General features: G+C 38.7%; 1 protein-coding gene and 1 long non-coding RNA gene across 2 annotated transcripts; one reads left to right on the forward strand and one right to left on the reverse strand.

Annotated features, from left to right (window-relative positions):
• Positions 1-12,776: 12,776 nt before the first annotated feature.
• ARRDC3 (arrestin domain containing 3) lies at positions 12,777-26,606 on the reverse strand. Its single transcript, XM_064642658.1, has 8 exons — positions 26,098-26,606; positions 22,869-22,950; positions 20,253-20,400; positions 18,936-19,038; positions 18,308-18,564; positions 17,735-17,897; positions 16,774-16,928; positions 12,777-15,399 (listed from the first exon to the last, which is right to left on the reverse strand). Exons 1-8 carry the CDS (start codon positions 26,375-26,377, stop codon positions 15,343-15,345), a joined length of 1,245 nt encoding a protein of 414 aa, XP_064498728.1. The 5' UTR covers positions 26,378-26,606; the 3' UTR covers positions 12,777-15,342.
• LOC135407539 (uncharacterized) lies at positions 24,365-57,970 on the forward strand. The gene is made up of 3 exons (XR_010426917.1): positions 24,365-25,064; positions 57,291-57,364; positions 57,707-57,970. It is a non-coding gene; the product is annotated as an uncharacterized LOC135407539 (long non-coding RNA).
• The last annotated feature ends 86,209 nt before the right edge of the window (positions 57,971-144,179 follow it).

Below are 144,179 nucleotides of genomic sequence, written 5' to 3' on the forward strand. Positions count from 1 at the left end.
TAACAGCAAAAGGTAACAAAATATGAGCTAAGAAAACCAGATAAGACCATCTCAGCTTCTTTTCTTTTCTCATTGCCTTCTCTGGTTCTTTCTTTATGTTTTGCCACCTGTCACTGAATATTTCTTCTAAGCAGCACAATTTCATTCCTACTTCCACAAAAATTCACACTTTTCTTCTGTTAGTGATTCTTGTGTATGACATAAAAAAAATCAGTATTGTCAACTCCAGCCATTCAGAAGAAATTACTAGAAGAGGATTTGCTCAAAAGGAGTAAGTTTGTAGGTGATGTGTTGCATGTGTCTGATATTGTGAATGTCAGGTTTGTGACGTCAAGAGTTAACTCCAGTTGTATTTTCAAATCTTCCTCAACAATGTATTCAGCATTTGCTTATTTTTATTATAATGGAATTCTCCTGTTATCAATTGACTTAAGGATCAAGGTCTTTAATGCTCAGACATGAATGCAATCAAAAGGCAAATCTCAGTATATGTCCTGTGCTCTGATAACAATATAGCAATTGAAATTAAAACTTTTATATTTTCCTTTTCAGTTTTTTTTTTTTTTTTGGCTTGGTTGCTTGGTTTGTTTGATTTTGGGGGTTGTGTTTGGTTTTAGGGTTTTTTTTGTCTTTGTTTTTTAGTAAAGTATGGACCACATAAGGCGTATTTGTTTTACATGATTATATCTAAGACAAAAAACCCTCAAACCTGACTTCCAGCTGAGAAGCTGTTTCTTCTGCTGTGTTTGTTTAAGCAGCAGAGTCCAGCCTGCATCTCATGCTGCCCCGCTTCCATCAGCACCCAGACGTGTCTGGACCCCTGACATATTTGCGTGGCAAAGTCTTAAGAGTTATAGCAGCTAAATATTTCTGTTTTCTCTTGCAGGCAGTGGAATGAGTTTGTGACGTGTCACTTGCTCACCAATTTCAATATGAAAATAAGTCCAGAGCTGATCTTTGAGGGCTCAGAGGGTAGGATAATGAATTCTTTGCAGCGTGCTTCTATGGTGCTGTCATGGTTTGAGATGGCCCTCCCTGGGACTCGGGTGCTCAGAGGTGATTAGGTGCCAGGACAGTGTTCCCTGGAGAGCCAATCACCACTTGTCTTGTTCGCTTCTGCTCAAAATCACATATACACAGCACTGGAAGGTGTTGGCAGTTCTGCTGTTGGTGTCTGCTGCGTGTAGGTGTAGAAAGCCAAGGGGTTGCTGAGCTCCTTCTTCCCCCCTCTGGGGGGGAGGGGAGCCCTGCGGCCCCAGCAACTCTGCCTAGGCCAGAGTTAGAGGCAGCATTGGAGTGAGTGTTTGTGAGGGACATGAGTCACAAACAACTGGTAAGTGGGAGAGAGAGAGAGAGAGGTAGGCCTTGCAGCCAGGCCCTCTTCTCCCCCCCAACTTTGCAGCCAGACTGCAGAAGGGGGCTGTTTTTTCCCTCTCACTGTTTAGTGGGAGTGGATACAAGGCTCAGCATTGGAGCAGAGCCAAGTGGACGGGCTGACGAAACAGCTCGGAGCCAGGGAAAGGAATCCCAGGCGAAATTGGAGATGGACCGAAGGGAGAGGCCCAGAGGATGTCTCTGCCGTGATTTAAATGCAGGACAGCCAAAAACCCAGAGGACGAATCAACATTCCAGGACGCGTATGTTGATAAGCTACACTACAGCAGCCTACAGAACCGAGGTATGAGACTGAGAGAGAATGACACAGCAGAGACTGACATGGGACTGAGGAGAAAGGACTCACAGCTACCTTCTTGGACTTCATGAGGAGAAAGAACTTCAGCAACCAGCTGGAGCTTGATGAGGGAGTGTTTCAGGTTCCCGAACACTTCCACGAGAGAGAGACTGTGTTACCTAGCAGGCTTGAAAGGCTCTTCCTGGACTAAAGTTAAAGGGAGGGGCTTAAAAGGACTGATAGAAATGTAATATATATATATAGTTGCCTTTAGCTTGTATAGTATTTATTTGTGTAAATAAATGTATATACTTCCCCTTTCCCCTATAGAAGCCTCTGGCCTGAAAGTTTCTCTCCGGTGTTGGGATAAATTGTGGGAAGGGGTGGGGGGAAGCCTGGAAATTGGCTTTTGGATTTTTAATGTGGCTCAAACTGCCACAGGTGCCTTGTCTTACTTTATCCTGCTGCTTCTCCTTAAAAAAAACGAAAACAAAAACAAACAGCCCATGAAAGAGGAGCTTCTGTGTAATGTAAATGACATTGTCAAGTTTTTTGTATGTGGTTGTTCTGTGCTTGTGTTCCTGAGACATTGTGAGAAGTTCAGTCTTGTGTGCTATCAAGACAATTGCTATAAACAGCTGCACTTGATCATCCAGGCAGTGGAGGGGCTGACTGAAAGGACTCGGGAATAAAAAAGATAAGAAAAAAAAAAGATGGGGTGGTGGTACAGGGGGGAGGGAGAACCAGGCATTGGCTACAGAAACATGACTCAGCTTCTGTTCAGTAAGCTCTCTGTTCAAGCACGTCTTGTCAGCTCATTACGCAATATGTTTAGCAGGGTTTTTCGCACTTCTTTCCTGGCTTGTCCACTCCAATTTCCTGTTTACAGCAGGCTAGGAACAAAACTCGTCAGAATAGCTGTAGGGCTGGACCCGGGGTGCAGGGGTAGCTCCTTGTCAGAGCGAGTTTTGCAGGATTTGCTCCAGAACTGCCCTGACATTGTCCTGGTCTTTAACAATAGACACAGCAGTTTCGCTCTGGCAGCAGTTGTATGTCCGGGTATGCACACACCAGCTGTGTTCTGCTCCTACATTCAAATCATTTCCCAAGCCAGAATGCTTCATGAAACAAAAATAGGCTTGTGTCCTTTACCAAGCCTTTTATTTTTAATGCTCTTTTTTTCCCCCAATGTATTTCCTTATTTCTAAATTAAACCTATCAAAAGTATTCATTTAATAATGTGGCTTTGAGAAGCTTTTCAAACATATGGATTGAATGTGTGTGAAGAAAACAGAAGTAAGAAAATTGATGCGTTTCATGTGCAGGTTTGCTTTGTGATTTATGAAGCAAAAATTACCAAATACAGGCGATAGCATTAGACAGTAGGTAATAAAATAAAGGAACATTTGAATATGTTGAGTTTACCTCAAAAATGTCTTTTACAGATACCAAAGAATTTGAAATGGTTAATAGCTATAAGAAACTCTGCAAAAATAGACTACTCCATGAATTCTCTTTTCAGTGTATCTCCAAATGACATGTACATATATAAATCCAGGAAATTTCACATGCAGTCCTTTAATCTGAGTTCTAAATCCTGTGTTCTACCAGGTTAGCATCAATGGACATTTAAAAAATGCAGCCCCATATAAAGTAAAGTGTAGAATAAACTCTGTTTGTAAGGAAATAAGTTTAGTTTTAAGTCTCCAGAAGGTTGTTTATAATATTCATAAATGGACAAAAGAGCAAATAATTTTAAATATGGAAAGTAAATTACTGGTGTCTTTTTTATTTATTTGCTTGAAAAGCATCTTGTTTTGTAATCTTACAATGAAATCTTAATTGTTTTTCCTGTCAAGTTATTTGATGTAGTGTTTTAGACTAGAAGAACTGGAATGTGTTGCTGATTATAGCAATTGCCTAGTCTTCCATTACTTAGAAAGAAGCACATAGACTTGAAAAACTATATTGAAGGAAGTCATTTGGGTGTCTCTCCCTGGCAAAGAATCCCATGCCTTCTTTTCACAGAAAATGCTGCTTGTGTGTTTTATGATTCACTCACATGAAACCTCATTCAAATCCAGAATTATCCGAGGCTTCACTTAGCAATTTACGGTCATGCTATAAGATGTGGGAGGTGGAAAGTATGTGGAATACATTGCTATTTAAACCTTGCTCAGCTTTGAAAGCCTGAAGATAAATGAGATCACAGTGGAAAAAGTATATGAAGGTGGGAAAGTTTTCTTCAAAATTCTTATGTTTTTATAAAGACAGTAAAACAAGATCACTGAGATGGTTTTCAAATACTGAGTCTCCTGTATGCTATGAATTTTATGTCATAAGAATTACTTTGGATTCACAAAAAGAAATGTGAGCTTAGATGCTGAACTTAGTAGATATTATCAAGGCTAAATTTTTGGTAGCTGTTTGACCTAACTTATAGCTCCACTGGTTAGATTAGATAGTGCCATTTAAACTATATCTGACTATAAGTGTTGCTTATATGCACTCTTCAAAGACACTGGTCACCTGGAGCAAATTCAGAGAGCAGATTAGAGATTTATATTTCTGTCTTATGCTTATTTGTGCTTATTTATTAACTCTAGTGCACATTGAATATTCTCATTAATAAATAAAGACTTTCTTAGGCAGATATTTTTGTTGAAAAGCAGATTTCAGATGGATAGCATAAATGATGCTCAGTTCTTAGAGCCATGATCCCAAGAATTAATAAAAGGAGAAGATGTGCACCAATATGCCTATATTAAATGGAAGACTACAACTGTAGTTTATGTTGGGTTAAAAAGGTGAAGTTATATTTGTTGTAAGACTTAATCATAGTCAAACTTCCCCCATGCAGGCGTTAAGAAGTATTACAATAGAGCTTTGAAAGGTCTCTCTCTCTTTTTCTCTCTCTCTCTTTCATGCATGGGTAATACACACCATGCTCATAGCTACAGAGAAAGGCAGCAAAACATTGTACTATAAACATAGCAGTGTCATTGTAAATTTTAAGATTTAGTTGTCCTCTGTTCTGTGAGCACTGTTTTAGGAACCCAACAGGATATCACAGCAGTTTGAGGGATGTGAGGTTACTTCAGCAGCCTCTTATTAAGTAAACAATAGGAGTGTTTCTGTGCACAGCACTGTTGGAGGTATACAGGAAAATGGGATTTCAGACAATGCATCTTCAAAGAGGCAATCCTCAGTGTTGTCTATGTCTCAGCCATATTAAGCAACATACTTTTCTCTATCCAAGTGCTCAGCTGGGGGTGGTGGACACCACTACTGCCCTTGCAGAGTGACAGGACAAATATCTCATTGGTGAGAGCATAGGTTGCTTCAGAGAGCAATGGAAATTAGAGCGGTATCTATTAGAAGATGATGTGGGTGTTAGAAAACTGAGCACAGGCTGGCTAGCAGGACTTCCAGCTTTATGAAACACACAGGACCTTATAGGAGAAAACTGGATGCAGTATATTTTTCAGTAATTGTAGTCTATATTACTATAAAAAACCAAACCCTCTCAATGTTACCTAATACGTTACTAATGAATTGCAGAAGTTTCTGTGAACCTGGCACAATATGTCAGAGTGCAAAAGGAATCTGTGTGCTCAGTGACATAACCAGTGTTCTTTCAGCCTAGGATATATTGAACACGTAGAGCAGCTGTGAGTGCGCTGGTTGCACCATGCTGGATCACTGAAGATGCAAGTTTGAAGGGGCATTCTGCAGTTTTGGTTGCAGAACTCTTAGGTTTGGGCTAAAGAAATCATGAAATGAAACACAAGAATAACACAGATAATTTTTCTTTAGTAAGTTGCATGAGCTAAACTGTGTTCTTTAATTTTAGTGTAAGCCTGCCCTATAGGATGCTTCATTCCTTTCAGGTCAGAAGTAAGAGTTTAAATTTCATAAGCTTCATTCATACAAACCTTTAAACTATTTCCTCCTTGTTATTCTATTGAGGTCTTTTTGGAAAGGCTGATTCCACATTTGGATGATTGTTCAAATACTGGTTTGATGAACTAAGAAAGAAATATATGTCAATTTTCCAATAAATAAAAAAGCACCTGAAAAATATATCTGATTGAAAACCATTATATTTATGCTTCTTTGTGTCCTAATCATTAGTTGATAGGTTGAAAGTCACCAGCAGAATGTCATCATTGCCAGATTCTACATCTGGATTATTGATTCATTTGACAGACATGTAACATCCAAAATATCTAGGCATATCGCCAGTGACTGTTTAGATGTTGATGCAGGGGAACACACAATGTTCTTCACAGATTAGTATCCAGTCATCCTCCCAGAACCGCTTTTTGCTGCTTGTCTTTGTTTATGTTGACCCTTTGTGGATCGAGAGAAACACTCCTCTATGAGTTTTCTTCCATGAAAGGAAGGTGACTGGAGAAGCTGAAAATTTCTTTTTCTGCAGGTTTAGCAGTGCAGCAGTCATGAATCAGAACTAGATGAAACTGAGTTAAAGAAACAAAAGTAAAACAAATCTGTGAACTACAAGGAAATCAAGAGAATAAAAGAAATGTCAGCCTTTTTAACTCAGTAAACACAGTCAGCGAGCCACAAGTCCTACACTTGATGATAATTTTTACCTTTTCTTTGTACTGTGTTCATGGAATATGAGCCCTCCCACAACCTCCCCCCCGCAAAAAAAAAAAAAAAGCTAGCTAGCTACATGCACCACCATGTAGAAGCAAATTGTACATTCATAAAAGTAATTGCGCAGAACTGTGTTTGTCATAATCCATATAAGCACGCAAGACATGGAAAGGCTGAGCTTATTATTTCTGTTTCTTTAATAAGACCAATTGCTTGTATGCTATTTATTTAAATAATTGCAACCATCTTCTTCCCCCACCCTTGCTTTTTCTTTTTGTAGAGAAAGAACTCCTAGAAATAACTAGTGTCAGCTGTGAATTCTGGAGGAGAAGCCAAGAATATAAAGCCCGTGCAAGTGTGGACAGATCTGACCCTCACGGGGAACATGGTGACACAGACTCTTATCCCCACCCTGGACAGGCTGGTGTCAGCAGCACCTTTTACAGACGTTACACTGGGAGCCAAGGGACTGATTTTCCCTGCAGCTGCTCTGCAGATGATGCTGCACTTTCACTATCCCTGTTCCGAGGGGACAGTGCCTGGATCCTGCTGACAAGACACAGTGTTCCCGTAGCACCCCTATTAACTCAGTTGCCTGTGTTTACATTGCTCAGTGTAGGGTGTTCTGTGCTGGACTGCGACTCATGTGCTGCAGTTTGCACCATCTCTGGTGCACCTTCGCTTGCAATGCGTGTGTCTTGTTTGCTTCACTGTGTTACATTCAACATTGCTGAGTGACCTGGGACTAAACTGAAAACAAATAGATGGCACCCATTGCCTCCAAGCAAATTAAGTGGAGGCACCATGACAAGGTTCCTTGCTATGTTGTGTAGCTACGTCCATGGCACTCACTGCTGCCACTGACGAATCCCAGTAGTTTTTGTTTTTCAGCATGCTCCATTGCTCTTGGTTTTTTTCCACTCTTTGTCTTCTTGTAACAACACTAGCCCTAAGGCTTCTTGGGGGCCTGGGTTGAAATTTACGAATGTGAAACTTTTTAAAGGTCACCAGAGTGCTTGCTCCTTCTGTCAATAACTTGCCTTGTAAGAGGGCTGGAGAAAAGCATTTGGTTCTGTTCCTGAGTAAGATTCAGAGCACCCTAGAATAATCCAGTAACAGCGTTTTGAAATCCCTTATTAAAACTGTCATCATATTTAGAAAGATCTATGGACTTCAGAAAAAGAACATCTTCTTATAAAGTTAGAAAACACAATGGCATGTCCAACTCCAAAATGTCCTTGTTTGAACCTGACAAATCTCTGTTTCGTGTAATCAGTCAGCACATTTCTGGACCACATAAATGAAAGTTGTTCCTTACCTGCAGTATATCTGCATGTGTTTGGGGTGTGTGCACATATTACCCCTGTGGATTCACGTAGGCAATGGAGGTGATGCAGGTTGATGGGGAATTTGCTTTGTCAGAGGTTCCTGGAGGGCTATCACTACATTCAGCAAAGGACTCTACTGTTGCAATGCACTTAAAAACTGCAGATTGCACTACTGAGCTAAAAATATCCATGTGTTCATCAGAGGTGAAATGTCTGGTTTCTCTCTCGGTGGCTGCTTGGACACTGAGCAGAGGGGCCAGTCACCAGCCGCAAAATTTCGGTTTCTTCTGTGCTGCACTTTAATTGTGTTAATATAAACTTTTCTTCTTCTCTTTCAGATCTGCTCACAGGGAGCCAAGGGGAAAGGAATGACTTGCTGGAGTATTTTGTATTTATCAACTAGTTGCCAACAGAGTAAGGTTTAGCGCAGTGGAGCTTGCCTTTTGCAGCAGCAAATAAAACATGCTGCTTGTACTCTGTTTCAACTCTAACCATGCTCTCAAGTGTAATTTTTCTTTTTTCTTCTGGTAGTGACAGAAACCTAATTAGTATTAGGGCATGGACGGCCATAGGAGAGTACCAAATGTATGCCAAATAAATCAATGTAATTTAAAATTACTTTCTAATTGCATAGGGGAAGCAAAAATTATCAGCACAACTGTAGGGTAGTATAGCCTTCATCAGAACAGGGTTTCCATATGTTTAGCTACATGAAAATGCCATTTATAAGCCATTTAAAGCTTAATTTGTTTGTGGATTTGTGGTGTTTTGGTTTTTTGGGAGTTTTTTTTGGGTTGAGCGGTAATTGTGTGACAGTGTTAGGATGTGTTGACTCAGGTAAAAAAGATAGAAGTTCGCTGCAGTGTACTCTAACATTAGTGGTTGTTCTGAATGCTTTCTACCTGTAAAAAAATCATGTTCGAGGTAAGTCAACTTGCATTCATTGTGAGATAATTCAAAATAATGATGCTGAAATACCTTAAAATAGTTCCCATTTTGCAACTGTCCATTTACTAGGTCATACCAGAAATAAAAAGTTTTATAGTAGGTATTCACTTCTCCTAGTTTTTTTTTCAATAAAAATATGATTAGGGGGAGATAGTGTATAATGTATTTTCAAGCATATTCTGGGAAGGCATTTTGGGTCAAAAAGGTGGATGAAAAGGACTTTCTTTGAGCAAATCCAGGCTTATACAAGGCTTTATTGGTAGCATAGGTCATAAATACAGAAAGAAGTAGGATATTTTTAAACATTAAAAAGTTTAAATAAAATACAGGAAAGAGAAGACAGCAAAAGGATTAAGAGAAGATTGTTACCTACTTTGAATTATAAGGGGAAAAAAAGGGGAAAATCAGAAAACATATGTCTTACAGTTTGAAAGTTAACATAAATTACAGTTATACTTCTGCACAGGCCAGGTACTGTTTTCTTAGTGTGTTCTGCTTGGGAGGATAACTTTATGTGGTACTACTGATAAATCGCTTTGTGCGTTACAGGTGCACAACTCTGTCACAATAAATGGTGTTTGATGCATTAAAAAATAATGGGCAGCAGTAAAACTGTCTTTCCTGTCTTAGGCTGTTAAAAGATAGGTATGGGGACCATTTAGTTTTTATAGAAGATAATTATGTAGCTGTAAAACACTGCTGCAGGTTTCTCTTTGTTTATAACACATATTTAATACTAAAACAATTTTTGAAATCAGAGCTGAGGATGTTAAGCTGATCTATTCTCTTGGCAGTCCTAAATGGGACAAATGGGCTACTTACAGAAGAAATGCATGAGTGCCAATAGACTTTAATCGATTTAGGATAAAACCCCAATCAAAGAGTAATTTGTTAATCGGAAGTCATTACCCAGTAAATACTCTACAACTTTTACAGAGCCACTGAACCACAGAGGGTGTTCTTCAATTCTGTTTCTTAGCTCTTGGGCAACCATGACAGCTTTGCCTTGAATATTGACCATATCTAGTGGGGAGTTTCATTTTGATTCTAGGCAGTCCAATGACAGCAAGGCCTTGCTTAGCTCAGGGAAATTCCATTAATTTTCAGATAAAAATAAATAATATCAGTTTCTGCAATAATTTTCCCTCTCCTCCCATGTTCCGACCTAGTACTTAGCTGAAACAAAAGTATCATATCTCCTTTGAGAAAGATTGAATGGCATCGCAATGACAAACATTTCAGGCAAGGGGCCTGAAGCAAACTCAATATGCAGCGTCCTTCTGAACTCTGAATCTCCCATTAGGAACTGGACTAGGTGAAAGGTACGCAGTTCGACTTGCATTTTGTGGCAGCACTTGGACTCTACTCAGAAACTATTGCTCCGTCCTAATGTCCAGGCCAGGAGATAGGGGGATCCAGCTCTAAAAATAGTGCGCTGTAGCTAGGTGGAGAAGTTCCAGGAGTGAATGATTGCCGGGAAAAGAAATAGGTTACTTTTCTCCTATTTCCAGGATATGGTCTGGAGGTCAGGTGGAACATGCCTGACACTGTGCCTTTGCAAGTGGCTTACACTAAAACCATCAAAATCTAGGAGTTGAAATCCACAGTAACGGTCATACTGTGCAAATCCTGGTAACTGCTCAAGTGTCTGTGGATCTCTGAAAGGGGATTCCACTCAAAATGCAAAAAACTTGGGAAGTCTGGTCTCTGTGGCACCAGGAACAGCTGTCCTCCTGCAGCACTGGCCTACTGAAAATCTACATTTGTCTTTCTGTGGAGTTGCCCATAGCCATGCACCTAGAGTCACAGGAATTGATTCAGATCAGCAGCATTGGCCTGGGCAAAGATGTTTTCCTTTGGAAAAACATTGTTGGGTGGCTGCCCAGCTTCACTTGCTGCTTCTGGAGACCCTTCTGGGCTTTGTGCTTCTAGCTTTGCAGTGGAAAGCTAAGATTATGGTGAGGTAGTGATACATTTCTGTAAAACACAAAAAGGCTTAAATCTAGAAAGGAGTTAAAAAGCGCTAGGTACATGTTTAGCTAGATATTTGCCAGCAAATGTATTGATAAACATTGCAACACTGCCTCTCAAAGCTCAAATGCTTAAGCAATTGTAAACCTCCTGCTGTTCCCTACACTTAAGGACAGCTGATGTTGAAGAGCCACTACTTTTACCTCCTAGTGTAGCTCAGTTTTGTACATACACTCCGGTATTTATATTAAGAAATAAGAAACATCCGCATTTAAAAAATCAGATCTCATATAATAAAACTCTGGTAACATCCAATATAATAAAGCTGACAATAAAGCTAAGTTTAATTGTTAGAGGTGCGGGTCTGAAAATGTGAGATTTGGCAGTGTGTGTCCCCTAAATGGTGCTAATTTAAATTCTAACACTGTCACACAGCATTAGAAACGCCCTAAGAAGGGTTGTGCTGGTATTACAAAAAAAAAAATAAAATAAAACATTGCTACTCAGCTATATGAAGCTTGTTCTGGTTTTGGCTAGGGTAGAGTTAACTTTCTTCACAGTAGCCAGGATGGAGACGTGTTTTGGATTTGCACAGAAAACAGCACTGACAACCTAGAGATGTTCTAGTTATTGCTGAGCAGAGCTTACATAGCATCAAGGCCTTTTCTGCTCCTTGTGCCACCCCACCAGTGGGTACACAAGGGGTTGGGAGGGCATACAAGCAGACAGCTGACCCCAGTTAACCCAAGGGATATTCTAGGCCATATGATGTCATGCTCAGCATACAGAGCCGGCGAAAGAAGGAGGAAGTGGGGGGTACATTCAGAGTGTTTGTTTCAGATGGTGTTTGTCTTCCCAAGTCACCGTTAAGGCATGATGGAGTCCTGCTTTCCTGGAGATGGCTGAACACAAGACTGTCCTTTGGAAGTGGGGAATGAATTCCTTGTTTTGCTGTGCTTGTGTCTGTGGCTTTTGCTTTATTAAACTGTCTTTATCTGAAACCACACATTTTTGCACTTTTCCTCTTCCGACTCTACCCCATCCTGTTGGTGGGGGACTAAGAGAGCAGCTGTGTGGTGCTTAGTTGCCAGCAGAGGTTAACCAACAACAGATCTCCAAGCAGACAAGTGAAATGACAAGACAACCTTTTTCATGTTTCTTGTTGGTTTAAACCAGATCTCAAAGTTAACAGGGTTATTAATGGGGGGGAAATAAACCCTCAGTCTGCCTGGATTCTTCACCGATAAGAAACTCAAAATTAAGCTAATATGCTCTATTTCGGAGAGAAGTTTCTATTTTTATTATGTAGGATGTTGGATTAGATGTTTTGTGTTGCCCACATTAGCAGCTGCATCACTGAAGGGAAGGTACAGTCCCGTGGGAACACAGTGGTTGCTAGTACCCTAGACACCAACAGAGAGGCACAGGCAGGCTGGCTGCTCAAGCCCCTGGCTGTTTGCCTGATGAACCTTCTCTTAGGTCAAATGACACATTGATCTTGAAGGATAATGAGAATCCATTTCGCACATGCGTGGTATGCGGAAGGGAGATGCCACACCACCGGCACACTGGGGACACTGAACAACCTGTGCAGGGCACAGGTGGACATGCCCACATCTGCTCACCTCCAAGGGAACAGCAAAGGGCACCTTCTACACCCCAACTCAACAAACCACTTTTCAAAGTCCCAGCTGCAAACTAGACCTTTGAAGTCACCTCCCAATTTCCCCCTACCCCTCCAAAATGTGTGTTACCCCTAAGGGAAAGGACCAGACACCTGGAAACAGGGTTACTGCAGCTGCAATGCCATACTAACACAGCATCCTGAAAAGGCATTTCCACATTCAGGAAACCACAGTTTCCCATCTGGGACCCAGCCCCATGAGCTCACCAATGTAAACAAAAGGGGCAAAGGATCCCAAAACTAGACTCCCGTGGTACTTGGTGGTATAGTTCTAGAAACAGCTCTTCCCTATGTAGTTTGAGACAGGTAATACATGTGTTCCTGTAGTAGATTCCTGTATTATGTGATCCTTGTGGTTTTCATTTTATACATAGGTATGACATTTAAAACCTTTTTTTTTTTTTTTTTACAAAAGTTTATTTTCCACAAGGAAGAGCAATAGGAAAAATTAAACTGTTTTCCACATATCGTTTTCTTGAAACAGAGTCTACAAGGACATATTCAGCACCAAAACTAAAAACAAACAAAAAATACAAACAGCCATAGAATATAATCTATAAAGCAAACATTTAATATTGCACTTTGTTTCTCTAATGTTTGGATTTTACTTACTTTTTCCTAATTCAGATCAGAATTCTCTATCAAATACTGGGCTACAACTGTGAACCTCATGTTTTATAACGCTGAGAATTGACCAACATTTGTGGAAGAGTAATGCCTCTGAATAATGAACATAATTGAAACTGGAAGTCTTTATTTGATAAGCTTATACAATTTTTTGCTCTAATCAAAAAGGCTCTGATGCCATGTCAATTGCTATGATATTGGTCAATCCTGCTTCATATGCAATTTTCTATTATATTGTGGTAAGTACTTTAATGCTATGTATATCAGCAATTGTTCCCTAGTCTGTTAAAATAACAAAAAAGGAAAAAAAAGTAAAACCACCAAATGCCCTTTTACACCTACGATCCCATCAGCTTTTAAAGTTGTCTGGTTGGAGAGGGTAGAAGGAAGGGACATCCACAAAATTGGCTTAGTAACATAAGACATAATCTAATTTCCTTCTCACCAATATTCCTGCTCAAAGCCCAAGCCTTTTAACTGAATCACTTAAAACGCGACTCATTTATATTTTATCACCCTGTTGTCATTTCTGAAACATGAATTATCCTTCATGTTCTCATAAAGGCCACTTATGGAAAAGCCTATTTTGTCGCATTGATGAAGCCTTAAAAACAAGGCAGAGGTTTTTAAGAATGAGCACCATGCAAAAACACCAGCATCTCCTCTTCCACTCTGTGAGCTGTTTTATTGCACAAGGAGATAAGTATTTGATGGATTACATCTTGATTTGTTTAAGTAGTCAAGACCAGAACGGTGTCCCTTTGTCAGTGGTCTGTGTTACATGGTTTCTGAAAAGGAAAGTTGACTTCCATTATACTTCTCTAGCCTGTAAGTGCTGGTATTCACATTAGCACATCTAACGGCTCCCTTGCACTCTTTCTCTTCGGGCACACTCAAGGGCAAGTGCTCTTTCCACGTAATTTCTTGCATTTTGAATGAATATACAGTAAAACTCACTGTTCTCTTTGTTTTAAAGCTCTTGAGAGTACCACATTAAGATGTAATCGTGGAAGCAATTCCAGATAACTTGTATCTAAGTATGGCTGGTAACACTGATCCTTCCCAGTTTAATTATACTTCTAATCTTTTACAGTATCATAAACCCTGAAGATAATACAAAGTGCACAAACTGAGCTCAGCATAATACAAGCTTTTCCTGCAGTTTGAAATATACTTTCTACTAGACTTATTATACATAGAATTTTTGGTGATTAAGTAGCTATATATAAAAATAGATTTACTTTCCCTTCCCATCCCTACCTACTTGAGATATTGATCTGTCTATGAATCCTAGACAGTGTATGACTATTTCCATTTAAATTTTTTTGAGGAAGAGCTGATGTCTGCTGGTGCTGCTTTCATTTGTGCCTTTTTTTTTTTTTAGAGCTTCACAACTTGAACATCTTTTTTTATAATGCAGAAAGAGAATGGGAATGAGGGTGGGTTTTGTAACTTTTGTGTATGTCCCTATTCCAGATCTCCCTCTCAAATAAAGAACAAAAACAAAATACAAACACAAAACAAAAAAGAACTTAACAGTGCAATGTAACAAAACAAATAGCATTCCAACAGTTTGGCAAGTGATGAGTTCACCTGAGATTAAGTGATTTTTAGGCAGTCTGTAACAAAATGCTGCTTTGCGATAATAGTAGAAAGGCAACAAATTCTTAAAAGAAATCAAGAAGGTATACAATCTTGATGAAGTCTATTAGTTTCTGTCTATTAACTCTTCATCCCCCACCCTATCCCCACATCTGTTGCTTATCTACTACAGTAGGCTGCAAAACATAAAGCAAGAAGGATTGGCTTGAAGGCATTTGATGTTTGTAAATAAATCCACAATAGGATCCAAGCTGAAGAGGTGATACATGATCAGCCTACTAGGACAATTCTGAGCATGTGCATATGCAGGTAAAGTCCAGGCTACATTAAATTAAAAAAAAAAGAAAAGTCAGTGCATTTGTCAAAGTCTGTTGCTGTTGGTTTGTTTGTTTTTGTTTGTTTGTTTGGTTTTTTCCTTTTTTTTTTTTTTTTTGTCAAAGCTTTCTTTTGCTCCTTATTGTGCGGACCACAAACAAATAAGAAAGGGGTAACAACAGTCCAGCATAAATGAGAAAAAGCTGTAGTGACACTGAACCGCACAATGTAAGCAATAAGCATGTGCAAATTTCCAAATCATAAGAGGAAGCCATCCCTCTCTTAACATGTTTGAGTGTTTGGACACACATGACTGTAGGTTAGTAAGGCTGCTCCTAGTATGTGCCAGTATTTAAGAGGGAGGGGGGAAAGCTCAGGTCTTCAAGCATGTGGAGCAGTCCTACAATGTTACTGCAGGCTTCAAAGCATGATCACAGGTTGTTTTCATTTATTCACCATACAGGCAAGAGCAAAACCACTTTCTCTGAAAGCGTCTCCACTATGATGCCTTGACCTTCAACACGGCAGGTATGGTTCAAAACCCAAGTCAAGTCAGCTCCTTATGGATTCCTTCAACGAGAGGGGCAAGATGGTCTGTCGTCTGTGGTTTGATCTGGGTTTGGATCAATCTAAACAAAAGAGGGAAAGAACCCAACAACCCAAGTTATTTTTAGCCAATTGCTAGAAAATAAACCAATCTGAACAAAAACCCACCAAAACTGATGAGTCTAATACAATCAGTGATAAATGGCATTCCCAATCCAAACGTTATTCGAGTAACTGAAATACCTCTACACAGTTAGACGAACTTCCAACGACAAACTAGTAACTTAATGAAAAACTTTAAGCTACAGGTTGATGGCAATTTAAAGATAAGCACAAAGAAGTAATTAAAAAATTGGAAAATCCTGTTTTAGTAGCACAAAAATATTTTTATTTATTTATTGTACACAAAAAGACAATCTGGCTCATCACTAAACATGTAACTTAAAACATTACATTGATTTCAGAAGATGTTTTGCTTAGAAAGGCACAAAACCTCCTTCTACTTAATTTATAGGTAATTAATCCTCAAACACCCCATAAAATGTCTTGGAAGTTCATGTGTTCCACATATTATGTCTTCTTCCTTTCTACAAAAGGAATGGGTGAAGAACACGCTAACTTAATGGTAAGTCCAGTATATAGTTTGGTCAGTTAATTTTAGAAAGCCATTTTTTAGGACAAAGTAAAGGCTTCTTTCTAAATCTTTAAACAAAAGGGCCTGAGTTGTATTCTAGTGTTAAGCTATGGAAGAGTTTTCAGATAAGACTCCAGCAGACAAAAAACACATCACTCACTGCCCACTCAATCACTTAATGGCAGGTAAGTGTTACAAGAGGAAAAGAAAAAAAATCAAGAGGGGGTGAAAGCCAGGCAAGTTTTAGCCAAAGGACACTATTCTGTCCTATATCACTTCTTTTCTCTCAAAAAATATGAACATAGAGAGCTTTTGAAGTCATGTCCCAGTTACTGAGTGGCTTTCACAGAACTTAAAACTGCAGACAGAAAGTTGAAACTGTGCATTTAGAGAAACCTAAGTCAGAAAGAATACCTCTGCAACTTCTCTACATAGAACTTCTGAAAGCAATAGATACACAGAACCTAAAATAAACAGTACTTTTATAAAGTAGAGGTGAAAAACATTAGCAGGTTGTGCATCTGTACACTCAAAATGTTGGTGTTCATCAATGCATGTGTTATATATATAATGCAAGGTTTTAACGAAGTTGCGCAGACGGTGCGTAACAGCTTGGAAATTTCTACCAAGCGTTAGAATAGTGAAGAATCCTGAAAAATTATTGATGCAATTTATCTGCACTTTGCCAAAACAAAGTTTCCTTATCCTCTGTTCATAATTTTAATTATTCTTCCTGTTTTTTATAAAGCAGAAACACTTTCCTACATTTTTTCCACACAATCAGAAAAACATTGAATTCGTGATTATATTCTGAGGTACCTACTTCTGAGTAGAGGGGCGGAGGCAGAAAACGGAACTCCTGGATATATGCAAACAATGGTCCTGGAAGTGCCCTCTCAAAGTCATCACAAGCACCTAAGGGTGCAAGGCTGGACTGTCGTTGTTCCTCTGTGACCACTTCTGCATAGCTGGGAGGTGCTGCAGGGAAAAGGCACACGCAGTTCGAACAACAAGTTCTTATGCATGTCAGAACATATAACATGATAAATATTAAAACTTTTATCATTGTAAAGTGTAAAATGCAGGTAGATAAGTAACTTCAGTGATTTTTCCAGTTCTTGAACATTGAAAGGGAGGGTAGGCTGTTATGGTTTACTTTAAGACTATGCTCAAATCCAACAGCAGACTGACTGTTGTTTATTGTCGTTAAATGTCTCTTAAAATTTAATGCATACTCAAAATATTGAATTTATGTACAGGCAGGAATATTAGCATATTGCATTTCTTTGGGCTCCACAAATCAGTCTGAGATTTGCACACAAATCACCCTAAGTACTTATATGCAAAAAGAGGAGAAGAGATACAGAGTTTCTCCTTTGACAAACGATTCCCACTGCAATGGATTACACTATCTTTTCACAAAGCCTTGGATTCTAAGGATGGTAAAGGTCACCTGCCTTGAATGCTACTTTGACAGGTTACAATGCCTTATAATCAAGGATGCAATTGGGATATGGAGGCAGGATTAATTCTGCCCAGGTACAATGGCATTCCATGCTTTTGCTTGTGCCAGTGTCCAAGCAGCTGGATTCTACTGCTTGTCCCCAAGACAGGAAGACAGGGAGGAAACTCTGTTCTTCTACACAGGACAGGCAGGTGGTAAGGAAACATCCACAAGGGATTTCCTGTGGGCTTTATTATGAGGGATGTAATTTGTATCTGTTTGCATGACAGCAATGAATAAAGCAGACAAAAATCAAAACAGACTTGTTTTGTCAGGTTACCTTCTGGTCTTTCAGGCAGCGTCAGACCAAGCCAATTCATGTTCATGCTACACTGGCTGCTCACACTTGATGTTCTGCTGCCAAACGGGTGTAGAGGAATGGTGCCAATGACCAGTGGTAAGTTGAGGAATAAATCCATGGCGCCCGGAATATCAACATATACCTAAAGAACATCAAAGAGGTGTATGATTAAAAATAGGTTTGTACCTGCACTTCATAATTATTAGACTAAAGTCTCCGCCCATGGAATTCTTCACAAGGAACTGAAGTTTTTGTTTGTTTGTTTTGGAGTACAAAGCTCCCCAAGTCAAAAGCAGCTAAAGATTCTTAACATAAGCCCTCACTTGGAAATGCTGCCTACTCATAAGACATTTGCTTATCTGGCATGGCACAACTGCTTTATAGAACATGCAAGATTTAAACTGAATTTATTTACAGAATTTCTGTCAGGACACTAATGGTAGGTTATGTATTTCTTATCTAACTAGTTAGCAGCACACAATGTTTTGCTAAAAATCTGCAAGGAATAATGGAAACTACTCATGCTCAAGTGAAACAAACCACCCAACATACCATCAGTGAATACTCCACACGAATTATACTACAGTCAAGGATTGAAGGAGAAACAGGTGGAATTTTCAACTGTTTGCCATTCCAGGTTTCCGTTTTGCCAGATGACAAGGATTCCCCGCGCAGGTTGGCAACAAGCTGTTTGACTTCCTTCATTTTTCCTTTGGCATAAAATGCCTGTGTTTGGTAAATGGCTGCCTTTGGCACCACCACACGGGAAGAGCAGTTCTCAATCTCAGCAAAGATCTGAATTGACTCACCTGAAACAAAACAATTTCATGTTCTCTTTATTTTTGCATGACAACTGAAGCAAATTGCCACATACTGTGTATTGTTGTAATGCGCTAGCAATGCTCTACACTTTGAACAACACCTACTGATGTTAACAGGAATAAGGTCAGCATGAGATACTTCTGGCAGAAAAATGCACAGATCTAATAGAAGCAGATGCCCTTTGACAATCTGGAGACATAGCAAGTTAACAAAGCCAGTTGTTTAGAAATAGCAAGCTTGATGAAACTGAGGTGGTAAGAATAGTTAAAATGTTTCTTTTATATAACAGCAGTTAAGTACAAAGTGTCATTTTAAAAGGGAAGGAAAAACATTTCCTATAATTACTTCTGTTACATACCTGGGGTGTAGCCCTTCCTTTCAATTTTGGCACTTAAGGATATTGGGCCTGAGGTACAAAACCAACAACAGAGAGTTTTTTCTTTTGTGCCTGCTTGGGGTGACTGCAAGAAAAAAAACAACATTGTCCATTCAGTTGAGAGCTCCATGACTCTTTTAACCTATTCTAATCAAGACCAAAAAATTATTTTAATAATGTACTATTACACATTTTGATAAGCATAGCTAGTTTTATTTAGAGGAAGAATTCTCAAGCAAAATGCACTATGCAAACTGTAAAGTGTATTCTAATTCCATACTAACACTGCTTTTTTTGTTAGACTTCATACTACAGTCACATTTAGAACAGGTTTTTATACACAAATAAATATAGCATGGCTTAAGAAAAGGTTTTACAGCCTATATATCTCAGCATACTGTTGGAAGAGCTTTTAATTTATCATTAAACTAGAAGGTCTTTTCAGTACACTATTTCAGAAACAATAACTAAGTTGAAATACTGTAACCTTGACTCCTGCTATTTCCTGTTGCAAAGAGATCCTGTTTCATCTATATTAAACAGACTTTGTTATTTTACACGACACTAGGATTTAGGACTTGATCCAAAGCCCATTAAAGTCAAATGAGAGTCTTTTGATTTTAAGGGTATTTGTGCAAGACCAATGTCCCTTTGCAAGTCTGATTTTTCACCCATACACACAAGAAACCTATTTCAATGGACTTTGAGGTTTTCCACCCCCCCCTCCCCCGTAAGGGGGCATCTGAAGAAGTGGGGGTGGGGAATGGAATTTTAGGCCAGATTGAAATCAAATCCTCATTGAAAGCAGTTGTGATACTGAAATTATTTTAATGAAATGACATTTCAGAAAAAGATTATAGAGAATTGTGATAATTTCTCCCCACTGGTAGAAAACTATCCATATGGAAATTATCAATTATGCACACCAGTATATTTTTTACTTTGCGTTTTTAAGTTAGCAGTCTGTCATAATTCTTGAAAATTTCACTGTTCCTTCTTTATTCAAAATCAAGAGGAACAGTTCAGTTCTCAAAATTTTCCTTCTTAACAATTTAGTATTATCAATTTAAATTGATAAAGCCATTTTACATATCTTAAAAGTGAAGCAACTCCAAGTACAGGAAAACATAGCTTTCGAAATATCAGAGTTGCTGAACTAATGAAATACTGAGATGATTGGCCATAACTAAAGTAGCAAATAAGTATTAGATAAAATTAGATGTGGATAGTATTTCAGTTACTATACTTCATTATTTTTTATGCCAGGAACAAAAAATGAATAATTCTGTCAATTCTTACCAGTAATGAAGGAGTGTTGATATCTATATGTTCAAAGACTGTAAATTCCTTCTTTAATTTTACTGGTAGAAACCAAGGCCTATGCAATTCGGCTTTCACCCAATAGCGCACACTGCCATGTCTGCCTTCGAATGAGGTAGCAAGTGGTCTGTGCAGGACACAAAGGTCAAAATTGAATTGATCAGGTCAGGGATTAGTATATAGAACTGCATTTTTAATGCACTGTAGTACTTAATGAAGAGTAACTTATTTGCAAAGTTTCCATATCTCAGAAAAATTCAAGATTAAAGATGGGAGAAAAAATCATCTCCAATTCATCCTACCGTAGTTTTGCATAGATTTTAAGAATCAATTTAAGAATTGTACTAGAAAATGCCAGGAGAGTACACATTTCCTTTAAACTGAAGAGGCTACTTTCACATCTAGAGTAAAGCATGCAAATTCAAGGCTAAAATTTGATTACCAACTTAAAATTAGCACTAGTATAAACCATTTACAGTTTTGGATTGCATTTTGTAAATCATTGTCTATTACCTAACTTGGCCAGTAGCTCAGTATGAGGTTAATTTTAACTGTAACTCAGCGTTTTTGTAGTTAGTTTCACCCTAAAGCAGAGCAAATATTCCAACTTGGGAGTTCTGAAGACAGAGGCTATTTTGAGCACCTTCTAATTTTCCTCTACCTTGATGAGACCAGCTTAAAATATTTATAATACATAAGGATGTACATATACACGCATATATATACGTACATATATATACACACATGAAATCATCAAGACTACTCTACTCTGAACTTTGATACATCAAGTAAGTCTATTTTAGGAGCTGGAAGAGAGATAATGTGGAAAGGTTTTCCAGACCTTTAACCGTTGCCTTTTTTACTGTAATATCCTAAAATGCAACAAGAAGTATCTTTGTAGTCATCAATATTTCCAATTAACAGTAGTTTTCCATAACTCTTCTTTTTCCATTTTACTATGTTTTGAATATACTGTTACATATACATTAAAAATAAATTATTTGCAAAGTTTCCATATTTTCCATAGGGATTAATACTAGCCACGCTAGTGCTTTACTAGAATTATTCTTTCAGTTACAGGTTTGACTTGTCTATTTGCACATCTGACATGTTTATGTTTTTCCCCCTAATAATCCAATTAAAAAGATTTTCTAATCCATCTCCAATGTTTCATTCTGCCTCATGTTCTGTAGGGCAAAAATCAGTCAGGATGGTGCACATCTTTCTGTTGTTATTCTGAAGTTTAAGTAGATTTTGGAAGTATTCCATGGACATTACCAAGTAAGTAGCGTAACCACGAAGTGTCAAAGTTCAAGCTTTTAATATCACCCTTTTTCAGTATTATCAAAAACTGGTTTAATAGTTATTCCTTCAGGTCACTTAAAAAGAACCTGTACTTTGACCAACACTTGTGATATTTTGCTGGCTGGCTGTTTCACTACAAGCTCAGCATTTCATGTTCATGTATATGATATTTTGGGGTGGGTTTTTTTAATGCCCTTTCCAACTCAAGCGAAAATCAGTATTAGCCTTACTTCTTCTTGCAGTTGAGATTTTCACACAATGCTAACTTGCCTTTAAGGTCTTCATAGTAAATGTTACTGGAATAGTGTAGAAGTTCTGTGCTGTACACTTTGAAACTGACCTGTAAAGCGTTTATCATCTGCAGGTTCTGCTAAAACCACCACTTCCAATAAACAGCTTTAATATTAGGTAGTGAGCTATTCTGCATAACACACTGCCAAATTTCCAGTGACTTTCAAAACTTTAATGACTTTACTACTTGCCCTTTACAGCAAAAGGCTCCTTTTTCCATCCTTATGCAGACTCCTCCTTTTCCTGTGCATTTAATTTTATTGCAACTTGTATTTTAGCTCACTTCCATATTGTTAACTCTTCTATGTATAAATATTGCATCCACAATGTCTACATTACACATTTCAGATGGTGATGGGGGAACAATCTTTATCTTAACACTTCTGCTCTCACTCTTGCTTCACCTGTGCTTTCTAAGGCAAATGGGATTAGGTATGGGAACTTTCTTACTTCTACCCTTCCTTTCTGCATGAAAGGCCAGCCAGGGTACATACATCCTATTTGAGTACAAACAACCTTCTCTTTTGTTGAAATCTGGTTAAATTTGCTGCATCTCTTCCAGATGCATCTGTTCCAGACTGAGGTCAAACAATTCCACTCTGATCTTATCTCTAGTTCTGCTGGTCTGCATAGCTCCAGTAAATGGCCAATTGAGTTAGAAGGTATCTCAGCTACTCTGCAGGACTCCAGTGGCAGTTCAAATTCCACTCCCTCCTCTTTGGAAGGGGTAGTAGATTGGAATACCTAAAAAGTCAGTAGGACTTGGTCAAAAGAAAGTGAGCAACTGGGCAGCAATGAACCTTTTTGTGGCAGCTATAAAGAGAAAAAGAACGTGTATCAGTGTAAAAGCAACCTCTTCAGTGTAACGAGAGTATGTTCTCTGCTGCATGTTGGAGCACAATTCCTACTACCATTGAAAAGGTTTCCCCTCCACCCACAGCAGGAGTTTTGGTCAGGCAGGTGGGCAGCAGGGCCTGAGGACTGTGGGGGGGTACTTACGTCTGTGGAAGCTCGAAGCTGAATGCATATTCATGCCTTCCCGAAAGGATGGTGTGAAGGCCTTCTTCTGAGTTGTCATCATCTAGAGAAGAGAAAAACCAACATGCTATTCCACCTGCACACATTTCATATAAGGCATGGGCTTCTCTTCCAGTATAAAAGAGATTTTCACACACATTACAACACTTAAAAGAACGTGATGCACCAGAAACAAAGCCCTCCAGTCCATTGGTTATTAACTGCTGGAATGCAGGGAGAACTCTGACCAACAGAAAGGCAGGCAAGATTGCCACATTCACTTTACAAAGAAGCAGAAAAATTTGTTTTAATTTATAATCCTGCCTCTGAACACTGACACAGTTTCAACTGCTGCCATTTCAAGGCCTGCATGTAAGATCTGTAATGGAAATCATGCTGCTTTCCACAGCAATTGCTAGTCAGAATGAACCAGAGATGGCTCTGTAGCAGCATTAACTGTACCAAGTCTGCTGCTTAAGATTAAATGTAGTAATTCAGCTTCTTTGTATCTCCAGCCTGGCAACGGTGTCAGGCCGTTAATCATAAAAAAGTGTGAGAACGGAATAACAGTGTACAAGCACCACCAAGAAAGCACCAGACAAAGTCAGGGACACAGAAAATGGCAGGCTGCCCGATTAACACTGTCTAGAGCTAAGTTGTTTTTTTTTTTTTTTTTTGGGGAGGTTTAACTTGATCTTGCTTAGACAGCAAGACCCAGACACTTGCTGGTTTTCCGCCAGGAACGCTGCCCCTTGTTTATGGTCATGGTCATGATTACTTTATATGCTACAAGAAAACTGACATTTATTCTGACATAAGAGCAGAAGAACGCTGACTTGGTCAAAATAGAAAGTTTTGTAAAAAATAACTGAGCACCTTACACATAAAAATGGCTGGAATAATAAATGGAGATACAGCGAGACAAAGTGAAAGGGAAGAGCATATGTGTAGCAGTCTTAAGCGCTAATGGAGGCACGCAGGAGGGTTGTAAGTTCCCATTGTCCTACAGAAGCACCGATGCTCCACTTCCTACAGTGCAAACATTGAAAATCCTAAGTAAAATAATAATAAGAAAAAAAAGAACAAACAGCAAAAAAAATATATTAAAAAAAATCCCCTCAGCAAGATGTGGACATAAATGCACCTTCAAGCACGAAGCATTACCCAACACAGGTCAGGAAAACGCGCTGAAAGGGCGGCATAACGTATCGCCATAAGGGTATGTGTGTGTGAGTTTTTAATTCTTTTTTTTTTAAAGAGCATAATTTTTTTTTTTTAAACGTTGTTCCGAGGGTAGGGGGCAGCGGCGCTCTCGGCTGCGGCTCCGCTCCCCACAGCCTGGCTCCCTCCCCCTTTCCTGCCAGCTCAGCAGTCCCGCCGCGGTAAACAAGTGCTGAGCTGTCAATCAGCGCGGGCTGGAGCCGGAGCCGGAGCCGACCGGCCTGAACCGGCGCGCGCGGAGCGCCGCCAGCCCCGCCGCTCGCAGGCACGCGCTGTGCGCTGTGCCCGCGGCCCTCCGAGGGCGGGCCTCGCCGCTCCCCGCCGGGACCCCTCCGGCGACAGGCCCGCGGCGGGGACGTTACTGGGCACAGCCCTCCCTCTCGGAGGGGCTTCGCCAGCCCGTCGGGGAGCGGCCGCTGCCAGCCCGGGGACAAGCAGGGAAAACTGCGCCCTTCGCCCCGAGGGCAGCGCCCCGCCAATCAGCGACGGGCATCGCCTTAGCAACAGGGCAACAAACCGCGGCCGGCCAATCAGGGCGCGGCGGGGGGCGCGGCCGGGCCGAGGCTCAGCGCTCGGGGCGCTCATTGAAACGCGGCCGGCGGCGGCAGCTCCGCGGGGCGCGCGCTCATGCCACGGGCGGCTCCTGCGTGTCCGCACGTTCCTGGCACCCAGGAAGTTTCGCTCGGGCGAGTGATTTTTTTTTGAGGCAGCAGCGACAGGAGAAGGGAAGGAGCCGCAAGTAAGTCACCTCGTTAGTGAGGTGTGCGCGAGGCATTAATTAAAGAATAAATAAATAAAGCCCCCAGCTCTGCTACTGAGTTAAGTTCAAGAATGGTCGGTGATGGGCTCAGTGCCGCCCAGAGCTGTTCAAAAAATTACATTTTTTTTCTTCCCCGAAAAAAGGAGAAATACCGCATCGCTGCAGTGCATATGATGCATATTTAAGAAAAAGAAAAGGTAAGCAGCACACAAAAAAATTACATAACAGGTTTTTAACATTATTTTATTGCGCTGGGGAATTAAGTCATCGTCACCACCTGACGCGTGCGGCCAATCTGCGCGGAGCGGGCGGCGCACCGCCCCCCCTCAGCCGGTCCCAAACAGGATTGAACCGCTTCGAACAAAGGCTGCGAACTTCGGGGGGGAAAAAAAAACAACCAACCAAGAACCACACAGACCGCCCGGACCCCGGCGCTCCCAGCCCGCCGGGGACGGTGGTCTGCACTCCGTGGGGACACTGCGGCGGGTCGGGTGGTAAATGGGGGAGCAGGAGGTCCCGATCTCCCCAGTTTTGGGAGGGATGCTCCCATTACGCAACACCGCTTCCCCTCTTCCCCCCTTTTGCTACCTATCAAGGGCTTTTCGGACACATCGTTATACGGGGGTGACACTCCCCACCCCGTCCCGCCGACGGGGGTCCAAGGAAATTAAAGCGGTTACAACGAGGGGGTATAAAAGAAAATGAGAGGAAAAAAAAAATGACACGTGGGGTGGTGATATGTCAAAATAAGGCACAGAGAATCTTATTTGCCAATAACGAGCCTTCCTGAAAAATTCATTGTATTATTATCCCAGTAGCCTCAGCAAAACCCTGCATGTGTCAAAAAGTATGGTTTTTACGCTTTCATTGTGTTTCAGGATTTGTCAGGATTCTGCCAATAAAGTCGTGCGGTGCCTATCTGGCTCTGATTTTACAGCTGTTTTGCCCACGGACGGGCAAATCCTACTCAATATTAGCAAGGAAAAAAAGGTAGCACATTAAAAAAAAAAGTTGTTAATAAATGGTCGCGCTGAAGGGCAGGTAGTTCAAAGGAGCCCTGCTTGCAGGTACTTTGCAGATGCATTGCCTATAACTCGCCAAGGTATGACCCTGGGCATGTCCTGCTCTCCCCTGCATACATTAAAAAAGAGCAGGATAAACTGGGGTGATGCAGCGATGCGGGTTTTTCCCCCCCCAAAGTAAAGCAGCATGATGAAGGGCAGCCCTTACCTCTCTCGTGGCCGATCAGGATGTCCTTATGGTTGAAATACTCCACTTCTTCGGTGTAGTTCTGTGTATAGGCAGTGTTGGATCCAGCATTCCTCGATTCAGTCCAACGCACTTTAGCGTGTCCCCTCGCGTGAATTTTGAGGGATTTCACCCTAATTTCCCCAGTTACTTCTAAACTGACCCTTCCTGAGACCGTGTCCCCGCTAGAGTACACGGGGACATTGCTGTCATTAAGACAGTCAAAGCTTATCGTCAGACTCTTCACCTTCCCCAGCACCATGGTTTTATAGCAAAGTGTACAAAAATAGTCTGTTAAAAAAAAAGGAGGAGGAAGGGGGGGGGAGGGAACCCAAAAACAAGCGACCCCGAACCCCTCGGGCGAAGGGGCGCGGCGGCGCGTACCTTACAGCCGGCTCATGGGGGCGGCGGGGAGCCCCGGCCCCAGCCCGGGCGGCGCGGGGGGAGCTGGTGCCGGCGCGGCGTCTCCCCACAAAGGCGCTCCCGGCACCGCCGCCGGCCCCGCCTTATAAGCCGTGCGACAAACAAGGGCCGCCGCGCATGCGCCGCCCCGCCCCCGCCCCGCCCCGCCGGGGAGCTTCCTCGCCCCGCTGGGGCCCCGGGGGACACCGGGACACTGGGGAGGGGATAGTGGGGTTCGTCTGGGCCCCGGGCACCGACAGCATGCGGGCCTGAGCGGGGTGTTCTGCTGCTGGAGTCAGTAGCTCCAGGGGAGACGGCAGTATTCAAACCTCTATAAAGAGATAAAAGTTAACAAACCTCGTGCTGAAATGGGCAAACTCTCCCTTGTATGTCTCCTCATTCGTTTTTTTGTTTGTTTTGGATTGGTTGGTTGGGGTTTTGTTTGTTTGTTGCTGTCGTTTTGTTGGGTTTTGTTCGTTTTGGTTTTTGTTTTGTTTTGGGGTTTTTTTGTTGTTGGTTTGGTTTTTTTTGTTCTTTTTTTTTTGTTGTTATGGAAAGAGAAGAGTAAAGCTTGATAGGAAATTGTGGAAACTTATGGCAATAAATAAAAATGAAAATACCCTAGCCTGCTGCATAAATCACAAATTGCATTGCCTGAGAATCCTCCCTGGAAACTTCTGCGAATTAGTACTGATTCATCTGAACTGTTCTAGGATGGATGACTGCCCAAGTAATACAACTTGCATTGCCTGAGAATCCTTCTTGGAACCTTTTTCTTTTCCACTGTTGGGTTTTGTTTCTTTTTCATTCTTACTGCTTTTACCCAACCCTGTGTTGCTATTTCTCTAGTTAATGCTCTGGGTTTGGTTATTTATGCTACATTAGCTAATTCCCCACAGACACAAAGCTTTCAGTTAGAATTATGATGGTCGTGGGTGACATCCCTGAAGCCACCTTGCTTTGGGGGTCTACACAGAGGAGCACCGCTAAAACTTCATACGAGCAGTTAAGTTTTGAAAGCATTTGCCTATTCTTACTGCCTTTCTCAAGTAAAAGAAAAAAAGTAATTCATATTTCCCTTGGCCTGACACCTGGTGGATGTTCTCATGCTGCTTTTGTAGCCAAAGTTGTTAGAGTGAGTCTTGGGCATAAATTAGGACTTTCTGTGGTTTTGCACCATCTTGTGGTAACCTTTCATACATACTTAGCTCACAGAATCATAAAATCGTTTTAGGTTGGAAAAGACCTTTAAGATCATTGAGTCCAGCTATAAAAAGAGTGTTTTACTCCTCTTCTGCCAATGCTTTTCCTATTGCTCTCATGCCTTCAGACTCAGTTGGTCTCATGCATGTGTTTATTTGCATGTTTTTCCTCTTTCCTATAATTTCAAAGATAGCTGTGTCCTCCACGACTCATAGAAACCACAATTCCATGGTCTGAAGTTGTTGTAGGACATGTGAAAGCTGGCAGCCAGGCAATGGATGCAGCTTCCATCCATCAAGTTCGGGTCACAGCTCCTATCCTGCCAGTTTTGGGCTGGTTGTCACCATCCACCTCTCTGAGGCGAATCTGCAGAGATGATGAAGAGCAGCTGCATTTTCCAGGGAGTTGAAAACCCAAATCTTGTTTTCCCAGTGGATATTCATCTGGATTTTTAAATTTACTTGTATCTAGATAGATAAGAAGGGGACTTTCCTACATAATTGGAGTATGTATACTGCTTTGTATACTGCTTGCATTTGCCTGTTCCAGACTTGCTGCAGAGGAATAAAATACTTTGCTAAGGTACTGCAAACCCTTCTCTGTCTATCACCTGCAGACTTCATAGCCCTGTCTTGCCTCAGTCTCACTACAATCTCTGTCTTTTGCTGATCCATTTCTGGACACACAACTTGAGAATACCACAGGTGCTGTCAGGACAGGGGATGTGCACCAAGCATTTTGTGTGAGTAGGCTCTTAGGAAGATCATACTATTTGTGAGCTTGTGGATCCTCTTCTAGGACTTCAGGTTTTTCTAATTTTCAGACATTTAGGAGCCCTGAACACTGAGCAGCAGACAGCTCTTTCTGTTCCTGGGTTACTGTCTGGAAAGAAATGCAGTCAGTAGATGTTAGCACTGCTTGAGAACAGTTGAGAACACAACAGCTAAATCTAATTTTTATTGCAACAGTGAGACAGCTGCAATTTGGAGCAACTTTTTAGGGCTGCAGATATGGTCAAGCTTTCTTATAGTTTTGCAAACACATAGAATGGAAATTAGTGGGACATTTGGAAAGCCATACAATGAAAAATCCCACAGGCTTTGAAGCTCTCTAATTTCCATATATTTCTATACTGTTGTTCTGAGCTAATTACAAAATATCCTTAGTGATCAGATGTGCTGATTTACACTGAAGTTGACCCAGTTTTCAAGACTATTAAAGTTTGGTGAAAAAAAACCCAATTCCATATTCTCACTGCACTATGCACCAAAACATCTGCAGTAAGATCTGTTCTTGTTTGAAATAATGACTCTCCTTTTTCTAGCACCCAAATCAAGAAACTTTTTAGTTTTGTTTTTGCTTTTATTTTTCTTTCCAATACATCTCTGTTAAGTGATCTCTAAACCACAAGTTTCTTTTTCTGCAGCCCTTCACCTGTGTTCTTTGGGTAAAGAGAAGGATTTGGAACAACATTTCCCATATTGCAACCTGTTGATTGTTGTGGGTACAGCTATAAACTCCAAAATCACAATATTTTGTTAATAATCTGGCAGTATTTACTATGTTAAATACTCATATTCCATTGATATAAGAAGTTCATCTCTGGCAGACACTTTCAGTCCTGATGAATTTAGCAAGGACCTTTGAGTTCACCAGAACAGCTCAGAAATCAGCACACAAATTAAACAATCCATATATTTTTCTCTTGTATACTATATATGTAGTTATACAAAAATTTCCCTTTAGATCTGCCTTTTGCCCACTTCCACTTGCACCTGCCTGTACTGCCCACTCACTCACCTCCTTCCCTGGCCAAGGCTCAGACTGGGAGTGATTCAGCCAGAATTATCTCCCACTATGTTTTCGAAGCTCTTCTTTCTGGTCCCATGCCAGCCTGTTTCCAGCCACCTTAGATCACCACACATTGTGTATGGCTATACGTAATTTAAATCTGGACCACTGAACAGGCTGACATGATTTGGTTAAGCCTGTGTTATGCATAATAAACTTTAGATTGACAGTTCTGCAGAATGATCTATATGTGTGTATTTGTGGATCTTCCATCCTGCCAAAAGTTATACATACGCATTTAGGCTCTCTTTTCGTTTTAATACTTCTCTTAGTGTGCTATTCATTTTACATTCGTCCTTGTAAGTTATATATTTCGTGCCATCTTGTGGCAAAGAGGGTGAAGTGCCAGAGCTGCTTTTCACCAGTCACTGCCCTCTGAGTTTCTGCAAGAGTGACTTTTTCTGTGAAGCCTTTTTGTCAGAATAAAAAATTTTTAAAATTTTAAAATTTAAAAAACTTTAATTCTGCTTTTATTTAAATGGAGAACATACTATGAAGTTTCAACAAAAGAGGTATTCAGCAGTTATTTCCAGATGGTTAGCTTATAATAAATATTAGTTATTTTTCAGGACTTAAGTTTTTTTACATTTGTCAAATGAACTGTCTTTTAGTTAAATATTAAAAATTTTATAGATTCTGAAACAGAATTTTAAAAATTGGATGCAAAGCTGGTCAGGTCTTATTATCTCAGATCAATAGACAGTGAAGACTTGGTTTGTAAACACATTAAGTGGTCCTTTTTTTATCAGGAGCCTTCACTAAACTTTCTCAGGCCTTGTGCATGACAGACTCCATATAGAAGCCCATATAAAGTTTTTTTAAAAATATAAAGTTCAAATGTCTTTTTTTTTTTTTTTTACTGGCAAAACCCATGAAGGTGATGCTCTATTATTGAAGTCAGTACCTCCAGGGAAAATGGCAAGATTCCAGCCTCTAATAAGACATAAAGATTATACTTCACTTAAAAAACCTTTTCCTGAAACTGGCAAGCTCTCCCTTTTTTTGTCATTTTTTCTTTTACCTTCCTTATTTCTTTTTCCTTGGAAGTTTTTTTTATTATTCATTATGTTTTTTAATTACTATTTTAATTTTTGTTTTCAATTTTTATTTTTAAGTTTGTTGTGTCTAGATTTACAGTTCTGTACATGACCATAAGTATCCCAGCCTCCATGTGACCTAATGGTACATCCATGCTGAAGACCACTCAAAATTCAGAGGTTAGGTCCCTTCAGTGTTTTTATCTAATCTGTCTTCTCACTGCACGCTTGATACTTATAAATCTGCAGGGATGGGTGTGATGCACAATGATATTGGGAACAGTCATTATTTTTCCTAAAAAGCAAAGCCAGAAAAGCTTGAAATGCTCTTCTGACTCATTAATCAATAGTGTTAATAGGAAGATCTAGTCTTTTCTCCTGTCTCCTTAGAGACTATCCTGATGTATTTTCTGGTTTGAGGTGGAGGCAATATTTGCCTCTCCATTTGAAGCTGTTTCACTATGCAGCAGAGAATGGGCTAGAGAGGGTGTCAAAGCAGATGTTACCTGTTTTCTGATGGTTAAGGTGTTCATATTGAAGGGACAATACTGAAAAGTACATGCAGGCTCCAGAACTGTTTTTGTATTTCATGCAGTGAATAAATGGAAAATGTGAAATATTCTCATAATGGACTAATTTCTGTTGTGTCTGATAACCGATCCATTCATAAAAATAAAAGAAATAAAATTTCCCCTCCTCATCCCTGTTGTGAGGCTACATTTGTGAAATATTGTCACATTAAGGTGTAGAATGGTGAGATAAAATGTCATGTTATGATACCTTTGATCTATGTACTGTAGCACTGAGGAGCTGTTTCCAAAACTCCTGGGTGCAAAAGGGATCCTTTTGGTCCCATTTTCACTGAATGACTGTCTGAGCTGTGGTAAACGGAAGAGAAAATTTTGCTAAATGGCCTTACTTTGGGCTTTATTTCCTCCTCCCCTCCCTCCCTCCCTTCCTCCCCCCAGTGATGCCAAGAAACTTGAGAGTTTGTGAAACTGGTTCCTGAATTTGAAGGAATCAGGATCTAGGAGCATCTTTCCCTGGTAATATCTGTATCCTTGCAGAATAGTGTTTAGTATTGAGAAATAATGTGTTTTTTATGATCATTCTGTTTTCAGAAGATACACACTGTATAGGAAGTATTCAAACTCAAAACTCAAGCTTTTTATTTTCAATTTTTAGTTGAGGTGTGTCTATTTTTTTTTTTTTCAACCTTAAAATGTTTTAGAGTAGCTTGGGTTCTGAGGTGTATTTACTTTTAAAACCAGAGCTTGACTTAACTATTAATCACATTAAACCGAATGTTTGCTTTGAGAAATGACTGCTAGTGCTGGTAAACTGAGAAAACAAACAGTTAAACACGTATTTGAAGCAATTTTGAAGCAATCTTTCCTGGACAACAGGAAAGGACAAGTTTACAGTTGCAATCAGTAATATCTAAGCATGTACTTCAGAAATGAAGATGGACAGAGACAAAAATAGTTCAGAAAGAATGTGGCCATGATCTGCACTGCGTTTGATTGCCCTTGTTGTCACTCCCTGCTCCACTTAAGGCTTTTCTGCTTCTTGCCTCACATCTGTAGGCTCCTACGAACTCCTCCATCTCTTGCCAAAAGGGCTGGCACCATGCCTAAGCTGGGGAGCATGCCTAAGCCAGTCTGGGTCATTTTAAAGCCATTCAGTATTCCAGCAGCATGGTGGATTGACTCTGGTGCCCAGCAGGCACCCACCAATGGTACTCTCTCACTCTCTTTCTCAACTGGAGGGGAATAATAATGCAAGTCTCATGTGTCGTAAGGACAAGGAAAGATCACTCACCAATTACTGTCACAAGCAAAACTTTGGGAAACTCAATTTGGGGAAACAACATTGTCTCTACTGCTCCTTCCTTCTCGCACTCTTCCCCTGCACTGGCAGGGTCTTTACTGTAGGAGACAGTCCTCCACTAATGTCTCCAATGTGAGTCCTTCCCATGGGCTACAGTTCTTCATGAACTGGTCCAGAGTGGATCCCTTCCACAGGGTCCAGTCCTTAAGGAACAGCCTGTTCCAGCACAGGTCCCCTGTGTGGTCACAAGACCTACCAGCAAACCTGTTCCAGTGCGGGATCCTCTCTCCACAGGGCCAGAGGTCCTGCCAGGACCCTGCTCCAGTGCAGGTTTCACACAGGGTCGCAGCCTCCTTTGGTCATCCCTCTGCTCCACTGTGGATCTCCATGAACTGCAGAGGGACAGCCTGCCTCACCATGTTCTTCATCACGGGATAAAGGGCAATCTCTTCTCCAGGGCCTGTCTGGCTCAGACCAACTCAGGTGTATGTGTGTGGGGGAAGGGAGAGGTCAAGCTTCATGAAAGTGAAATGGTACCTTGTTTTGTACCCCAGCCCCTTGGAGCCTCTGTGGCCTCCACGTGGTTGTGGCCCTACCATCTGGACATGGGGAAACTGGAGTTGCATGGGACTCAGGGCAGTAGCTATAATTCTCTCTTTTACTCTCTTTCTTTAGTTCTTCTTCTCCTAATGTCCTTTCTTGGTATTTGGGTAACTTAAAGCTGGATGGGATGGATTTTGCTAAGTCATATGTGCTAAGTCAAGCCTTTGTAGAATGCTTTATTTTGGTTGAATGTTGCCCTTTAAACTTTTGCCAAGTTCCCTTATTTTCTAATGTTTGCCAGGAAAAGTGTGGCATTCGACCTCCTGAGAAACGTGTGTAGCGTCTTCTCCTGTGCTCTCTCTCAAGGTATGAAAAGAACTGAAGGCCCTTTTAATAAATCCATCGGGCGGATTTTTGGTGCCTTGTATATGTTTTGTGTAAAACCCCTTTGATAAGCTTGTAGCATGAGTCTGGGGACTTGCACTCTCACATAGTCTCATTCCTCTCCTTGGCTGCAGTTGCTGTTGCACATTTTTTTCCTTCTTCTTAATTACGTTATCTGAGAGGTAACACTACCATCACTGACAGACTCGGCCAGTGATGGGTTGGAGCTGGTTGGCATTGAAGTCCATGCCATAGCTGCAGAGCCTCCATCCCTGGCTCAGGAACATGGTTACATATAAAAATATGTGGGATAGTCACTGCCTTTGTCAAGGTTATGAGAACTCCATTCCAATGGAATGAAGTTCAACAAGGCCAAGTGCTGGGTCCTGCACTTTGGCCACAAGAACCCCCTGCAGCGCTACAGGCTGGGGACAGAGTGGCTGGAGAGCAGCCAGGCGGAAAGGGACCTGGGGGTGCTGATCGACAGGAGGCTGAACATGAGCCAACAGTGTGCCCAGGTGGCCAAGAAGGCCAATGGCATCCTGGCCTGCATCAGGAACAGTGTGGCCAGCAGGAGCAGGGAAGTGATCCTTCCCCTGTACTCTGCATTGGTGAGGCCACACCTTGAGTATTGTGTTCAGCTCTGGGCCCCTCAGTTCAGGAAGGATATTGAGGTGCTGGAGCGGGTCCAGAGAAGAGCAACGAGGCTGGTGAAGGGACTTGAGCACAAGTCCTATGAGGAGAGGCTGAGGGAGCTGGGGTTGTTTAGTCTGGAGAAGAGAAGGCTTAGAGGCGACCTCATCACTCTCTTCAACTACCTGAAGGGAGGTTATAGCCAGGCGGGGGTTGGTCTCTTCTCCCAGGCAACCAACAATAGGACAAGGGGACATGGGCTCAAGCTCTGCCAGGGGAGGTTTAGGTTAGATGTTAGGAAGAAATTCTTTACAGAGAGGGTTATCAGGCATTGGAACGGCCTACCCAGAGAGGTGGTGGATTCACCATCCCTGGAGGTTTTTAAAAAGAGATTGGACGTGGCCCTTAGTGCCATGATATAGTAATTGGAGTTGGATCAGGGGTTGGACTTGATGATCTTGGAGGTCTTTTCCAACCCAACCTATTCTATGATTCTATGATTCTATGATTGATTCTATGAAAATGCAGGCTTATGAAATCCAAATCACATAGTAGTCATTAAGCTACAAAATGCAGGTGGCCACAAACTGTACTGGGAACCCAGGGGCAAAACATGTTACAAAAGAGAAAGTTATAGGAAAGGGAGCTATTGGCAGAAACTCTTCACCAGTGAGCAGCATGTGTATCTCACAGTCAATTCCCTGGTGCAGCTTGTCTTCAACACTGTGGTCCAAGATTGAATGAAAGAAAGAGTTTAGGCATTCAAAATGGAGCTTAGGCAGAACTGTGATCATCAGAAAATCCCTGTCCGATTCCTGCCTTGTCTTTGAGGCATCTCAGAGGTTTACTAGAAAGTTTTGCATGGCTCTTTTTTCCCAGACTTGAGCAGCTTTGTCTTCCTCTTATTCATAGAATCATGGAATGAGAGAATGGTTTGTGTTGGAAGGGACCTTTAAAATTATCTAGTTCTAACACCTTTTCCATGATAAGGAAACCTTCCACTAGACCAGGTTGCTCCAAGCCCCATCCAACCTGGTCCTGAACACTTGCAGGAATGTAGCATCTAACATCTCTCTGGACAACCTGTGTCAGATCCTCATCACATTCACAGGGAAGAATTTCTTTCTAATATCTAACCTAAACCTACCCTATGTCAGTATGAAGCCATCACCTCTTATCCTATCACTACATGCCCTTGTCAAAAGTCCCTTTTTTTTTTCTTATTCCAGCTGATCAGAATTCAGAAAATGGGCATTTGTTGGCTACCAACTTGTATTGGGTCTGGCTGAGCTGGAGTTCATTTCCTCGCAGTAGCCCTCACAGTGCTGTGCTTTGCATTGGTAGCTAGAAGGGTGTTGATAACATACAGGTGTTTTGGCTACTGCTGAGCACAGCATCAGCACTGTAACATTCCTTCCTCAGCTGAGGGCAAGATCCTGGGAGGGGACCCAAGTAGGCCAGCTGACCCAAACTGACCAAAGGGATATTCTGTACCGTATCAGCTCAGATATAAAAGCTGAGGCAAAGAGGAGGAAGGCATGCACTCATTGTCTCCAATGGCTGCCTGCTGAGGAACTGTCATGTTTACTGAAGCCCTGCTTCTTGGAAGTGGCCAGACATTGCTGCTCATGGGAAGTAGAGAATAAACCCTGCTATCTTTTGCTTCACTTTTGGGCATGCAAGCTTCCACTTTGCTTCTGCTTTAATAAACTGCCTTATCCTAACCCATGAGTTGTTTTTCCATCTTACTCTCTCCCCTGTCTGGCTGAGAAGGGGAGCGACAGAGCAGCTGGGTGGGCACCTGGCGTCCAGCCAAGGTCAACCCACCACACAACCTTATGGGACACAACCTGAAAACACATCACAATTATGCCATGATGACATTCTGCTCATATGACAGGTGTGTCCATGGGCACACGTATGTCAGATTTGTTAGGGACAGTTTGCAAGGCAAAGCTACTTCTCTTCTCTGCTCCAGTCATAGCAGATGTCTGGCAGATGACAGCACTTCATCATGCAGTGCTTTCCCCACAGGAAGCAACCCCTGGCAGTGTACGGAGTGCTTATGGGGTTCAGGCATTACTGTGATTCACAATATGGTCCCCGAAAGGGACTTCTGCATGCTGTATTTGAAAGTTCGAATGTCTATAGGCTGTTGTAGTTGACACTATTGCTTCTGAGTTCCTCTCAGGTATTCTGATTTTAAAAAACAGGAGACCAGATTTTATAGTTCTGTTGGAGTTTTTATAGGACTGGTTTTTTGTTTTGGTTTTTTGCTTTTCCATATGTGTGGGTTTTTTCATATAAGGATCATATAACAGCAGGAAAGGGTCCAGGCAGTTACGTAAAATAGTAATAAATGTCATTTGTGCAGCAAAATTTGTAGTGTTCCATTTGCGTGTCACAATGTGTGTGCAATTCATCTTATAGTGAAACATGACATGGTAGAAAGTGAACCTTTTTTAACCTATCTGAAGTTTTCTTCTCTCCAGGCTCTGGGTCCCAAGCAAGGAAATTAATTTCCCTGCCACAACAACTCAGCAGCTTTGCAGCAGCAAGAAAATACTGCTCTATGTCCTTGGGATGGTTTGTAGACTACCACAAATAGTCTTGGATGCAGAGTAACATAGAGTATGAATCTCATTCAATCTCTTCTTCATACATGCTGTGTTTGGACGTAGCAGAGGTGCCTGGATTCAATTATGGAGCTAGGCATTTAGGTGGCACAGATAATGAGAGTTCCCTCTGGTTTTCCAGGAACCATTAGCTTTGTTAAGTGATATTCTTCCACACAAAAAGTGTAGTAACAAAGATCTAATCACAATATATATATATGTATATAAATGAATGTTCCTGGGTCTGCTCTGGAAGTTCAAAGCTCAACTAAAGGTATCCATTGAGGCGTGGAGGATATACACAGTCTGTCAACCCCATCCTGAGCAGATTGAGGTGTTTTCCCCCGACTATCTGCCCCAAAGCCAGAAATATGGAACAATCACATATTTTAGGTGGGGTTTGATGACTGTGGTCAAATATGTATTACGTGAGTTCTGTGTTTCCTCATTTGCATTCCAAGGGGTTTGAAAGTTAATATGTAAATGGAGCATAATGAGGATCTTTGTTGGTTTTGGTCAGAATTTATAGTTGACAAGAATAAACCCTTTTGTCCTCCTCCACCCACTGAGACAGCAGTAAAGGCTGTCTGACTTTCGCCAGAGAATCTTTGTGCACATCATTATCTCCTTGACTGCTCAGATTTATAACAAGGCTTGTTATGCATGGTGAATGGGGAGGGGATGAGGCTAATGACTGGTACAGAGGCATTTTTGTGAAGACATAAGATGATCTGTGCAAAACTTATATAGATAAATGATGCACTGAAGTTAGCAGGATTAGTGTTTTCTCCTTCACTCCCACTTTTGAATGTGATACTGACATGGCTACTAAGGAATAGAAGAAATACTTCAGGTTTTCCTCTTACTGCAGGAGACAAAACCTTTCTTCCAGGCATAGTCGTGATTTACTCATGGAAGTCACCAACAGAGTAGAATACAGAATATGGACATTACAAAGAAGTGAAATACTACGTGACAAAACTTGTAATGGCAGTCGTATGTTCAGATCAATATATAAGACTCATCTTAAGTTCTTTTCCTTAAAGTTTCTGTAAAAATGGGTAACCTCATTTGACAGGCAAATTTTTAACACATATGGGTTTAAGTGTCTCCCATGAGTTAATCTTGCATGCTGTGAAGATTGCAGAAGTCCTTTTCAGCAAGATAGCAAAATTGTATTGAGAAATTTAATATAGCTGAGCAAGTTTGAAGATGGTGCTCTGCTGAGGCTGTTAGTCACTGTTTCATTGCCCTGCTGAAGGTGCTTAAAATCACCAACACACTGAAGACAGAAACTAGCACGCCTCCCATTTGAAATTCTTTAGGAAGACCATAATGTGCACCATAGCATTATGCTAAATTTCTGTCACCTGCATGACTAAATCTGAATAACAGGTATGATACCTACTGCCTTTTCACCCAACATGAGTAAGTGTTAAAAATAGCAATTGAAAGAGTAAAATAGATGTTACATTTTAATGACCCATATTACTTACTAACCAAGAGAAATTCCTTGCACTCTGGAAAGGAGACACACAGACATATTTCTTGGATTGATTGTGACTGGTGTACAGAAGGAGTCCCAAAAGATGTAATGCTTCGCTGATAGAGGGCGTTGATTTATCCTTCAACAACAACTTTGAAATTTTTGCAACTTCTCTACTTAAATAAATCAGTCAAGGAAGTATCTTGCTACTGTATAACATATGGAGTTGTCAGTAGTTTTTATCTTTGAAACTGCTATTAATATCTCTTGGGAAAGAGTCACACAAAGAAGGCAGCAAAATAGCAACTAACATTAAGGAGGGATGGATTAAGGAGACATTAAGGGCCTTATTATTGTTGAGAAGCTAAATTGAGGAAGACATGATTAATGTTGCTGTGACACGTTTTCTCTCATTAGGGCCAAACAACTCTCAGACCTTCAAGTCCAAGCTCCTCTCCAGGGTTTGTCAATGAGCCTTGTGTGGTTTCAGTAAAGTAGTTTAAAAAACTAGTTGTTGCAGCAACCCCAGAAATGATCCTTAGGAAGTGTTTCAAAGGGAGAAAGTCCTGTTTTCCTGCTAAGGAAACAGAGGAGCACAAAAAAAATCCCAAATCATCCAATAGTTTCATGTCTCTCAGTGTTTAAGTTTTCAGGATACTTTGGCATTTTTCCATATTTCCCTTCTTCTTTATTTTTTTTTTAATTGGATAAGGAACAACCACCCTCAGCATTTTTTAGTTACATGAATACATGAAGCTCTAGCTGAGCAGAAGTGGCTTAAATTAATGAAGAATTAGAAAAGTGAACAAGCTTGATTAATGTAATGCACAGTTTGGTAGTTCAGTGTGATGTCCTTCCCAACCACCAATGAATTGTTAGGAAACTAACTCTGTGTGATAAAATGCTTAAGAAATTTTATTTGGAAAAGCGGCTGAAGAACAAGAAGTCCCAGGGCAAGGTCTTCGGCAAAATTCATATACGTCATCTCTCAGCTGCAGAGCTATTAATTGTCATTCACCATGACTGTTCTGGTTTTTATGCCTGACTATATGTGGTTCTACATGAAAATAAAGCATAGCTAGAAATTTTGGCTTAATTGAATGAGTCTGAGGAAGTTACAAATTTTTCTACCTACCGGCATCAGGTTTTTTGTGTAGATGGATTTTCCCCCCCATTTTTAATCTGAAGGAAATTTCTTATGTAAACCTCGACATACCCACCAAGAATAGGTTCTTGCATATGTACCTGGGTAAAACCATTAAATAATCAAAATGAATAATGTTTGATGGTATCACAAGTAATGGGGGAAAAAAGCAATTGTCTTTAAAAAGCAAAAAAATACTCATATGTTGCCTGACAATATATATTAAAATAGTGATGTTTTTGTTATTAAAGATGATAGCATTTATTTAGTAGGTCCCAATGCTAGCACTTATGCTAGAAGCCTCTGAAATTATAAAATAATGAAAAAAGAAGTTGTCATGAAATTAGTGTTTTAAGGTTGCTCAAAAAATTAGCAAAAGCAGGATTAATATAAGGGCAACAGCACAACAGATTTCCTGGCAAAGTTCATTCTGTTACTTCCTAAACAGTTAAAATATACTGAGAAAAAGCACACAAAAATCTGAAATCAATATTAATCTAGACTGAAATAAATGCAGGACCACGTATGTGAAGGCTGTTGTTGTGACGGAGGGAATGTGTGTGTCGTGGAGGGGAATAGGTAGGTGAGACAAAAGGACAGAAGGTATAAGGACAAAAGGGATAACGCCAAACGGCCTGGCAACACCTAACTTATGACTTAACTTAACAGCACTTAACTTGTAACAACTTAACAGCATTAACTTAACACCTAACTTATTAACTCAACGATTTATCTTGGATTCGTATGTGATTGCTATAACAGTAAATTACTTATAAATCTAAAGTACCTAAGAATTTAAGAAATCAGCATCCCTAGCACATTTGATATAGCATACACATACAGATATAAAGAGTCTGTACGAGGTACCTATGAAAAATTAACAACCATTAAAAGTGAATTAAAACATCGAGTGGACCCAACTTTGCTCATTACCGGGGTTTTATTGCCATCTGGTGGCTATTGTGTATATTTCACACTGCACAGATTTGTTCTCATTTTGTGTGCTAGTATCCATAAAATTTCATAAAGAAAGCATAAAATCAGGAGCTGTATAAAAAATTTTGAGTGCATTTAATACATATCCTGATATTATATGTAATAATCTATATAATATTATGTATAATATAATATTATCATCATCATGGCCAGGCTTCGCGAACGAAGATTTGGGAAGGTTCTATCCACATTTGTTACAGGCACGCTGGTGGCTTATGAGGCCAATACAAGATAGACATATCCAGTTGCAAAAGGCACAGCAGAAAGACTCCTTAGATGGTATATTCTGGAAGACACGATTCTTTCTGCATTATCTTTTCTTCTTGAGAGTGATCCTGCGTGTGTTCTCAAAGGAGACAGCTGCGTTATAGGTGGCGTGTCTCCAGGCCTCCTGATTAGAGGCCAGAGAAGACCAGTTATGTTGATCAATATGGCCAAGGCTGAGATGTTGTTTCAGGGAGTCCTTGTATCTTTTCTTCCGGGCTCCTCTCATGTGGCAGCCGGTGGCAAGTTCACCATAAAGCAAGATCTTAGGGAGGCGGTGGTCCTTCATCCTGGAGACGTGTCCTGCCCATCACAGTTGTGTTCTTATCAACATGGCCTCAATACTTGTGACTGTTGCTTGCTCTAGAACAGATGTATTGGTCACAAAATCTGACCAGTGGAAATATAATATTATATATAGTAAAAAAAATACTTTATATATATTTATATATATATATATACATACTCTGCTAATGCATCGGATTTAAATGCTGTGATATAAGGACACATATAAACAAATGCAACCTAAAAGTCCTGTTGACCTCTGTAGTAATCAAACTACAAAGTGCCATGCAGCATCGGGTATTCAGAATTCTCTATAATTGCAACATAAAAGCCAAAAGAAATTTTCAGTGATATTAAAATGAAAGAAGGTACTTGTATCTTGAAGTTCTCCTTGAATTATTTCTTTTTTTAGATGATGACACTGGGTCTGGTTAATGGTTGTACTTGATGATCTTAGAGGTCTTTTCCAATAGTACATTATTCCTAAAACTCATCTTGCATTTCTACTGCAGCATGTTTTGTCGCTATCCTGTCTGCTACACTCAAGTGCTATTAACAGATGCCATTCATTATCTTACTGGTATATTTGTGTGTTTTACTTTGCCATTTAGTTTCATACACGGTGGTACTTCTATCAGAAATGTAAGTTTCAGTGTAACTAAAGGGCTCACTTTGAGATTTCAGTTTCATTCTGCATAGGCAGAAATAAGTGTGATGTTTATGATTTTTTAATGGCTTATTAAAAGCCATCATTAACAGTTCTTTGTAGTCTACCTTATTTATTCCATGTGTTGGTAGGAGAAAGTCCTTCATAAGATATTTAGATGAGCACTGTGATCAGGTTTATGAAAGTGTATTTTAGACAGGTAGAGAAAAAGAAGTCAATTTCAATGCAAACCCAAAAAAAAAATTGCATCCATTTCTATGGACAAACACTTTCAGATGGAAATTTATCGTGATTCCTGATCCAACAACGGGGTGAACATCCTAACAATATGAAGATAACAAAAAGGGAAGACCCTTCCCAAGGTGACAAATCTAAATGTGTGTTTACAAATTTATATATTTTTTAGTTCTTCATGCCTGCTCCATGACATGTGTCTGTATTTAGACAGTATGGAATAAATAGAAAATAATTTTCTCTTCAGTTATAGTGCTGATGCCATGTCCACCATCTTTGCTGTGCTCTTGCTTTGGCTTGTGATACTATTTTATTGGGTTGTTATCTCCCCGTGCTGACACTGAGGTTATTGTCTACCAGGTTTTCCTTCATGCAGACTCTCTTTTATTTCTGCTGCTGTCCGCACTGTTTAGTACTTTGAGCCTCATCAGCTACAGCCTTTTTTTGTCCCCTAGACCATCATCCATGTTTCTTCAGTCTATACAGAAAAAAAGTAATCCACTTTGTTTGATGCTATTATTAAATCAAAACCTTTAAAAATACATACCTCGGTGTTTTCTAATCATTTATTACTGGAACAACAAAAGGCCTCTTCCTGCTAATTTTTTTGAGAAGCATGTTCCTTCCTATGACACAGCACTGTCAGAAAATACGCTATCACCTTCTCTACTATGAATTTCATCTTATGCCTCTCATTCTAGTCATACCAATGGGGTAAAAGAGGGTGTCTGCATTTCTCTGAATGTAGTGAACATCACTGCTTTAAAGTCCAGACTTTTTCTCCTGCTCATGTTACAGCAGGGCCAGTATCTTGTAACTTCCAAGATCAAAACCTTTAAGAGGCAGCCAGCTCAGCTCAGCTGAGCACGTGGATGTGGTGGCAGTTAAATGTGGGACAGCTGCCAGGATTGCCTCTACCAGTATGATTCCATTAAAATCTGCCTTCCTCGCTATGGCAGCAGGTGAGGTTATCTGCATAGGGCACTGTGGGCCTTCTTCACCCTTGTACAAAACCTTCTTATATTGCCTGATGAAACACTTCTGGCCTTCTATTATTTTTACTTTTAGAGAAAACAGTGGGGTTGTTCATAGTTATGTTTTTTTCATGTTTATACTAGAAATGGTCCCTTTTCCTGTTGAAAACACAGAGACGTGTAAAATGCCCTTGCACTTCAGCTCTACCTGGGATGTGCCCTAACCAAAACCAGGACTAGAACTGAGTACCTGCTGTGTCAGATTTGTGGGTTAGGCTCTACATTTCTGGGCCCAGATCCCGCCCCATGGGAGGAGCAAGTAATTGTAACACCTTCTTCGTAGAGGAAGGTATTAAAAGGAGTAATACGAGTTAAAAATTGCCAGAGCAGATAGGCCAAAGTAAATTTTGTGAGACACATTATATAAATCTTAGAGCTGATACCTGAAGTGACGCATTAAGTTAAAGATAATAACTGCATAACTGTGTATTGCAGTATATGTAATGCATTAAATATTAAAGTGTTAATTAATGTCTTGGACCTTAACAAGAGGGTAGATGTGTACCTCATGGCTTAATAGTGTAGGTCTATGATACTGCCTTTTTCCAGCACCCTGGGAGCTACACCACCCTCTTTCATTGTTGTGAAGAGCAAGACTTTCATGCTGCTATAGTCTTTGATGCCTAGAGGTCATGCTGTTGCTCAACAGAGGAACTGGCTAAGCCACCACCAGCCAGCTGGTAGAACATTTGTAGGAGCATTAATGCCAGCAGACACACTTTAAACAAAATATATTAAGCCCTTATGAGTTTCAGCCAGGGGAACAGAGTTGGATATGTGGATTTGTAGCCTGAAGTTAGGTGGAAGAGAGGAGTTTGTGTGTGAGTTTATGTAAAACCCTTAGTTCATAGTACTTACAGCCTGAGACTGAAGGAAAAAAAAATTCTTGGATAACAGGAGATGTCATAAAAGACTTTTCCAGTGCCAGTCCTGTTCAAGGAACAGTTTTATTGAGAAAGTGTTTTTACTGTAGGTGACAAAGCCATCTGCTGCAGAGTATCAGTAAAGAGATCATAGCAGAATTAAAATGGCCTATAGTAATTCAAATAATAACAATATAGTCCTGCTTTTAAGTTAAGAAATTACTAAAATTCTTATAGACTGAAATTCTAGAGAATATGAAGAAGCCTCTAGGGCTTGGATTTCCAAAATAGCTAAGTACCCGGAATAATGTGGTGCGATGGAAATCTCCTTACTGAGAAGCGGAAGTGGAGACCTCATAGCAACCTTCCAGTAACTGAAGCAGACCTACAGGGAAGCTGAAGAGGGACTCTTTGTCAGGAACTGTAGTGATAGGACAAGGAGCAATGGGTACAAATTGAAAGAGGGGAAATTTAGGCTGGATATGAGAAAGAAATTCTTCAATCTGAAGGTAGTAAGGCACTGGACCTGCACTTGAAGTGAAACACGTGTTTATAAAGTGTATTGTGTCCCTTGAATATATAAAGGCAAAAGGAAACAAAACCTACCTGTTTTTTGAGAAAACAGTCCTAGAATGCATCAAAGCCCAAAACACACAACAACTTTTAGTTGCCCTTCTAGCCCAGTGCTGGCAGGGTTCTGTCCAAGCAGTTTTTGAATGTACACTGTTCTGTTGAGAGGTAGTACCTACAAAGCCTTAAAATACTTTTTGTTCTGTCTGGGGACTTAGTTTTCTGCACAATCTTTCTGTAAACATTTCAGGAACTGATTCCTCACACTGTTCAAATGGCATTTTCTCAGTCATTCCTTATGGACTTGTCTGGCCAGTTCTCTTTCCTTCTGCTGAATCTTCAGCTGAATGATTCAATGTACAGTTTGTGCACTTATCCCTATTGTGAATGCCTGGGATAATTTAGACAATTATTTTTACAAAATGAGCTTGTAAGTTCCAAGCAGGAAAAAGTATCATGCGAAAGCAAACCAGAGTTTGTCTTGATTAGTCAAGGTTGTTCCTCACTTGCTTATAAGAATGACTTTTGATGATGTAATGTAAATGGAGCCAAATAACTTGAAATTTTTTGATAGATTTATATATTGGAGTAGCTCTTCAGTAAAACTCACTACATATTTTTACTACAATTAAGGAAGTGGATACCCTGCTTATTTAAAAGTAATATATCTAGTAATATTCTTCTCTGAAATGGATGGCATTAGTTGCTGGTTTTTAAATGTTGTGCCTCAAAAAAAGCTAATCCTTTGGTAGCAGCTTAACTTGTACTAGTGTGAAGAAAAGAGCGGAATGTTTGTATTTAGGTACCTACATTTGTAGGCATATATGTTTCAATACAAGTAAAGCCTTCTTGCCTCTGTGTTTGGCATTTATGATCAATAGCAGTTGCGTAGCTAGACCACAAAGGTCTAGGTGAATTCTTCAGAAAATATGTAATAATCGTGCTTCTATTTTTGTTTCAACAACAGTAAGCTTAGAGCATGAATCATTTACTTAGAACTCAAGTATTTCATATTCCTTCCTACACATGCTGTTCTCATTTGCTTGATTAGCTGCTTCTGGTATGTTAGAGGGTTTATTGTGTACTCATTTACCTTTCCCATTTAATGATTTGCATGCATTTATTTGACTGTGGTTCCAGACACTGTTCCTACTGTTGTTACTTTGGTTTACATGTGTTCTGAAGCTGTACTGTTATCGAGCCTCATCTAAAGGAAATCCCAGATGGTTCCTGCAAGGTAGAGGAACAAGTTGATGATTGCTTTTCTGAGCAAACATTTTCCAAACAAGTTGCCCTGTCAATTTTGATTTAGTACAACTGTTTATAGCACAGTTCTGTTGCAAAGATAACTGTTTCTTTTGATGTTCTTGTAATGGAATCTCTCCATAATTTATTAACTAGATATCAACCTAAATATTAAGATATATTGAGCACAGTCAATTTTTTATTGCTATTTGAGTTCAATAAAGGACAGCATTTATAAGAAAAGTTACCACCCGTGAGCCAGATAAAAGATAAGGAGCATATATCAAGAAAGTCCTTGGTTAGGGTTTGAACTGATACCCTCCATTTTGTATGGAAAAACCAACAAAACAAGATTTTAAAAGGCAGATAAGAAGTACCATGGAGATTGTGCTGAGTTAGACACTGTCATAGAAGATGAAACATAAGAGGAATTACAGCATTGGGTTGATACTTGGCCTAATAAGGGTTCTGGATGTCACCTGTATAGGCAGAATGTTTTTGGATCTCAGAAAATTTAAAAATGCTGCCTTTGAGTTATTGAAATACATGAGCTGGAAGTGTGGTGAGGTAGTTTTTACCCAGAAAGAATTTCTCTGACAACAAGACCTTGCTGAGCAGGTCCTTGCACAAGAACTGCAACTGGCTACTGGGTTTATAAGTGCTGAGAAGGCCAGGAGAAAAGGTACAAGAAATACCTTAATGAGGGAATGAAGCTTCAATACAGTTCGTAGCAATAGTGTTAAATATGCAGAGATGGAAGTGTATGCAGACACTACAGAAGAAGGCAGGAGAACAGATACTATTTTATTGCTAACCACAGTTCTGTCAAGTTGTGCTTCTTTCACATTACTTAATCAGAAAGGTCATCAGAGAAAGAGGCTGTGATTCATCTTGTATGTATACAGCTTCATGCTGCCAGTCCCAGTCTAGGCATGGAAAGGGAAGAAGGATATGTGTCTTGGTGCGTGTGTTATTTTTATTTTACAGCTAACAAAGATCAATAATTAATAATTTTTTAGATGTAGCGTTTACTGTCTACACTGTCCCTTGGGACATTTCAGTCTTTACATATTTTTCCTGCTATAGTATAGTTTTCGGTTTTTTTCCCATTCACCTTTCTCTTTTTTTTTATTCCTGAGGTGGGCAGGATGGGCTCACTAGCCTTCAGGCAAGTCATCCTAGGAGAAGGACAACTCTAATTCCAAACCCAGGCAGACAGAGCTTGCTTAGCCCTGTAAGACCATCCATCTAAGAGAAGGACGCTCTAATCAAACCTACGTCCTCAGGACCTCACAGCCACTGTCCAAGCTCGCTCTGCCCTGGCAGATGAACCTTAGGATCAAAGGGTGGGTCCAGTTCCACGCATGCTGCGTTTCACCTAAAAAAATCCATTGCTCAAGCTCGAGGGTGATATCCACATTTGTAAAGCCCTGTAGCGATAGGCTAGGGACATTGACATTCCTGCTCTCAGTGAAGTTCGTCTCCATGAGGAAGGCAGCCTTAGAGAACATGGTGCCGGTTATACATTTTTTTGATCAGGTAAACTCAGAACTGAAAGTCATCTCTCAGGAGTCGGCTTCATGATTAAAAACTCTATTGTCCCTAAACTTGAAAATCTGCCGACAGGTCATTCTGATCACATTATATCCTTACACCTTTCACTACACAACAAGCAACATGTTGTCCTCTTTAGTATATGTGCCCCAACTCTCCAAGCTGATCCTGCTGAAAAAGATAAATTTTATACCAACCTGTGCCACCTTACCCAAAATATTCCCGCAGATGATAAGATCATTATCCTTGGTGATTTCAACGCCAGAGTAGGAAAGAACTTTGAAGCCTGGAAAGGAGTTTTAGGCAAGCATGGTGCTGGAAACTGCAACAATACTGGATACCTTCTGCTAGAATTCTGTATGGAGCAACAGCTCACCATCACTAACACTATCTTTCAGCAGAAAAATAGTCTGAAGACAACCTGGATGCATCCTAGATCTAAGCATTGGCACCTCATTTATTATGTCTTGGTGCGACAGAGAGATGTTTGTGATGTCCATCATACCCGCATGATGCCTAGTACAGAATGACAAACAGATCTTCGACTTGTGCGCTGTAAACGTAACTTCAACCTTAAGTTCAAACCTAAAAGGGGCGGCATCCCAAGGAGGAGACTCCAAATTAACAATCTTCAATCAGCCACAGTGAGAGACAGATTCCAGGCAAATCTTCAAACTAGGCTTGAAAATCATTCTATAGATGCCTCTCCTGAAACACTTTGGCAACACATAAAAAATAGCTTCCTGCAGTCCTCTGAAAATCCTTAGGGTTCTCCTTCAAGAAGAACAAGGACTGGTTTGATGAAAACAATTAAGAGATCCAGGAATTGTTGAGGAAGAAGAGAACTGCTCACCAAGCACACCTTGCTCACCCATCTTGTCATGTAAGAAAAGCAGCATTTCGTCTTGCATGCAGCAAGCTCCAACAGAAACTCTGTGACATCCAGAACAAATGGTGGATCAATCTAGCAGAAAAAACTCAATTATGCACAGATACGGGTGATTACAGAGGATTCTATGAGGCCTTGAAAATGGCATACGGGCCTACATACCAGGTCCAAAGCCTTCTACTCAGTGCAGATGGTCAAACGCTTCTGACAGATAAAACCTCCATTCTGAATCGATGGTCTGAACACTTTCAGACTCTTTTCAGTACCAACCATGTAGTTCAAGACTCAGCAATTCAGTCCATCTCACAACAGCCGGTGAAGAATGAATTGGGTATTGCCCCTACTATGGGAGAAACTCTTAAGACCATACAGCACGGTGAAAACTGGCAAGGCAGCTGGAGCTGATGGAATTCCACTTGAAGTCTGGAAGCACGGGGGCCAAGCACTCTATGCTAAATTTCACGAGTTTGTGGTGTGCTGTTGGGAACTAGGCGAACTACCATCAGACCTACCATCATCAACTTCGTATAAGAAGAAAGGAGATAAATCAGACTGTTCAAATTACCGGGGTATTACTCTGCTCTCCACTGCTGGTGAAATCCTGGCAAGAATACTTTTAAACAGACTAATACTCGCAATAGCAGAAGGAATTCTACTTGAAAGGCAATGTGGTTTCAGAGCCAACAGGAGTACCACAGACATGATATTTGTTCTCAGACAACTGCAAGAGAAGTGTAGGGAACAGAACAAAGGTCTCTATGCAACCTTTGTTGATCTTACAAAGGCTTTCGATACTGTGAGCAGAAAAGCTCTGTGGCAGATTTTGAAACATTTAGGTTGTCCCCCCAAGTTCCTTAAAATGATCATCTCACTTCATGAGGATCAGCGCAGTCAAGTCAGATATGGCTATGCACTTTCTGAGCCCTTTCTAATAACCAATAGTGTGAAACAAGGCTGCGTTCTCGCTCCAACTGTATTCACAATCTTTTTCAGCATGGTGCTCCAAAGAGCCACAGCAGACCTTGATGATCAGGATGGTATCTACATTCGATATCGTACTGATGGAAGCCTATTCAACCTAAGGCAACTGAAGGCCCACACTAAGACCTTAAACTGTTTTGTCCGGGAGCTGCTTTATGCTGACAACGATGCCCTCGTTGCCCACACAGAAGGAGCTCTGCAGTGCTTCTGCTTTGCAGAAGCTGCTGAGCTTTTTGGGCTGGAAGTCAGCTCAAAGAAGACAGAAGTTTGCTATTGACCTGCACCTCAGGAAGTCTTCCATCATCCCCATATCACCATTGGAGAATCAGTGCTCAAATCAGTCCAGCAGTTTAATTACCTAGGAAGCCTCATCTCCTTGGATGGTAAGATTGATGGAGAGATAGACAACAGGTTAGCAAAGGCATATAGTGTTTTCAGAAAACTCCATAAAAGCCTGGCAAAATAAACACCTGAAGAAAAGTACAAAGATCAGTGTTTACAGAGCCATAGTGCTGTCTACTCTTTTATATGGATCCGAATAATGATCATTTACTGACACTACCCACAACTCTTAGAACGCTTCCATCAACGCTGTCTCTGTGTGACAGAGCTGATGCTAAAGAGAAAAAACTCAGGACCAGTTAATTGAGGGTGAGTTAAGGAAAGGGTTTAATTTGTGCCAAGCCATAAATGTTACAGGACACGCGCGCCAGCTGTGCCTGAGATGTTACATTTTATAACACTGCTTGACCAATCCAAGTTTTGTCCATCCCGTTGCCTTTGCTCTGGTCCACCCCCTGGCCCACCCCCTGGGAATTGGGTCTGGGGGCTTTTCGGAACCACCTCTTCATCACCATCACCATCTTCAGAGCACAAAGGGTACACAGTCACATAGTTCTTGACTGTGTTCTGTTGTTCAGGCCAAGATATGAGTGTTCTCCAAACAGCATAGGACTGCCTTGACAAAAGACTAAACATTTCTACTGGATTCAGGGATAGAGTTGATATGGGGAGCATGGAATGGAATTCCATTCCAGGGTTAAGGAATGTGTAAACTACTTGTGCTACAGGGTGAGAGAATAAGGGCTGCTGCTTCTAAAATCTACTTTTACTACATATAAAACTTATAAAGCTTACAAAATTAGAAAAATAAGAAACTAAAAGGGTCTTAAGGCATCAGTACAATTCTAAACATCCACTGAACTCATTATGTGACTAATACGTCTGTTCTAGAACAGGCAGCAGTTATGAATATTGAGGCCATGTTGATGAGAACACAGCTGCTCTGGGCAGGACACGTCTCAAGGGTGAAGGACCACCGCCTCCCTGAGATCTTGCTTTATGGTGAACTTGCCACTGGCTGCCACAAGAGAGGAGCCCCGAAGGGGAGATACAAGGACTCCCTGAAACAACATCTCAGCCTTGGCCATATTGATCACCATAACTGGTCTTCTCTGGCCTCAAATCGGGAGGCCTGGAGACACACCATCTATAACACTGCTACTTCCTTTGAGAATGCACACAGGATCACTCTCAAGGAGAAAAGACAATGCAGAAAGAATCGTGTCTTGCTGATACCACCTAAGGAGTCTTTCTGCTGTGCCTTTTGCAACTGGACTTGTCTATCTTGTATTAGCCTTTTTAGCCACCAGCGCGCTTGTAGCAAATGTGGGTAGAGTCCTTCCCAAATCTTCATTCGCGAAGCCTTGCCATGAATGAATAGTTTTCTGGTTTTTTCCCATTCACTTTTCTCCTTTTTTTATTCCTGAGGTGGGATCTCTTGTTGGCTTTACTCCTCTGCCACCACTGTATTTCTGTATTTACTTACCATTACTTTTGTCTTCATCTTTTCCTTTTCCTCTTGTTTCAACAGTCTAGTTTGTCTCTCTGCCCATTATTCATCTGCTGCCACTCTTATCTCCCCATATATTCTTTCTGGACTAAATCCAAAGAAAGTTATTGTTATGCCCCAACAACAAGATCTGCAATGTTTGTCTTCTTCATGCCTCTACAGGATAGCGAAAGCAAGCTTACATTAAAGCCAGGAGTAACCAACTTCCCATGAAAGACCCAGAACCTCTAAAATTTTGAGTTCCCTGCAGCAAGTTCATAAAGAATGACAGACATAGGGAGGGGTAGGATTTCAGACACAGCATAGAAATTAAAATAGATTTTATATATGTGTTCTGGAATTTTGTATATGTGCTTTGGAAGCATGGCAGAAGTCAGTCTTTGCTTTTACCCATAATGAGTAGTTTTTACACATATTTAATTGCCTTTTAGAACACACACCACTTGCCTTCACCACAGCCCCTGCTGCAATTGAGGACAGCAAAGCTTGCAGTTCTCCCCTTGGCAAAAATAAGGGTTCATTTACCCATTTCTGTGAGAAAGGGTACCAACCCTTTTGTTCCCTGTTTTTCACTCGTGTGTGAAATTCAAGATTTATTGGGCCAGAGGAGTTAGTACTGACCAATAATGTAGGGAAGAAGGTCTGATACCTGTGCCTGAGGTGGTATTATATGGATTAAAGGATCTTTTGTTTAGATTGCAAAGAAGAATGGTTTCTGACATGAGCAGGCAGGAGAGACCCTGTGGCATGTTGCATTTACATACATGACTTTTTCCCTTCCCCCAGTCATCACTCCTTGTGTCAGAATAGAAGATGTTTCAAAATATAATCCTCAACTTACACATTAAACACAGTCTGTGGTACTTTCACAGCCATTCCTGTACTGAAATATGGATCCAAATATGATGCATCAAGCTTGTGTAAAAAAGCTTTGGGTTGCCCCCCCCTTTTTCCTTTGGCAAGAAGCAACCACACTCAGCTGTTCATAGACCCTTCATCCATTACTGAGTTACGTTTGTAATTCTTCAACAACAACAAAGTGTTCAGTGAGCTTTGGTATTCAGGAACAATCTGTTTGAAGGTTCAGTAGAGAGCACCCAAATTAGGAGTTGAGGGGAGTATGACAAAGTGCTAACTTTGTGAAATGAAGACAACAGAAGTAAATAATAATAATAAAAAAGATTCAGCTTTAAAGGAACCACCGGCAGCTTTTGAGTCCAATTTCCTTTTCTGCTTCAACAGTGGATACAAGGTCCCAGGGCTCTTTTCAGTTCAGAATATATCCAGGGTAAAGGACACTCCAGTGACCCAGGGCAACCTGTTGCAGTGTTTAGCCACTCACAAGGGGAAGAGATTTTTTCTTGTGTACAACTTGAATTCCTTCTGATGTAACTTGTGACTATTGAATCCTGTCCTTTTTCTGTGCGCTTTTGACAAGGATCCATCTTCTCTGTCATTCCATTTTTGGTTGTGGAATACTTCAAATATATGCCCTCAAGCCTTCTGTTCTCCAGGCTAAACTACTCCAGCTCCTTTAGCCTTTACTCATGGTCACCAGGCTCCAGCCCCCTGTCTTAGTGGCCCTCCCTTCCCCAGAACTGTCCAGTATGTGGGTCTCTGCTGGTGCAAAAGAAAACACAGTGCTTCAGATGCATCTTCAGTCCATCCCTCCACCTCAATAAAACATAGAATCACTAAATTATTTAGGTTGGAAAAGATCTATAAGATCATTGGATCCAACTAACACTGACAAGCACACCACTTAACCATGTCCCCAAGTGCCACATCTGCAAGTCTTTTAAATTTCTCCAGGGATAGTGACTCCACCATTGCTTTGGGCAGCCTGTTTCAATGATTGACAACCCCTGTTATCTGTGGTCTTGTTTGCAACTACCATAGATTGATGGCTTGGTTCATCTTGTTCACTCAGTCATCAGGTTCTTCATACATCACTTTGCTTCATGGCTAGCAGTTCAAAACTTCCATTGCTTTAAAAATGTACAATGAGCTCCTTGGCCTTGTTAAAATCAAGTTCTTCAATCAAAATCACACTGGTTTCTAGCACTGGCTATTTAAAATCAGCTCACAAAAAGCTGCCATAAAAATGGTGTTGTCACAAAAGTTGTAAAATAAAAGAAGACTCAAACATGTGGTGATGAGGTATGGAAGCAAGGCTTGTGAGACTCTTGGGGTCTTCTCTATGAGTATTGCAGCTGTTACAGATATCTTTACTAGTTGTTTGTACTGACAATATGGATCTGGTAAAAGATGCTTTTTTCATAATGCAAAATCTGTGTTGTGTAACTTCTGCAAGTATTTACTTTTTCAGTGCAGAGAAGCAGTGTCGGACAAAATTAGCTCACTGACTGCAAAGAGAATATAAGCATACAGAGTTGTGCAACAGGGAACTCTTACTGGACTTAAGAAAGAATTTGAGACCACAAACAGAAGGAGAGCTTGTAAGATGGGAATTAATAATATTATAATTTTGATCTGCACCCGCAAAGGACATTATCTGCATCATCCTCCCATATGTAAGATTCACAGAATCTCAAGTTGGAAGGACCTGTAAGGACTGAGTCTAACTCCCTGCTCTTCACAGGACTGCCTAAAACTAAATGACATGACTAAGAGCATTGTCCAGATGTTCCTTAAAGATTCAATAGTGTTGCTGAAAGGATAGGAAGAGAGAGTTGAAATAATATTCCTTTAATGAGATTTGAATAGCAAAGCTCTAAAAATTCTCATTACTTATTTTCACAATGGTCTTCAATCCTGTGCCTGATCAAAATCTTGTTTTCTTGTGGGTAGAAATTTCTGTTTGGAGTAATTTAGCCATAAATTACTCACATCTTCAAGCAGAAATTTTGCAAATATAGGCTGCTATATTTGCAATATGTCTATTCTAAATAAGTAATATCCTGCCTTCTGAAAGTTGGGTTCTCTTCTCTTGCCTCCACCAAGGAAGCACATGATTGCTTTTTAGATTGATCTGACCTAACTTCACATTACTGAAACAACTGCAGATCAGGTGATTAACAGCCAAACTATTGACTCATCTTCATGATTAATGGAGAAAGACATATTTTCCTTCCAGCTTATGATCAGGAGCTACAGTGCATCACTTTCCGCTGGTACCTGTCTCTCACCATGGATGGTGTTGGGCCCCTATGGCAGCTAATTTTGGCTGCATAATTAACATATCTGCTCTCCAAAAGACTGGGCAAAACAGCTATGCCAAATTTGGAGGAGCAGGAGAGCTTGGTCTGCAGCATGAGAAGGGTGTTAAAAGGCCAACATGCATTTATCTCAAAAGGCCCAAGCAGAAGATTGTTCCCCAGAGCAGATTCTCTGTTTTCTCGCCAGCTTCATTTAGCAGCTTATTAAAAACGACAGAATTGATCTTCTTGACTATATGTAACAACCACATAATGAGCATGAGTGAGTGGGCTCCCATTATATCTGGGGTTCAGCTCTTTGCAAGAACAAACTTGCTCAAAAATAAGTTATGGAGTTGTATTAGTTTGCAGAACTGCAGCTTCCTAGAAGCAGAATTGTTTGTGTTCATGTCACTCTCAGTGCCTCACTCCTGACATGTCCCCTATAATTTTTTGTCACATGGTAGATGGAAGCAACTTGAACATTGTCTGAGGGTGTTTCTCTTTCTATTGTTGTTCCTGGATATCAACCTTTGAGGCATCATTTAAAACACACCAACTGCTTTTGGGTAAACTCCAAGGTTTAACAGTAAATTACAGTAAACAAAAAATAATTGGTATTCAGCACTCAAATAGCAATTTTATACTATGGCTTATCCTTGTGACACTTCTCCCTAAGGGTCCTGAGTACCTCAGAATATTTATCCCATCAAGTTAATGCAAACTATTTAAAATTACTCCATTTTCAGCTATTATTAAGTGTTGTGACATGCTATGATTTTTCTCTTCAATTTATTTCTTTTAATATTTCCCATAGGAACTAAACAGTCAAAAGTCCCTTCAAGCTTAAAAAAGGGTGGATTTTAATCAACTGCCCAGAGAATGTCTGTTTATGCTCAAGTGGAGTTAATAGGTTTCAACAGCAACCCCACAATGGCCTGAAACAATGAGGTGTTTGAGCCTAAATGGATTTTACAGTATTGTACGTGAATGTGATTTTAAAATTCATATAAAAACTTTCCCATATCATGTTCATGCATACTTCATGCATATTTTAGTATTTCATCTTTGGCTTCTGTATGCTATTTCTGGCAGAGCTGAAACACTTCCTGGAGCCATAGGTATTGTTAATTACTACTGACATAGTAATATGATGAAGATACATACTGATTTTAGTGCATGTCCTTCTTAAGCACTATGATGGTAAATAACGGTGTGTATTGGCAGGCATTGCAATTCCTGGTTTGTTTAGTTTTTTGGTGTTTTTTTGTTTTGTTTTGGTTTGGTTTGGTTTGGTTTTTTTGCTTTTGTTTTTGTTTTTGTTTTTTTTTTTAAGATCTTATTTCATCTGGATATGAAACATATCAGAGCACATTTGTTTTCTGGGAAGATAAAGGTACAGAGCATCTCCCCATATTCACCAGCATACATGTCTACTGCTAACACCATTCATTCCCATATGTAAGCCTCATCTGATCTTGACAGTACTTCTTTTTTTAATAAACCCACAGTTCTTTCAGTTCACTTGGAACACAAAGTCTTAATACTATCAATCTGATGAGATTTCTAGAGGTTAGTACTTCTTCCATGCTTTTTATTTTTCTGGGTCATTGCCTTGCACAAGGTTACATGGGGAGAACATCTAAACAGCTAGTGAACTGTTACTATTACAATTTCTTTGGCACTTGCTTCCATTCTCTGATCAATTCACACTACATATGAATTTGCTTCTTTGCGCACTTATTTTACATACTTTTCTTTTACCTGTATTAGACAATGGTAAATGGGTCCTTCATTGAGCATAGCTCTCTAAATATGTTATGTGTTACATCTCTTCATCTTTCTATAAATTATGGTAAATGGCTCTCAGCAAAATTAATAGTGACACAGTGTGTCAGCTTTGGCTGCAGGATTATTTTACATGGGCTAAGTGTCACTCTTTAAGCAGTTGATTTCTAAAAAAAGAAGTAACTGTCCTGTCATATCTCTATTCCCTGTACTTTGTCCCCAAGTCATCGTCACTCTTGCTAAACAAAGGAGGGTTCACCGTGCCACAAGTGGCTGTGCTTTCTGACAGTTCTGAAGATGAAAGGTCCCCACTGGCACTTACTGTAGCTGGGCTTGATTGAATCCCGCAATTGTTTTCCTTTGCTTCTCGGATGGACGGTGGTTACATACCTCATGTCTCCATCCTGAGACACCAGGGAGCTCTAGCATCTTTCCAGCATCTTCAGCATTTTTATAATATTCCACAGCAGGAGTTCGTCTTTTATTTGCAGCTCAGACAATTTCTTCTTGCAACCCTACCAGATTATCTCCTACCACTGGCTAGAGACCTTGAATCTCTTCTCCTCAGATTAAAGTCTGTAAAGGGATTTGTTTTGAATGTTGCTGCCTATTTCACTGCAATAACTTTCATGCTTTTTAGAAGCAGGGGAAATGGGTTGAAAAATGGGTTATAAAATCTCTGGTGGCCTGCTGGTTGAGAATACGTATTTTCATGTTTAATTCATTTTTTTTTTCCTGAAACTCTTGCCAACGCTGTAGACAAAACCTGCTTGCAAAAAATGTAAGCTGCTCCCAGTGGCCTGGAAATATACTGGGTTTCCATTTTTATCAGGAGTTTTCTTATAGCCACATGTGGGAAGGATGTCTGGAGGCAGGTGTCTTGGCCGTGCCTTTAGGAGGTTCATTCTGGTTATCACTGTGTGAGGTACTTCAGCCTGGTCAGCATGCACATAGTGCACATTTTTTGCTCTATAGAAAATGAGACACTTAAAAAACAACTAGTTCAATTTGTTAAATCTTGTAGTACTTGTAGAAGAGATGTGATCTTTTCCATACTGTGACCTAAAAGAGAGGTTTTCTTCTCTTCTCCAAGTTATACTAAACAGCTGTGGAATTTGGCTGGTTATTTTTGTTTACATTTAAATTTTATTTTTCAGGTTTACATGTTGGGGGTTTTTTTATATATTTAAGTTTGTGTTCTCAATCAACTGGCACAGGTTGCCCAGAGAAGCTGTGAATACCCCAACCCTGGAAGTGTTAAAGGCCACGATGGACAGGGCTTTGAAATCTGGTCTAGTGGAAAGAGGCCCTGTCCATGGCAGGGGGATTGGCACTAACTGACTGATCCTTTAAGGTTCCTTCCAACCCAAACAATTCAATGAATCTATGAACTTAATTCTTCAAAGACTGAAAGAAACTGCTGTTTTTCTATTTTAAGGATTACTAGTTCATCTTAGATTACTAGTTCATCTTTAATTTATGCCATTAAAACTGGGAATAGTATGGAAGAATAAAAATGTAGCTGTGTGTAATTAAAAAAAAACAAGAACAACCAACAAACAACTCAACCTTAGGTAAGGAATTGGACTTGCTAGCAAGAACTTAAAAAAATAAAATCTCTTTTTAAAATCTATTATCCATTTTGACTAGTGTTTCTTTCCCCAAAGGGTGTTATTCTTTCAAGTTTTGAAGTGAAGCCACTGGTAGTAGTTTCAGTAAGAGAATTTTGCCCTGCTACTAGGTAAGTAAAAAGAAAAACTGTCTTTATTCTTGTTTCTATGGGGGGTTTTTCCAGTTTTATGAACAGTGGGACTGTTCATATGGTTAAGAGCATAACTGAATCAGGCTCTCAGTTTACTGTTACTGTTTGTATATCAAACAAAAATATTTCATATATACTTTCTGCCACTTCTACTAGTACTTTAACCTTTACAGTTGTCTAGTTCATTTATTACAGTAGATGTGAATTTCTATTATCTGAGAAAAACTACCTGATGTTCACATTCTTTGATAATCAGGCTGCACCACGACAAGTTGCTTCACGTTCCACTGGAAGCTTTTTATTTTATTTTTATTTTTATAGGTGCAAAAGACAACTTCTAGCTGAGACAAGCTTTGCACAAGTCCTGACTCAATCTGGTGGGACTCTGCCTGTGAGACGAGATGGAACACTTGCTGCTCAAGCACCATGAAGCTACTGGGTTGAATTTGTTTGACACAGACGAGGACACAGAGTCAGACCTGTACATCATTAATTCAGCCACCAGCAGCTAACTCTGCCCCTGCATTCAACTAGCTCTGATCACTGAGCTCACTGATCACAATTAAAAAGGTTTATTTTGAAAAAGTGTCACTTTTTTTTTTAAACACTTAGAAATGTATAAGTGTACATTATCTCTTCTGAACTCACAATTCATGAAAGGATTTCAGAAGATCAGACCTACAAGTAAACTTATAGTTCCTTCTTGAATTTGATTATATTATAGTTTGAGATCAAGGGTACAATCTTGCTTTGAACTCATGTAGTAAATAAACTTGAAAAAACCCTCACTGTAATTAGTTTTTTTCCCTTACCCATAACATTGTCTGCAGGATTAGGCTCAATGTAGTAATTTATTGAGTACTTATGCAAGTTGCTGAGCCCTCTGAGCTCCCACAGATGTCAGCTGGATTTGAATACTGATGGCTGAATTAAGTATCACAAGAATATTAAAAGCAGGGTTTATAAATCACTCCTTTCCCTTGTTACCGATAGTAGTTATTGCCACTTATCATATGGACTATTTCTTTATTTAACCTGAAATAGTCACTGAATTCACAGATAGATTTACATCTGACATTGTGTTAATGAAGAACTATCTTATGAAAAAAGATAACTGTCTTATAAGAAGCCCTGTAAACCACCCATACTACTTCTATCAGATGAAAGTAAAAAGGAATTAGGCAACCTGTTCCTTAATTTTCAAATAAAAATGACTTCTCTCAAAATTGATAGAGAAATAAATAATCATAGGAATCATGAGGAAAGCTTATTTTATGACTTTTCTTTTTAATGTTGACTAGGAAGGAAATAAATGTTAATGATAAAAAAATGTTAAGTAGACTTGATAATAACTTATACATATATTTATAAGCACATCCTATTTAATTTTAAGGAGAAAAATCAGCAATTCCCCAATATTGCAGATATTTGAATATGATTTTTTTAAAATTTTTTTATTTAAAATTTTAAATTGGTTGAGCTAAGACATGCTAATTATACTCATAAGAGATATATTAATTTTGAACCCACATTCTAAAGTGACTGTAAATAAACACCTAATGTGGTGTTTGCCTTGTTTACTTTTAAGTGGTGACTTCAGATAAAATATTTTGGGGATTGTCTGGTTGTTCAGCCCAGAAAAGAGAGGCAAGAGAGAAGCAAAAGGAAAAAGTATTTGACAGTCTGTTCACTGTAGTTTATTTTACTGAGGCTTAACATGTGGGACTTCTGGAATATTTTATTAGCTTCAGTGGTAAGCAATCTCAAGTAGAGTTGAATTAGAAGAAACTAGATGGGTTAAAACAAGAGAGAAAATAAATTGTCTCAAACTTTGATCTTTCAGAATTTCAGCATGAGTTGAAGTTCCCAAGAGTCCAGGAAAGCATCCCCTCCCATCATTCCCTCCCCACCCACTGCCAGTTGACAGCACTTTCATGCATCTTATTCATGAATTATGAGCTGAAATATGTGAGACAGTGACTCTTTAGAAGATGGAAATTAGAAGAGTGTCATGGAGGTTCATTGCACTAGGATCATTCTTAGGATATGACCTTTTGTCTACTTGCTTGCTTTGTAACTAGACTTCAGTGAAAAATGCAAAAAAAGAAAAAAACCTAACTGCTCCACAAAATGATAAAAAAAATACCAACTACCCCACAAAAACCTGCCTCCTCTAATTCCAAACAAATATTTATGTCAGTGTTAAAACACATTCTACTCCTCTTTTTATTTTTTTTTTCCGCAGATGCTGTGAGACTTGATGGCAAGAGACTAAGAAGAACAGGTATCATTCACATGCATGAATAGTTACAGGAACTGCAACTCAAGCCCATCTTTACCCTTGATCATTGGGAAATTGCTTGCTTACAGGGAAAAGTAACACCAACTCCATTACTAGTTGAAGCTTAACAGCAAAGCTTGATACATGTATGTGATGAATCTATCAAACGAGTAATTAAAAAGAATAAATATGAAAAATTACCATAACTGAGGTGATTTGATTTATACTGCAATTATTAATATTAATATTTGTTGATTAAATACTTTCCTCTAATTTCTGCAATTAGTAAAATGTACTTCTCACTGGAATTGATGCAATGATGGCACATGATTCAACATTGCATGCAAAGAGTTGTGGTCAACAGCTCACTGTCCATATGGAGACCAGTGGCGATTGGTGTCTCTCAGGTGTCTGTACTGGGGCTGATACTGTTCGACATCTTAGTCAGTGACATGGACAGCGGGATCAAGGGCACACTCAGCAAGTTTGCTGATGACCCTAAGCTGAGTGGTGCAGTCACACACTGGAGAGAACAGATGTCATCCACAGGGACCTGGACAGCCTTGAGAGCCAGGCCTGTGCCAACATCATAAAGTTCCACAAAGCAAAGTGCAAGGTCCTACACCTGTGTTGTGGCAATCCCAGACACACCTACAGGTTGTCTGGAGAAGTGATTGAGAGCAGCTCTTTGGAGAAAGACTTGGGTGTGATGGTTGATGAAAAACTCAAATCATCTGGAGTGTGTGCTTGCAGCCCAGAAAGCCAAACATGTCCTGGGCTGCATCCAAAGGAGTGTGGCTGGCAGGTGGGGGATGAGATTCACCCCCTCTACTCTGTTCTTGTGAGACCCCACCTGGAGTACTGGGTACAGTTCTGGTGCCCCCAACATAAAGACATGGAACTGCTGGAGCAAGTCCAGAGGAGGGCCAAGAAGTTGGTAAGAGGACTGAAGCACCTCCCCAGCAAAGAAAACAGGCTGAGAGAGTTGTCTGTTCAGCCTGGAGAAGAGAAGGTTGTATGGAGCCCTCATAGCAAACTTCCAGTATCTGAAGGGGGCCTGCAGGAAGCAGGATAGGGACTGCAGTGACAGGACAAGAAATAATGGTACAAATTGAAAGAGAAGAAATTCAGGTTACATATTAGGAAGAAATTTTTCACTGTGAGGATGGTTAGACGCTGGAACAGGTTGTCCAGCAAGGCTATGGATTCCCTAACCTTGGCAGTGTTCAAAGCCAGGTTGGATAAAGCCTTGAGCAATCTGGTCTAGTGGCAGGGAGGGTTGGGACTAGATAATCTTTAAGGTTCATTCCAACCTCTTACCATTCTATGATTGTAAGATTCTATGATACGACTTGCAAGAAGTTAAAGATATTGATTGATTTCAGTGAACACTGCACTTACAAATTGACTTGCACAGTATACATAAAAATTAACTATACAGGCTGGAAGTTTTTCAGTTTGCAAATAATAATTAATTATAACCCTTTTGACTTGCAACTTGAAATGTAACCTTTAACTTTTTGATAACTTAAGACCCTAGGTCACAAATTAAAATACAGAGGTTTGTTCTATGACTTTAAAGAAAATAACAAATCCGTATAACTCAGTTTACCAGGTGACTTTTGAGCATGCAGCATTTTCTGACAGCTAATTGAAAAACATCTGTGGACACAGACTTGGCAAAATGACTGTTGCTGCCTTCTGCGCCTTGATTTTAGGATTGACAGAGTGCTTGTAACACTTGGAAGGTTACCCTTACATTAATTGTTGCTTCAACGGGATCCTCTAACAGACTGTAAGTTAATATTCTCCCTGGCAGTGATTTATAAATATGCTTTTCAGCAGAGATAATAATCTTATTAACTTTTGCACAAGATAATCGTTGCTGCAGCAAGTAATTAATGAATTTTATGAGACTGTTGGATTCCTAACTGTCATGGGAGCTGCAGACTGCATGCACTTGGCAATGCATGCATCACCACATGATGACTAATGAGGCAAGGCAAAGAAATCAAAAATTTTTTCATTCCCTCAACATGTATTTGATGCATGATTGCAGATATAAAATCATTGATGTACTTGCCAAGTTTCCAGGATCTTGTCATGATTTATTCAGACTTTGACAATCAGGAGTAGGTCAATATTTTTAAGATGGTCAGATTCAAGGAGACTGGTTAATAGATAAGTAGAAGTATTGCTTGTAAGTAAAACATTGAATATATATTAAAAATGAAATTATTATTTACAGCTTGCATTTTTAGGTCACAGTTGTTCTCCTCTGAAGAAATAACTAATGACTATGGTTCAAAATCCCTAAACTCCATCTGACTGACTTTATAATGAGACAACTAAATTCGTAAGAGCTATAATTGAAAGAACCATGGCAATCTGAGAAAATAATACAAATGCCTCTCCAATTGTGGGTGGCATTTTATAAGAAAAAACTGTTTGAATATTTGTGAAACTTTACTTGTGTTCTGCATATAATGCAATCAATCAGGCCTATAAAATAAAAATTATATAATAAAAATATGTAATATAAAATATATAATAGAAAATAAAATATATAATAAATATCTGAGGAAGAGAATGAGGTAGCATGTCAAAATATAAAAGTATACTTAGAAAATTAAAATTAGTCTGGTAACATGACTTTCTATTTTGTTGACACATAAGAAGAAACATTTAGAATTATTTGGTTTATTTTTATGAGGTATCAGGTAAAGTTCAGGTTTGTTGTTGTGCATTAAATTTCTTCTCATATTTTCTATGAAGTGTATTTTTAAATATATGTTTCTCACAAAGGGGATTGTTTTTTCACCACTGTGGCCTTTGGAGACCCAGTAATTACATGATGATAGTCTTCTACCTTATGTACAGTATTTGACTTGTTGAAATAAGAGCTGAAGAATTAACTGTCACACACCTTACTATCACAGAATCTTCTGACTCACAAGGATCATTGAGCCCAACTCTTAAGTGAACGGCCTGTATAGGGATTGAACTCACAACCTAGGCATTATCAGTACCATGCTCTAACCAACTGAGCTAGTCTCAGGGTTCATAGTCTCTCACAGTATCCCTTAGGACAAAATGTTCAGCATGCAGCTGAATAACCGTGTTATATATAATGGGTGAGGAAATGGCTCATAGGTTGGGCAAAAGGACTTACAGTGAATAGGGTGACATCAGGCTGGTGACTGGTTGCTGGTGGGATTCCACAGGTACTGTGCTTAGGTCCTGTGCTTAGGTCCTGTGCTCTTCAACATCTTCATTAACGACTTGGACACAGAACTCGAAGGAATACTAAGATTGCCAATGACACTAAAGTGGGAGGAGCTGTCAATCAGAGAGGTCCTGCAGAGAGACCTTAACAAATTAGAGAGCTGGGTAATCACCAACTGTATGAAGTTTAACAAGCGTAAGTGTTGGATTCTGCACCTCGGTTGGGGCAAACCTAGATCTGTGTATAGACTGGGAATGAGAGACTGGAGAGCAGTGCCACGGAAAGGGATCTGGGAGTCCTGGTCGATGGCAAGTTGAATATGAGTCAGCAGTGCCCTGGCAGCCAGGAGGGCCAACTCTGTTCTAGGGGGCGTCAGGCACAGCATCATCAGCCAATCGAGAAAGGTGATTGTCCTGCTCTATTCTGCACTGGGGCAGCCTCAGCTTGAGTCCTGTGTGCAGTTTTGGCACCATGATATAAAAAATCCATTGAACAACTGGAGAGTGTCCAAAGGAGGGCAGTGAGGATGGTGAAAGGCCTGAAGAGGAAACCGTATGAGGAGTGGCTGAGGGCACTTGGTTTGTTCAGCTTGGAGAAGAGCAGACTGAGGGAAGACCCCATTGTGTCTCAGCATTCTCATGACAGGAAGTGGAAGGGCATGCACGAATCTCTTCACTCTTGTGACCAGTAACAGGACTTGAGGAAATGACATGTAACTGAGTCAGGGGAGGTTTAGGTTGGCTTAGTTTGGCTATTAGAAAAAAGATTTTCACCGAGAGGGTGGTTGAGCACTGGAACAGGTTCCCCAGGGAAATGGCCATAGCACCAAGCCTGACGGAGTTCAAGAAGCATTTGGACTCTCAAGCACATGATGTGATTTTTGGGGTGTCCTGCTCAGGCCTATGAGTTGGACTCGATGACCCTGATGGATCCCTTCCAATTCAATATATTCTATGATTCTATGGTACTGTCTTATCTTTTTAGATAAAATTATGGTTTGAAAAGTTACTTGATGGACCATTAACTGGAAGAGACATCTAAGTTGGCATCATAAATTAAAGCAAGTTCAGTATTTTCCTGCAAGTTCCTTCCTTTTCCACCTGCTCTTCTAGAGCAAAAAGCTATTGAGTTTCCCCCAAGGTATTTTTTTGTTGGATGATTACGAGTGAGTGTTAAGTTAATTGCCTTTCACAGAATCACAGAATCACAAAATATTTGGGACTGTAAGATAACTCTGGAGGTATTCTTGCCAAATCTCCTTGCTCAAACAGGGGCGCCTAGAGCCAGTTGCCCACGACCGTGCCCAGATGGCTTTTGTATATCTGCACAGATAGACACTACATACACAACCTCTCTGAGGAACCTGCATCAGTGCTTGGTTGTCTTTGCTGGCAAAAAGTGTTTGTTGATGATCATATGGAGTCTCTAGAGTTTCTGCATGAGCCCATTGCTTCTGGTCCTGTCACTGGGAACCATTGAAACCACCACCTGGCTCCATCCTTCCCCTCCAATGTTCAGATGCATGGGTAGGATATCCCTGAGCCTTCTGTTATCTGGGTTGAACAGTCACAGCTCTCTCACCCTCTCCTCACAAAAGAGATGGTCCATCCCTTAATCATCTTGGTGGCCCTTCATTGGACTCTGACAAGTATTCCCATGCCTCTCTTTTACTGGGAAGCCCAGAACTGAATCCAACACTCCAGATGTGGCCTAGCCAGTGCTGAGCAGACAGGAAGGATCACCTTCCTCAACCTGCTGGTGATGCTTTGCCTCATGCAGCCCAGGGTACCATCAGCCTTCTTTGCAACGGGGCACATTACTGACTCACATATATTGCACCTCTGGAGCTGTAATAACGTAGATACAAAATATCAGAGAACTGGATTTAACAAAATGTGTTAAAAGTGTGGTAGTTAATAATATTTCATTGTAATTATTGCACAAATAAGACTTAGTTTTGGGTCTCTGATTGTTTTGGCTGGAGTTCAGCCACTGATTTCCACATTCAGAATGGGCGCTGTGTTCAAGGAGACTCCTCAGTCATTTGCTCTTGATATGTTTCAAAGATTCCAACCACTGCAGTAAATCCTTCCGAGATAAGACGTTGTCAAAAAAGACATCAGCTTTCTCACACACATATTTTCCTTTCATTTCACTAATTTCATACATCTGAATCTACCAAGAGTGTCAGAGTTGAATACCCAAATGTGGAGGATTGGGTCTATTTCCTCACCAGATTTAGACTCATGCAATTAAATTATACATGTTAAAAAAAATCATATAGTGGCTGTATTATATTTACATTCTTATCTGAGCACAACTGATATTGGATACTATAATGAAATCTAGAATTCAAACCTGCATGATGGTTATCATGTTAAAAAGTTTATAAAATAAATCTATCAAAAAAGGTGAAAATCAGGAAATGTCACTTATACTGTTCTTTAGGGACCAAAGCTTATACAGTAGCATTTCATGTCTAAGTTTCTCCCATGTTTTCCCTTCCATAATGACATTTGAATACCTCAGCCATTTTCAAAGAAACCAGAAGGAGAGATTGTTTAGTCTCTACAGATTCAGTAAGCAGCTGTAAGGAGGTGAAGAGGGCTTGTTGAGCCTCCACTGATAGCTAAATTTAATATTTAGTAGACTTTAAGCAAACTCAGCCTCAAGACACAAGTAAACCACAAATCAGCATTTCTTCCTAGGACATTGTTTTTTTCAAGCAAGAGAGTGAGCTGCAGGGACCAGGTTGGACAATTAGACTTCCCCAAAAGGGAAAGCGTGACCCCATCTTAAAAAAGGAAAATAAGGAAAACTTGGGAACTATAGGACAGTCAGTCTTACCTCTGTACACAGGCGGCAAGATCATGGAAAAGATCCTCTGGAAGCTATGCCAAGGCACATGAAAAATGAGGAGTTGATTAGTGACAGCCAACATAGTTTCACTAAGGGCAAATCACTCCTCACAAATTTGGTGACAAATTCTATGATGGGGTCACAGCAGTGGTGGCTGAATAAAGAGTGACTGATGTCAACTACCTGGACTCATGCAAAGCATTTGACACTGTCCCACACAACATCCTTGTCTTTAATCTGGAAAGGCATGGATTTGACAGATGGACCACTCAGTGGATGGGGAATTGACTGGCTAGTCACACTCAAAGTGTTGTGGTCAATCGATTGATGTCCAAGTGGGGCCTAGTGTCAAGTGGTGTTCCCCAGGGGTTGGTATTGAGACCAGTGCTGTTTAATGCCTTTGTTAGAGGAAAGGACAGTGAGATTGAGTGCACACTCAGCAGGTTTACTGACAAAACCAAGCTGTGTTGTGGTCACATGCTAGAGGGAATGCATGTCATCCAGAGGGAACAGGACAGGTTTGAGGGGCCTATGTGAACATTGTGGAGTTCAATAAGGCCAAGAGCAAGGTCTGCACTCAGTCACAGCAATCTCAAGCGCAAATACAGGTTGGGTGGAGAACGGATTGACAGCAGCTCTGAAAAGAGTGACTATGGGGTGTTGGTGGATGAGAAGCTCAATGTGAGCTGGCAGTGTGAGTTTGCAGCCTGGAAAGCCAACTGTGTTCTGGGCTGCGTCAAAAGCAGCACTGGCAGCAGGTCGAGGGAGGTGATTCTGTCCCTCTACTCCACTCTGGTAAGACCCCACCTGGAGAACTTGGATCTCTGGCGCCTCCAGTATAAGAAGGACTTAGACCTGTTGAAGCAAGCACAGAGGAGAGTCACAAAGATGATCACAGGGCTGGAGCATGGAGACAGGCTGAGAGAGCTGGGGCTGTTCAGCTTGGAGAACAGAAAGCTCTGGGGATATCTTAGAGCCCCTTCCAGTACCTAAAGACTGGGCTACAAAAGAGCTGGAGAGGGAATTTTGACAAGGGCATAGAGTGACAGGATGAGGAGTGATGCCTTCGAACTGAAAGAGGACAGGTTTATGTTAGATATTAGGACAAAATTCTTTACTGTGAGTGTGGTGGGGCCCTGGTAAAGGTTGCCCAGAGAAGCTGTGGATTCCCCAACCCTGGAAGTGTCAATGTGAGCTTGGATGGGGCTTTGAGCAACCTGATCTAGCAGAAAATGTCCCTGCCCATGACAGGGATTGGAATAAGATGATTAACTTCCCTTCCAACCCAAACTCTTGAGTCACTGGTTCTGACAATTAGTCTGTCTCATAATTCAAGGCATGTGACTAATGAGTGGGAGCATGGTGGGGAGGAGGAGGGTTCAGATTCATAACACAAGGGATAACTTATCCTTTTTCAGGCAGATTTTTTTATATATAAACACTGAGGGAAAAAAAGTATATATTACTGTAGAAGAAAGCTGTGCAGCCAGAGAGAGATAGATGAGCCAAAATTTGTTTATATTGAGGGGTGGCTGGCCTTTTCATCTGTATCTGAGTTTTATCCATTACCTTTATTTCACTGAGTTTTTCTGTTTTCCATTGGCTTTCATCAGTTCTTGCTGCTAATGAATACAACACTGAACTGGTCTATCCATCTGTAATACATAGTATCTTAATATTTTTTCTTTAATTTGCAAACCTAATTTTTCTTTTCTTTCTATTCCTCTACGTTCATAGCCTGTGCATAGCCAGTGCCTTACTCTGTCTATCACCTTCATGCAGTTTCTCTGGATAAAGATATGCAGGCAGGCTGGCATATTTCATAAAACACAAATATCACTAAAATAATGGAAAAGATAGGACTTCGTATTCTGCTTCAATGTAAGATGTTGTAAAGCATCACCTCTGATTATGTCATGTTTGTATGTGCTCATATTTGTAGAAAGAAGTATTTGTTTATACTCCAGAAATTGACTTTTGAGGAGTTGATGTAACCCCTGTCCTGCTAACCTCATGTAAAGACAGACAAACAATAAGAACACATATCTCTTAAATTTATGGCACCTTTTGAAACTTGGGAATTCACAGTTACCTGTGTACTCTGCATTTCTAGAAGAATTTCAGAACAAGAACATAAAACTAAGTAAGATACATACATAATTTTCAGTTAGAAATAGACACTTGATCTTCAGTCTTTGTTTTTTCTGCTCAGTTCTTAGGAAATGGGGACTGATGTTTTTTCATGTCTCCTGCTAAAGTATACGTCTTACTAACTTTTGCTTGGGATAGAATTCATGGCTACACACAGTGTTCAAAACAGAATTACTGACTAGTGCTGCTAATTATATCTGTAGGTACAAATAAAGTTTACAAGCACTTGGAAGAGGAAAAAAATTTCAATAATTGTTTATAATGACCAAAAGATATTTTAAAATACAAGAACACTTTTGTCTATTGATTGAAGAAAGTAAAAACTTCAAACAATTTAGTGTTTTTATGTAAACTCCACATATTTCTGAACATTTATTCCTTTTCATATTCCAAGTATAAACTTTTGGCACTATTGCACAGAGAGGGAAGATGCATACTTGCTCTGGAAATTTCTCATCTGGGGAACATACTCTAAAGACATTCTTTTCATAGCTTCAGTATCAACAAGGGAATTGAGGAAGATAAAATTGAGGAGACAGGCATTTTTAAACTGTTTACTGAGATGCATACATGTGTATAACCCAAGTGCTTTCCCCACTCCTCCAACTGAGACAATAGGCTTTCTGGGCTTTTATCTATCAAAATAGTAAGAAGTAGACTCAAGCCTCAAAAAGCATCCAGAAAAGGCCAGGCAATTTGTGTAGTTCAAAGGACATGGTTCAACTTAGAAAATAGGGTGACAATGATTCTGTGAGAAGTCTTGATATTCAAACTAATTCACTTCATCCTTTAACATTTAAAGAACAATTTGTATGTTTTTGTTTTTAAATTTATTTTTTTTAGTGTATCTGTCCACTTTTTGAAGTCAATATTCAAAAGAAATAATTACAAAGCTATTCTCATATCTATCTGAATTTCTTCATCAGATTGGTTTGCCAAGGGTTCATGAAGAGTATACAGCCCAATATTTACACAAGAGACACAAATTCAAAGAAAAATTCAACCTGAAGGTTTCTTATTTCCTTGAATGTTCAGCTACATTCACTGAGCTGAGTTTGTGATCTTAGATTTCTGAATATCTACCACAAAATCTAATGAATTACAGGTGAGTTGCATGTTGAATAATGTTACTACTATAAAATGAAACACTGATGGACCCTCTTAATCAAATGACTCTATAATTTTTTGAAAAATTGGCATTAAAAAGCCAAATATTTTACCACTTAAGGGAAAAACAACCAACCACTCCCTGCCCTGCAAACCAAACAAATAAAAAACCTCTAAAAACCAACAAAAAATGCCTCATGCAATTCCCCCCTCCTGTCATATACCCCTGAAAGAGAAGTCAGAATTCACACTGTCTAACCAAGTCAAGAGCTAAATGTGTTTTTGTAATAGAAATCTGCATTTTTTAAATAGCATATCTAATTGTCCAGTGTTTAAATTACTTGTTAATTAAATTTTATTTTTGAGATGGATTAAAAAAAATATTTGTATTATAATGAATCCAGTGTTTGGCATTTTAACCCACTGCTTTTAGTCAATATCTGAAATGCTTACAAGCACAGGTAAGAAGAATATGGTTGGTGCTGTAGAGTACCTTTGAATGTCTAAATAGTAATCAATACTAAGAAATTAGGTATTGACTAAAATACTTTCATAATAAGTAATTATTGGTTTGCTCTTTTGAAAATTAGACATTTTCACTGTGGGAATAAAGAGCAAATATATGGTCACAAAATTAGACTCTGACCTTTTCATACAACTTTCTTCTTTCTATGAAATCAGTAGGTTTAAATATGGTTGCACAGCTGTATTGTACTCTAAACATCAATTTTTAATTATTTTAAGGTCAAGTTTGTAACATATGTGATTAGTACAATCCTTCAGAACACTGTTTTTGTTACAAGATTTTCAGCTTTCTCAGGTTACACTCCCAATACTGCTGACCTTCACAACATGGTGTCATTGTTGGTCAGCATTTCCCAAAGTATTCAATAGTTGTCCAATTACTTTTTTGCTGGTATCTTTAGTAAAACTTCCATGGACTCAGAAGGAACAGGGTTGGGTCAGCAAAGAGTAGTGCCGGAAATTGCCACTGGAAATAGCTATTGCCTGTTTGGATGTTCTGGCCATTCATTTTGTCCACAGTTCACCCAGTCTAGGCTGAAACATTACAGGTGTCTCAGCCTGGAAGCTTGCAGCATACAAGCTTAGACTATTTTCCGTTTTCATGTTGGTAAGTTTTTGGTTTTCATAGTCAAAGTGAACATTTTAACTGTCAAAAAAAGAGTCCACTCATTTTTTTATTAAATTACAGATCTTTTACAGTCACATACAAAAGTGGAATGAGTATGGGGAATTACTGTGGATATTTGCTACTTTTCGTTGGTTTGTCAGTGGTAAGGGTTTATCATATCATGACAAGGTGTTCCATGCACATTGCTAGAAAAGCAATAAAATTGCTTCATATAGCTAGCAGGTGCCAACATTTCAGAAACGATCCTCAAATGAACTTTCTGATTGGTCTATTTCTATCAAATGGTGCATTGCCAGCTCATTTGGCAAGGAGAAAGGGTCCAGAGTGTGTGGCAAGAGGTAAGCTGTACCTTTAGACTTTGTCTAAAGGTGATATGGAAAATACTGTGGCATGGATTTCAATGGAAAATTTCAAATATGTTTTTAACAGAAAACCAAACCCTTTTTGGCTTTTCCAAACCCTCCAATATAACTGAAATGAACAAGACCTAAATGTTTTGACAAGAAGTGAGTTAAAAAAAAGGGAATTATTTTTAATTTTTTAAATTTTTTTTTCCTCATTGCTCCAACACAGTGCATAATTCTGGGAGCTGTACTGAGTTGCTGTAGGACACACTGACTGCCTTGAATGCAATATGTCTATCACATTTAGTGCCATTGTCTGGGGACCTCACTGGAGATACAGGACTCATCTGTTGCATAGAACAGCTGGGAAAGGCAGGGATGGTCACAGAAAAAGAGGTTGCAATAGTGGAAATGACTCCTGTAGCAGCAGCTTTATATTAGTTTAGGAAGAATCAAGGGTAATTTTCTTAAACTCTTAGAATATAGTATGAGCGTTAGGTTTGAGAATTTATTGCTTTTACTGGTTTCAAATATGAAGAAGCATTAGAGCCGTGATGGTATATAGATTGGGGTCACCTCCTTATATCCAAGTTTTTCCACCAAGTTTCTTAGTCCCTGATCAGAATGTCCCAATACAGGATGCATCTGACTCTAAATATATGCATTGTCCTTTACCTAATATTGAAATTAATGTGACTATTGTCACCTACCTCATTAAAGTACTTATGACCCAATATTTAAAACTCATAACTTCTCATGTTAATGTGGGAGGTGCCTCCTGTCAAACATGAATAGCTCAGGGAAGGCAACACATGCTGACTAAGTTGCATTCATAAGTAATGCAGAAATACTGAATTCACATTTCCTGCTTGAATGTCATAGCTTATCATCAGAAGAAGATAACCCTACTCAAACTAATCCTTTGATACTTCTAGTGGCTTGCACCAACATTAATTATTTCTCTCTTGCAATAAGCATTTCCATAACCATTTTTAACAAATCTGAGCAAATATGTCTGATTGGTTTGATGTAATTGCAAGCAGAATCGTAGTGCACAATGTCAGTGTAATTCTCTGAAACACTGCTGACATTGGAGTCTATGAACCTATGAGTTTTTAACAAGGACATAGTTCCATTATTTACAGGATAAAATTTACAGGAGTTTGTCTCAGTTTTACAGCATCTATGTAGAGCATATGTCGAGCAAATTAATTCAGTGTATTCACAATGTGCACCAAGACAAGAGAAGCCTCTCTTTTTCCTCCCTATTTTCTGCTGACACCCCAATAAAACCTGAAACCAGATTTCTATATTAGGTACCCAGCTTTTCAAAGCTTTTTCAAATGTTGTGTATTTACTTCTAGGTGCCTGACCAATGCTTTCTGAAGTGGTTTGTAGCAAGGAAGTAAAATACTTCATATATGCTTATGCTTTGCATACTTGTACATATCTTGCCACTCCTCTGCAAAAAATATTCCGAATGAGTTACAAATGTAAAAAAAAATACAATCAATTAATAAGTTAGTGAAAGCTTTATTTTATACTTAAGCAGGTGCTTTCTGCTGGAGTGATGTCTGTTAGTGAGTTCAGTGTTTATGCTTCTGTGCTGCTTTGAGCTGAGCACAGGCAGAAAAGGAACCGCAGCATAATTCAATAAGGAACCCCTAATTTGCTGAAGGCAGTATACTTGGAAGTGCCTGCCGAATGTCATGCTATGGAAACAGTGTTGTGGCATATGCGCAAACCAGTAATTGCCCACTATTTAATTGTGTTTAGTGTAAGCAAAGAAAATATAAGGTATCTTAGGTGTAAGATATTGTAAGATACTGTACTGTATTTACAGAAAGGCAGCCTGAGAGACAATTATAGATGCTTGCACTGTATCTACTGGCCTTCTATTATTTTGGATATTTGCAGAGTTAATGGGATGCTGTATTCAGTGTCAATTCTGAGTTTGTTTTCACTTTTTAAAGATTGAAATGCATATGAGAATGTTTTGTTTCTGCACTGATAAGATTACTTATGATTTAATTCAGTGGGCTCCATGCCCTTTTAGAGATCCAGATGGCTAAGCCATGTAGCATGTGAGGCTGTGGCCTTAGCCCCTTTTTGGAAATGTCTTCCAGTCTGTGTAGTCTTGAAGAAATATTATTGTTATATTGCCAAAAGAAATGAGAGTTGCATGTGTTGAGATACAGGTCATGAACTTGCATATTCTGTGTGCTTTAAAGCTCACCTGTAAATATAAGCTTTGTCATCTTTTTATTTCTGAAGGGTATTCTCCTAAGAACATATAGAATCACCTTCTATGCTCTTCATGAGTACGAATAGGGATATCTTTATTTCTAACAAAATTCAGCCCACTCTAACTACTTCTGAATTAAAATAATCTGATTAAAGTATTTTGGCTTTTGCTTTAACTGTCTGTTTATCACAAACAAGTCCTAAACCTGAAGCAGAGTAATGTGTGCATGCAAGATGCAATTCCTGAACTTTAATGTCCAGAGGCCACTGGTCTGATACTGACTGAGGTACTATGATTTTTAATTTTTTTTTTATTCTGTCTGGGTATAGTTATAACTGTCAAGCCAAGTCTAAAGGCACAGAACCGAACTCGCTCTTTCCATTCAGGCCTGAAACCCTTTCTCTGGAAAGGAAAAAAGACATTAAACTTCATTTGTTCAATAAAGGTGACTTTCTGGTGGCTATAAAGGAAATAGGTGGAAAGAAATAATGACCTTAGCAACTATACTGGATGTCTGTAATCCAGTATAAGGCAAACTGTTTCTAGCAGTTCAATTTTGTCAGGGAAGGATGCATTGAAAACCAATATCAACCTGTCATGGTTATCAACCTGATCTTGGCTAAGCAGATGAAACCCTCTTTGTGTCACTTGATTTGTGTGAGCTGAAGTGCTTTGCATGGAGAATTGTTTTTTGTTAGTAGTAATTTCAGCTTGCAGAATTGCTGAGCCCTAGACATTCAATGACTGAACTGCCCTTGTCCCAGTTTTCAGCTAAGGTAGAGTTAATTTACCTATATAATGTTACCAAAGAATGTAGTGTTGCATACTCATCTAAATTTTCCAGGTTAATCCTGAAGTTACCACCTGATCTGCAGATGTTGTCTGACATCTGGAGCAGTAGGTTTAGAGGAAAGAATTTGGTTTGCTTTTTTTTTCTTTTTTTTCTATCACTGGACCATTGAGTGACATTAATTGTTTATTTGCACAAATCTAAACCTGATCTTGAATTGGAGTATCTGGAAAAATCCAGGAAAAGATCCAGAAAAACCCAGATCTCTATTTTAGCAACAACTTTTCAAGAAAAATGGGCTACAATAGCAACCATCAAGGGGACAGTGCTCCTTCACCTCCAAACTGTTACTCTGGAAAGAGAGTTATGTGAGTATTTTCCTGCCCTGATTTTATTTTAAAAACAGTAACAGAACTTTTGGTTTAGTTGCTACAATTTCATCTTCTAATACTCAAGATGGTATCACTCAATTCAGACATCAAGAGGGAGTCTCTCTACCTGCTACAGATAACACAGAACTCAATCTGTTCTTTTTATGGGCATAAAGAATGGATTTAACAGGTTATTTAAAAATCCTATTTCCCCACTGATATGAGTATGAGAGCCTGTGAATGGCTTGTCAGCTAGATCTAGCCCTAACACTTTTAATTATATTAGTCATTTTTAAGTACTTTTGTTATGTAATTCGTAAGAAAAGCCCTTGGATCAAAGAATCGTAGAAAAATGGTAGAGAAAATAAGCTTATATGAGCTCTTCACAAGGGCAAAGAGCCAAAGGTTTATTAAAATGAAATTCAAATCTACCGCTTTCTTTTTTTTTCTTTTAGTAAAAATATTATCCACTTGCTGAGAAAATAATCTGCTATTTTTTTTCCTGATGTGTATTTTTTGTTTCAAGGGGTTATGGCTGCCCAAGGTTCTGTAAGGAGTGTACAAATTAGGCCAAGCTTCACTTCCAAAGCAAGTATTTCTAAAGGAAAGTATACTAAGAGTAATAACCTAAAAAATTAAGAGTATAACAATGAGATAATAACAAGGAAGAACAGTGCTAAATTATCACAACAAACTTCAGAGTTGAAACCATGCCTTGCATAAAATTAATGAAAGCTTGGATATGACATATGGTGTCTTCTTCTCTTTAAACAGGAGGTATTTTGGAAATTGTGATGTGGGAGTGTGTCCTCTACAGACTGATAGTATTGTAATAAATTGCATCGTGGGTGTATTTAGATCTGAGTGCTACAGACTAATTGCAATGTATTGAGCTGTAGGGTAGGTGTTTTTAAAAGCTACTTTAGTTCTGAAACATTTTAATTCAAAGTTTGCAGTAGATGCCTTTCTTGAGAAAATGCTGTGTGATACTGCAGTAGATTTATCATTAGGGTCAAGGGACAAGCACTTGGCTTCTGCATTTCCTGACCCGGTCTAGTAATTATGTCTGAGATACAGAAATGTGTGGTTTATGGTAGGAAGTGCTATACCAGACCAGACTTCTGTTGTGACGCAGGGTAAGGTAAAGAGTTTGGAGAAAGATAACTAAGTCCACTACAGAAGATTAGAGAATAATCTAATTATGTAAAAGTATTCCTCTTAAATTGACATTGTTTTTTCTCTTTCTGTATGATACATAGCTAAAAGTACAAGACTGTGTATGGAGAAACAGGAGTAAAGTGGTTCAAAATGGTTCCCGCTGTGAAACACTCTCCATTCTAAAAGGTCAAGAAAAACAATGAACTAATGAAGGATCTACTCCATAAGCTTATGTTATGGTTTGTATTTTTTTTCCAAATCTGTTTTTCAGAGGTGGCTGGACAAGGTATGTTAGTGTCAAATAGCAATATTTGGTGACTGTGAAGGGTAACAATGTGCTGGAGGATGGTGTGTCCTTCAGAAGAATACCCTGCGCTCAGGGACATCCAGGTACAAATTGTACTTTCCTGTAGAAACTGTGAATTATTGTTTGACTGAATGTTTCACCACAAGGAAAAAAAAAATCTTACTTCTGAACATTTGCAGTTAAATTATCTTAATTTCCCATTATTTTCCTAGTATTTCCTATTATTGTCTTCCCATATTGCCTTATCTATTAACTCCCGCATCTCCCAAGGCTCTCACAGCTAAGCCATTTTGCAGCTGAATACGACTTCCTCTCCCATATGAAACTTTGTTGCAAGAGATGTAAAATACATGAGGAAAAGGGAAATTTGTATTTCTGAGCATTTAATCAAGGTGCTTGCAGTCCTTTTTCAATGTTGCTTACGTCCAGCATGTAAAAACCAAGTCTGTGGTACATGAAGGCCACTGAGGTTGTTCATGAGGGCCAGAGGAAGAACTTAGACAGATGTAAGACATAACATTAATATGGAGTAATTTAAGGACAGTATAATAAAAAAGGCAAAACATGATGGTATTTAATATATGCTGAATGTCTCTTCATGCTGGAAGACAAAATATGTTTTCAAAAAAAAGAGGTGGACTAAGACCTGAAAGGTTCTCAGTACATTTTTTTCTGCACCTGGGAAAATGGTTTTGGTAATTTGTAACTTGCTTTTGGCACTTTCATTGTGATTTCTTATAAGGAGAATAATTAAAAATAGAAAGGTAGGGATTAGGAAGGAATTGCAGTGGTCTCCAAACACTGTAAATCAAATTTCAGCATTGCACAGAAAGACACAGGCGAGACTTTAATTTTTACTGGAAGATCTCACTATTTTTTTTAGTTACTGTTCTAAATGGCTGCAGTGTCCTAAACCAAGTAACTTGCATTATAAGTTTAGAAGAAAGAAAAATTTATGAAACAAGGAAAAGTGCACTGAAAAAGGAATATATTTTTCAAGCTTTCTTCTTGTGAAAAATGAGTTATATTGTAAAAAAATCCTAAATATTTTTGCTCTCACAGGAAAAAAATGATGTTTCAATTTCTCTGATCTTCAGTAGGATAGGAGAATTTACCCATCTCTAGACTGATGAAAGAGGCTTCATGTCTTCTCAGCTGCATGATCTGTGATGCAACTTAAATGTCACTTTTCCCCATGAACACTATTTGTCTCACTATTTGTCTCACCATTTAGCTTACCTTTGTTTCTTTATCTGTCACTGAGAGAGGGCTAGTTGTTCTTGAGGTATGAAAAGTGCTATATATGTTGAGTTTAGAGTGATTTTGCCACTTGAAATTTTATAACTTATGTGTTGTCAAACATTAACTAACTGATGACTCTCATAAGGAACTTGCGGCCTTGAAATCTAACCATTTTCACCCATTCCTTTGTTACTGGAACACGTGTATTTTTCCATGCCTGAGTGTACAGTCTGCCTGGTATTTTAAAATAGAAGGTAAAAGCAAAATTTTCCTGTTAAACTTGTTGCTTTAGTATTCTTTGACAGCTCTAAACATCTGTTCTTTGCTACAGCCTAATATAAAAACGTGTTTAAATGAAGGTTGATTATTCCAATAATATATTGGATTGTGTTTGAAAGAGCTTTACAAGCACAAATTGTTTTTCTTGAAATTGTCCAAGACAAAAATACAGTAGCCCTCTCCGAATAATAAATAAAAAGACTATATAATATGCAGAGAAACATAATGAAAAGAACTCCTTTCCTCAGAAAAACCTTCTGTACAGTTCAGATTGTTTTAGAAGCAAATCGTGAAGCTCAACAATCGCATTGTCCATATACGGATGCTTTTGTCCATTTTGATATACTGAAGACCCAAAACCAGCTCCTGCTTGACTGTACTGTTTTACGTGAGGTATTTTTCCCCAGGTGCTTTATTTCACAGTATTTACTTGTCCTTCTTTTCCCTAGGGATCATTAGTTTGTGGTAAGAATAATTACATATCTTCCAGTTTCTTTTCATAACAATCAGTTCTTGGGTAGTACCTAAAATGATTCTTGTTTTCTAATTCCAGTGGTGTCTGAAGGAGGCAAGAATGGCCTTCTGAGCTGTTAGACTCTGAAATGAAATAGTAAATCAACTGCTGATAAGACATATATATCATATTAAACACAAGGAATCCACCAGAAAATCATTACACTAAAAAGCGACAATGTTGATTGATTAAAACGGTATGGGCTGGATAGTATTAAATCATAGTGAGTGATGTGACATTATGATTTTACATATCATATTTCTGTCAAGACAATGAAGGTAAAAGGCATTGTCATCAGATGATAACGGACAATAAGAGGAATCCTGATGTTAGATTTATTACTTGGTTTAGATTTAGAAAGAAGTAATTCTTGTCTTGTGCCACTTATAAAATGACTGTAAATTTAGTGATGATGTAAAATTCAAAGGCAGAACCACTTATAGTTTTGACAAAGTGCCAGCTATAAAGTATTTACTGTTCTCAGTGGTTCTGCCTTGCACACTTAAATATTTATCAGAAATATGAACTCTTCTGATAAATGTTTCTGATCTTTGCTTTGGATTTTTTTTAATATTTAGATTTTTCATCAGAAGACGACCTCTCATATTTCACAATAGTAACAATCTTTTGCTCTTTTTTAAATTAAAAGGATGAAAATACACTATTTTTAATAAATTACATTCTCAGCATATTTATTCCTTAGACTGTGAAGTGCATAATATTTAGAAGACCCCATTCTTTTTGTTTCTGATGATCATTTATAGACGTAATTGGTGTCATGAATACTAAGGACAGTCATAACTCACACGTGCTTTTCAAGGCAACAGTCACAGAAGCCTTGTCACTGCTCATGGGCTCTTATTTCCTCCTGATGACAGATTAAATTTTTTCTCACATTGTTATTGTATTTACTATATATATTTGTGACTGGAAAAGCACTGGAACACGTGCATTTGACACCTGTGACATTTCTCTGGAGTGAATCCTGAGGAGGCCATGAAGATGCTCAGGGGGCTGGAGTACCTCTGCTACGGAGACAGGCTGAGGGAGTTGAAGTTGTTCAGCTTGGACAAGAGAAGGCTTTGGGGAGACCTTAGAGCCCCTTCCAGTACCTAAAGGGGCTAAAAGAGAGCTGGAAAGGGAATTTTGACATGGGAATTTTGATGGACTGATGGGACAAGGGGTAATGTCTTTAAACTGACAGAGGGTAGGTTTAGGTCAGATACTGGATAGAAATTCTTTACTGTCAGGGTGGTGAGGCACTGGCACAGGTTACCCAGAGAAGCTGTGGATGCCCCATCCTTGGAAGTTCAAGGCCAGGCTGGATGGGGCTGTGGGCAGCCTGACCTTGTGGAAGTTTGTCCCTGCCCATGGCAGGGGGGGTTTGAACTAGATAGTCTTTTAGGTCCCTTGCAACCCAAAACATTCTGTGGTTCTATAATTGTACCCTCTACTTAACTGTCTGCCCCAATGAGCTTGTGAAACAAGAAGAGACATCATAAGCAAGTGCTGGTTGTGTGTGTTCAATGAAGATCCTGAAGGCTTCATTTTCTTTTGATGTGATTACAGCAAAGTTAGGGGAGTGAGACCAGATGAAAAGAACCCAGATATTAAATATTGCTGCAGACCTCTAGTCAGTGGTGGAAATGCATAAAAAGAAGAAAGGGCAAAAACTCTGCAGATGTCACTGAAAACGTCTGCCACCACACCTGACTTCTCAAGGTCTGCTTGCATCCTGTGCTACTGGGAATAACGCTGTGAATTCAATTATGCTAACTCCCAAATTGGTTCAGAGTAGTAAAGCAATGGCCTAATTTTGGCTTCACTGTGGCGGTGAAACTCCTGCTATCCCCCTTACCGCCCTCTCCCCCGGCCCCCCCTGCCTCCTCTTTCAAGATTTCATTACTAGTTTAGTGTAGGATATAAGTGACAGACCATTGCCTTTTATACCAAATGACTACAAAAGTATTTAGCTGCAGAGGATTAATTTTTTCACATTCATGGTCAGGGAATGTGAGACTGACTTACATTAAATTTCCCATGCCATTTGGCTTTCTGAGGCCTGTGCAGTGAAAATGAAAAAGTTTCCATGGCCTGGATGAATTTCTGATGAATAGATAAGGCTGTGTGCAGAGCAGAGATCTGTGACCCTCTGCAGCTTGCAGTCATCCACTCTACAGCTTCTTTGACATCAAAGGTTGCAGATTGTTTTGAATGAATAGAGCCCTTGCAAATCGCATCTGCTAATCACAGAAGAGCTGGGTAGCCGTCATCTTAAAACACTAAGAGTTTGTGAATTGTGGCAGATTATTAAGGCCTTCTTAAGGTACTTCGTCAGCCTAAATCCATAGAAACTCCAGTTGAAAGTTAGCTTCTCTCTTACAGGCTTCTTTCTTTCCTCTCATATCCAGTGGATGTAGAATGATATACCCTTCATAAAAAGGGAAAAAAGTAAGGACACCTAATAATCAAAACTAGTGAGATTTGCAGTACAGAGTATCAGAGAAATACTCAAATTTCTCATAGGATCTGTAAAGTTTTAAAATTACAACCGCACCTCCAGAATTTTTTATTTTTGCAAGTAGCTTTACAGGGCTAGTGTTTTTTGTACGCAGAGTGGGAGGCTGGAAAGCAGTCTTGTTTCAAAGAAATTTTCTTTTCCTCCTACAACGTGATTACTCTAAAAGCTTGTTTGTCACAAACTTTCGTCTAGGTTGTTACAGGCCTATCTTTCTTTGGAAGGCTGTAATAGAGGTCTTTGTGATCCTGTAGCAAGAATTAAAGTGGTTTTGAGCATTCTAGTGATCTGCCTGAACTTTGTCTATTCTGAACAGAGCATTTTGAATTTATACAGCACATTCATCCCATAACCAATGCAAATAAGAAATTTTTGAAGTTGAAAAAAAAGAAAAATGATGTCTTTTCTATAATGAGCTGTCATGAAGCTTCTTCAATTTTCTTATTCCTGACCATTTTATGGTTTTATTCCCTGCTCATGGTGGGGAAGGGGGGGGGGTGTGGAACTAGATGTTTTTTAAGGTCCCTTTTTAAGGTCCCAACACAAACTTATAAGTCTATGATTCTGTGATTTAAAGAAAAAGAAAGAATCCCCAGCTTTCACTACAATCAGTGTCCCTTCTTATACAGCTTAAAAAAAAAAAATTAGTTCTTTTGCTCACAGATTTACAGTCCATAAATTTCGCCCTTTTTTTTGATTAGTTACTCAAAAGAATTTCTCTTTGTTCTTCTTTTGCTAGTATACAAATTGCTTTTGATCTCGGGCGCACCACCTATGCCAGTTAGCAGTTCTCCCATATTTTTCATGAAGTTTTACCCCCAGCGTCGCTAGCACTTCTCTATTCCTTTTCCCAAGGAGAAAAATGACTCTGGAAGTGTCTGACGGTGTGGTTCGGCGAGGACGGCAGCGAGGAGGGGCAGGGGCTGCGGGAGCCGCTGTGCCGGGCCTGGACGCTGGATGTCACTGCAGGACCGGGGACGCGGCACAGCTGAGCGAGGATGGAGCATCGTCCCGCGGGCCCGCCCGCCGCTGATGCGAGACGCAGCAGGAACGGGGTCCGAGATGCCCGAGACGCCTGCGAGTAACGTGAAAGTGCAATGTATCTTTCTGTCTTGGAATTGATGAATTCTAGGACAAGGAAAATGCAATAAAACCAACATCGCTATAGAAAGAAATCCTTGCGATTCCAATCGTAAGATGTTGGGGTTTTTTAGGTCCCGAAGCCTTTTACAGAGCTTGCTCAGGTAAAATCAAAATTACAGATTCTAGGTTACTAGGGTGATTATTTACTATTGTGTTCAATACAGTCAAATAGAAGACTCGTGACTTTGTTAATTTTTAAACTTAATCTACAGCTTTTTTTTCCCTGAAAGTAAAAGAAGCTGATCTCAGCCTTTTACATTTTGTTTATTTAATTTTTTATATATCTATTGTCCACTTTTCACTTCCCTTGCCTTCACGAACCTTTCCTCTCTATATTTCCCAACATAAAAACTCAATTGCTTTCACTGTTTATGCACATTTTCAGTGTTTTAAAAAAAATCTTGTTAATCCTTTTCTATTTTTGTTTTGTTCTTTTTTTTTTAGCCAGATTCTCTTTTCTGTCATGTGCCTCTTCACTCTGTTAAATATTTTACCCTACCTACCTTTTTTCTGTGGTTCATCCAACTACAATCTCCTTTTCTCTTCCTCCCATCTCACTTTTCCTTTCCTGTGATATTGTTACATATTGCCTCTGAATGTTATCTTTTCTCACTTTTTTCCTTATTTGTTTTGTTCTTTTATTCTTCTGCCTCAATCAGCTGAACTCTTTCCATCCTTACTACACATGACTGAAAAAGTGCACATGTACTTCTTGACTTTATTTTTCTCATCAGTTCAGGGACAAGGGGTAAAGGACGAACGATAACAAACCACTGTCTGGCCAACAATTTTTGTCACTGCAGTGAGATTTGACTTTGTCTGCAGAGTTGTGGTTTCTAGTACAGCTGGTAAAAAAATGTCTTACAATCCAGACTGAATTCAGTCTCCCTCACTTACTAGTTTCCTCTATAAGTCAACTCCATTTTTATCTCAGAAACTTTATTATTCTTAGTTGTTAACCATAGAGCCTATACTGGAACATACATCATGTATGCACCAAATGTATTATTCATTTTAAGTAGTTGAAACTGAAAAATTAGTAGGCATTAGAGGGAACATACGAAACACAGATAGGTGATACGGGCAGGGACACCTAGTTATAAGTGAAAAAATGCTTCCTCAGAATGTTTCATACCACTCATCCAGAACTGATTTCTCAGTTCTGAGCCTCATTGAAGACATGTAAGTATCTTCGAAAGACCCAAACCTTGAAGCACAAAATGTCAAACTCAAATGGAAGCTGTGTGAGTAAATAAAAACCTTGACTTTAGAGACTCTTACATATACAATGATCTCTTTCCTTGCTAACATCTTTTTATACTGTGAATGCTAACTGGTTTTCTTTCAAGCTGATTAATCAATGTTGTAAACACTAGTCTAAATTAATGGGAATTATTTCTAACATCTATAGATTATGGATTTTACTGTTTGTTATGAAGTTTGATAGAGAAAGTTCAAGCCCAATAGCTTGTACATTATTTCCAAACATGCCTAATTGTTAGGCCAAATCCCCCTACAACCTAGGTTATTTTCTATTTAGGTCATCATTGCTATAATACCACTAATATTTGGTTATTTATAACTTCACATAGTATTTGGACACACTATTTATTGATATTTATACAAAATAATACAAAGTATATAAAATAAAATAATATAAAATAATATAAAATATTGGTCATATTTTATTACTGTAGGCTCTTTACTGAAATTTCAGTTTCAGCTTTTTTTTTTTTATAAATTGGGATTGCTGATTAGCCTCTAGCACAAGGTATTGTTTTTTGCCCACCCACCAGATAACTGATCAGAGTACAAATGACAGTATGGAATAAAATGCCCCATCAAGCCAAAATAGTGTTAAGCTCATGTACTGAAATGCAAGGCTTTTTCTCCATACAGCAATCTTTATCTTGATGTTTATTACAGTAGCTCTCGATACTTTTATAAGCCATTTTATTATTAAATATTTGAGTCCTGGTAATATCTTGTCTCACTATTCAAGCAGCTGGAGCTTCTAGGTGCATTGTCCTTGAAGTTCAGTGATACAGTTGTGACAGGCAGTCTACCATTGAGCTGTGTTTTTGGGCACTGTAGCAACAACCCCATGTTGAGCACTGCTGCATGGCAACTAATACACACGCTCAGCTGAATGTAAAATGACATTGAGGTTCAGTATTTTTAAGTGTTTCTTATTGGTGCAGTGATGTAGCCCCAGGAGTCCCAAAGGCAGAATCACCTGTGAAGTAAATCTATCTTAATTAATTATATATATTGCAGGTAGACCGCCTGTAAATTTGGATTGTATTGCACGCATATTGTTTGTTGTACTAGACTCATAAAATGCTATGGGACTGTGCAGGGGCTGATATATTCCCTCTTGCTGCTTTCTCACTTTGCTCAGCAGGCTGCTAGCCACCTGTAATTAAGACAAATAAACTCTACTTTCTCTTTAGTTGTTTTGAGCATGTTTGTTGTTGCTAAAGCAACATGGTGTGGTTTGGTGGGACTCAACAGAATAAACAGTTCAGGCACTGCAGGACATTAAGGGTATAAGATACAACTGACCCTAAGCTCAGAACATTTTGCTGTGCAACTACAAGGTAAATGCAGAAAAGAGGATAAAAGAATATGTCAATACTCTTCCAGTTGCAAAACATTCCCTTTTCTAATTTTTCCTCCTGTTTTTCTTTCTGTCTCTCTCTCTTTCTCTTGTCTTCTTGCTCTGGCTCCCCTCCCCAGCCTGCAGCTGGTAATAGTTTACGAGGCATGTTGCTGTGTTAATACCTTGTTAAGGCTGTTTCAGCTGCTGGGTCTTTGAGAGGTCAGTGTCAAGACTGTTTTATTGTGAACCCTTGATATGCAGGGTAAAGCCGGGGACAGGTAGAGCTTCCACCCTCTCACACCGCGGGGAGCTGAGCTGCTGCAGGCACCCCCTCCCACAGCGTCGCACTGCTGGCAGCGTGGGCAATAAAAAATAATATGTTTCTGGTCAAAAGTAATTAGGGCAACTTAAAGAAGCACATATATTAATGGACTAGACATCATATCACCACCATTGCCTCGTATCTTTCAGTTCAGCTTGGTAAGGATGCAGATGTTAAAGAGCTTTTGAATGCTGTTGTACGTGCAAAAATAATTCTGCAGCTCATAAAGTAAAAGTGAAAATAGGAGCATACAATTAAAAATATAAAATGTTAGTTCCGTAGTACTTCTGGCACTGGAGTCTGAGTCTGCAGGGCTGCTAGCACAGCAGAGAGTATTACAGGTAAGCCAGCATCTGGATTTGAAAAGGCAAGATTATGATGTCATTTCTCAGTTTAAGTAATTATTTTATATTTTCTCATAGAACTTGTTTGAAAAGATATATATTAATTATACAGTGAGAAAGAAAGAAAGAAAAGTAAAATATATTTTAGAGGTCAAATGCAAAAAGAAAAATGCACTTTGTAGCACTTCTAGCACAGAAGGGAAAAAATGTTACTTAAAACACAGCATTTTTCTTTATTTTTCTGGTGGAGTAGTCAATTTTTGCACTTGATTGTGAGGTTAATAATAGGCATATTCATGGTTTTGTAATATAGTTTTATTCACTGGCTCCGCCTCTATTTTTAAACATCTGTTTATTTAATAATATATAATTAAGCAAAATTATTTCTCATTAATTAATTATTAGTTTGGAATGTATGAGAACCAGTATAATATACGTACATATATATACATATATATATATATGCATTCATATCCTGAAAGGTAGGAATGCAACGAATACTCAAAATTAAGGAATAGGATTCCTGAAAGTATTCCACTGGGTCTGTTTTTAATTGATATTATTTAATTAATATGAATCAATATTTCTCTTTCGGAAATGGAACTGGGAATGTAGCTCAGATACAGTCACACACTTTACGAATGTACATTTCCCTTTCGTTTTTCATTTGTTTATTGAAGCTGCTTTAATTTATCACTTATATGTCTCAGCTATGCATATAATCTCTCCCTGAGAAAATAAAGGTATACTTGTCTTAAATATGAACATAATGTAATTCTTCATTTATTGCTAAATACATGTGAGATGTAAGTTAAATTCAGCAGCAAAAGTACAGCGCTGACATAGACCCTGTGAGGAAAAGGCAAATTCTGAGCAATAAGCCTGGCAGTGCCCTCTGAACCCCAGCAGACGTTGTCTCAAATGCTACGTAATCAAAATATACCCTGCTCCTAGGAGTGGACAAAAAAAATACTGAAATTTGCTGAATAGCATGAAAATCCTCTGTACTGGGCAATCTCAGTCAGAAAACATTCAGTTACTGGGACTCTGCAAGCACACATGCCAAAATAAGGTTACTGGAGGTTTTCAATTCTTGCAAATTTCATCAGAAATTAACAGGAGAAAAAAAATCATTATTTTTGTGGTACCAAGGGGCTGGAATGGCAGTAAATTCTAGTGCTTCCTATGAGAGTCTCTTTGGAGATAGAAAAGGGGAGGATTAGGCCTGCTGTTTTTTCTTGTTGTTGATTGAATTGTTAGCAGAAGAAGAAAGGAAGACAAACACATATACCTCAGTAGTGCGTATTTGACACATTTCAGTAAAAATTCTCCTCTGAAAGTCCATTCCAGCTGTGGTGTTGCCACTGAACCTAGTTTTCTGTAAATGTAGACATTTGGTACATCTTTATTTTAAAGGTAAGCATGAAGCAAATCTGTAAATAAGGCTTGCATTACATTTGTAGTGGATTGAATACCTGCTGCAGCTGAATGTGCAAATGAATTGCATTAGGAAGCCTTTTGTGTTATTTGGTTGTTTACTCATGCATTTGTATGACTGATATGAGCAAACTTGGCTCAGAACCGCACAATTATGTTTTTGCAAAACTGTCTCCTGTCTCTCCCTCTTCTCTGGTTTAAAAGTTATTGATTGATGTTACTGTTAGTTACAGTTCAAAAATACAGGTTTTTCTCTTGTTCTGCTTTAGAAGGTATATATCAGAGCTGTGACAAAATACTTCCTTGCACACTTAGTCTCATTCTGGCGTTTTTTTTGTCTATCCCCAGCAATCTTCCACATCATTCTCTTGTCAATTCTTCTTCCACTATTGCTTCTATTGAATGAACGTGACCTCATCCAGAGCTATTTAGAACAGTATGTGGTCCTTCTCTTGCCCATTATCTCTATACCAGTGATGATACTGGATGGGATGAGTGGGAGTAGCTTAAACAGAGGAGGATTAAAAAAAAATAACAAAGCACCACAGCATTTTTTAATACTGGATGTTTAGATGGAAAAAAAGGGGCAAAGGGATGTTCAAAAGGCAACCTTTTATATTTTTGAAGAAAAATTTAAACCAGCAGCAGCTAGAAAGGTAGTGCGAATAGGAGGTGATGAGGAATAAAGCTGATTAAGGACTGAGCAGAAAAAAAATGAATGTTGCTGTTGCCTAAAGTGCTCATCCTTCCAAACCTTCCCATTCCATCAGCAGAGAAGACAGAACTATAGATAACCTCGGTAATAACATCTGTTCAGGATGGATGTCAAAGAATATTAACTGGAGGAGCTGTGAATGCTAAAATAGCCAAGCCCTCCTGGAGGTATGCCAACAAATGATAGTGTAGCAGTCTTTTCAAGAATTAATATTCTTCAGGCACTAAGCTCTCCTTGTCTTGTATATCAGGTCTGGTGGCTAAGATTCTGTATCTCCCAAGACAAGACTACATCAAGCAGATAGCATGTGTGTGGCTGGAGAGGTCAAATAATCACTTTCTGTGCCTTCTCATCATCTTGCTTTCTCCACTTGAATCTGGCAATTAAATAAATTTGTATCTCAGAAATGACCATTTTTGTGTTAATTTACTCAGTTAAAAAGACATTTTTTAACACAGTTTGAGCACAGTGTAGAGGAATGTTTGTTTTACTTTTTTAGTGTTGTGAAACTTTTGCTGGAACAATTATGAAGTGCTACTAGAATTTGTTTCCTCTGGAACTGATACAGCGGTCTTAACAAAGTTGTGATGGTCTCAGGCAATGTTAGGAAAGCCCTGGAAAATTATTGTGAACACAAATAAAGCATGAGCAGTGGAACTACTTTTTGAGCATAGAAATGGGAATTGTATGCTTGACTTCTGATTCACCATCTCGCTGTTTTAAAAAAGTCTTTGAAACATTAGACAATAAGTTATTGAGCCTAGATTTCTCTAGAAAGGAGACTGTGTGCCAACAAGAGTTAAACAGATACCAGAATTCCTGTCCTGTGGAAATTAAAAATAGTGTCATTCAGAACTGCAACAAAAATGACATTTTGAAATTTTCCATGTAATGAAAATTCTGACATTTTACTTGGAGAAGGTCAGAGTGACATTTCATTGTGAAATACTGAGAGTGTTTCTGGGGCTTCTTGGGTCATCTCTAACCGCCTGCCAGGCAGAAACCTGAGGATCTGGGGGTCCTGTTTAGCGCAGTGTTCTTGGGGTGCTGGAGGGCAAAGAGCTCAGAGGCATCGTCTCTGCAGCAACCTGCCTGACTGGGTGGCCACGCGGCCAGATGGATGGGGTGGCGAGATGCCAGGCAGAGCCTTCCAAGTTTTATTGGGATTTAGCAACAACCAAAATATTCTCACCCAACATTTTTATAGATTAGTATTTTAGAAAATCAGGAAAACAAAACACCTAACTGTTCGTGTTTGTAAAGTGCTTTGTACTCTGTGAGTAAACAGTCTTCAAAACCAGCTAAAGTACCTCATTCTAGGTTGCAGCACTCTCACCGCTGCAACCCAGGTTCGTTTCCGGCCAGGGAAAAACTCCCCCGGGCAAATGGAGCTCGTCAGCCCTGTAAGGCCATCCATCTAAGAGAAGGTCACTCTAAACAAACCTACGTCCAGAGGACCTCACTGCCACTGTCCAAGCTTGCTCGGCCCCGGCAGATGAACCTCAGGGTTAAAGGGTGGGCTCAGTTCAGCGCACACTGTGTCTCACCTAAAAAAATCCACTGCGCAGGCTGGAAGGGTTAATGACCTTTCCCAAATCTTCACTCGCGAAGACTTGCCATACATAAACTTTATAGAACATTACATTACTTTTTCAAGACAGGCAAGGATGGGCTTTATTTTTTTTTTTTTTCTTTTAAACTTTAGGATGATTTTTAAATTCTGTGGCTGAATTCTCTTTTCTTGGGCCCTCTATTATCTGGTTATTGGTAGATAACCTTTTAGTTTTTTTTTTTTTCTTTTTTTGCCAGTTGTGTTGTACAGTATAGTTGGGATAATTCCAGAGGTTTAAGAGCCTCTCTTCCCATCTGCTTTCTTGAAATTGTGCAGTCTGAATTGGTGCTGCCATCTGGGTAGGAGTAAGATCTTCTGATGGATTGGAATAATTTTATGTGAACTATGATGAATACGCTATATGAATGGGAGACAGAGATATCAATGGAAATCTAGTCCCACCCTTTGATCAGAGAAATCTTTCCCTTACTAGAGCAGCTAAACCATTTTCCCATTTGGGTTGTCAGGTGTTAAATCAAGCTCTTTCAGTGAGCTGTACTTGCACTTAAAGTCCTGGAAACTACAAAATGGAAGTTATAAGGGCACAAGAACTGCAAACATCATCTATTTATAGTAGACTTATACAAGCAACATCTCTTCAGAAGCAATGTGGGAGTTGCTGGGTGTTCTCTCATCTCCAGCACACGAATGTAAAGTCCATGATGCTGATATACAGTAGGATACAGTTGTGATATAAGGCAGAGGTATTCCGCCTTTTTTCTAGCCCTCTCTTGCCTTTTTGTAAGTTGAAATGTAGAAGACTAGCAGAATATCTATATTCTGCCCTCAGCAGCATTACCAGGAAACTTCCTGCCTGTATTTTTTGTGTTGTGTTCCTACCTTTCCTTCCTGCCAGCTAAGAAACTGTGGATTTAGGACGTGCTTGATCCTTAGAATGGTTGATCCAAGGGTACTTGACTCTATTCTTCCTATTACAGAAATATGCTTAACATTTTCAAGAAAAAAGTTTCATTTTAGCCCATGAGCGAAGGTGAAATGTATGGAAATAAATGCTCTCCTTGATCCAGCCCTTTGGTAGTCCATGAGACTGATTTCAATGTACCTTATTGAAACCATTATACAATAGCTAAGTGCCACCTGGAGGGCCAGGTATCTTTGTGAACAAAATTATTTCCATTCTCCAGCTTCCACAATTTGTAGGGGTGAATTTAGTACCAATAAAGATCTAAATTATTTTGCTAAAAAGCACTATAATATATAGATAAGTTCCAGAGGAAAGCTTAATAATTATCTTACTTGATTTTACTAGTTACTGAAAAATCTTACTAGATAATTTTAAAGGTCCTTTCCACCCCAAGCCATTTTATGATTCTATGATTGATAGAAAATCAAACTTTTGGCTTTCTGCTGAAGAAGAATGGGTATGTTGTCTATATAGAGTCTAATGCCGTCCCCATTTGGTTCTGTTACTAAAACAGTTTCAAAATTCTTTGTTGTTTTATACAACACTTACTATATAAAATCAGGTTTAGTGATGGGGAGAATATGGGTAATAATTTAATTTTATTATCCTTGTTTGGATTCTGATCATCTCTATGGGCTAAGGTTTACAAAATTACCAAAATGATCTCATTTGGGTATTTCTTTTGCTTCCAAGGATATGTACCTTGATGGAAGTCTGCAGTAATTTTGCAGATTGAGACTTTCTTGTCTTTCTAGAATAAATTTCAGGAAGTTATGAATCAAAGCAGTGCAGAAATTTTAAGGAACTGAAAAACTTATGTCACAAATTTTTTTGCTTACGATAAAAAATCATCCTTCTTTAAATTAATTGAAGAAAATGAATTGAAAATACATCATGGAGTAGAAGTAAGATTGAGATAACTAAAATGTTAAGAGTGGAAACCAAGGGAGACACCAATCTCACCACTTCCAATTATGTCAAAATATTTATTTGTACAGGTCTTTTATATTTTCACAATGAAATTATTAACAATTACCCAGAGAACTCTAGGGGAACTCAGCTCATAACCAAAAGTCATAGTGATTTTGCATGTATTTGCAAATCGCTTTCTATTTGAGAGAGGTGTAAGAATGCCTCCGGAGATGTAATATAGTAATTTTGTTCTCTGCCACCCCACCTAAAAGTGCATGAAAAATAAATCAAGCAAACAAATCAAACAAAAAACCTCACTGCCTTTTTCAGAGGAACCTCATTGATTAGTTTGAGGTATCTCTGAAGAAAGGAGACAATGCACAAATGTTACCTCATCATGCCTATGGGCTGGCTATTCAAGTAGAATAAGGTAAAACAAGAAATCAAAACAATTTACAGGAACTGATTTCTGCAACTGCATGCATGCAGTTGTGCTTCCTGGGGAAATGGTGAGAAGTTTCCCTAGACATTTCAAAGACCTGTGCTTAGGTTCCTTTGATAGCACTGCTCACTTTAGTGAGTTGGATCCACAGAAACCTCATCTCCTTTTCAAATTCCTTGAGCTACAGAAACCTGTTGGGTAGTGCTGCTGGAGCACATTTGCTCTCTGATATATGCTAAAGCTATTTAGAGCTACAAGGGAAATTACAGCTGGTGACTAGAACAGATTTGCAGGAGAAAGTGTCTGTTATCCAGATATATAATTTCTTCTGCCATTCTCACACAGGAAGTGACTTTCTGACCAGAAACTGAAACAGCTGTTCCCAGTCCACTGACAGCATGGAAAGCACAGCCTTGTGAGGGTACTGTATTAGGGAGGGTTCGAGACATACTGAAGCTTGAAACCATGCTTAACAAAACCCAATATTTATTACCAAGAGGTGGCCAAGAAAACGAATGAACACAAAAGGGAGGAAGGAGGAGAGAAATAAGCCCCCAGCACGACCTCCCCAGTTACCCAGCTGTTGCCCATAAAGTTATCTTACCAACCTAGCATACCTATAATTACCCATAGCAGAAGCTGCATCCTTGGAGAGTCAGTGAGTTCACAAACTGGCAGGCGTCCCTGCCAAAAGGCGGTGTTGTCCTTGGTGTGAAGTTACCTCCCTCCAAGAAAGCACTATCTACTTTTATACAATTAACTGAGTGACCACAACCTCCCAGGTGTGGCCAGCACTGCCCAGCCAGAGGCCCTCAGTCCCACCTCCCGGTTATGTAAGTGCATCTCTTCTGCGCATGCGTGGGGACTTTGGAAATCCCCTAACGCACCCGCAGTATGCTTTGGGGGTCTTTCTTAATTGAGTCTGGGGGCACTATTTCATCCTCCTCCTCAAATTCTCATTCAAGTGACCTTGGAGGACAATTGGCCAATCACAGAACACCAGTTAAAACAGTTTATACAGAAGTTCTCCCTCCAAGGACGAATTCAGTGTTTTATCAGTGAACTTGGCAGGGAGAATATAAACTACTGCAGGTGGCTGGGGCCAAACACAGACCAAAAGTATCAGCATAAATTCACCCTGGTACTGGTACCCAGTCTACCTGGAAAGTGACTTCAGAACTGGCTGGCTTTTGAGCTGAGCATCCGCCCCAAGAGTCCTGAAAGCTGGAAGCTGTAGTCTGCTTCTCACTTTGCAATCCAATTAATCCTTCATCAATCTTTAGTCAAGTAACGTTGTTTCACAGCATTCAAATAAAATTTTTAACGTCTTTTAAAGCTTAGTAATTTCATTAAACTCATTTACCCTCTTGTGAGTTGTGTGAGAGGGTTGCTGGAAGAAGGGGAAAAGAATGCTGCTATTGCTCCCTGAAATTGTCATAATGTAAAGGCACTACAGAATAAGTTAATAATTTCAAAATTTAAGGTAAATTCTGCACATTTCAGATTAATGACTTTGATTGTGTGATAGAATAGATAGTGAACCATGGAGGTATGTGCTTTCTGATCAGATGGCTACCCAAAACCAGATATTCCTGGCATCTATTATGGAACTTCAAGAAAAAATACTAAACCCAAGAATGGGCAGATGTGCAAGAGAAGCTCTTCTGCTTTCAATAACACCTTAGAGGGATTAGGAGTTAAAATGTATAGGGATAGCCACCTCAAATTTACTTTCTTCTTTCTAAGTGTTTTCTGAAAATAATGGTTCTACTTTACTCTCTTTGAAGAAATAACAACATAGAGGAGATATTACTAAAGATATTTGAAGTTAGTCTGACCTTCTGCTGAAGGAGCTTCCTATTTTAGGAGTGACTGTCTGTTCTTTGAGTGACCAGCGAGTGCTATCTGGAACAGTTTTCATATGTTGCTGCTGCTAATATTCAGTAGCTGTTACAAAAATTTTTCTCCTTGGCAAAAAACAATACAAGAATTGTTCACTTGGCATTGGACACAATAAATGCCCAGCAAACAAGTACCAATATAGATTCATCAAGGAATGCTAGCACTGCTATTTTAGCAATGGTTATTATTCTGATGGCAAGAATAAATGTGAATATCTTCAGTACTGAGACATTACTAGTAATCCAAAGGCTACACGACTGTGAATCTCTCTTTATGCCAGCCTAGAAAGGGTGAGATTTAGTAGGAATTTAGAAATGTGAAAGAGGGAGAACTTTGCATGAACTTCAAATATCATTCCAAATATTTTGACAACAGCCCAAACTGGGCAGGGGACATGCAAAAGAAAAGTTTTTTTTTACACAGAGGCACTTGTTTCTTGAAGAGAAGAGATTCCTGAAAGGTTTGAATCATGGTATTTCAGCATCAGAAAAGTATCTGAAGTTTTTTTTAATATTAAAAAAAATTCTGCTGAAAAGCATAAAACTTAAAATAGTAAAAATTTTCCTTCTGTTTCCAAGATAAGAACATTCTTGTAAAGCTTATATTATATATTTATTAGTGGAGAGTTCGCAGGTGGGTTGCCTAGCAGTTTACTTCTCAGACACACATTGTTGCCTTCATGAGCTAATAGAAAGAAAACACTTTTTCTGTGTACCTAGCCTGCAGTGGTTAGATTTACTAAAGAATGATGCACATAATCCCCATATATAAATCTATCAACGGATATTTTCTTCAAGCTTAAGTGCCTCACATATTTTTTTCCCCAGGTAAAGGCTAGTAACTTTGGCCTACATAATTATTGAGCTTTGTATTCTAATTCCTGTCATCAATTAATTCCAGAACTGGTAAAATGCAAGGTCCCGGTTTGTATTTTTCTTTTGAATTCTTCAGTAAATGAAGAATTCCCTACATTAGAAGCTATGATCTCGGCAAGTATATTCCTCATTGCATTGGGTGAAGTAAATACTGGAGTATATGATTAAATTTGTCATAGATCCTTGTTTGTCTGAAAAATCAAAGACATTCATGCTGCATTTTAGGGAAAAATCATCAGTTAGAATAAATAAGCATAGCTCTGGTGATTTCACATGATTTTAAATAACACAAATGATAGTCCACAAAGCAAAAAGAAACTTGGTTTTGTTGCAAATCCATTCTACAATCCTGAAATAAAATAATAGCTGCAAAAGCTAATGTGCTGATTGGGAGACAAAAGAAAAACCTCTGAGTTTGCATGGTTACCTTAGGAGCTATCAGACACATCTGTAAAACCATTTTTTGAGTAGTATGAGCTTTTCACTTTAATTGGAGCTATTATTTACAGACAAATGTTTTGCTAATGGAGGAAGGGAAAAAGATGTGATGAATAGTTTCAGAAGGAGATAAGAATCTTGATAAAAGAAGGTATAGAAGGACAGAAGCATAATTAAGCTGGACTGACTGTGGAGGTCATGGTAAAATAAAAGGTATCAAAGGATGCAAAAGTAGAGAAGCGTTGGCATGGTGACTGGGAGGCACTTTAGTATTAAATATAGTACATTGCAGATGAAAACATGAAATAGCAGCCTGATCACAAATAATGCTAGATTTTCAGTGATTCACATTACCAAAACCTAAATAAAAACCTTGGTCTTCTGCTGTACTAAATTAATATTTTGTTTTCAACTAGATATAAGTTTTTTATAACTTTATAGATTTTTAGGCTTGTAGTAAGTTCTGTTACAACTTGTAATTCATAGGACATTGTTTTTCATCAGGTTACTCTTACTGATTTCCCTTACAGTCTTTTAAAAAGGAAATTCCTGTTTTCTTTTAAACTTAGTCCTGGTTTTGTTGTTGTTGCTTGGTTAGAAGCTGCTGTGCTCCATCCTCCAACTGGGACAGTATTTCACTGATCTCTGAAGACCAGGGAACAGTTACATAGAAAATCTGCCTTTGCCTATAGATGGCTTATATCTTGATTTTTGTTATTTCTAAAATGTATATTGCAAACAGTTGTTTATAACTCTGGTGACTTTGAAGGTTTGTTTTCTTCAAGAACATGCATGACAGAATAGAGACCTCTTTGTTCCTCTGTGAACCATAAATAAATACTGGCAAATTGACCAAGTGTCTCTTTCACCTAATATCAGTTCTCAGTGGTCTTTATAAAATTACTTGATGTCTGGCCGATTGGGAGACATGCTTGTGATGTGTTCTCTGCAAAAAATTATTTTTTAGTAATGTAATTGATTGTTAATTACAAATTTATATAATACATACCTTATAATAATTTATAATAGATTATAAATTAATATAATTAATAATTAATTAATGACAACCCAATCAATCATGTTTAGGGCTCTATTTTAAGTGAGTGGGTACTCTAGGCCCAAGGTATCTATTGACTATTATTACAGTCACTACAGTCACTACAAACCCAGTAATCTTACCCAGGTAGACTCTGAGTTCTCTGTGTGTGTTATTGATATTTAATGTGAACATGCATATTGGTGACAGCATTCTTCATAGATGAGACAAAATGCATAGGTTCTGTAGGTTTAGCAGTGTGTTAAATGTACACCAGAGACATCCCTTGCAGGTGACTCCTTAGAGCCATAATGCTCTGCTGGAGTCATTCAGGTTGGAAGGGATCTTCAGACATCATTTAGTCTAACCTCATGTTCGAAAAAGCAGCTGTAAGATCAAAATTGTTGGGGGTTTAATCTAGTCACGTCTTGAAATCCTCTAAGGATGGAAGCCACGCAACCTTTCTATGACACTAGCTAGACTGACTGTTCTTGTGGTGAAAGATGCTGATTTATACAAAGTTGAAACCGTAAACTTGGATGTAATATTCCACCTGTGGTCTAACAAGTGCTGACTAGAGGTAGAACAGTAATTTCCTTGATCTATTGGCTATGCTGCTGTGAATACTGCTCAGGGGACAGTAGGCTTATCTTGTCACTGGGGCACATTGCTGACTCACTTTCAGCTTGCTGTTTTACCAGGCTCCTTTTTTTAACAGAGCTGCTTGCCAGCTTGTACTGGTGCAAGTCCTTCCCAAGTGGAGAACTTTGCACCTATCCTTGCTGGAGTTACTAGAGTTTCTGTGGGCTGTTAACTCCATCCTGTCTTAATTGCCTCTGTCAGATGGCTCTGTCCTCAAGCTTATTATGTGGTCTAACTAATTTGGTATCACATGCAACAATGAAAAGGGTGCAGTCCACTGAATCCTCTAGGTTATTGATAAAGGTGTTAAATAGGGCAGTTCTCAGAAGATATCACTGCAGTACTCCTTTTGTTATTACCATGCAGCTAGAACATAATCCCTTGAAGGTGTACCATATAACCTTCTGGTTTTCCACCTACCCAGGTCATAATACCCTAACTTGTAATGCAAGGATACTGTAGAAAACAGTTGAAAGCCTCTGAAAGCTCTGGTGAATGATGTTTTCTGCTCTCTAATTACCCATGGATCCAGATTTTTTTTTCGTGGAGAGCAAGCAGGTTGTTCTGACATGATTTATCATTGTTAAATCCATTCTAATGATCCCAGTTACCTTTTTCTCTGAAGCAAGACCAAAAATATGTTCCAGAAGAATTTTTTCAGTGATTTTCTTCACTGATTGAGGTTGACTGCTGCTGCTGAAGGCCCCTTTTTTGGCCTTTTTAGAAGATGGTTTGGATGTTGGCTCATCTTCATTTGTCAGGGGTTTCCCCTCTTTTCCATCACCTTTCAAAGATGGTAGAATGTGGCCTTGAAAGGACATCAACCCCTTTCTCTCCTTGTTCTCTTGAATGTTTTCTGTCTACACCTGTGAATTTCTAGGGATGAAGTCTTAGTCTGTCACCTTGAACCCTGCCTCTAAGCATGGAGGCCTGGGAGAACTAAATGGTGATAACTGTGGCAAAGAAGGCATGGAATAATTCAACCTCACCTGTGCCTGCTCTTGTCAATCATCCACCCTCTTCAGCAATGTCTCCACTTTGTCTTTGTTCAGGCTTTTATGGTTGATGTAAAGGAGATACTCTTCATTGTGTTTTTGAAATTCCTTGCAGGTGTTCAGTTAAGCTGGGCTTTTCCCAACAGCATCCTAATGCAGTGCCCAGGTAATGCCTTAAAATTCTGTTTTAACCAGTCCCTGCTTGATCCTCCCATATGCTGCACATTTGCTCTGGAGCTCTGTTGTGAGTTACCTGCCAAGACAGGCTGGTCTCCTTATTTTTCTACTCTTTTTTTTTGAGCATTATGTTAGACTGTTCTTGTGTTTGAAGGCTGCTGTCCTTAAAGACCTAGTTACCCTGAGCTCTTCTTTCATATTCCCACAGCCGACACAACCAATAATAGTGCTGACATTTCTTGTCACAGGCAAGAAAGGGATTTGTGGTATAACTTATTGAGCACTGGTTTTTCCTTCTTTAGAACTGCTTTCTTGTATTACTTGTTATGTGCATTTCAGGTTTTAAAACGTAATAATCACTTAGCATCATTTTAACCTGAACATTCCCTGGCTGAGAAGGCACTGAAGCTATGAGCAAATAAAACCTGTTTGTGCTGCCTAATTGCAATCAGAATTGCGGCACTGTTCCATAGTATCTCTGCTGCATGAACCAGAACTGGCACATCCATTGATTTCTACCAGCTGTTTTCTGCCAATTCCACTTCCTGACAGGTAGCAAGCTGTGTAGCTGGCAGCAAAGAATCTCATACAGTTCAAATATGCCCCAGGGAGGGCAATTGCTTACCCAAAGCCCATCAAGGAAATGCTATTATGCTTCACAACATTCACCACATCCGTCTCCTATTATTTGTACTCAGAACTGACAAAGGACTGAGATAAACATGTGCCTATTTAATACTGTGCAGGAACAAGGTGCTTGTAAGAGACAAACAGTGTAGATATCTTGGTGAATAATTTCCCAATGAAACTTCTCTTGTACATTTTTTGAAATGTCTCCATAACTGATCTATGCTTTAGGAGACCCAATCATCCATTTAAATACCAAAACAACCTATTAAAGTGCTTTAAAGCTGAATTTGTTCATTTTCATCTGGTGCTTTGACAGTCTCACAACATAGTACAAGTAGCCATTATCTGGGGACGTGCTGCCTTCTTCACTTCCTTTTTGGTTTCTCTGAGAGCTATCTTCACAATGAACCTCTCCTCACATGAACCATGCAACTGGCCATGTGCAGGCTCCCAGCTCCTTTCAAATAGAAAGAGATTTGCCTTTGCTTTTGCTTTCGTAATGAGGTAAAAGCATTCCTCTTATTAGTTAATGCAGCTTGGAGGATAATGGTAAATTTTTAAACCATGGCAACAGTTTGTGATTCCCTGTTCTTCCCCAGGCTGCTTTAGGTAAAAGTGAGGTGATAAACTTGGAAGATGTCTTGTATCCATAGATCCTTTGGAAGAGAGCAGGAGATGAAGGATGAAGTACTTTACAAAGTGAGGTTTATTAGGTAAAGCAGAGACATGTTCTTGTGGAAATATTAATATGTCTCAGAGCTTATTTTGCCAATAGAAATACGGGTCTCAAAACCTGTCCAATGAGTGTCCTTTTAATATCTTGAATGGTTAGCAGCCATTAATATAAATTACTGTATTACATCCAACACAAAATTACTGTACAAGATCTGGTATTTGAAGTAAAAATAACCAGATGCATTCTATCTAAGAGATGGAAGTGGATGTAGCAGAAGATGTAGAATATTATGCAGAAGATAGACACTTGTGAAACTGCCTGTTGGCTTCACTGAGAGTTGTTCATATTCAGAGGCTCAGCATGCCCAGATAATGTGCATTCAGTCCCCTTCCCTTCCCTTCCCTTCCCTTCCCTTCCCTTCCCTTCCCTTCCCTTCCCTTCCCTTCCCTTCCCTTCCCTTCCCTTCCCTTCCCTTCCCTTCCCTTCCCTTCCCTTCCCTTCCCTTCCCTTCCCTTCCCTTCCCTTCCCTTCCCTTCCCTTCCCTTCCCTTCCCTTCCCTTCCCTTCCCTTCCCTTCCCTTCCCAAACCTTCCCTTCCCTTCCCTTCCCTTCCCAAACCTTCCCTTCCCAAACCTTCCCTTCCCTTCCCTTCCCTTCCCTTCCCTTCCCTTCCCTTCCCTTCCCTTCCCTTCCCTTCCCTTCCCTTCCCTTCCCTTCCCTTCCCTTCCCTTCCCTTCCCTTCCCTTCCCTTCCCTTCCCTTCCCTTCCCTTCCCTTCCCTTCCCTTCCCTTCCCAAACCTTCCCAAACCTTCCCAAACCTTCCCAAACCTTCCCAAACCTTCCCAAACCTTCCCAAACCTTCCCAAACCTTCCCAAACCTTCCCAAACCTTCCCTTCCCAAACCTTCCCAAACCTTCCCTTCCCAAACCTTCCCAAACCTTCCCTTCCCAAACCTTCCCTCCCCTCCCCTTCCTTTCCCTTCCCTTTTTTTACTCTCTTTTTATTTTTTTTTTTCCTTCAGGGCTAAGCAGAGAGTACAGATGCTCACTTTGTAACTGATTTGGAGTGACAGGGGTTTAGTGTAGCCCTGCAGTTACTGACCTGAAGCATTCATGATTCTGTGCCTTAAGCAAGAAGGAATAAATTATTCTACTACCTTTCACTGTCATTTTAAATCTGTAAGTGAACTCTGCAGTATAAAAACTTTAACACTGTGATTCTATTGTTAACATATGATTTCTTTAAGTGAGCTGTCAAAGGTTGAAACACTTGCCCAGTGCAAGTGTTGTTATTATTTTTTTTCAATCAGAAACCAATAAAATACTTTATAAAGGGATTCTAAAGTGTATTTGTTAATTACAGTCATCATATAGTCTTTCAAATGCTAATGGTCTGACTCAAATTTCACTTTGTTTAGTTGTTTTAGAAGTTATGATTAAAGAATGGTATAGCTTTATAGTTGTTTTACTGCCATCTGTGTGCACCAGCAATAACTATGTACAGATGGTTGTGATTCAGAGACAGGTTGCCACATGCAAAAAAAGTATGTTTCAGTTTTTTTAATAAGATTTATTGCAGCAGTCACAGTTAAATGCTTGAGCCTTAATGATAATTGCTACTAATCCTTCACGAAAAATGATCAGAGTTCAGTAAACCACAAGGAGCAGATTTTGCTGTAAACTTCAGAAACATCTCACCACAATGTTTTCATTTTGTGTTTCTTCCCCCTCTCCTTTCTTTCTTGAACATTTATTGCTATATCCTTGCTCTTGCATCATTTTGTATGAAAAGTCAAGAGTGTGTTCTCTCATCCTTTATTTTCCTTCCCAGGTTTTGATACATATTTATGTTGAAACACCTGGAGATTCCCAAATTAATTTAAATAAATGGTAACAAATTTAATAGTAAACTCAGATGTCTCACAGAACTCTCAGTTCCTTTGCATTAGAGACTGGGCCACATTCAAACCCCAAACATGCCTGTTTGTTTCTATTCCTATGATGGAAGTGGTTATTTAGATTCTATATTTGGGCTGGTGTCTTGCATCTGTATTTGGCTTCTGTACTCAGTAGTCACTTCCAAAATATGATAGTCCAGGTCAAGACTTAAAAACTTTCATAGTACTGTCATAGATTGGCTTGTTCAAAGAAAACTCAAGCAGGAATTTTTTCCTTTCCCCCGCCCCGCTGTGGGAGAGGGGGAAGGGGCAACTGACTGTACAAAAGAGCTGGCTGGCAAAACCTGCATTCCCGGCTAATGGCCCATTTAAGACTGGGGGGAGGGAAGAGGAGTTTTTTGCTGTTGCTCTCCTCACAAAGGAGGGAACAGTTTTGGTTTTGCTACTTGAATAGAGATGGGGAGTCTGTGTGCATTTGGAAAAGCTTTGAGGCCATTTTTCCTGTTCTCGACCTGGTCATTTCTGACCACTCGCCTCGGCTTGACTGCACGTTGCTCCTGCCTCCAGCCTGAACCTGCTGTGATTTCATCGGAGAGTTTTGTGGTCGTTGGGAAAAAAAAAGAGGAGTCTTGAACACCGTCAGCCAAAGACAACAGTGAGTTCAGTGGGAGGTGGAGTGTCCTTCTTTCTCCTTCTTCCCTTGAGGGAGGGTCCCCGCTTTCAGCTTCCCCCGGGATCCGAGACGCCCCCGCGCGGTGACCGCCAGAGCCCGACAGCGCCCCCTGCAGGCCAAGGCGGAGCACTGCAGGCTCTGCACCTCCAGTGGTCCAACAGCGCCCCCTGCCGGCCGGGATTAGAACCGTGCCAGAGGACTGAGAACAATTCGGACTGTTTCTTTTTTTTTGAAGGGGACTTTTGGGTACAGGACTACTGTCTAGTTGTTCTTTTGTGTTCTGTTACTGTCTTTGCCAACACATATATATATATTTTAATCAAGGGTTGTTATTTCTTCCTTTTTTCCCTACTTTCCTTGATTGGAGCCTCTTAATTTTGGATTTACAATTGCTGAGAGAGAGGAGTTTGGCCTATCACATAACTCATCCTCCTCAGCAAACATTCCAGTCTCTTCAAACTGAGACAAGTACCCTAAGGATTTTCAGGTTTAAAACCTTTATGAACTGTCAGAAAAAAGGCCCTGTGTGTGATCTCACAGAGATACAGCTGGAATATTAGTTTGTGCCTAAGAGTTTGTACCTTAATGCTTCAATTCCCTGAGAGGTCCAGTTCTTCCCCTTGATTTTTAGCTTAGCTTATTCTTTGCTTTCTATTGGACAGTGAGATTTTGATCTAAGTACATGTAGATGTGAATACAGATAAATGAAGTGTGTGTGTCCATGCATGCAGGGGTGTGTGTGCGTATATGTGGGTACATGTAGATATTAAAAAAGTGTATATTTATAATATATCATCTTAATAACAGATGGACTGAAATAACTATTTGCTTTGAGAAACTATTCTTGAGAGGTTTTTTTTATGTTCTTTGGTTTTAATTTAGATTGGTAGCTTCTTTTGTGGTTGACACAAGATCTGGTATACAGCTGATGTGAGAGCCAGAAAAGGTCGTGAGTCCACAGAAGTTATGCCAATTTTTTTTATGTCCCTGTCATAATTCAGCTTTCCCTCTTGATGTTACAGAAATTTGGAATTATAGTGCTTACATGTATAACAAAACCAGTGCCAGATATACTAGATATCCATCTTGAGGGTTTCAGGAAGAAACATGATCATTGTGACATAGTTTACAGAACAAACTCAATACCAGCAGCAAGCAGAAAAACTCCTATCATCAGCTATATCTTGAATTGCCATAAGCAGGCATAGACAAATCACAGCTACTATGGCCCTACTGGGGGCTGCTATACCATTAGTATCAAGTAGTTCAGTGTGCAAAGTAGTGGTTTTGTTAGTGTCTAAACTCTAACATAATGAAAATTGTTGGAGTAGCATGTAACAGAAGAATGTTTTCCTTTTCTTTCTTCTTGTGTTTGACCTCTTTCTTTTGTAAGACTCTCTTTGCAGATGAATTTCAGGACTAGAAATATATATTTAAAAAAAAGGGGGCAGCAAAAACTGACCTTTTCTCTCATCTTTTTGTATCTTGTGAAATATAGTCTTGCGGTGCCCTAAGGTGAGGAAGGTTGTCACTTTTTGTCTGTCTGCATTATTGTTCTCTGCCACCATTTGGTTGTATTTAAGGGGAAGGGTGCTAAATCCTATTTTCACTCAAGGCTATGATGGAATGGTATGAGAAGCCACCTCAGTTTCTGGATTGTTGACTCTTTGTTGTTGGTTAATAAAACCAGATTCTAAAGAGGAAATTTGTAACACCACTCTTCTGCCAATATGCAAAATTAAAAGTTTACTGGTATTTTTGTCTCAAAAATAATTCTTCTGAAGTCCTCAGCTGCATTATGAGTAGTAAATGTTTTATGCTTCTCTTTCAGACTGAGAATATTTAAAAACAAATATCTTGATGAAGGTTATTGAAACCATTTAGACAATAGTTTCCTAGGCATTTTAATACTGTACACCATTTTTTATTAAAAATTACTCCATGGATAAAAACTTAATGCATCTTCTTGCCAACACCTGTTACTGTTTAAATTAAAAAGCATTATTAGAAAAGTGTCTAAACACTCTATGAAGACTCTAGAGGTGTAGCTGAAGAAGCTGGTGACTGAAGTAACTTCAGGCAAATGATGGCAGACTGCAAATCAGTCTTTATGATCTTTGCCACTTGTCAGCAACTTCCAAAGCCTATCCTGTAGTTATTCAGAAGTTTGGCTTTCCAGCCTGGAAAAGTGAGGAGGAGCACGGAGTGGAGAAAGAGAAGAATACGGACTCTGCCACACACGAGTATTAGATAATTTTTATGGCTGTTTTGGACCACTGAGCTATGTAGAGAAGCAGAAACATGGCAAAGAAATGGCCTTGAACTCCATTAGGAGTAAATGGTAACATTGTACTGCATTTCCTTGGCCTCCTCTGCTTGACTTGCTGCAGATCAGCAAATCTGATGGTAAAGTGTGGTAGGCTATGCTTTGCAGCAGGGAGACATTGTCTCATCTGTGTCATTAGGAGACAGCAGACCTGCTATTAGAAAGTTGTGGAAACACTGGCTATCTGACGGGAAATGGAAATTTTCAGTCATACTCGTAATTAGTCTTAAAGTCATATTCTAACCAGAGATATTTAAGCAGTTCTAAATGATCACACAGAGGCTCCAGAGAAGAACTGCATCCCTTTCTGTCCTAGCCTTACCTGCTGTGTGTCTGTCTCTATGTACAATAGTCTATAAATATGTGTGAGCATCTGTTACTATATTCCTTCCCATCTTTCTTCCACAAGCCAAGATTTTCATAGTCTGCTGCCACAGCACTTGTATATGACATTTTGAATGCATGAAGTGCAAAAGCATGACATTTTGAATTAGAAATTAATTTAACAAACGTGTCTGTTGGAAAAATGTTTAGATCCTCAAAATTTGTCAAATGATATTTTAAAAAGTTAAAAAGATATTGCACAAAATGAACTGAGGAAAGTTTAATGTGAAAATTAAAGGGAAAAAAATGTTCACCACTTGAGAGGCTTCATGAGCCTAACAGAGAGGACATGAATCTGATGAATGACGTGAGGCAAATCAATGCCTGGTGCTGCTGTTTCATTTCTGTTCATCCTTTCCTGTTTAAACTCTTTTGGAGCAAGGACACTCACAGTATTGAGTCTCCAACGGTAGTCTAGTCTAAGTTGCAAAGTTGACTGCAATAGTCTCTGCACACTACTTACAAGTAATAATTATTTACCATTTCTGAGTGGCTGCAGCAAGTTAAAAATAAGTTAGTTGAGAATGGGCAAATTTGTCAAATTATGTACGCAGATGTAAATGATTTGCAAATTCATTTGTCTTGCAACACAAATCCATGCAAATTAGTACATATATTTAGTTATAGCACATGTCACATAGAAGCTTCAGACTGGTGACCTTGGATATTAGAGGACGGAATAAAAACTGAGGCATCCCTGCATACTGTTTTAAGTGTTAATTTTTTTGCACTTTTTGAAAATGAAATATTAGAAGGGACTAAATTATATGAACAAGTTCAAATCTCAGAAGTTGTTGCCTGTCCTGTTTTTAGATTCACGAAATGGAGACTAATTTTGTGCTAAGGTCTAATTAAGACCTCAAAGCTTCGTACTGCTTGTAGGATTGGGACCAAGTGGTGGTAGCAGATAATAAAAATTAGTAAAGAGTTTACATGTTAGGTAGAAGTTTTTCTTCACATGTTGAAAGTAGACAGTATTTCTTCCCCTTCCTGGAAGTGTGGATGTGGTCCACTCTAAGAAGCTCCGTTCCCACCCTAGAACGGCAATGAATGGACAGGATTTGCCCTCTTCAGTACTGAAAATACAGGGAAGGAGTTCTCTGAGAGTCAGAAAGCATCTCTTCCTCTAAGCGGAAGAGATGAGGAGGAATAAGTTTTATGTACGTACTCTTTTGATCTTTTTTTCTTTCTGCAAGTTTGGATATCACAATATTTTAGAAAAAAGAGTTTTGATGAGGTCATTTGGGTAATTTCACATTGGGCTACTTCTTCAGTTGGGGTCTTCTCCCAGGCTTCTGCTCATTACTTTGCATTGCTAGGAATTGTTTTGTCACTCCATGATCTAGCATGTGAGCATGAGAAACATCAGCATTCCTCATTATTACACAATGTACAGTGGAGTAATATATTCATGTTTATTAATTTAAAATTCTGTTTGCTATGAGCAGTAATAACACTTAGCTACAGTCATTTTCTCCACTTCATTTGGTACCTGACTAACTTTAACTACACAAAACTCTTTGCTAGTCTGGCAGTTACACCTTATATCTTCTTTGTGTTTCTTTTAATTATACTCATTTTTGTTGAAAGCAGTGATGTAATCTGATAAGATATCAGTATCTGACCCTTTCAAGGTCTCCTAATCTTAGTCTAAACATTTGCTTTGTCTCTGTACAAAATCCGTGGACTTCATAAACTGTACATCTCTGCAGGAGCTCTACCGGCCTTTTTAGTTTCGTTTGACATCCAAGTTTCCTTTTCATTTTCCTGCTGCCAGCCTCAGTCACAGAATCACAGAGTGGCTGAGGTTGGAAGGGACCACTGGAGGTCATTTGGTCAAACTCCCCTGCTCAAGCAAGCCATCTAGATATTATTGCCCGGGATCATGTGTAGGTGACTTTTGAATATCTCCAAGGGTAGAGACTTCACAAGCTCTCTGCTCAACCTGTGACAATGTTTGGTCACCCTCAAAGGTAAAAAGTGCATCCTGATGACCAGTTGGAGCCTCCTGTGTTTCAATATGTGCCCATGGCCGCTGGCCCTGTCACTGGCTGCTGCTGAACAGAGCCTGGCTGAGCCTGCTTTGCATCCTCCTTTCAGATATTTCTACACATGGATTAAATTTTCCTGAACCTTCTGAACAGCCAGTTTTCTTAACCTTTTCTCACAGGAGAAATGCTTCATTTTCTTACTCATCTCATTGCCCATTTGTTAGACTCTGTTCAGAATGACCTTGTCTTTCTTTTATTGGGAATCCTGGAACTGGAACCAGTGCTCCTGTCCAAGCCCCAGTGTGCCCCTGCTTTCTCAGTGTCCCTACTTTCACTACTCTTTATTTGTAGTTTATGCTGTGTCTGCTGTTTTTAAATATTTTCTTTTATTTTTCAGCAAACCATACTGTATGATGGGAAAAGAGTCTGGAAGTCTTCTAGAGGCTCTGATCTGGTTGCTAGCAGTTGACATACATGTGGGAAGCAGAAGAAAGGATGGAGAAATGGTTTGGTTATAGGACAAGCAAGAGATTTCAGTACATGAGATGTTGAGAAAATATATATATGTCAATGTAAATTACAAAATTTATACATGAACTAGCAAATTTTTCCAGTTTGTCTTTAGTTGACCACATTCTTTTAATCTTTATTCCCCTACCCCCCATGCTCTCTTCCCTTTGTTGTCAAATAAAATTTATACGTGTACCCCAGTAAAGCACTTTTGAAAAATTTTAAATGCTGGTATTTCAAAGTATCAAGTGTTTTTAATTTCATCAACAATTTTACTAGAGGAAGAACTGCTCATTTTTAAAAATAGGGTATCAGAGGCAAAGGGGAAGTGGCAAAAGGCAAAACAGTAAGCCTATGACAAAGACTTGAAAATAATCTATAACTCTGAATTCATATGAGGAAAGAAATTATATGATTCTTTTCTGCTAAACTTAATAGAACTAAGCATTCAGACTTCTGTTTTCATTCTTCTTTTTTTTTCCTTTTAATATTTGCGAACAGGCTCAAGATCAAATTTAGTGTGTTAAAAATGAATAATTATATGGATAAAATTACCAAGGCCTTTTTTTTCCTAAACATGGCATCAATGACAATTTCCTCTGGTAGTTTTTGCAGTCTTGGAGGAGTTGAGGTGTTTCTGATTTTTCCGATTTTTCCCTGGTGAGTCCATTTGTATATCCACCTACCACTGCCATTGTGGTAGATCAAAACATATATTTGTGCACAGTCATTTTCTCCACAGGATACTCATCCCTTTTGTATTTGTTGTCAGTTCTTTTTCCACTTCATCAAAAGTCTATCCTTTTACTGACCTTTCTATATCATGACATCTTCCAGTTATGCACAGGTTTTTTTGGACCTACCTATCAGATCTCCTTGCTTAGCTTTTATTTCTAGGTTCCATTATTTTTTCCAGTTATTCCTTGGGTCCTTTGAAGGTTCTTTGAGGTCCCTCTAGTTCTGTAAGTCAAAACATCCTTTCTCCTCCTTTTTCAGAAGACACAAATCCCTTCCAATCCAAGAGACATCAGTCAAGTTTTCTTTGCCCCACAATAACATCAAACAGGAAATGAGAAATGAGACCAGGCAAGAAAACTAAGTAACATCATTATCATCATCATCATCATCATGGCTAGGCTTCGTGAATGAAGATTTGGGAAGGCTCTCTCCACATTTGTTACAAACACGCTGGTGGCTAATAAGGCCAATATGAGATAGATATATCCGATTGCAAAAGGCACAGCAGAAAGACTCCTTAGGTGGTATGTTCTGCAAGGCACGATTCTTTCTCTGTTGTCTTTTCTCCTTGAGAGTGATCCTGCATGCGTTCTCAAAGGAAACAGCGGCATTATAGATGGTGTGTCTCCAGACCTCCTGATTGGAGGCCAGTTATGTTGATCACTAAGTAACATATAGGTAAGATAATAGGAAACATGAACAGTTCCAATACATTGTGTAAGTTTGCTGTTGTAAGGTTATCTCTTCCTGCCCTGTTTCACCTTGTTGTTTTCATCTGGGTGACATAGAATTAGATCATATGTTCTTTCTGGCAGGGATGGCATCTTTTATTCATTCTTTAATGCACCTAGCATAGCTTACAAATAACAACATTGTTAAACATGTACAATTTTAACATTTTTTTTCTTGTAAATAAAATTCTGAAAGAATGATGAATAACATTAAGCTACGTTTCAGCTCCAAATTTTGAACTGGCTGTAAAATCTCATCTGTTAATTCTGCTTTCCTTACCTTTAAACCTATATACAAATATCTTTGTGTTGTAAAAATTGCCATTGGTTTTGACTTTTCAGAAATTTTTTTGTAACAGATAAACCTTAATAGATTTTTGTCACAATACAGAACACGTTTAACAAATTTTGGTTTCAGAAAAAAGTCACTGAAATACTACAAAGTGAAAATGACTTTTCCCCAGTTGATCCATGCCCTTTATTCTCAAGAAGACTGTTATCCTGAGCATAGGGACAAGAAATTCAAAAGGACTACCTTCTTGTCCTTACATATTTATGCTCATTTTTCCTGTACATTATTTTGGAATTCATTAGCATAGTCAGCTATGGTGATGCACAAAGCATAACCAAGGATGTAGGTCTAATCTTCGAAAGTGTGGACCCATGGACCAATGGTGATAAGAAGGATTTTGCCGACTTGAAAACCTACAGGAAGCCATTCTGTATTTGCATTGTTGGGACCCACCATGGTGGAGTGAATGTCTGGCTCCTTAACTTGAATTTGTTTATGTTTTGGTTAGATAGTCATCCTTAGTGCTGTTGTTATTACCTAAGAGATAATGTTTTGGTGAGAGGTTGTAGTGAGTTTCTATGGCTGAGTTTTGGTAGCAGGGGGGAGCTACAGTGGTGGCTTCTGCTAGAAGCTGCTAGAAGCTTCCCCGGTACAGTGGAGCCAATGCCAGCTGGCTCCAGGATGGACTTCCTCTCACTGGCCAAGGCCAAGCCAATCAGGATAATAGTAACACCTCTGTGATAACATATTTAAGAACAGAAAGTTGTGGCGCAGAAAGAATTCCAGCCAGGGAAGAGTGGAGTGAGAACATGGGAACAACAAAGTAGACACCAAGGCCAGTGCAGAAGGAGGGGCAGGAGGTGCTCCAGGCACCGGAGCTGAGGCCCCTGCAGCCCGTGGTGCAGACCATGGGGAGCAGCTGTGCCCCTGCAGCCCATGGGGGACCATCGGGGTGCAGAGACCCACCTGCAGCCCCTGGAGGAGCCCATGCTGGAGCAGGTGGATGCATGAAGGAGGCTGTGATCCTGTGGGAGGCTCAAGATGGAGCAGGGTCCTGTTGGAGACCTGCAGCCCGTGGAAAGGGAAGCCCACGCTGGAGCAGGTTTTTCCCAAGTAGGACTTGTGGCCCCTGTGGGGGACCCACATCAGTGCAGCTCATTTGTGAAGGACTGCACCCCATGGAGGAGTGACCCACGGGACAGCAGTTTGGGAAGAACTGTTGCCCAAGGATGGACTCACATTTGAGAGGTCCATCAAGGACTGTCTTCCGTGGGAGGGACCCACAGGAGCAGGGGAAGGACTCCTCTCCCTGAGCAGCAGCAGAAACAACAACTGACCATAACCCCCATTCCCCATCCCACTGCACCGCTGGGGGGGAGGAGGGAGAACATGGAAGGAAGGAGGGGTGGGGGGAAGGTGTTTTTAAGACTGTTTTATTTCTTGCTCTTTGACTCTTATCCTGTTAGTAATAAAGTTAAGTACTATCCCCACTTTGAGTCTGTTCTGCCCATGAAGGTAATCAGTAAGTAACCTCTCCCAGTTGTTATCTCTACTCATGAATCCTTAGCTGGTTTTTTTTTTTCTCCTCTGTCCAGTTGCAGAGGGAGAGTGGGAGAGTAGCTTTAGCGGGTACCTGGCATCTGGCCAGGGTCAACCCACTACAGAGGTGCAAGGTGCGCATAAAGACAGTGCTATGGTTCTGAAGAGGGCTCTGAAGTGCCTCCTGCTTATAGCAATGAAAATAAAACATATCTGGAAAGCCAGAAAAGACATTTTCGTATTTTTTCTGGGGTACTGGATTTCAGAAAACACTGCTGACATTCCAGAAAAAAAGGGAGACAAGAAAACAAGATGAAAATTTGATCCCTGATTTTGGAAGAGTAATTTTTCTAATAGAAAAACCTATTATCTTAAATGAATACTCTGTTATGTGATTTCTTCCTCTGTTTTTCACATACTCTGTATTGCTTGATAAGGTCTCCCTCTTTTAGTTAGATGCATTTATAAATTTTTAGAGGAATAAAGACATATGTTTTTGTTGCTGTGAACAAGTGGTTAAAAAAGACATATTTAGTGAAAATATACTAGAACTACAAGTTATTGCTTTTTGTCTTCCACAAAACTCAAATAAAATCTCACCTACCAACAGATTGACCATTCAAAATTATATATTTCAAAGCAGACTCTGGTAATTGAAAGGCTTGGGACATAAAAGGAATGTGAATGGAGTTTCAAAGTAACAGGGAAAATGTATACAACATCCATGACAGAGTTTTATTGAGTGCCCTGTAAAACTCAGTTTGCTGCTTACCTGAAGTGGCTGCTGGAAAAAGGCCATCACTTTCAGGGAAGGCCGTGGCTCAGATGATGCTTCAGAAATGAGCATTTCAGTGACCATGATAAACTTTTTAGGAACTACATTATTATTTTTAACGATGAGGAGGTACTATTTAATCTCATCCGATTTATAGCTAAATCTATTATATATGAAGATATACCAGTATCTCCAAATGGAAATGGAAACAATACCAAAAGCCAGATTTTTGTGTGGTGAACTGATAGGTAAAGATTTGGGCATTTTTTGGGATCCTGATCTTCAAGGTTTTCCACTGTAAATATCTAGAACAGACATTGAATTTCCAAGGAAAGGAAGTACCATTGTATATCTGTATTTAACTTATACTGCAAGAAAGAAAGCTGATATTTAATATTTGGCTTTATACCAATATCTGAGAAAAAAATTAGGGGATGTTACAACCTCAAATTTCAATTTGCAATTTTTTTTTTCTGTTTATTGTCTTCCCACCCCCCTGTGTACCTGCATACACCTTACACTACAGGGTAGATTTATGAAGTAATTCATGCTTATAAAGTAACCCAAGAGGCTTGAGTACTCTTAATAAGCTTTGTGTATTGGTATGCATTAAATTACACAAAGCATCCAAATCTTTTGACTCTTACAACTGAAACATACATTAAGCTTAGACTATTTTTCTTTAAAAAGTTTATGGGGCTTTCACTTTCTTCCCCTCTTCCCATCCTTTTTCTCACTTATATGAGGCTTCTTTAGGCAAGGTGAGAGAATAATCTGCTCATTTCTAATTAATTTCAATGGGAACTATGTGGCTAAACCCCTTAGTTTAAAAATATAAACACTTTTCCACCTGAACAGGCTTTCCTCTGTAGTTTAAGAGACTTAATTTGTCTTTGCCCTAACCTTACATCCTCTCCACACTTGAGTAAGTACCTCCATACAGCAAAGAATGACAAAAAACAGATCCAAAGGGACCTAAGTAGATTAAGATTTTTATGGGTAGCATAAAGGTTTTTTTAGTTTATGCATCTTATCTACATGTGATTGCACTTCCTGACTTTTCTCTACAGCACTTTTTTTCTGGAAGTTACCAGCAGAAAGTAAACATCTTGGAGTTTTCTGACATGCCTTTAATGATGGTAGAAAGGTCAGAGTGGATTGCAATTTGTTTAGATATTTTTGAAACAAATAAACCACGAAATGAAATATGATCCATTTATGCAGTAATTCCACCACATTTAGTAAAATTTTTTCAATAATTTTCATGGTCATTTTGCTTTTATTGTTGCTTTCTCCACCTATTATTTTTTGTGTTTTAAATCCTAACATTCAGATCTAAAAAGAAAACAGTATAGTTCTGATCCGGACTCTATCACCATTCAGTGGGAGGGTGAAAGACCATCACCCATCGAAACAAAAGCTCCCAAACATCTCACAGTCTGGATGAGAGTCTTTGACTGGCAGAAGAAGGGAAGGTTTTTCCTCAGCTTGGAAAACTTTTTTGCTGTGTCATTCCTGGTATAAACCACTGTTACCTCTTGAAGCTGCCTCTCTAAGAGAACTGTTTCAGCTTGGAGCTAAGACTGAAATTTTCTCATCTGATGAATGGATTCTATTTTTTTCCTTTTATGGGGAAAAATTTCAAAAGTGTCTGAGCAATGTAGAAGCCTAAATCCCATCGAATGTCACTTGGAATAAAATTATCAAAAGCTCTTTTATTCTTAGAGCTTACACTTGTCAGATGCACAATCTGCCATGGCTGTCACAAATCATCTCTTCTAGATCCATTTTCACTTCTAATTTTCTAATAAAAAAAAGAGTAACTTAAAAGATCAGGGCAGCAGAATATAGACCATTTTATTTAATGCTGGGGTAAGCTGAGTGGGATACAGTGAGTTTTGCTAGCTAGACTTCACACAGCCACTCAGCTCTAATATGTTAAAAGATATTCTTTTGGACCACTTGACCTTTTTGTTATGCAGATATTCTTGCAAGAGTATAGCGGCAAATTGAATTTTCCTTGACACTCCTGCTACATTCTGGCAAAATGACACAAAATCCATACTGTACCCATTAATGTCAGACTAACACATACTTGTTGCTGCAGGTTTTACTGTTATTGCTATTCCCTCAGCTCCCCTTTACATCCCAAGATACGTGCCTAAAAATATGTGCACTTCATGACTCATAAGATATATTTGGCCTGTGCATAGATACAAGCAGGTAGAAAGGAAAATGGTAGTTAAAATGGCCTGTGGCAATGCGCCTACAGAACAGCCTGCTAATGACCTATGTCTGCCCCTCTGTGACCCCCAGAGGTGCCACAATCTCTGGAGCAGATGTGCAGTCCACTACCTCCTCTCTGCAGGGGTCTCCTGGACACCACATCCCTTACAGGATGGATGACAGCTGTGTTCCCAGTAGTTTCAGTACAAACTTTCCATCTGTGCATTGCAACATGTATTTATTGAAATCTTCCTAACTGGTAAAAACTATTTTCTCTGGGGAAATTCACTTTCTCAGACACAGATAATCTAGTAGATTCAAAGTACTGTAGATAATGTGCATCCAGTCACACTGAGATTAATCTTTCATATTCATAGTTAGATTTTGATGGTTAATACATTGTGTCATAAAAAACCTTAGAGTTCTTGTTGATTGCCTCCAAACTCTTTTTTCAAATTAAATCTTTTTCTATTGGACAATATTCTGAAACTTACCTATTGAACATTGCCCAGCAAAAATAACTGCCTGCACTTCTATTGATAACATAATGTAACAAATGTCTATTTGCTCAAACTCCTAATATGACCAAATGTTTTATCTCTATTTTTTATTGTTCTATTTTCTTTACATTATTTTTAAATTCTGTAGATTTGGACAACAGTCATTCTGTGAAGAAGCTTTATGGGAAAGATCTGATGCCTCAATGTTTTCAGAAAAGGTGATGTAGAACATTTTGTAAAGGGATTAGGAAAGAACTCCTAATACTCTGGAAAACATGGAGGAATTCTTGATTCCTAGCTATATAGCTGAGATGTTCCAAAACAAAAATAGTAATAGAATTCTTTAATAATTTATTTATTATTTGTGAAATAAGTACAGAAATATAATTTACAAAATAAATTATTATTTTGTAAAGTGGAAGACTGTTTCCACCATTGCTTGTAGAGAGTTAATAGTATTACTTTTGAGTATCACTGGAGTGATATATAATGAACATATATATTCACCAAACAACTAAATGCATGTATTCAAATAAATGAATGCTAACAGGCATAGAACTAACTAAGAATCTGATTACTTTATGTACAAGTCTCATTTCCATACACAAAAATGTAATTTTTTTACCTAATGCAGAAACTAAGTGAACTAATTTAGAAATATTAATATTATTGTGCTATAAGGGCATATACTGCTTTCATAGCCAATAAAATTGTCAGCTTCTTTTGTTGCATTTGAATATAGGTGTTTTTATTATTTCTTTGGATTGGTTAAACTCTGAAGGAGGATGGCAGATTCTGGGAATATTATGTTATAATTTTCCTCATATTTTTCAGTTTTTGTATTATAAATAGACCTATATATTTTATTCTAGAACAGAAATTCTTCTTCTCAGTATACCCTCCTAATTTACTTTTGACATTCAATATAACAATAAGGATACATCATTCTAATTAACACTGAGCAGTAAATAACCCTTCCCCAGAAATGGTATATGCAAACAGGACCACCTAAGAATGTGTGCAAACTTACTGATGCTTGAGAGCACAGCTAGAAATAATTCATAGAAATTTAGTAAGTTAAAATGCATTTTAGTTCTTAGTGAATGTGATATTAATATTTTGTTAGCAGTGAGTCTGCCAGGCTAAGAATTTCTGTACAATTGCTACGCCACAAAGAATTTCTATTAAAAAAATTTTGTTATACCTTTTAAATAAGTATTTATATGTACAGTCTGAATACTAAAACTCGATCTTAATACGGCTTATTTAAACCAGATAGATAGAGAAAACACACTCTCGTGGCCACAAGAGAGAGATGAAAAGAATGTTGTCAGGATCCAAGGCTCTCTTGACCTTAATATTTCTTTTCTGGGCAAGGATGTACAGAAAAAAGGAGGCGTATATAAAATGATAATGATTCCAGATCACAGTATAAGTCCACCAATAAATGTTTACAGCAATGCCTACTGTACACCTGGAATGAAAATCCAGCTTTTCATTTAGGCCGGAAGAGAAAATTTTCTAATATTTGTAGGTTTCCTCAAAAAAACCTCACCACCACCATCCCCACAAAAAACCCTCAAACAAAACACCAAAAAAACCCCCAAACCAACCAACAACCAAAAAACCCCAAACACAACAAACCAACAAAACCTGAGATGTGTGATAAAGCTTACCATGGTCAGTATTTGACAAAGAATAGGTGAACAGGCAGAACTACTTCTCTGTAGTACTCAGCAGAGTTCACAATTAAGGAAGTGAGCTGCACGAGATTTGTGGCATGTGAAGGCTGATCCCAGAGGAGCCAGGAGAGCTATTCTTGTTGGCATTAGGAGTCATCAGGTTCAGAACAGACAAAATCCGCCAATTTTTCTCATATGATTTAAGTTGTAGAGCTCATGTCCTCATGCAGTAGAGAAAAAAGTTATAAATTGCTTTTAAGTGTGTTACATACATCCTTGGATGTATCCACACGAAGATGTAGATATAAATGCCTCCTGAGGACATGTGGCAGCATCCAGCTGCCAGAAGGCTCTCTGGCAGTACCAGGAAGTACAGTACCACCCTGTCTCTTCACCCCCTTTCCCTAAGCACCTGGTCACCATAAGAAACCTTGGTCTGAATGGAAGTGCATTTTTGTGCTTACCTATGTTGTATAAAACTGATGAATGGTTCAGCTGTTCAGTGATAAATGGCATGTAAGCAGGACACGCTGTTACAGGCCAGGTGCTGTACAGCAGCTATGGGATGACACAGCCTCCTGGTCTCACTTTTTTCATCTGTTCCCATGCTGAAGTCCCTTGTAAAAGTCTCCTTTCACAGCTGCCTTTCAGGAGAGATAATAATTTGACTCCTGTTGATAGCTGTTGGTAGCCAGTGGTTAGATCTACATATGCTTTGCCTTTAGAAGTTCTTCAGGCGACACAGTTGCAAAGCTTGGACCTGTTTCTGTTTTAACACCTGACAATTACATTACTCCAGTGAGGGAACAAAGTAAACATAATCTTTGCCAGCTAATGGATTTCCTTCCAAATTCTAGCAATCCCTCCTTTCCTGAAAAATGTTTGTCTCTTTACTACTAGAGTGTACACTGCCGTTAGACAAAATTCTGTTTGGACATGGATAGCAAAAAAAGCAAAAACCACTATAAGTGTATCCTAAACTACTTTAGAAAACTGTTGTGCTAACATATAAAACCACACTGTTGTGACTGTAGTAAACAAAATTCTGAGGTTTAGATTTTGGAAAAGAATTAATTTTTTTAACCTATCCCACATAAAATCATAGAATCATTAAGGTTTGAAAAGACCTGTAAGATCATCGAGTCTAATCATGACCCCAGCTCCACCATGTTCACCACTAAATGTCCCATATGCCACATTCACAAGCCTTTTGAAAACTTCCAAGGGTGGTGATTCCACTGTTTCCTAGGGCAGACTATTGCATATGCAGGGTCTCTTTTCAGAATGCTTCATATGAGATACAAAAGTTATTTTCTGCCCATTGCAGGGTAACTGTTGCTTTATGAGACTTTTTTTCTTTTAAGATGCTGTTGCTCTCCTTTATTTTTTTATACACTATTTTTCTATTACATTAACCTAGCTTAATCTTCTACAGAATAGCCTATCTGGTAAAGAAATGTCTGATGTAGAAACAATAAACACTGTGACTAGCAGGGTCAATTTCAGCTCATTTTGGGTTTTGTTTCTCACATAAGAGAGTATATTTTGTTTTTATGGTTTCTATTTCATATAAGCCTTGTTATATTTAATATAGTAGAATGGGTGACTTTTTTTTCTTTTATCCTGATTTTGACAGTTTTTTTAGAGTATATAACTTTACTCTGATCAAATAGTTTGGACCTGGAGAGAGCATGTTGTTGTGTGACTACTAGGTAAGGTAACTACTTTTTCTTGTCCTGTTTTTCTGCTTGCACTTTTCCATTAATTGGAAGATGATTATTTTCTCATTTCTACAGTAAAGTTTGGACTTTACCACTTATTCCTTTCCATAGTCCAGTCATTATCCATCTAGGTGCAGAAATAAGTGTAGCTGGAGCTGGGCTGCAATAGAGAATTATCACACTAGCCTTTCACCTCCAAGACACAATTCCACATACAGGTTTCAATTAGAAATAATTTTGCTTTCCCTCTTGCCCCATTTGTCCACAAATGAAAGCCACTACACTGCCTGACACAGCTGTTCATCCTCAGGGGCACAGGGGTTGGATTAGCAGAGGTGCTGCATTGGTCTGGAATTTAAGTACTGCACCTGAGGTTTGTTGGGACACTTCATTACAAGTGTCCTGTGGTACACTATCCTTTTTCATGCTTAGAACTCAAAATTCACTCTCTAGCTGGAAGCAGAAGAGTTCAAGTCCCGTAACAACTTATTGTGTATCTGAAGTGTTGAGTTCACTGAGTCTTTTTTTTTTTTTTTTTTTTTTTTTTTTTTTTTTTTTTGCATTTGTTTTTAAAGTCTCCATATTCTGTTGTGGTGTATCATTACTAATCAGGAAGAAGATAGTCCCCAGGTAACAGGACCATGACACAAAACACCTGTTGCACATCTGCTGCTTTCTAGCAGCTGAGGGGTGATTACTGCTCCAGGGGGCATGTAGGTGCATAAGAAACAATTATTTACATTTTCATTGTGTTACTGCTTGTTCTTTTATTGTAAGAAGTAATCAGGTAGCAGGCTGAAAATTAGCAAGAAGGAAGTAATTTTTCATACATCTCCTAGCTATGTGGTGCAACTCATTGCCATAGGTTATCATGGAGGCAAAGGTTAGATATGTTTAAGTTCACGAATGGTAAAATCACTCATGGTTAATAAATATGATGGGAATGCAACTCATTGTTAGGAAGATGGAACTGCTGGAAGATGTAATGGTGTACCAGGATTTCTGCATGTATCTCCTGTTATATATCCACTTTCTCCTCTAGCTGGTCCAGGGACAGGTCTCTGTTACAATGAGAACTTTCGTCTCACCTGTTATAGCAAATCTTTTGCTTTCATATCTTCTGAGATTTATTTTTTTCAATCCTAGCTGTTGTGAACAAGTGTATAAAACAAAGCTTCTGATAGTTCCTAGGAAATGGGAGATCTGTCTAAGGAATTTAGCGCGGAAGGAGTTCATCCAGAGATGTTAAAAGTTTATGGCAATAATGAACATAAACACAATGTTTATAGGATCATTTCTTTTTTTCTTCTAATTTTTGGTATCATAAGGCTCTAAGGTATTTTCATAATTTTTTGTTGACTTATCGGTTTACTGATTATGTCTCTTCTTCATGCTACAAGCTCTTTATCCCAAAACCTCCAATATGATGCTAGAGAAGGTTGTTCAACTGGTTCCGGTCTTAGTATGTTATGATATTGTTTAATATTTTTTCCAATTTAACACCCTATTTTTTTCCTTTACATATTTCTGAACAGAAGTAGCCCCAGATGAATGATTTTAAAAACAGCTTTGTTAAAGGCATGTTTGATCTGTGTAAGGCAGTTTGCCTTTTTACAGGTTTATGTATGATAATTTTACATTTTCTGCTTTTTTCATAATTATCACTGTCTCATGCCAGTGCATTAAATTTCTTCAAAAGTCTTATTGTCAGATAGTCTAAGAAGCTTTATTATTTCAATTTTTAAAATTATGCAAAATAAAGTGATATAATCTCAGAGTTGTTCAACCAGCTACATGTTAAACCTCTTATTTTCAGTGACTTACAATGTAAAATGCTATCAATTCATTACACATAATTTTATCCTCATTTAATTGTAAGCTTAGAGACATAGCTGTGTGTATTGGCTAGCTTGAGAAATCCAATTAACTAGTTAAAAAAATGTAAATTTTATTCAATACCAATTATGGTGTTCTTTTTCTTAGTGTATTTGATTTAAGGTATTTCCATCACGTGCTGATTTATGCAGTTTATATAAATGTATCTCACTGATAAACAAGACAGAAGAACCATGGAGAAGGGCAAGGTACTCAATAATATTTTTCCTCACTGTTCAGTGGTAATTTCTTTACCCATACCTTTCAAATTCTTGACCATCAAGGTGGGGATTTGGGGGACTAAGTCCCTCCCATTGTAGGTAAGATGAGGTTCAAGACCACCTGAGGAATATAAACATACATAAGTTCATGGGACCCAATAAGAGGCCTCCCAGACTCCTGAGAGAACTAGCTGATGTAGTTGCCAAGCTCTTCATCATATTTGAAAACTCATGGTTATCAGGTGAAGTCCCCAGTGACCGGAAACAGGGAAAAATCATATTCATTTTTAAAAAGAACAAAAAAAGACAACCCTTACAACTACTGACCAGTTATCCTCACCTCTGTGCCCAGTAGGATCATGGAATGCATCCCACTGGAAGACATGTCAAAAGACAAGAAGCTGATTAGGGACAGCCAGCATGGTTTCACCAAGGACAAGTTGCGCCTGATTAATCCCATGGCCTTCTACAATGAAGGGACTGCATCAGTGGACAAGGGGAGAGCTGTGGATGCTGTCTACCTAAACTTCTGTAGGGCCTTTGATATGGTCCCATGGAGCATCCTGATTTATAGGAGTAATATGGATTTGATGGATGGACTACTAAAAGGATAAGACATTGTATGGACTGCCATAACCAATATGTTGCAGTCAATGGCTCAGTGTTCAAGTAAAAACCAGGAACAAGTAGTGTCCCTCAAGATGCCATACTGCGACCAATACTATTTAATATCTTCATCAATTACATAGACAATGGGATCAAGCACACCCTCCGCATGTTTCAGCAGATGACACCAAGATGCTGAGATGGTGGAATAAGGATAAAGGTGAGTGTGACATTCAGACAGACCTTGACAGACTGAAGAAGTGGGCCTGTGTGAACCTCATGAAGTTCAGCAAGGTCAAATGCAAGGTACTGTATGTGTGTCAGGGCAATTCCCAGTATCTGTACAGGCTAGGGGATAAACAGATCAAGAGCAGCTCTGAGGCAAAGGACTTTGGGGTGCTGGTGGATGAGAGGCTGGATATGAGCTGGCAATATGTACTTGTAGACCAGAAGGCCATACGTGTCCTGGGCTGCATCAAAAGTAGTGTGGAGAGTGGGGCGAGCGAGGTGATTCTCTACTCTGCTCCTCTACTCTGAGACCCATCTGGAATATTGCACCCACCTCTGTGTTCCCCAGCATAAGGACATGTACTTATGTTTCCCAGCATAAGGAGTGAGTCTAGAGGAGGCCACAAAAGTGACCAGAGGCTTGCAACACCTCCACTATGAAGACAGGCTGAGAGAGCTGGGGTTATTCAACCTGGAGAAGGCTCTGGGGAGACATTAGAGTGCCTTCCAGTACCGAAAGGAGCTACAAGAAAGCTGGAGAGGGAATTTTGACAAGAGAGGAGTTCTGTTTGACACAACAAGGAGGAATGGCTTTAAACTAAAAGATGTCAGGTTTAGATTAAATATTAGGATGAAATTCTTCTCTGTGTGAGTGGTGAGGCACTGAAAGTTGCTCAGAGAAGCTGTGACTTCCCCATCCCTGGAAGTGTCCAAGGCCAGGTTGGATGGGGCTTTAAGCAACTTGGTCTAGCGGAAGGTATGCTTGCCCATGGCTGAAGGGTGGGATTAGATGACCTTTAAATATCCCTTACAACCCTACTGTTCTGTGATTCTGCTGTTCTAAAAGAACTCTTTAAAAACAACAAGAAATATTAGAATACTGAAATAAGTAGTGTTTCCTTTTCAATGAAAGACCTGTCTTTTATTAGTCTGGGAGTTTCAGGAAAATGTAAGAACAAGAACAGCATAAGGTCATCATCATGGCTAGGCTTCGCGAACGAAGATTTAGGAAGGCACTATCCACGTTCGTTACAGGCACGCTGGTGACTTATGAGGCCAATACGAAATAGACATGTCCGGTTGCAAAAGGCACAGCAGAAAGACTCCTTAGGTGGTGTATTCGCAGGATACGATTCTTTCTGCGTTGTCTTTTCTCCTCAAGAGTGATCCTGCGTGCATTCTCAAAGGAAACGGCAGCGTTATAGATGGTGTGTCTCCAGGCCTCCTGGGTTGCGGCCAGAGTAGACCAGTTATGAAGATCAATGTGGCCGAGGCTGAGATGTTGTTTCAGGGAGTCCTTGTATCTTTTCTTCGGGGCTCCTCTCTTGCGGTAGCCGGAGGCAAGTTCACCGTAAAGCAAGATCTTAGGGAGGCGGTGGTCCTTCATTCTGGAGATGTGTCCTGCCCAGCGCAGCTGAATTCTCAGCAACATGGCCTCAATGCTAGTGACTGCTGCTTGTTCTAAAACAGATGTGTTGTTCACATAATCTGACCAGTGGATGTTTAGGATTGTATGGAGGCAGCGTTGATGGAAGCATTCTAGGAGACACAGGGTGGTGGCGGTAGACAACCCATGATTCGGAACCGTATAAGAGAGCAGACAACGCTATGGCTCTGTAAACACTGATCTTGGTGCTTTTCTTCAAGTGTTTGTTACCCCATACTCTTTTATGGAGTTTTCCAAAAGCACTATATGCCTTTGCTAATCTGTCTCCCCATCCCTCTTTGCTAGTCTATCTCCCCATCAATCTTACCATCTGAGGAGATGAGGCTACCTAGGTAAGTGAACTGTTGGACTGATTTAAGCTCTGACTGGCCAGTGGTGATATGGGGATGATGGAAGGCTTCCTGAGGTGCAGGTTGATAGAGAACCTCTGTCTTCTTCAAGATGACTTCCAGCCCAAAGAGCTCAGCAGCATCTGCAAAGCAGGATGTTAAACGCTGCAGAGCTGCTTCTGTGTGGGCAACAAGGGCGGCGTCATCAGCATAAAGCACCTCCTGGACAAGATGGTTTAAGGTCTTAGTATGGGCCTTCAGTCACCTTAGGTTGAAAAGGCTTCCATCAGTATGATATCGAATGTAGATCCCATCCTGATCATTGAGGTCTGCCATGGCCCTTTGGAGCATCATGCTGAAAAAGACTGTGAATAGGGTTGGAGCGAGAACGCAGCCTTGTTTCACACCATTGGTTATTAGAAAGGGCTCAGAAAGTGCATTGCCATATCTGACTTGGCCATGCTGATCCTCATGGAGTGAGGTGATCGTTTTAAGGAATTTAGGGGGACCTAAACGTTTCAAAATCTGCCACAGACCTTTTCTGCTCACAGTATCGAAAGCCTTGGTGAGGTCAACGAAGGTGACATAGAGACCTTTGTTCTGTTCCCTACACTTCTCTTGCAGTTGTCTGAGGACAAATACCATGTCTGTGGTGCTCCTGTTGGCTCTGAAAGCGCACTGACTTTCAGGAAGAATTCCTTCTGCACTGGCGGGTATTAGTCTGTTCAAGAGTATTCTTGCCAGGATTTTGCCAGCAATGGAGAGCAGAGTAATACCATGGTAATTTGAGCAATCAGATTTACTTCCTTTCTTCTTATACAAAGTGATGATGACCGCATCTCAGAGGTCTGATGGTAGCTCACCTAGTTCCCAACAGCGCACCACAAACTCGTGGAATTTGGTGCGGAGTGCAAGGCCCCCATGTTTCCAGACTTCGGGTGGAATTCCATCAATCCCAGCTGCCTTGCCGATTTTCACCTGCTGTATGGCCTTGAGGGTTTCTCCTAAAGTGGGGGCAGTATCCAATTCGTATTTCACCGGTTGTTGTGTGATGAACTGAATTGCTGAGTCTTGGACTACACAGTTGGTACTGAAGAGAGTCTGAAAGTGATCAGACCATCGATTTAGTATGGAGGGTTTGTCTGTTAGAAGCGTTTGACCATCTGCACTGAGTAGAGGGCTTTGGACTTGGTATGTCGGCCCGTATGCTGTTTTCAAGGCCTCATAGAATCCTTTGTGATCTCCCGAATCTGCGCATAATTGAGTTTTTTTCAGCTAGATCAATCCACCACTTGTTCTGGACAGCATAAGATAATCCTTAGGAAAATCCATAGGCATTTTTCAATTGCCTGGTTTAGGGTCTTCAGCCCAGTCAAGATTGAAAGATAGTGATTTTTCCTTTTGTGAGAACCACTGTAAACAGAGAAGTTAATCAAGTAATTTTTTGAGTCTATCTTAATAAAACTGAAAAAAAAAATAGATCTTTTTTTGAGATTTATCTGTATTTGTAGTGTGTACTATGTAATTACTTTTAAACATTATTCCTATATTTACCATAATATTACTATTACTTTTATTAGTAATAATATTGTGGGTTTTTTGTATTATAAATAGACAAAGATTAGACATAAAAGCAATACCTTGTATCTTTCCAGTAGCATTATGAAGGATATGAGGAGGGCAAGGTTTTATTTAACAGTGTGATGGAAGATGATATCTCAGTAATCAGGACATAATGTGTTTTAGCTATGAGGATGAATAGATAAGACAGTATATTGGAGACTTTTCCTTAGGCAGGAAGAATCAGTGCACTTACCTAAAGCCTAGGATTAAAGCCTTAGGATGAGGACCTAATGAAAAATTATTTCAAAACTACCAATATGAGTAAGAGGACTGGGATGATTTCGACAGGCACTGAGAAGAGAATGATGAACCTGAGGTCTGAATTCAGGCACACAAAATGTTTGTGGTTTGTTGTTTTGTTTTGGTTTAAATGAATAACCTAAGAACAAGGCCTGGATCAAGATTAAAAACTTCAAGTATTTGAGCAGAAAGATAATTCCTCTAGTTCAGATTTTGCAATAAGACATAAACAATAGTCATAAAAACCTGACAGTTTGATTTTTGAGAAAATTCCAATGATTTAGTGTTTGTGTTGGTCATGCATTGGTAAATAATGGGATACCCAAGTAGGCAGAAATATTAGCAGTTTTCTTTGACCATGGCAATATTATACTGAGAACTGGACATGCAGAAAGATGAAGACCTAGACCTATACCTCTTGAATCTTTTCGGAATCTGTTTGTACTTGACGGTATCCTTAGACACAGTTTGAATTTGTTTATTCGCAGGATGCATTTGCTTCCTTTTGCTTGTACTACAATTGGTTCTCTAAATGCTAGTTCTCAGGATGAAACGGCTATTAATTATTCTATAAACATCCCATTGTAACCCCAATGACTGCAGAGATCTTTTCATATCATCCCTCTCCTTGTTACTTTTAGATTCTTTTAGATTCTTTTTGCCCGATAGATTCCTCACTCACTATGCCTCGCAGAGAATTGGTCCCTGGATTGGATCATTTTTTTTGTCCCTTTATGTGTCATAACCCCTTATGACCTTATTCTGTCATACTCTTCTGAACCACAGTAACTATATTTGAAGTCATATTTAAGGCTTGAATTTTTTCAGGACTTCATAAAATAGTTTTCTGATATGTGACACATTTTCTGCTTGATTCTCAAGTCCATTCTTAATAATTTGTAACATTATATTTGACATTTGTAATGCCTTCTAGCATTTTCAGAGAGCTCTTTCTTGGGAAGCATTAATGTAGAGCCAAGGAATAGGGATGTTTATGAGGATTAGCTCTTTCCTCATGTGGTGAGTCACAGAAATGATAGGGCAAAAGAGATTGTGTCACTGATGGCATTAAAGATATTTATTGTGTAAAAAGGAATACGTATGAACAGGAAAAGGTCATTAAAGACTAACAGAGCTCTTACAAAGGTGCAAGTATGATTGGGACTCTCAAGGCTGGATTTAGAGAAGATTAATTCCATCATACAATGAATGTAAAGACCTCATTAAATTTCCTTAGCACAGAAACAGCAGAGAGAGGGCATTGACTATCAGAAAAAAAGGGAATAGGATTCTGTTATTTGTTTAAATGCAGAGACAAAAAGAATTAAATCGTACCATCCAAATAAAAATTCCATATTGTATATTGGCTATCCACTGAACACACATCCATTCAAGCTTGTGATCTACAAGTTCTGGTGAGGTACTAGTCCTCACACCAACAGGAACTTTTCGCAAATACAACCATCCACTGCAGTGCTCAACTGTAGCAATAAAATTTCCTGACAGTAAGGGACTTTAATACTACCAGAGCCCAAAATTTCAAAACAGTCACATCCAAAATGTCTGGAACCCAATAAAGGAGGAGAGGAAAAGAACCTGCGAGCCAAAAAATCCAGCCACCAAAATTGCTATTTCTGCTATTCAGAGCTGCATGCAAAGCTTGCTTGATGCTTAAACATTCTGAAACTGTACCTATTTCAAAAATTTTTACCTTTTTAATCTAGTGCTTAAAAATAATTGTAAAAGCTAGTGGGGACGAAGATCTTGTTGCCATTGTTTCCTTTGTGAGAGTTTCAGTTTTAGCAATGAAAAATAATTATCTAGAAAAATAATTATCTAGAAAAATATTTATCTAGAAAGGTGGTTTCATCATTATGCTTCTACTGTGTTATGTACTGAGATTTTATTTTTTTGCTTCCTTCTTTCCAGAACATAACTATGTCAGAAATGCCACAATGCGTTTAGTTAATTAACAAATTTGTAGACTACTTTTAACCCATTTCAGTAGTGAAAACATGAGCTGCCTAATTAAGTAGAGTTAAGACACTGAATTTTTTCTAATATGACATGGATGCCCTGAAGAAAATCAGTATTTATTGCAGTAATTATCATTTTCTACTTGACTGTTTTAAAACCAATCTCAAATACTTTAGTTCTAATGTTAACCAATTTGTGTTAAGCAATGTCATCTGTATATACAGCTACTGTGGATGCTAGATAAGCAGACTGGCAGGCAGGATATTACACAGTATCACATTTAAACTTGGTGGTTATATTATTAATATTAGTACTTTCGGAAATTACACGCCTTTTAAAAATAAAATGGATTATACTATTACTTGTCCTCTTTTAGCAGATGTATTTAACTTTTTATTTATTAAATATTTGATGGGAAAACTCAGTGGGAAGATTCTTGGCACTTGAAATCAAGTTCACTTGTAAGGTGGAGAAGGAATTTTAACAATTGCAGCAAAGGTAATTTGATATATTCTTAGCAATTAAAGGCTCTATTCGTGAATGAATCATGTCCCGTGTACCCTCCATTTTCATGTGGGGTAAATATAATGGAAATACCTTGCCACACGTCTTTTGGGTAATGTTTCAACATTCTCCTCAGTCCTCTGTGACTTAAACATGTAAAAATACCTTTTTTAAAACTGTGAGAAAGAAAAAAAAAGAAAAAAAAGAAAAGAAGTTTGAAGCACGCATATAATACAGAGAAAACTTAAATGAGTTTGTAAAAGTTTTTTGCTGAAAATCACTGAATTACAAGTCTACTTTATGGTTTACAATTCCAAGCATTAGTTTAGCCCAGGAAATTAGGAGAGAGCTTGTGTGCTGTTGGGCAACTGCAGGATCTGTACAGGTTGAAATAAATGGAGGAGGAAAGGGATCCTCTTTCCTTAGATATCTCAATCTTCTTTTATATCTCATTCTTTGTTGTCTTTCTCCTTTAATTCTAGTTTTTTCAATCTTTGTTTTCATGGACCTTTTGAGTAAGGATGGGTTGGACATAAATATAGCCACAGCATTACAAAGTAAAATCATGAATTGGGCTAGAATTTGGGATGAATAAAAAAGCAATTAAACCTTGAGTTATGTGGTTCTGTTTGTCTGATTCCTGGTCACAATTCAGTTTTGGTTTTTCTTTTTTAATATTTTATCCTAGTTTTGAGCTCTTTTTTTGTCTCACAGGGTTCACTTTCATACTTGTTAAACTTGTAATCTGGGACAATACCTTTGTTTTAATCTGGAATATGTACAGAATAACAACATTTTCATGGCATGAATGTTACAAGAACTTGTGAACCCACAACAGGGGATCACATTATTTTCTAGGCAGCAAGTCACCTCCATATGTGGCTTTATGCTCCCCATTTCCATATGAGCTCTTTTATCCTCCATGTTCCTTTTCTTTTGTTCCTTTCCAGTTCCTGCCAGACTGGACTCCTTCTGCCCCAGAGGGGTCCTCTACCTGCCATTTGCATCTGGACCATAAATATTTTATATGGCCCACAATGCTTTATGCATATTTTAACTGAACAATACCATTTTGTAAATTGTCTGTCAATATGATGTATGCCTGGTTACTGCCATGAAAAGTGTGTTCGATATTGCAATAATATCAAAATATCAATTGTCCTTCCAAATTTGGTCAATTTTTCTGCCAGTGCTAAGAAAAGTAAAAATGGTCTGAAATTATGAATCTGGCTTCTGAGGAGATGTGACAAACTGTGGCAGTTTCCAGGAGTCTGCATAAATATGCATAGCTGTTCTGCTGAGTCTTGCTGCCAACCATAACGGGTGGCTCTCATTAGCTCCAACTTGGGAGAATAAAAGATAAGTGTCCCAAATGAACTTATACCTATTTGCTGTGATGAGAGGTTTAAAAGCTCAAACTGTGTTAAATATTTGGAAACAGTACTCCAAAAACCAGCATGCACTGTCAAACAAAAGAAATATCAGTTCTTTCATAGGTATTTAGCAATTCTTATGTCCACAGAACTGTTGACTGTAAGCACTACAGTTTCTTGTGCAATTCTACCTTAAGATCTAGTAAAATCATGTTAAATGGGTTTATGTCATTGAAAATAAATGACCTGCCAGTTTGAGGGGCATCAAGTATTGCTAAACATTTCAGTCATGCATCAGTAAACAGTTTTTTGTGTGATCACTGGTACTGCATGAATGCATGCCCATTTCTGGCACAAGTGGTGGGTATGGAAGGACCTGAGGACCTGAACTGTATCTTTTGGGAAGGAAGTAAAAGAGAAGGCACTCAATCACATTTTTTACTATGCATCCTAGCTTTTCCAGTGTCTCATTCTGAGAATTACTTAAAGGGACATCTTGGTAAAGAGATGTCAGGACCATATGGCAAACTATGCTCCTATCTTAAAAGATCTGCTAGAAAACATCTATAAGGAAGGAATTCCTGAAAACTGGTATTATCTGCTCCTTAAAAACCGTCCCTTCACACAGTTAAAGAAAAAAACCACCAAAATTCCCAAGAAAATGAAAAAAACAGAAAATCACTGTTCTTGTTCTTTCTTGTAAATTTTTCTCCTCTCAGCCATGAGTATGATCATGATTTTTCTTTTGGTGATATCAGTGTGTGATTTTTAATATTTATAAGCAGACTCTTGCAAAAAACCTCCTCACTCCTTTCAAAGTAGTTTACTGAATTTAGAGGAATTTCAGATAGTGCTGTAACTACACTAGCAATCTGTTGATAGGGAATTTTTACTGTAGTTATAAACCTCGAAAAACCCCTTGCCAATTAGCTGAAAAGCATTCACTTTCTCCTGCCTGAATGCTATGTCCTTCTTATATTGCTGTATTTAAAACAGATATGATAGCAAAATAATTTTATATGCTATACTTTTACTACACAACACATACCTGTGTTCTTTCTGGTACTAAAATTGTGATGAAAAGTCATGGGTTGTTATGTGAGTGTTCACAGTGCATTTTTATGTGCATTGATTAATTTTACATTCTTTATACCATAAATCAAGGTAATAAAGAAAATTTTCAAATGTACCACTGCAAATATATCTTTCACATTGCCTTTGTTCTATTTATAACCTTGTTTTTCTGTACATAAAGTGTTCTTATATACTATAGAGTAGCTGATATATTGTAATGGGTGCAGAGCTGTAAAAGTCTCTCTTGGCACTCTTAACATGGTCAGATTATTACTGTGTTCTCCAATTCAGCTAGATGTGTTCAAGGATCTTCTCTGGTCTGAAAGGTCAGCTGCTTTTAGTTGTGCACTGGTAGAATACTAATACTGTCCTTATTCAAATTACCTGCTATAGTACTTATTAAATTGATGGCCTTGTGCTCTAATTTAATACTGTCGTCGTTCAGAGGCAGGTCGCAGCTGCACTCTGAGCAGAATTAGGTGGTGCTGAGGCAAAGTTCAAGCAGAAACCATAGTTTTGGGCTGCATTTTCCCACTAAATTAGCAGTCAGATGTGGTGTATAATTAATTAGCACAAACCAGGGAAATCTTGTCATTTAATAAGCCTTTTTTATTTCCACATTACACAAACAGTGGGAATTGATCCATTAAGTGACTAGCTATTAATGTTGTTTAATGTATGTCTCCTTGTTAAATTGAGATGTCTAGTTACATACGTTCAGTATTTCAGAGCTTCTCACAGATTGTTCAGTGTTTGCTGAGATTTTAAGTCACGTTCTGCAAATCAATAATGGCTTCATTAATGAATTTGAACATCAGTGGTTCAGATAAACAGATCTGAGCTGCATAGGAAAGAAATTATATCTGGCATTGTGGTGCTCAAGACAGCATGGTATTAATTTTGTTGTCCTAAATATTAAATATTCTGCTTATATCATGCTGCTTATACCCTACATTGCAGCCTTCTTTTTCCCTATAATCCTTGTTCATAATTGCCTAAGGCATTGTATAACTTCATCTCTTCAGAGTCCTACGTGGTATTAAATATGCAGAATAATACATTTCAACAACCACTTGAAGATGTCTGCAGGAGCACAGAGGATTCTTGTCCTTAAAAAAAAAAAAGTAAAAGGGCAGTATTTGAATCACTCTTATTTCTTGACAACTGTATTTCTGTACTGGAAATAGCTATGCTCATCTTAGTCTTATAATATTCTAAAATCTAAAGGTTTTAACACTCTATATATACTATAAGCAATGTGTTTCCAGAAAAAATGTATATTGGCAGTGAATCATAAGACTAACTGCTAAATATAATAAGAAATCTTGTCTGTTTTGCTTCTGTATGTTTATTCCACTTGGGAAGTGGGGAAACATGGTATTTTATACTGGGGTCCTGTAGGCAGAACACAGTGATCTCCCTTATTTGAAATAAATGACTCACAATGAACCTAAACTAAAGGCTCAAAACCAGGGAGTACTCTCCAAAATTCCTGTCTGATTAAGGGAACACACTTGCTACAGCAGAGATAAATACTGTACTCTCTTCACAGTCTCCCTCTGCATCTTGGTTGATTCTGCAGTTTCTCCAACAGATCCTTCAGTCTGTTTTGTCTGGGTCTTTCATTAGCATTTCAAATATTCTCTTGCTGTTGTAGCAGAGTTAACCCATTTATCATGAAACCTGCAATTGTAACCAAGAAGAAAACTCCTAAGCAGGTAAAACTCAAAGAGTGTTTTCTCACGAAAAGGGGAGAATTCTGTTGTGCATGCAAGACCCAGTTTGCATGTGTTTTTAGGAACAACTGGAAGAATACAGAATTCAGTATCAGATCCGAAGACTGATGATTCATCACTGCCTCTGCTCCTGTGTATGTCAAGTGACTGAGGTCTGTGGAGAGAGTGGAGAGCAAAGCACAGGGCAAAAGAGCCAAAGGAGATGGCTGTGCGCCTAAAATAAATGAAATGGGTTTGAAGTTTGTACTTATTTATATATCTTTGTTTGCAAAAACACAAACCTGAAATTAATTGTGGGTACACACACACATTTCCTAAAAAAATATTTTATGTTAAGTTCATTAATGTTAAATGTACTTGTTTGGGAAAATTAATTTACTTTAATCTATGGTGAGGGCTGCTGGAAAGATTTTGCTATAATTACCTAGTTACTGTAAACAGTTTTTCATGCATTAAGTGCTAGGTGTGACATCTTTCACTCACTTCTACTGTGCTGCAGATGCCATAGTCAGATGTTTTCTGGATTGTGGGTTGATAGTGTGATCACAAGTGAGGAAGGACAGTTCATACTTGACAACTGATAAATGAACCCAGTACCCTGCAGGCTGCTCATCATCCCTCAGAACAAAAGGCAGGGAGCCACCCTGTGCACCAACCTTTCTTGAATACCTGCTTGATAGGGTAAATGAAGCCCAGTATGTGAGATTAGATCACATTCTCAGAAAACTTCAAGGCTTCCAAGCAGAAGTAAAACTGAATAAGAATAACGTTCTTCATGCCTGTATATAATAAAAGGCTCAAATGAGATAAATTGAAGGAGATGACAATGCAGTTATGTTCTATTGTTTCTATCTTGCTACAAAAAAAATGAGACAGCAATACATTGATATACAGGGTGAAGGCCTATATGCTGAGACAGACACTTTTTTTTTTTTAAACAAAAAAAAGTATACATATTTCATATGTCCCGGTTTTAAAGCTTTTTGCAATGTTTGCGATGTAATGTACTGCAGATTTGCATGTTCAAAAACATCCTTGACAGCTATGGAAATAGTGTAGTTTGACAACTCCTCATCTTAGCTAAGGCAAACAAACAAGGCCAAGTTGACTGAAATATAAAATCTTTCCTAATCCTGTGATGGCAGCTTGTTTGCACTGGCATCCAAAAGCTACAGTATTGTCAAAAAATGTAGCAAGGCTGAGGTGGCTTTGACTGAACTGACCTCAAACATGATGTGAACAGTTGTGTGGGGAGAGGGATGGGAGGTTTTGGAGGAGGCAGTCTACACACTCGTTTGATCTTCAGTCAGTATTATGTGTAAGCACAGTATTTAGATGCCTGAGAAGATGATAAATCATCAGTTATGAAGGGAGGTAAGAGCATTCTGTATTTTATACTGTCTGTTTGCTCCAGCTCCAGATGAGGATCTCACCGTGGTGGGCACTGTGCAAAGGCAGAACAAATAATGTTCATGTAAAGATTAAAGACTACTTTATCCAAGTTAGGCAAACCATACTGTCTTTGATTGACTCACAGAAAGTTCTGATTCCTCTTGTCATCTGGTTTAAGTATGTGTTACTTGATAATCACAGTCAAGAAAGAAAGTTGTGAAGCCTCACTCATAGGACAGGTATGTATACTGCAGGGAAAAATGGTATTTACTGGAAAGCTAAGCATTTTGTACCAAAGAGGCCAAATGTTTGCACAACGTGTCTCATCTCTGAGGCACAGTTGAAGGTTTCTTTGCAGAATGTGGTCAGTCGAGCCCAATCTCCAGTAGAAATATAAGGTTTATCACAGCAGCTAAACAGTGGATTATTTCAGTCTGAGGATCAATCAGTGTTTCTGCTGAATGACAGTTGCTGGAGAAATGGTTTGGAGTATCTATGCTATGTAGCCCAGATCAATGTAATCCAATTGATGTGCTGCAGTGGCATCATTCAAGTTTAAGATGAAGGATGCTTACGTTTGCTTTACTTGAGCAAAAGCTACTGCCTCTGTCACTTGATCTCCCCATTACACCCAGACACAAGTTTCTTTTTAATGATAGTATTTGCATTTATTTGGCTTTTGTCATAAAGAATGACATATTTATATAACATTTCAGTTCAACAACTGAAGCAGAGATTAAAACCAGACTAATGCTGCACGGTAAAACAGTTGTGTGTGACATATTCTCCCTTGCCTGCCTCACAGGTGTGGAAAATTTGCAAAGCCGTTGAATATGCCTGGGATGAGGATTCAAGATAATGCACTCTTATGTGGGGCACTGTATATCATGTGGCATAACAGAGAGAGGACAGCCACAGGAGCCATGCCCTCAAGGGATGCTCTGCCAAGCCCAGCAGGATGCAAGGACAGGAAACAAAATTATAGGGAACTGAGCAAGAATTATGCAGACTGGAGGTACATGGTGTAGCTACTCCTGGGTATTTTCTTGAGACATCATATTAAAACTACGAATAAAGGAGGGGATTTGGCTTATGGGTCCATAAGGATGGATATAATTTCCTGTTTAAGAGACATTGTGGACAGTGAACACAGCGCAGAAAGTAATGACACCTTAAAAGTGGTATAAATGTTTGGAGAAAAGATAGGATTTTTCATTAGAATTAAAAATAAAGGGAAATTTTTCTCTTCTAGAGTCTCCTTCATGGTGACATGCACTTCCTGCATAAATAAATGCTTGCAGAAACTCTTGAAAGAAAGAAAGCAAGAAGGTAAGCAGTATACACTATTTATTATTCTGATTCTTTATTCGTTAGGCTTGGCGAACTGTTTTGGTTTCAGTTCTTCTGACTGAACTAGCTATAGAGTGATATCAACTGAGTAATTTCTGAGAGCTTACTAATCCTTTCAGTTTGATGTTGTGTCCATCTCAACTCATAGTGATACAAAAACCACATTCACTCTACTCTTGAGCAGCTGGGAGCATAAAATGTCCTGTCTTTCCAAAATCACTCTGTGGGTTCAGCTGAGATGCCAGCCTTGTTCAGCATGCTGGCAGTAGCTGTTTAATCTTCTAGGTCAGTGGAAGTCAACCTTTAGCAGTTGGAGACTTCAAATTGAAAATTTTAAAAGATTTGAGATGCACGTATGCATTCTCAACAGGTTGCACCTGAGTGCATGAAATCCATTGCACAACTTAGTGAAAGCAGAGCAACAATTCTAGAAGGAAAGATTGCATGTCAAGGTTTTATGATAGCCTTATTTAGAAAGGATATTTTCGTTTAAGTTTCCTACAAATCAGCATTTTAGTCCTGCAGGGAGTCCTGTCCCATAAGAGCTCTGAGCCTTGACAGAGTTCAGTTCAGAGCCTTGGCAGAGTTCAGTTTACTGTCAGTGAGTTTCAGAGAAACACTAGCTGTTGGAACAGAATTCAGATTACAATTTTGTTTTATTTATTTATGCATATATTTAGTACCATTGGGTAAACATAAATAATGTCTCAAATTGAATTAGCTAAAATAATGTGTTATTTTTTCATAAATATAAGTAAGATTAAGTTTTCCATTATTTTGACTGTCTTTCTCAGGTGGCCTAGTAATATCAAATCAGTATTTGGGTTTTCTAATAATTAAAATTTGTGTTTTCTAATAATGTGTTTCATTAATTTGTAATATTTGGAAAATGATTTGTTTGCAATATTTTATTTTCTCTTGTGCTCTAATAATGTTACATGATTCAACCTCAACTGAGTGCCAAACCTAAAGTCATACACAGCTGAAGATTAAAAAAAAAAAAAAGTGATAAAAATGGAAGGAAATAGTAGAGAAGAGTATAAATCAGAACTAGAAACAGTTGTAAAAACACTTTATTCATGACTGATTCACGTGTTCATTCATATCGCATATAACCTGTAGATGAGAAGAGATCCAAATTCATTCTATACCACTCAGTATATATAAGGCATCTAAATATGCCTGTATAAATCTCACTGATGTTGCACTCCGTCACAAAGCAAGTATTTTGCATAATTAGCCTGGATACTCAGCCACATTTTTCAGGAGCCAGCTAGTTCACTGCCCTCACTGCAATAGGATGACACCAACTATAATAGGAGCTCCTGGCTGCTTTACAGTCTTCATAATTAGGCCTTTTAATTAATTGCCTAAGTATAGATTCAGAAGTCTAATTTTAGGCATGTCGTTTTCTTTTTTTTATTCTTTTTTCTTATTCTTGGTATCCTATTAGGTATTACAATGATGTTGATCTGAATAGTCATTCTCTTCTCTCTACAGCTTATTCTTCTTCAAAACTTAATTTCCAAAATACCTGCTGTACTAGAATTCCACTGCAGTGTCCAAAAGTGAAAAAATGTGCAGTCCAGTTGTTAGATTAAAGCTGAAATGTTTGAATCATTAGATCATACAGTTATGCTAAATTTTCTCGGGACAGCTTTTAGCCCAAGTTTGCAATCTTCATGTTTCCTGGCCTGTTTATTTCACTAAGGAGTGCAAAAAGTCCAGTTCTTTATTATGATTTTGGAATATTATGGTTCTATGCAGCTATTCCTGTTCAAAGCAAAACTCTGTATTATATATGATTTGGGTCTGTATGTAGTCATGAGAAAATTATTTAGTGTTAAGACAGACTGTTTTCTACATTTCTGTATGTAAATTTGCTGAATGCTAACTTGTAAAAGTCTACTAGCAATAAATCTCTAATACTGTTTTGTGCAGAAAAAAATAAGATTAATACAGTTCCTCCTTTAAGGTGGATACAAACACTTAACAGGGTCAGCCAGAATATGCCATTTTTTTTAGATGTTCCTGTTGTCTGATACACTGAGCACTGACTGGGGCTGGAGGCAAGATTCTGAACTTAATGATACGGTGGTCTGATTTAGTGTGACAAAGTTTTTGTTATTAAAAACTGAGATCATCCAAGGCATTCTGGTTCTAAATAAATTAAAGAAAGCTTCTGACTCAAGTAAAAAGGTAAAATTTCTTTTCTAATACAAAAAAATTCACTTTTTAAACTCCTATTAAGTAGGCAAACTTTTTGTTTTCTGTTCCAGACATCTTTGGAGGCATTCTCAGATACCTCTGAAATATGTTAGCTACTGCCACCAAAATTTCTGTATGAAATTTTAACTAGGACAGTGGTGGGGGTTTATATTTCAGACTATGACTTTGAAAGCTGGTTGGGAGAGGAAGAAATCAACATCAGATGCTATAAATCTGTTGTCTGGACTGGTGAACTATTTGGAGCTTTTAAAATCTATAAAATTAAGGGGAATCTTGGCGGGGGGGGGTGTTGTTTTGGTTATTCATAACCTTTAGCGATATTTTTGACATGTCCTGTTCAAAGAGCAGTCAAAGAGTGGAAAGAAATTCACTTACTAAACATTTAACTTTGTTGGCAACAATTTACTCCATCAAAGACACTAAACTGGTGGCTGTGCAATGTATATTTTTCTGTAATGACTAACTCATGTCTCAATAAATACAATGATGAACATTTTGTCCTTTTTTGCACTATTACTCTTTTTTGTAAGACAACACAGTATCCCACAAATGTAAGAATGTAGGATTTTTTTCCTTTAATTCACATTAAAATGCCTTTCTTCTATATCTACTGTAGTGTTATTGAAAATATGACATCATCATTTAAAACAAGTCAGAATAAATTTCTAAATATCTGTAATGGGGAGGAGAGAAGAGTGTTGAAAATTCACATAAAGGATTTTTGCATACTTAGAACCTAAAATAAGGAGTAATTAACTGTTCCAAATATCTTCCCACTTATAATAATAGGATGTCTTCAGTTAAATTTGCAAAATTTATTTTATTTTGCTAATTGATTGGTATATTCATCATTCAATGATATATGAGGTAGAGCTGGATTCTAAATTACTTTTGTCTGATAAGCCTTCCAATTAATTCTTCTCATACTATTTTCCTGGTGACATCTGAACTTCTTTCATTATATAAAACACATCTTGAATAAGACATTGCTGAATAATAAGCAGGGATTCTAACATGTTCAAAATTAGAACTCCTGACAAAGTCAAATGCATTCTCATTTAGACAATGACCTCACCTAATGTCAGTTTCAGGGTATTATATTGAAGGGAAGTATGTACCCTTCCCTTGTTTGCCTATCTACACTTAAGTCAGAAATTTTAAAGGCAAAAAAATAGAAGCAATTGTAAATACTCTTGGTTATGTGGTCTCACTTATTAAAGCCTCATTAGAACATAGAATGTCTGTGATTGTTATATTTTTATTCTACATTGTCTGATAATTTCCCCTCTTTTTTTGGCTTATTAATCTGTCTTCTCAGAAGAGTATTTTTTTATTTGGGCAAGGAGACATTAAACATACATTAAAATGTATGTTAAATGATCTGCTGTATTACATTTGCTTGCAATTTGCATTTTTCTTAATACATCAGCCAGGTTCCTTTTGCATAGATAGCATTTCATAAACCAGAGAACACTGATAATATCTGATGTAACTGACTTGCTAATACAAGGAGTGGATCATTTTAAATGGACCTTACATCTTTATAGGATGTTAGAAATGAAGACATTACTTCAAAATGTAGGTAATTATAGCCCCTTTTTTTATCAGTGCTATTTTCTGAGGTATTATCATAAGATAGCACTTCAGTATTAAGCAGGACCTTAGAGTGGCAATAAATCAGTCCAACTGAGTCATCATTGTCCAAGGCATCTGAACTACTGAAATGTTGTGGATCCTACAGAGAGTGTGAAATCACTTGACCCTTGGCATTAACCTTTACTGAATGAATAGACACTGCTTTCCACATCGAGGAACAAAAGCAGAATAGTATTGATTAAACACCACATTCACTTGATATTAAATACTGGCTGAACTCACTTCTTGGTTTCCAGCTCCAGTGGGAGAAACCCAGAGAGTTGCTGTGTCTCAGGAGAGTGCATGTTTGTAATTCAGAGCAATGTTTTTTCCTGCAAAGTTTTCTTTTTTTCCCCCTCCTTGGATCAATAACTGGCAGCCATGATCAGCCATGAGTATGTATTGTCAATTCTGACCTGTGTTCTTTATCACTTGGGGGGAGAGGTCACAGTGCTGTGACTAATAATGCAGTCGTCCCAGGCATGAATAGTTTCCTGCCTGCAATGAAAGTATTTATATATATATATGTGTGTGTGTGTGTGTGTATGTATATATGTCTCTCTATATATGTATTTAAACACTCTGCTTTATTATGAATCTTGTTCACCAAACCTCTCGGCTATTTGCTTTGAATGTCTGATTAATCTGCTGTATGGCATCCTATTTACAAAAGCTCTTAGAGATTTACTAAATGGTTTTTGCTCTTGGCAGGAATATGTGTTCCCAGGAACTTGGAAGTATCAAAGTGGGAATCTTGGGAATTAAGTCTCTACCGATGTTATGGAAGAAAGCTGTTGCTTCGTTTGATAAGTGAGGAAATGGAAGAAATGAAATCAAGAGAAGGAAAACTAGAAGAATTCTTTCAGTAAATTCTCCTGTGTTTTGTTAGGACAGATTCTGCTCTTGTGTGCATAGTTGTGAGCCCAGAGTAGCTCAGAAGCGTGCTTCTGTAGTGAGCAAGTCCTACCCTAGCACTGTTGAATCAATGCATAAAAGGTTGACAGTGAAGAAAATGTGAAATACCTAATGAATAGAAGCAGCTGCAGCAGCATCTCTATCTACAAGCAGATGACCACTCCTGCTTGAAACTGCATTCTAAAAACTTACCTGAATTTAATCGGTTTTTAAAACCAAAAAAGTTTTGACTTTAGCTACAAAAATAATTGCATATTTTAAAAGCAAGATTTATACAATTATTTTGGGAAGCTCACCACAAAGAAGGATATACATGGCAAGCCTAGGATTCTGTTTTCCTCCAGTTCAAAAGATTTTGTAATATTGAAAGCCAGTGGGCTTTCATCACTTTTCACAATTGTTTTCATCTTGACGAGTTTGCATTCTACCTTGCTCTGCTTGCATATTCCTAGCTGTGTAAGTTGCATCTGTAACCCACGCAGCTTTTTGGCTGGATATCAGCATTCAGTCTGTGGAGTGTACCTTGGGTACATAAGTCTCCATGCATAAGTATGATTTTTTTAAAAATAATATTGAAAGACTGAAGAGAATGGTCAGTGGGATCATGTAAATAACAAAATTTTCATCTGCAAAACCCTCCAAAGGTAAAAAAAAAAGAGCAAAAAGGAAAGTCTATAATCTGGTTTAACCCATACAGAAATGCCTATTTCTTTATCAGAAAATAGAGACATTGAACTGTTGTAGTAATAGTAATGATAATAATAACAACAACAGCCATAAAATTTGTGTTATAGTCTTATAAGAAAACTTAGGAGTAGAAAGGGTAGGAAATTTCTGGAGCAGAGTACCCATCACCACTCCAATCCAGTAGCCTTCTGCTTTAGGACTTTACAGAGAATTTGCATTATGTAGATTCATTGTGCAACTGGGCAACTCTTTTTTCACACCAGCGGGAAGGACTTCAGCTGGTCTGTGGATATGCAGCACAACCTTTTCATTTTGTTTTAGGTCTCTGCTATTCTTTGTCTTGCAGATTTTTTTTTCTTGTTGACCCAAATCACATCTGACCAAAAAAAGCCCTGAGTCTGACATTCCTTGCACTAAGATCATTTACCTTTACTCGAGTGCTGAAAAAAAATGTAATAAATACACCCAAAACTACTTAGTGGTCCTTAGCTATTAAAACCTAAATTCTCTACCTTGAAGTGGCTTCTCTCTACACCATATAATGCTCTTCTTTATGTACCCAAAGGGAGTTTCACAGAGTGGACATTGTTCTCATACCTTTCTTGACCTGCCTGTTTATTAAGCTTGTGTGTAAAGACTATTCCTTCTCAGAGGTGATCTTCAGCTATGCAGCAAATACTCTGCATGTAACTGTGTGGATGTACTGTCTGCTAAACTTTCTGGAATAGCTTTATTTTTTTCCCCAGTTACAGTATTAATCATACATAAGGAACTAATAAACAGAAGCACTATATTTAATATATCTCTAGGCACACATAAAGAAGAGTACACTACCATAATCTAAATGGGGATGAGGCAGAGGATGTTCTTTTTCATGTAATACAGGAGCTCATACCATGCTGGCTGATAATGATGGAAAAGATGAAAGGATAAAGCCTCTTTAATCCTTGCTTCACTGTAAAGCTGTTAATGTTTGTACATCCATGCATATTTCTACAGAGTAACAAGTATTTAAGGAAGATAAAGCAATCTGGAAGTTTACCACAGTAAAGAGAAATACAGTTAATATTGTCTGCATACCAATCAGAGCTTTACATTTTACATCCAAATTAATATAAATTTCAAAAAATAGCAGTAAAAGAATTTATTAATTCACCAGACACAAAAATTCTGACTTGGACTTTTTTCCTGGAAAATAAAACCGTCTTTGCTTTTCCAAATATTATTTTTGTCAATTGGAGGGGTGATGATTGTGGTATTTCCTCAGATGCTAAACTGCTCATCAGGAATGTTGTCTAGTCACACAGAAACATTGTTAAATTTTGAGGCTATCAGCCAACCCCAATGAATGGATACAGAGGGAGTATCTCTCTTACAGAAAGGTCCACAAATGTATTTACCTTCTCAAATGCCAAGTGCTGCAAATTAATCTGTTAATTATTAGTAGTCAGACACTACTGTTTTGGTCCAGATGTCCTCAGGCAACCTACATTTTTCACAGAAAGGAAACACGTCTACAAATGTCTACAAACACCTTATTTCAGGTGCGTTGCAAATATGATATATGCCACACAAATAAACAACTTCAGTAAGATGCATTTGCATAAGCTTAATAATTAGATATTATGCTGTAATCTGTGCAAAATGGTTTACAATATGAAAGGACACCTATATCTAAAATCTTTAATTCAACATTATTGTCCTCCTTTGATCTTCATCTTCAGTTAGTTTACCAGCTTAAACTTCAGTCTCATTATTGCCCATGCAATAGGAAAAACATGCATTTTATGACATTAATGAAATGTCATTAATTCATGCTCATGATATTACATCAAAATTATTTTGGCAAGTTGTCTTCTGACCAGGGAGACACAATGATCTGGGAGTGCGAAAGTCTTTTGTTTTCTCATGTAAGAGTGTAGTGTAGGTAAATGTCTTCCCATCCAACCAAATATGATTACTGTGGATCCTTTCTGGGGGTAAATACCACTCCATTTCCTCCCAAAGCAGTTAGCTATAAGGGCAATTCTTTCTTGAACTGATAGCAAATAAGAAGCAGGGCAGATCCCCATAGAAAAATCCTGGTCCCCCAGAAGCCAAGCAGAACTTTTCGTCATAGCTGCCAATCAAGACAGATTTCATTTATTTTGTCAGGAAGAATATCTTTCTTTAAAATGGATTCATAGCATATTCATAGCCAGGTCTAAAGTAGGTTTGAAAAGCATTTAAGTAACTTTCCAGACTTCACCATCACACTCATCCTTTGTATTAGTCTTCCCAGACCAAAAACTAGTAGAATTGGGTAAACGGTATCTTGATATTGTGTTTTATTTTTCATAGGGATTAGCCTTTGAAATCTCATTGATCTCAAACTTTGATATATCAACCGTTTTGATTTATGTTTGAAAGGGAAGAGGATTGCGACAAAAGTTGAATAATTTTACATTTAAAAACACATTTTAGAAGAGCAGATTTCTAAAGGCAGTTAATAAAAAAGAGACCTATACTGCTCTAATACTGATATAAAATATTGCTCAGGAAAAGTAAGAGTGACAAAAGTAGACTCGAGCAATAGACAAAATACATCTTAAGATTTATTAGCAGCAGGATATAGTTCTGTAATCTTTTTGTGAACAAAATCCCTATTTTTTGAAAGTACGAAGAATCAAAAGAACAACAACAAAACCCCCCTCATGCACTCTTTCCCCTTTCAGTCTCTCTTTTCCTACTCAGAGTGAAGGAGTTCCTTTAAAAGTATCTTTGCCTATGTGGGGGAAAAAAAAAAGAAAACTACACTGACTACTACTCCATTTTTACTGATGCAACATATTTTAATCAATTCTTTACATCAGGGCAGAAAAAAAATAAATCTGCATTGTATGATTGAGAATCTGTACCATGATTGATGGCCACTGTAATACACAAAATGTTTCTGAAGAAACATGAAGAGTGTAATGAATTTAGTTCTAGAAGGTTGTCTCACAAGTCCTTTTAGCATTTAATTCAATTAATAAAAATTTATAAAGACTTGGGGTCTCCAAGACAATTAGAATTGTTCATAGGAGTCATTTTACAACCAAGGAAAGCACCCAGACCTTACAAAAATGAGTTATGTGATGCAATACACTGTCTTTAAGAAAAATTGGTAGGGGAAACCTATTTGAAATAAAGAGAAATAATGTAACTTCTGTATTTATATTCATTTTTGTTGGCTCAGCTTTTCCATTTTTCATCAATAGTTAGTCTGGCAGTCTTGTTAAGTTGGTTTTGGCCAATTTGCCTCTTTTCTGTTTCTGGACATCAGCTCTGACAGAAAGATTTGTCCTGAATGGCCTCATGTGCATGACTGTAAATTAACTTGTGTTGTTTGATGCACACTTAGAATATATGGCATTGACTTCAGAATAAAAATCAATATTCTTTGATCTCTAATTCCTTTCTCTTGTTGCAAGTGGGAAGTTGCATAAGTAAAGCATGCAATGTGCAGCTTGGAAGACAAAGAGTTGGAAACAGTGGGAAATTGATCTGTGATAGGTCATCTTTATCAATGAAACAGAAATGAAGAAAAAGAAAGCAAGATGTATTATGTTTGGGAAACTGGTTCCAAAGTGCATTGTAAAAAGATTTTTATTATTTTGGTGGTTTTTTTTAATTAGACCTTCTCAATTGACTGAATTTCCTTATTAGAATAATTACATTATTTACACTTGGAATATTTAAATCCCCTGTAAAAAAAAAAAAAAGGAAAAAAAGACACTATTTTTTTTTAATTTGCCCAAAGGATTGGATAAAACGACAGGTTTTGCGTGGATGTGAAATACTACCTACAAGGTTTAAGAAATTGTAATTCCCATAATAGTGGTCTACAAAAGCACCCTACAAATAGGATGAAGCTGTCTTCTTAAAGTATGTGATAAAATTCATTTGAACTAGTTTGAGGGTTTGATAGTTTAGGAATTAATATCCTAATGCAAGTTCACAAACTAAAATGCTGAGGGTCATATTAGACTATTTGGAGTTGCACTTCACCTACATAGTCAAGACTGGCTTTACAGGCAATCTCACATAATTTTTCTGTAATGCTTCAGTGAAGTGAAGTATGTTTACCAAATCAAACAAGGTTATATGGAAAAAGAACATGATGAAGACATGCTTTCCAACAGAAATATGAGCCAAATTTCCAGCCATTTAAGTTTGTGTTTAACATATAGTTTACTCAGAGGGCAAACCTATTAGTTTTGGAATTATTCAAGGAATGGAGTAGTCAGGTAGAGCTGAATGCCAAAAATACTCATTTATGACTGAAACCCAAAACTGATGATTGATCCTATTTGGCCTGTTTATGATTTAGTTTAGTGTGTACCTGCTATCACATGGATAGTAAAGCTGGCTGACTTAAGAGGAAAAAGAAGAGAAGCACTCTAAATGCAGGGCATTCATTAAGGTCAGGGGAAGGGCTATGACTCCCATGTCTTTGGAAAAAGTAATGATAAATGTTGTGTCTTCATCTTCATCTAAATGTAACATTTTTGTGTCTCTGTGTACAATGATAAGTTCAATACTATCCAAATAATCATAATTTTTTTGATGCTGACAAGAACAAGTGCCAAGTGTTCCTAATGGTGCGAGACTTAAACAGAAAACACTGTTTTTCATAAGGGTTCTTTAGACAATGACTCACTTTCTTGTCTCTTTCTTAGCTCTGTTACTGGTAACTGAAGTAGACACATTTTTCTCGATAAAATTTAAGTGGCTGCTGACATTTTGATCGTGGCATTGCACAACTGAATTTTAGAACAAACAAGGAATTCAAAGGCACTGGCCTTAATTGTGCAGGTAATAGATGGACAGTGAGACACGATTTTGTTTCAGAAGCTGGACTACCTAAAGAAAAAGATTGTAAAATTGTGCCTGTGAGACGATGGTAGGTTAAGATTCCAGAACTCACTCTTTCTCTTTACGGTCTCCCTCTTTCCATGGCGTCCTGTGTAGTGATTTAAAACAGATATTGCTTTTTCACAATTGTAAATCAATTCTGCAGTCTGAAAGCTCACATACCCTTAAAGTATTAAGGTGAAAGGCTCAAGTTTGGATTCTGCAGTGTGACCCTCTCCTCTACAAAATACAATTTTTTGTACCCTATTAGAGCTTTTCCCAGTTTCATAGCTGGTGTTTCCACAAGGATGTTGAGTTGTGTTATCTGTGTACGTGTTTACTTTGTCATTCTTTGTATATACCCTGTGAAGGGAAATAAATTGGGAAAGGGTTAGGTGCCATTCAGTGCATGTGAAAATATGAATGCCTCGGTATTTTGTAAATTATCTGGAAACCCTTGTACAGTGTCTCTGCCTAATTAACTGGAAAAACTGCCTTTAAATTCTGAACATGAAAATTTCTTGATATTGTGGGTATTGGTGGCTTTGTCCTAAGCCCCCTGACTGCAGCTAAGAAAGAGAGTTAGAACTGTGTGAGCTGCTAGGGACATGTAGGTAGGTATAGGTACATGGAGAAATGGTATCTATAGTTTTACTTGCGAATATACATATAAAAAAAATTCCTAAAGATTTTAAATACTCATTGCTGGAAATTTCTTATACTGTAAGGTAAACTCCAAGTGTGTTTTTTTGTTTGTTTGTGGTGGGCTTTTTTTTTTGTCTTTTTTTTTTTTTTGTCAATAAGACACCATCTTCCTGCAAAAATTTCTGAGGCTGTATTAGCCCATATTTGTTCACCTCTGTGTATTTATAAATGTAGTAATGTCGTGGAAATACCTACACTTGCATTGCAAGAATAGCAACTTTTGTTAAAATTCGTATTTGGCACAGTTTTCAGGAAAAGCCTGCATTTTGGTATATGCAGTACTAACATCGTTCCTCTACATGTCCCTGGATGTTCTGAGCCACCTTTCTTAGTGAAAATGTTTGAGAAAAGGATGAACAGAGTTAAATTAGTAGGTGGTATCATTCATATATGACTAACATACATAGAGAAAATTGATATTTTGTATTCACACTAGCAGTTTTTCCACCAGAAAAAAAAGTCAGATAAAACACCTTATCATTTACTGACATTATAGCAGCAAAGATGGTAAAATACATTATAAAAAAGGGTGTTTGATCCTTCTGGCATTTTAGCCACTCTTCTCCAAAACAAAAACAAATATAAAGCAAATATGGTAAGGTGAAAGAGGATATTTTTAGTATATTTATAAATAGTGGAAATAAAAATGTACAGCCTTTGAAAATTTAGGCTTGTAATGGACATGCTACTGACCTATTCTAGTGTGTTAGTTTTCCTATAATCACTTTATTAACATTGTAAAAATGGGAAAATAACTCACATGTTATAATTCATAAAATATTGCCAATTTTGTTGCATCTTTTCTTCTTCTCCATTTTTCTCTCCCATTTCACTCTGATCTGAAGGGTCTGTAGATTTATCTTCTGCCTGTCATTTGTCTTCACATGACTTTAAAATAATTAATTGCACCATTCAGTGATGATTTATGATTTCTTCTGGCATAATTAATGATACACATCAATTTTTCTTGTTAATTGAAGGAGTCACAACAAACTTTTTATACTATATGTTAAAGGAGAACAAAATAGCTTTGGAAAATTACCTTTAGAATTTTTATTCTGTATTTGGAGGAACTGGGAAGAGAATTAGCAGTTTAGCACTGAAGACAGATGAAGACAGTTTGAACAATGCAAGTAAAGACATTTTACTACCAATGTGCAAAAGAATTTAGATACAATAAACATCAAAATAATGCCATTAAAAATGTAATTAATATTCCACTTATTTTAATAGCAAAAAGTTCATTAAACATATTAAATCCTTCCATTTTGTTGATTTTATCCCTTTCAACTTCTGTTTAATGAATAATGAAAGAAAAACTTGTAAAAATATTCTAACTCAAACAAAAGAAAACATATTGAACCTTTTCTCTATTCTCTTTTTCTTTAAAGGAAAAAGCTTGCTTCTGAGTATTTGATT

The sequence above is a fragment of the Pseudopipra pipra genome, chromosome Z (genome assembly GCF_036250125.1).
Source record: "Pseudopipra pipra isolate bDixPip1 chromosome Z, bDixPip1.hap1, whole genome shotgun sequence".
NCBI lineage: Eukaryota > Metazoa > Chordata > Aves > Passeriformes > Pipridae > Pseudopipra > Pseudopipra pipra.

What these genes read in the sequence shown, in the direction of transcription:
- ARRDC3 (XM_064642658.1), bottom strand. Translation starts at nt 26,377, where the DNA reads ATGGTGCTGGGGAAGGTGAAGAGTCTGACGATAAGCTTTGACTGTCTT. An exon ending in AGCTTCGAGCTTCCACAGAC is followed by an intron (nt 20,401 to 22,868) that starts GTAAGTACCCCC and finishes TGTCCTGCACAG; the next exon opens with ACCACTTGCTACCTCATTCG. An exon ending in CTCCGCCCCTCTACTCAGAA is followed by an intron (nt 15,400 to 16,773) that starts GTAGGTACCTCA and finishes TCTTTTGTTTAG; the next exon opens with ATTGATCCAAACCCAGATCA.